Source organism: Lipophrys pholis (assembly GCF_963383615.2).
Source record: "Lipophrys pholis genome assembly, chromosome: 3".
In the NCBI taxonomy this organism is placed as follows: Eukaryota; Metazoa; Chordata; class Actinopteri; order Blenniiformes; family Blenniidae; genus Lipophrys; species Lipophrys pholis.
The window spans coordinates 15,342,814-15,467,322 of NC_137627.1; the positions used below are offsets into that span (position 1 = coordinate 15,342,814).

Sequence of the window (124,509 nt, forward strand, 5' to 3'; positions counted from 1 at the left end):
TGCCTAACACCCCTTGATAGAAGAAAACTGAAGAAAGAGAAGAAGCAACAAAACGTCTCAGACCATCACATAGATCGCTCTTATCGAGGTAAACTACAGTTTATTCCGGGGGTGCAAATACATTTTTGACATCATGGAGGCACGCTAACATTGATTAACACTGACTGACACCTCGGAAGACGGACACAACTACGACGACAAGTACATTTCAGCCATCGTAACTGTATGATTCATTTTGTAATATTAATTAGTTACTAACCCATTACTGTTCGAAATAATGGTGTTAAAGTAATGACAAATTTTGGAACATGCTATCCCAAACCCTGTTTATCCCCCCCCCCCCCCCCCCCCCAACTAGAGTTGACCTTTGAAAAGGCTGCCTCAGAGTCACACACCTCTTATCATGTCTTATTTTTCCAACTCAACACTAATAAAATGTGTCACGTCTCCATATCAGCAACAGTAAAACATATTGATGGTCCTCGTTTGTCTCGAAATGTCAATAAAATGACCTTTCACCTTCATATGGCCAAAACTGTGCGTTAACTTGTGTAACTGAAATAAGTAGCAGAACGTCGCCCCACAAACATTTTCCTAATTCTGAGCTATTTTCTTTTTTTTTTAACATGTTTCTATTCACGGAGATGGAAAGAGTATCTAATGATTCTACTTGAGTAAAACTACTGTTACATTGTGTAAATTGTACTCAATTACAAATAAAAGTTACAAAAATGTACATACTGTCCTCAAAAAAAAAACTACTCATGGGCTTAGTTACTTTTTAAACACACTGAATATTTTGTCAATAGTAGAGATTCATTTCAATTTACAACTGTATCTATATTCAAGGCACAATTCTCAGGAATATAATGGAGCGTACCAAAAATACACTGAAGTTTGTTGATTAACAAATACAACAAATGTAAACAATTAACGATTTTCTGTGAAAAGAATATGTATAATGCATTAGCTAACAAGAATACAATTTGTGATATGAATGAATATTCTGGGTGTATTGAGTAGGGACATGGGATTTTAATAACTGCATGATAGATCAAATGGTCTGACTTGTCCTTATATGTGCAAATTACTGCTTGAAAATCCTACTCCTAAAAGTAGAAGTACCCAAAATGATACCTGTAGCAATGTGAGTATATGTCCTTCGTTACTTCCACCTTTGGTCATTTCAAGAGTTTCACTTCACTTTTTGTGGACACGGGACACATTGACACCTAGTGAGGTTTTTATTGAGTGTAAAAACATTGACACGGATTCTCCGCGCACAACTCGTCAAATCAACAAACTGCCACAGCCTGATTTTATAGGATCTTGTACATGTGTCAGATTCTCTAATAGTGTGTACAGCTGTGAGTGTTGCCCTGCTGTTAGATGATACAGCTGTGTTTAGAGTGTTTGAAAGAGAATGTTGACGTCTCGGTTTTCACATGCCGCGAGGCGAAAACTTGGTTATATTTTGATTCCTGGCTGGTACAACGTCGCTGCTCAGCAGGGTTCAGTAACCCGACAAACATGCGGTCAGACACAATCAATAGAATGCCTGATGGATCTTATATAAACCTTTATTGCCTGTATTATTTGGTATTAAAGACAATCTATTCTGATTCAGAGTAGGTTCAGATGAGAAGATCAATGCAGCTTGTGTGTTTATGAGGTAAATGTGTGACGGTTAGTGTCATAGTATTGGACTCTATTCTCCTGTCGGAGACTGAGACTATCTGCCCTCCCGTTCAACAGTCTGACCACACAGTGTTTTCAGTGTGTGGCTTCAGGCTAATTCTGGTGAAAACGAGTCAAATAAAATTGTTGCCGGGAATCGATGTGACGTCGCAGGTGCACAATAAACATGGAATGCGTATCACATCCAATATCCAGCATCTCTAACTGTTTCTCACTTTTACCCGTCGATTTTTTTTTCCACAAGCAGATTTGCTTCAATGCATTTTCTTAAATATTCAGCTTTTGTTAGAATTATTCAGAGTATCCAGAGCTCCAACATAGTTTGTTTTTTTCAGTCTGATCAGTAGTGTACTATGTTCATGAGTGGGGTTAATGTACAAAATATAAGAAAAATGGGGCTCGTCAAATCTGAATTTCAACTAAACCAAACCCATCTAGAGGAGGCGAGAGAGCACCGAGCTGATGTGTCCGTCTCGCGGTTGATCCCAGCTGACGATGGGTTCAAACACAGAGAGGCAGACAATCTCAGAGTTTCATCGAAGGGCAGTTTACAGTCAAAAAGTGTATGTTGTTGAACTGTGGGAGGAGATTGGAGTAATCCGGAGAAAACTCACCCTCACAGAGGGAGAGCATGCGAACCCCAGATTTTGCATCAAGAGAGCTGAAACATTCAGCTTCTATGTCAGGTCAGAGTGGGTAACTGGAGGAGCCCTTGAGTGTATCGACAGTAGTACCTCTTGTACCAGCCTCCTACTCAGGAAGAAAAAAACACCAGCGGCTCAAATCATCACACAGTATTAAATTATAATACATGTAAAAAATATAGTTTAAAACTGATGTGTCAACTGTTTGTTGTTTTCTTAATCTAATTGGCTGCCTCACAGTGTTGTCAAGACTGTAGTGTTTCCTATATGTAGTCCATCAGGGGCACTAAAGCCTCGGTTTCCAAGCCTGCGTATGTTAAAAGTCACATCGTCAACATACCGCTGATGTGCATTTACGCTAATAACACACCCGCATGTGTACGTGTTGATATGTGATCCCCCCCAGTGCATTATGTGGCTGCTGACCTGGTTTCTCTATAGGCTGACATGGCGCTGCATTGAAGGCACAGGGCTGGACATGGCGTGCCAGTGTCGTGTCAATACATTCTGTCCCTAATCCGTCAGGGTGAGGCGCTAATCCAGTGCCCTGACCACTGGACTGGACTTCATGACAGCATATTACCTCATTTCCTAATGGCCAGGCAAAAGTGGGTGGACCATAGTATGTCCAGCGTAAGCAGAATCAGCAAGACTTTGACTTAGTTTTGTGGTCAGAGAAAGTCTGAGATCATCGGGTGAAGCCACCAGCCAAAAGTCTATCGGCGTAAACGGCTGTAAATTATATAATCCTTGGCTGTGACCAGCATCTAAAAATGTAATAACCTTTACCGGCAGATAAGGTGTTTATGATGTCATTACAGCTTGCATATTTATCTTTTTAGTCAACTGTCATTTATAATTCTGGGTCAATTTTTTATTGCAGGTCTGGACATTCATTTACTTGTTGAACGTTTATTAAATTGATATTGTTTGTTAATTTACTATCAAACTTTAATTTGATTTTCTTTTGTGTTCTAACATTGTTTATTAAAGCGTGGATTAGTTGAACAACACCAGAGAGAAAGAGGAAAATCGGGCGTCCTATTTTCACTCTGTTGAGACTCTCCTCTCCTCCTACTAATTGAAAACCTGCGTTAATGTCATTTGTTTTATTTCACAATTTGAATATTTTACTATGTTTGCAGTTTCTTATAACTGAGCTGCATGAATCTGAGAGTTCATGTGACACATTTTGGGATGGAGTGAATAAACAACCTTCCAAAACTGATTGTCGGACCCAAAAGACAAATTTTTCTTAGAGAGAAAACATTCAAAGTGTAAGAGAACATATTTATATGTAAACTTTTTCGTTTGTACTTCATTACAATAAGAACAATTTAGTGGTTAAACTTATCTGTGTTTCCATTTGTTCAGGGTTTTTTTTTCTTTAGTTGGTGGCAGTTATTGCTGTTCAAAACATATCGCAACGAACTAGTAATGTATGATAAGTAATATCATGGTTTATATCAATGTAATGTTTACCTTGCTACTTTTAAAATCTACTGGGTACACCAACAAATTGTACTCATGCTCAAACATTTTTATTTTTGTCTGAAAAAAGTTTATTTGGCATTGGTTATTTTATAATGAGGTAATTTCTAGAGACGTTGTTTGTTGTCTTATGCAAATGAATGAAATAGCTATTGATAATGTAATTAACTGTGGTTAAAAATCAACCAATACTTTGAGTAGTTTTGGAGGAGAGTACTTTTTCTTGATTACTTTTTGAACAACATTAATTTCACTTGTAATTGAATGCAAATCGGTACAAATGCCCCGTTTTTGCTGTGCATCTTTGTTGCTGCAGCACTATTGAACAGTAATAATTATATATTTTTTTAAATGTATTTCCTGTCATTATTAGGCCAGCATTGTGTTGGTGCGGCTGAAGGTCGGCTGTTGTGGCGAGTGGTCACGTGGTGCGTTTGCACGTAAACGAGAGCGAGAGGAGGAGGAGGTGGTGGTGGTGGAGGAGGAGGAGGAGGAGGCAGGGTGGCGGAGGGAGGCAGACACCAACTGGGGGCGCCGCTCATTGACACGAGAGGCGCGTTTTTTCGCCATTCTCGGGACCTCGTTTGACTCCCGGCCTCTCCTGCGGGCCCCCGCGGAGTTTTTTTTTTTGACGTGCCGGGTCGGCGTTGACCGCCGCTCATCCCCGGGACGTTATTTTTACGCACGGAGAGGAGTGGATGGGACGCGCACGCACGAGCAGGACAATCCCGGAAATAACATGCGTACTCTCCGCCTGTCACGTACGCTTTGCTGAGGATTTGCGTCGCTGTAGGCTGCCGTAGGTAAGAGACCCTGTCTGCACCAAAAGAAAAAACCGTTTTTTACCCGCTTTTCTGTCCATTTTAGACCCACATTTAACTTATATACACTCCCGAGGTAATATTTCAACATAGTCCATACATGGACGTCAAGGTGTGCTCAGTTATTGAAGCGGAGGCTGCTAAGTTGGTGATCAATGGCAGACAAAGACGAAATATAAGTGCATTTTCATCCAAATTAAACTCAAATTCATATTGTGGACGCGTTGGTTTTACGCACTAATGCTGTTATTTAGTGCCGTATTCCACCGTTTATACAAATTCTGCATCCATATGGCAGCAAAAGCGAGTTGTTAATGTCATCCTTTATTCTGTGTACATTTAGTTGAATGGGAGTCTAAAGCTTCAGTAAACCTTAACATGATATTTATGTGAAATTTAAAAAATGTATGTATTGAAACCTAATTTATAGGGTACAACCCTGCTATATGGCGCCGTGAGTTGTTTTTTTTTCTTTAGTTAAATTAAAAAAAAATGGCAGACAGGAATTACCCACCATAAAACCTTGGCATTTGTTATAAATATAAACATTGTGGATTTATTTACTTTATGTCACTGTGACAGGTGGTCCGCCCTGTGCTAAAAATAGCTAAAGTGTTTCATTTCACTCTCCACAGATATCAAGCTCAAGTCTACAACAACAAAAATGTTTATAAAGCGGGGAGCAGGCCTCCAGTTTTAGTCGTTAACCCGGGATTAATGGGCGAGTTGAGTCGAGGTGGAGCGGGACATGAAAGTTGCGGCGCGGCTCATGTGCACGAGAGAAGGCAGCGGCTCTGCTAGAAGATGAGGCCAGGACGTGGAGTACGTGCGCACCCGGCACATGACGACATGAAATGGAGAGTTTGGGACAGACGGACCTTTTAACCCCGAGCTCCTCCCGCGGACCCGTCGCTGTCTCAGCTTCACAAGAGAGACGGACAAGCGAGCGGCAGCAGCAGCAGCAGCTCGCGTGCACTCCGTCAGAGATTAACCACGCGTACCGGGCGGACATGGGGCTGAAAGGATTCTGCGCGGCGCCGGTGGGGAGCCCCACTGCCGCGGAGCTCCTGGCGGGTCTGGCCTCTCAGACCGACTCTCCTGGGATCACCACGCCGACGAACCAGTCGAAAACCGGAGTGCCGACCTACAGCAGTGGGGTGGTGTCTCCCTCTGCCACAGTGGAGGGCAACCACTCTGGCGTGTTGGCTCAAACCCCCAACGGTTACCCTGCACAATTAAACGGGGACGCCCCGGTGCACCTCCTCACCAGCAGAGCCTGTCTGATGGAGAACGGGGACTGGACTGCTCATGAGAAGAGCCCTTTAGTCATGAGGAGGATGAACGGGGACTTGAAAGCCAGGCAGCCACAACAACTGAAAAGGAGAGGTGGGGAGAACCGGGACATGGGCTCAGATCCTCTAAGTGGCTCTGGAATAGGGTCAGCGGGGTTAGGAAACTCTGCAGACCCTGCTTTTGCTTCGGAAGACTCGGACTGCAAGCGGCGACGGTTGTTAGATGGAAGTCTTGCTAATAAATCTTCAGAGGCACCCAGGGTGGCCCGGGCAGTCGCCCCAATTACAATCCCTGTCAACTGCAGCAACAACTCCCACAATAGCCTAACTAGTGCTTTCGTACCTCCTGCTCTTCCTCCCAACCAGCACAACGGGTGCAGGGTGGCATCCTCAGGCCCGCCAGCAGTGCCCGGCCAGTCTCGCCCCTGTGGGGCTAACGCCATCCCGACCCCAGCTAGAACCGGCTGGTCGGCTGAGCGCATAGCCCGGCAGTGCATCGTCCCGTCCATGAAGTGCTATGGCATCTGTGTGAAGGACAAGTTCCTGGGCTCCGAGCTGGGTGACAGGGTCCTGCAGGAGGTGGAGGTCCTAAATAGCAGTGGGAGATTCCAGGATGGGCAGCTGGTGCGCCAGAAGAGCATTCCCTCGAGGAACATCCGGGGCGACCAGGTCACCTGGGTGGAAGGAAAAGAGCCCGGGTGCGAGGGCATCGGGGCTCTGATGGCTCGCATCGATAAGGCCGTCATGTACAGCACTGCCAATGGACAGCTGGGGAACTATGTCATCAATGGACGCACCCAGGTGAGAGGAGCTGGCAGGGAAAGGATTTATTATTTCTCACCTAAAAATGCGTTTAGTAAAACATTTATTACACTTTTATCTGTTTCATGACCCCAAAGCAATTATTTGCACACGTCTGTTATTTTCTAAAACAAATCTATATGCTTATCTATAGTGAAAGTTGCAAAACACTCAACCCTTGGATAAATGCACACAGTTTGTTCAGTAGTTCTGCCTTTCAATAAGCCTTTGGACTTTTGTAATATTACATAACTGTTTGGTCTTTTTTTATCTGTCGTCAGCGCAATCTATCACTTAATCATTAATGTTTGAAAAAAATGCTCCAACTGGTCTTTTTATTTTGGAGTTTGCACAGTACCTAATAAATTTTAGAGAGCTAAAAACATGTTTTCCGATGTAGAAAACTTAATAGACCTTCTTCTGACAGATGCTTAAGAACGTTAAAAAAAAATTTAACTGATTATTTTTGGTATCTAAAATTTTTAAATGTATATTTGTGTGGCTGTAATGGCTGCAAACAAAACACCAGACCATTTTGAAGTATAGGAACTCTAAAGTTGTTTTTGGTTGGTTGTGTCTCGTCTGTTGTGCCTTATCTCTGCTTCAGTAATGTTGACATGTGGGCACAACACACACACACACACACACACACACACACACACACACACACACACACACACACACACACACACACACACACACACACACACACACACACACACACACACACACACACACACACACACACACACACACACACACAGAATGTCAGGATGAGCCCTGTGATTCTCTGGCACGTGGGATGGGGGTGGGGGGTCTACCCTGGCCGGGTGCCTGAGAACAGGCCTGCCTAAATTTGCCCCAGTCCGAACTTTCATACCGCTGAGGAACCTTCATTTCTTTTGTGTGTGTGTGTGTGTGTGTGTGTGTGTGTGTGTGTGTGTGTGTGTGTGTGTGTGTGTGTGTGTGTGTGTGTGTGTGTGTGTGTGTGTGTGTGTGTGTGCGTGTGCGCGTGTGCGTGTGTGTCTGCTTCCTGTCATTGTGATTGAGTTAGTCAGGATTTGGTGTCATGGTCTTTTCCTATCAGCTGTGAGTTAACCATCACACGTCAGTCTAGACGCTCAGTCTTCTTCTGCCTCTGGGTTCAGTCAGGATTTGCAGCGTCCAGACAGGAAAGATTGACATGGTTTCAAATGTGTATTAGTAGTACACATATTACTATAATATTATAATAGAAAGAGAACCAACACCTCTTGCGAGGTCTATAGCTGACACCAGACAATGTGACAAGTCTGTCACATTACTTTCTTTATGCACTGATTTATCACCGTCTGTACAGTAGGACTGTTTTTTAATAGTAGCAAGAAGGTGATCACAAAAAACATCATGAATTGTGATATATCAGACAACGTTAAGTTTGCGTGTGTTACACGTTTGTAAACTGTTGTTAAATCCAGGAGAGCGTTTGATGTATAACGTGCCTGATCTGACCTGCTAAGTAGCCACATTAGTGGTCCCAGTGGAGACATTAAGTGGAAGCAGGTACCTTTTAATCTGGAAAACACTGGTTTACTTATGTGGTCTCTTAATCAGCAGACTACTAAATGAGACATACAGAAATATATGTGCGACAAATTGTCCAGTACTCTTACTAAGTGTCGGGAATCAGGAGATCCTTTTTTTTTTCTTTTTTTTCCCCTGTCTCCACAGTTGGTCTTCAATGCATTGACTTGCAGTGTGTTTCCCCTCCACCTCCCAGACTGTTTACCCCTCAACCTTTCACACCCCATCTGTGTTACACCACACACAGCACCTTGCCCTCTGAGCACATTTAGTCATTTAAATAAGCTGGAGACTGTGTTTATACGAGGGCCTGTGGACCTGCTGCACACCAGCAGTTCAAGTGTAAAAGTTCACCCTCGCACTGGGAAAGATGAACGCAGATAAGTCAAGTAATGGCACCTTAACCCAACCGCTGAGCTCAGTGTTGCAAAGCTTACAAATGCCTATTTTTTTTCTTCAGATAATCACTTTAGAGACCAAAATACTTGTGATGTTCTTACTGTTGAGCAGCACTCAGCTGTGCATAAACTCTCTCTCACTTGTGAACCCATGAGAAGATTCCCTTTTTATCTTTTGACACTTTAAGCTGCAGCTTCCGCTCATGACTGACGCGGATCTGTGGAATCAATAACGTGTCAATCGTACCTCGGTTGAACTGTCTGCTTCGTGTTCAGAAACCCTTTTATATGCAAAAAAAACTTTACTTCCATTCAACTTGTTAATCTTCAAGTTGCGCTCACGCTGAGAATACTTTTGCTTCAGTTGAATGTTTCCTCACTCTTTGCAGAGTTTGCATGTTGTCCACACTCTCACTTGTATGGAGGTTCATGGGCTTCGTCTCAAAATCCAGAAAGATTTATTTGGAGTTACCTGCCAAGCGATTACCTTGCCTTTCACCAATTGTCAGCTGGGATCGTTGCAGCCTTTAGTTGGTGGTCTCGTAGATGAAGGACTTTAATAGCCCATTCAAATGACATTACTATGAAATCTGTGGATCCTACTTTTTGTAATTGCCTCATTTGCAGGAAGAAGCACATTGATAAAGTTTATTCCGGTGGATCATGGAATGAGTTTATCATTTTTGACAGATCATGGAACCATTGTGCCATGTGTATTTGCAGAATGGAATTTGTTATCTAATGCTTGCTAAGTTGTCATGGCCAAACTGACTAATTCTGTGGTAAAATTGTTTGTTACACCCCTTAACACCAGCCTGTTCTTAGGACTGATCCCCCCGTTTGCCCTTCATTCATTTAAAAAACAAAACAAAAAAAGTTTGTTACTGCACAGTAGAAATTGTCCTGAATGCTTGTTTCTGTGGACGAGTGCAGCAGACAGTATTATAAGAGAATGATGGAGTGGGCATGAGAGGAAGATAGAGTGGTAGGACACAAAAGCATGAGAATCAGCAACGTTGACGGTCACGTTGAAGGTCACATGTCCTGCGACAGTTACACCACCAATGTCAATTTTTCAGGTCGTTTTAGTGTCTTTTTTTTTATTTTTTTATTCTGACCTCCTTTTTCTCTCTTCTTCATATTATCGACCTCTTGCTTGGTACTTGGACAAAATATTTTCGAGCAGTTACCTTGGTAACAGGCCCATACAAAGCAGAGCTGCGTATTGTGTATGGAGGAGATGGAGAGAAAAAGAAAGAGGCTGGCAGCGCCCCAAATAATGCCTCGCCAACATTATGTAGCATTTCCAAATCTTGTGTTAGTCAGCAGCTGGATTAGTGGTTAAAAAAGGTTATTACTACAGGTAAGGACTGTGTTGCATTAGTAGTACCAAAGGAGCGAATCAGAGAGAAACCACAGGCAAGCACGGGTAGGAGGAAGACTGCAAGAAAGAGTGGAAAGAAACGGGGGGGTTAAGAGGCGAGGTGTGGGAGGATAGTGTTGTGTGAGTGAATCGGGGTGATGCAGTGGAAGCTTCAGCATAACAAGGATGTCTGCTGCAGCAACCTATCCTCAAATGCCCCTCCTAGAACTCAGCAGTACCACTGTGCAGGCTGGAGCCTGAAGTCAAACACAGCGCAGCTCGAGAGCAGCCAGCTTGTTTCTACTGATGGATGGGCAGAAAAATTCATCTGCCTATTCAGTTAAACCTGCTCAGCGTGATTTGAGACAGCCCGCAGGGTGAATGGAGGCCAGTTAAGGAGTTGTCATTCGATTATTTTACATCTTTTCCGTATGTGATGGTTATCAGGGACATAGTTTGTGCATGAATGGGATTTTCTGTGGTGCCGTACCGCCCTTGTCTTTTGAGATCATTGCAGTGATCTACACGCATGCTGGCACAGGCCAGACACTTCTGGCATGGCGATCCCATGGGAATGTGTGTCCATCATATAGTGCATGGATTGTGCAATCAGAGGCTGACATCAGGAATCCAGTCAATGTTTTTTTTTTTTTTTAATCTGTCAGCGTGAGCAAAAAACTGTAAATTGACTTTATTACACAGGCATTGCAGTGGCTGTTATCAAGTCAAATTGTTATGTAGAAATGTCTTTGTGTCAAGCACTGTGAGTGGGGATCTCACATGACAGCCATCACTAGACTGCTTCAATGGTGGAATGTGAGCGATCATGTAAGCCGTATTGTGACTGTTCAAGTAGTAACATTCGTTTCCACTAAGTAAAGTCCATTAACCAAATAATTGATCTCAGTTCTGATGCTTTTCTACTGGAAATTCCAAATGACTCGGATTGTCAGTTTAAGGTAAACTGGACGTTTTGGGCTTTTATATGGTGTCGTAAATAATTAATCGTAACAAAAAATTGTCTTTAGATGGACCCCTAAAATACACTGTACACTGTACAAGCATACGTTTGTACCTTAAAATTGGATTATATATTTCAGTTCGTTAGGTTACGTTATGACTGAACACATTTGCAGTGCATACATCTTTACTTGTGCTATTACTGCAAAACATGATCTTAATTAACTTGAAGATTGCTTTTGAAAGTCAGACCTGTATATTGTAAATGCAAGTGCTTTGAGTGCGTGCATGCTCTTGCATTTACAGGAATGGAGACACTGTGTGCTTCGATCCTAACGTTAAGCGGTGACTCATGAGTGCCTTTGGAGCCACAGCAAGACTGACTCATAGGGGCAGAGTACACTTTTCCAAGTTTTTTTTTTTTTGCTTCATATTCACAGAAAAATCTAGTGCAACAGTATAAGTACCTTAACTTTCATACCAGAATATAACAAGTTGTTTTATATTCTCAAGATTTTTCTTTTGTTACTGGTGATGAGAGCAGCAGCGTCGACACAAAAACTGACATTCGGTGGATGTGCCAAGCTGACATCATGCTTCCTGGCTGATGTGATTCAGTGTCACCAAGCGGATTCTTTGTGGCCTCATGAAACTCTTACACCAACTCAGACACGCACACACACATGGATCAGCTGACTTGATAAGCTTCAACCTGTCTGATGTTGTTGTGTATACTTTAGTGAATCCTTGAATCTAATGAGAAACTGACTCTTTGGCTTATGTGAGCAATAAGTGGTGTTCACTTAGATTAAAGTGTTTTATGTGCTGCTACGTGCTTTTAAATAATTAGAAATTCATAGTTTGATCTAAGATCTTATATTCAGTCATAGAGGTGGAAAATATTTGTCGCGCTGAAGTGTCCTTGAGTAACACCCTGGGTTTCTCCCATCATTCCCCTCCAAGGACTCACATGATGCCTGTTTCTGTTGATCTACAAACAATCAAAGCTGTCCTACTGTGACCCTAGGTGTGTCGCATGCTCCCACTGCAGTAGCAGAGTTGGGTTGGCTTCATGCAAAAATGTCTGCATAGCCAAAGTAGTCAGATTTTATATGTGGCTGGTCATGCACACTACTTTAGTTAAATGGGTTACTTTTTAAATCGTTGTCTCTCTTGGGGAAATTCCTTCTCTTTGCATTTAACTCATCCTATTTATAATTAACCTTAACTATATGAAGCAGCCCGGGGAGCTGGTGGGGGATCCACAGTGGGGACCTGTGACCTTAGACCTACACCGAGACAAAACCGCAGTCACATTGTCGGTCTCAAAGACAATTTGTGATGTGTTGCTGGTTTGTCTACTCAAGTCAACAAGATGTCCACTTTGCTCCAGTTGGCTCAGTCGTAGGAATAGATGACACAACAATTGCAGAAGCTCTTGGCCAATACATGCCGAGGTACTTTATTTAACAAACAGGTTTTCACCATTCACTCACTGGAACGAGGTACAGAGAGGAGAGAGTGCGAGCTGCCCGAGAGAGACCCCTGTAGTGTAATATATGACTGTAGGGGGAGTCTCACAGCTCTCTAAACCTATAGCAGCTTCACTAGAAAAGGATCCACAGTGAGCATTGTATATGAACCTTGAACAGCGACCCTCTTACCTGTTTGTTTGTATAGAGACAAGGAGCCATCAGTTTCCCCTCCTCAGCCATCATTTTAACAGAGAGGGTACTTTCACTGAGATCCTGTTACAGGGTAAGGAATGATGCCTGGCAGCCAGCTGGTTGGCGACAGTTCCTGTGAGCTCAGGTCTTAGTCTCAATGAGTGAATGAATGGATGAGCAGACATGGCATGACCCATAACCGTAGTGGGCACCGCAGTCCGGTATGCTTTTCATCTGTCCCTGCTCCAACACGCCTGCATTTAAGAAATGTGTCATTACAAACGTCTGCAGGAAGTCCAATAATAAAGCAGTCATTGCAATCATGTGTTGAAGCATTGAGACATCGAAACATACTGCACTGTACCACCTCTGACCGTCAGGGTCAAGATATGTGACATTTGGCTGCAGGACTTAATCTTTTGTCCTTGTAAGTTACTGAAAGAAGGTCATTGAAATGTGTGGAGGTACGCTGAAAGGTTTTGTATACAGATAATGTAATGAACATTTTAAAAAAAGAGAGAAGAAAACACATCTTCCTAGATTACGTGCCTATCTGTGTAGCTTTTCATCTTGTGTGTTTGTCGTGTGGTTTTACCGCTTGTGTTTTGTGGTCTGGCATTTTACTTGTTAATTACAGTTATTGAAACTGTTAGCAGTCAGGACAGAGCCGTTTGCAACAGGAAACAACACACTTAACTGAGTCCATGCTCTCCCAAAGTAATTCTACATCTCCTTATTTAGTAAAATGTCTAAAATGTTTGTCACTGTTCATTCTCTCTATTCAGACATCAGATAAACACATAATTCGTACTGGATTATCTTTGGAAATGACAATAAAGTCATTGAAACCTTGAAACTGTTCAGCAAGAAAAGAAACCTTAGAAATGCAATGTGAGTGCTTATATCCTTTATTTGAGATTATTAAGTTGTCAAAATGAAATAACCTAATTATGAAGTCAGACTATCGTGCCAGCCAGTCATTGTAAGTGTCATTTCTCTATTGTTTGTCTGAACAGAACAAACGCTTGTCTGCTCTATAAGACACGTTGTATCCCCATAAGATGGAGCATCAACTCTCTTCGGTTTGGTACAAGATCAGTGGCAGAAGGTGGCATGTTAACGTGACAGTGACAGCAGTGTGCGAAAAGCAGACTCTTGTTTAGTATTACTTTCCATTCACAGCTCGTGAAGTGATTGCAACGTCAGCAAGTTCTGCGAGGTCGCTTCCATGTATGTTCTTAGCCATTTTACTTGAGTAAATAGGTAGTTATAAATCCTAAAAGTCATACAGGGTTAAAAAGCAAGTACGTTTTAGAAAACATTGCTTAATTGTGTTATTGTTGGTTTTGAAGTTACTGTAATCAGTGTGGCTGTCAGTAGGGATCTGTTGTTGGCTAAATCAATTTGCTTTCACAGAACCGCTTTGAGAATTTGAGCTGGTCTGTTTTTGCTTTTCTCTCTGAATCATCCAGTCTTTGCTCTCAGTGGTCTCGTAGACATTTCCAGGGGCCACACGCATCCCGGTTCGTAGCAAATGTTGTCCTGAATGAAGGAAGCTGCTCAGACTGACCTGCCGGATAATGTGATCAGCTTACGTCCTCTGACATTGTAAATGACAACAGTCGTGCTTGTAAGGATCGTTACACGCACACACATTTGTTTTCCATTTGATTACATTCAGTATGGTCATCTTGACGCAGAGAGTTTGTTTGGCAGTCGAAAGCGAAGGAGGGGGGGAGGGGGGTCGGGAGGTTAATGAGCTCTGACTGCGAGCGTCGGCCGGTAATGAGAGCCGACAATGGCGGCTGAGCAGAGTCACACGCAACAGACTCACTTGGCTGCGAACGAGGGACGAGGCGTGTGCGCCGACTGAGAGCCTCCTGCACAAGCGCTGCTGTCACTCTTTGAGTTTTCACCAACAGCACAAGGCCGACTGTGCTTGTTTTCGATATTTATCTGAGCACTTTCATCTCTTCAGGGTTAATACTGGCAAGCTGCCGGAGAGGCATAGTAAGATCGATTCTGCAAAAGTGCAGAACCCGTCGGTCATGAATGAGAGTATCGCAGAGCTCAGCTGAAGTGATGCACTGACTCTAACGTCACACTTTTTGTTTCACATGCACAGAAATATACTGTTCAGTCGAGGCAATGGCAGCATCGTCTTTCATTGCCGGTTTTTCTTGCCGCCAAACTGCATCATCCCCAGCAAAATCCAGTGTCAGGAAGTGATTCAGTCGTAGACGTTTCCTTGCTAAAGAGACAGACTGCGAGCTTATCACAGCGGAGGCCGTCTGGATTGATGTGTCACTGATGTGTCTTTGAACAGAGCTCACATTAATCCTGGCACAGTCTCGTCCGTTTGTTTATGGTACATGTTTGGTCACACGGTGTTGGAGTGGCCCCCGGTCTGGAATGTGCATTGACTGAAGAGCGTGTGCGTAGATCTCAGTTCTCCCGGTCTCCCCAGAGAAAGCGGCGCTCTTTTTCCTTCAACATTCAGACGTCAAGCGGGGGAAATACCAGCGTGAGACCATTGTTTGAAAATGGATACTGTATCTGGAGATCGTTTCTTAGCTGGGAACTGCACTTGAACCCTGACATATTTCTCTGCTGTACTGCTCTGCTCACTAAATACATTATAAAATATGATAATCGTCTTCTGTTCACTTTGCTGCAGTGGAAAAAACCTAAAATCAAGACATTGACCGATGGAAAGAAAAAGTCATATGGATCTTCTTTGCATTGGTTGAATTTCTAAACACATGCAGTTTCTTCTTTCGGTGTTTTCTGTTCCGAGTCCGACAGTGATTCCTTTAAATGACGTGTTTTCGACGTGTCTGATAGTCAGTTCCTGCACACTGATATTGTCGCCTGCCTCAGACAAAAGACGAGCGATCGTGATGTTGTCTGTTCCCATTGTTAAAAAAAAAACTGTGGCTTGATTGTAGCACCGTTACCGAACATATCTTAAAGTCTCCTCAAAGTGGAGTTTGCCTTCCTATGTACAAAGAATGCCATGCTTCAGTTATCTTAGCAATGTCCTGGATTAGAGTGTAATTTCACTCAACCACAACCTCTTCTGGAGATACTTAACAAGTGAGAATGTCTTTGTTAATAATACACTGAAGTAGTGGGGCCTAAAGAAAACCAGTCATCATCAGTCAACCATTTAGACCAAGCAGATCAGTCGAGTTTCTCTGCTGAATTTTCTTGTTGCTGCTGCATTCTCCTCCTGAAAAACCCTCCACCACAAACTTTACAATGATAGTCTTCATGGACCGAGATTAACAGACTAATTTCATTTCAATTTCCTCTGTTTGCAGGCCATGGTCGCCTGTTACCCCGGAAACGGGGCAAGGTACGTCTGCCACATTGACAACCCCAACGGTGATGGACGCTGTATCACATGTATCTACTATCTTAACAAGAACTGGGATGTCAAGGTACATTTTGTTTACAACCATGATCTGTTTAATATAGATTATCATCACATAAAGTAACTACACTTTGCAATATTACCCTTAATTTAATTTCATTCCATATGAATCATTTCAAACGGACTCACAAGAGGAAACCCTCAAATTACCGTCACACATGTGGCGGTTACATATTAAATGACTTTTGTTTGCGTTGTTGTTTGCAGGAGCAAGGAGGCTTGCTGCAGATCTACCCCGAAGGCAAGAATGTGGTCGCCAACATCGAGCCTCTGTTTGACCGGCTGCTCGTCTTCTGGTCTGACCGGAGGAACCCGCACGAAGTCAAGCCGGCCTACGCCACCCGGTTAGTACTTTCACATAAAGACACATAAAACATGGAGGTGGATTTGTATTTTACGTTTCACAGAAATCAGTTGCCATATCCAGGTTGTGTACATGGAGTTTGTTCTGTTTGAAGGGAATCGTGTGGACATGCATTATTGCGTCATCATCATGACATTCAGGATTAAACTTATTTACTATACTTTCTCATTAATTCGACCCCTCAAAAAGTGAGAGAGACCGGACCAGACGACAGTGCAGATAAACTAGGATGCACATCAGTTGAAATTTCCACGGTGCCTGTCAGAGGCTGATATTCAGTAATTGCGTCCATTGGGGACACCTAGAGCAGCGCACCCTCCTGCTGCCGCCTCTCCTCCGCTCTCCATCCGGCTGCTGGGGGGCGAGGTGGGGCCGGAGACAGGAAGTATGTGTTTCCTGAGGAGGTCGGTGGGAGGGGGGAGAGGAGGGGGGAGGGGAGGGGAGGGAGGAGGGGAGGGAGGAGGGGAGGGAGGGGAGGGAGGTTCGATTGCAGGACTCGTGCTGCCGAGGCTCAGACATGAGAGACAGGAATAAACAACACAGCCCCACAGGAGAGACGAGAGACTGGAGAGTTTGAACTCTCTAACCACCGACACGTCTCACACTCGCCACTCCTACGTACTCAACACGTTATCGCTCAACTTTTTGAAGTCATTATAAAGCATCTTTCACTTAGATGCTTTCTTTGTGTGTTATTATTCTAAATTCCAATAGCTACACTGCAGATTTGCATGAAAGTTGAACTGAGAGAGATTTTGTAGAAATGGCTTTGCTTTGCTGCTTTTGTTTTGGAAATCTAAGACTTTCAGACGGCTACTCGACTTTGCGCTTTGTGGTAAAGAAAGCATGTGCAGTGTGAGAGTTGTCGGGGGGACAAATGTGATGCCAGCACTGCAAACACGGGTGTCACAGCAGCGTCTAAATGCAAAAACAGGATTGAAAAGCTGCTTTAAATTAGTTGATCTCTAACACAATTTCACTTTTGACCCATTGTTGTACAGCGTGTTCAGAAAACGCTCCTTTTTCACGCTTTCTTCCCGTGTCTTGCAGCTACGCCATCACACTCTGGTACTTTGACGCAAAAGAGAGAGCCGAGGCGAAGGACAAACTCAAGCTGGGTAAGCAAATGATCCCGTTCCACCTTCACTCGCGTGTTCATCCACTGCATCACTTCTGGTTATATTTGGTACAGTATGTTATTTTCCGGAGTGACTAATTTGTGCGATTTGTGCTGTTTCTGGTTTCCACAGCAACGGGACAGAAAGGCGTTGAAGTGCCTGTCACTCAAATCAGCAGGACATAAATCTCATGCAATGGCCGGAGAGCACTCTCCAAGTATTATGTGCCTTCCCGAACTATTAAAGGACGTGATCACAAGGGGAGACACGGTGAAACTGTCGGCCCACGCTTTGGCCCCCGCCGCCCCGCCGGCAGATTGACTCCACGCGATCAAGAGCACAGTGGACCGCGCTGCGAGTCGGCGTGAAATAATAACTTCGCTGTCTCAACGAACAACGGATGAAGAAGGCGAACTGAAAGAGAGAGAGAAAAAGACTCCGTAGTGTTATTTGGTTGCAGTTTTTCCTGCTCTGATATCAGTGACGTTGCAATGTCTTCAGATGTCAACGTTAGATTCTGCTCTCGTGTAACTTTCAATTCAAACACGAGGAGCAGAAGTGATGGACAGATCGGAGGGGAAACGAGGCAGAAGGCGTAGAGATCAACGCCCTGAAAGTCCTCGCCGCCTTTTGTCTGGAGTGTGTGTGTGCGTGTGTGTGTGTGTGTGTGTGTGGACAGAAAAGATACTGAACAGGCAAGGCGGTGAAAAGTGATGCCGTGGCTCTTGTTCAGTCAGTTCTGTCTTCAACTTTACAGTAGTCATCTTACAAGTTATAATCAGTGCATGAGGACGACTCTACACTGTAGTTTTACTCTGTATAGCACACCGAGTCCACAAACTATTTCAGGACTTTATCAGGCTAACAATTTAAAAAAAAAAAAAAAAAAAAGTCTTCAAACAGCCTTAAAAATGAAAAAGAATCACTGAAAATCCAGCATGGATATTTTTTTTCTGTCCTGTTTTTAGTGGTTTTAGTGTGTTTAGTAGATTTCAAAGACTGAACCTGGGGTGCTCGAACTTTTCCTACGTACTTGACATGCGGCGCTCTGTGTATGACTGAAAACGCAGCTCACGCCTGAGGCAGGAGGCGGGACGTGCGGTGACCGAGGTCGAAACAGGGTTCTGAAGAAGTGGAGTGTGTGTGGTTTTTTTTTTTTGTTGTTATTGTGTGTGATTGTGTGCCTGTATGCTGCTTGACTCTCACCCTGGGCTCAACGAGACGGGAACATATCAAGGATCGCCGGCGCGTCCAACAAAACCTGCTCACGAAACCACATCACAGCGGCCGATTTAAAAAAAAAAACTACCGCAGCAGAGTAACAGCAAACAGTGCGTGAGAGAGTAATAACCCTGTCAGCCTGTGAAGGGAAGATCATCCAAACTATGAAGCACAGAGTTAAGCGTGCACTGTATGTGGGACGCAGGGCGAAGCTGTTGGCGCCCGTGGGATCGAGTGTTTGTAAATGTGTAACTTGCACATGCGTGTGACTAATTCCACTGTCTTGAAGATGATCGCGCACATTGTCTCGGTGTATGTTGATTTGGTTGAAAGACGAAAGTTATTCTTAAAGAAAAAAAGCACTTTATTGGTGAAAATGCCATGTATGATTGGTAGGAAAAAATAAAACAAATGTCGGTTAATGCCTTTATGCTGTGGATAATATGATCATTCGAATGCAATAGAAACTAAAAAGAATGAGAACAAATGGAAATTGTTTGCCTAATTATTATTTTTTTTTTATAGTATCAAATTAAAACGTGTCTCCTTTTGAATACAAAAAAAACCAACAACAACAACCCATTGTTAACTAATTTTACTGGGAATGAAAATTGTAAAGTGACTTTCAGTGAGACGAGACCAAGAGAGTATCACAACAAACCTTTTTAATGACAGACGTGATTAACCTGGGTCTCCTTGAACACACGGGATGAAAACACCAACACAATAAACTGATTGAAGAGTGTACTGTGAATATGAGGAATGTAGTCTGTGTCTTTACTGTGGCAAGAGTTTTGATTTGGTGGACAACAGCATCACTCGTTGGATGAAACCGAACGACAAAGCTGACAAAGACTTTTTTTAATGATGGGGAAAACTTACTGTTGGAGGATCGTGTCGTGGAAATGCCCGTCCCCGGGGCGGTGAGGAGCGATCGCCATCTGTACAGTTATTAATAAACCGATGCGTTATGTGACACAAACCGAGCCTGACAGGCACACGGCCAGCGGTATAGCAGACGTCACAATCACCAAACACCGAGGGACAAGATACAAATACTTAAAGTCCACCGACACCGAATCAAACAAGGATGATACTTGTGAGTATTTGTGAATATTTAATCAAACACAAATTAACTTAATTAAGTGTGTTGCTGTTAAACGTTTACGTTTGCCAGTTTGCGAAGGACAAATTCAAGTAGTTTTTTTTTATGTAGTACACTGAAAATAATTTTGTGTGAAAAAAATGTGTTTTGTTTACATAAAAAAAAAAGAAATGTAAAAAAAGAAAGATAATTATTGAGTACTTGCTTATTTTTGATCAATTCAATTGTATTTGCATATCGCCAAATACAACACAGTCAATTCAAGGCACTTCTACGGAGAAAAATTAAACAATTCCACATGAGAAATACTCCATTTTAACAGGAAGAAACTTCTCACATATTGATTCACGCACAATTTTTAAAAGGTTTTAAAGAAGTAAAACCGATTTCATCCTACGTTCCGCACAGAAAGCGTCACACTGTACTGTACTTAGAAGAGGCAGTTTCCATCAGTTTGTTTGTTTTTGAGAGTTTAAACTAAATTGGATCCATAACGGTTTGTAGCTTTTCCTCATGAATCTGTGTTAACGGAAACTGAAAACTCAGAACAGAGAGCCTGCAGGCCGGGTATTTACAGATCAAATTAAATAAAGTCCACCCATCAAACTGGGTGCGTGTGACTCACTAAGTTCTTGTGTGCGGATGTGGTTTGGTCTGCTGATAGTCAGTACGATCTGACCCAGAAGACTTTTACATTCATGAACAGAAACCACTCCTTTTTTGTCCCTTCTGCATATCATGCATCTCTCTACATTCATTTTTGTGTGTGTGTGTGTGTGTGTGTGTGTGTGTGTGTGTGTGTGTGTGTGTGTGTGTGTGTGTGTGTGTGTGTGTGTGTGTGTGTGTGTGTGTGTGTGTGTGTGTGTGATTTGTGACAACACCTCAGGAATTAATTATATTTTTTTAAAGTAAGGGAATTAAAACTCATTTCTAAAGTCATTATAGATAACATAAGGTCTTGTACCAAACCATAACAGGTCCACTGTTTGCAGGCCTGTATATACATACATATAGACTTATTTATTATAAATGACTACGTTTTAAACACATTTATTGAGAAATCACAGGGAGTCGAGCATTCAGCAAATAACACTGCTAAAATATCAGAACGTTTACAGGGCTTATAGTTCTTTGTGGACACAGTACCAATAAACATTCTTCCACATGATTGGCAAAGCAGTTAAATAAGCTTGAGATCTAAATGGATTTGAGAATAAATCACAATTATGAATTCACCCAAAAAAAAAGGAATATCAAACTAATAATATAAGCATATTTCTGTCTCCCTGCTAGTTTCCAATGACTGGAAATTATAAGTTGAAACTCTTTACTTATGTGTGTTTAATGTTGTCCCCTGAGCCATTACTCCACAATAACAAAGCCCCATGTTTAGCTTGTACCTTTAAATATTTTTGTATTTCAGTACACTTCAGTTCAATTATTTTTTTTTTGCCTTGTACCTTGATTTTACAAACAGCTATTACTAGAATAAAAGTTACAAACCTGATTTCTCTCTTGCAAAGTGCTTGAGATGCACAGGATGTGAGCAGAAGCTCTGCATCACCAGTCACAACCACGGAACAGAAAACCAGAAAACATGGAGTTATATGGAGTACAAATGGCACAGTAACCTTTCATATTATACAAGCTGAGAGGTGAATCTATGTTTTGCATAGAAACTCAATCAGATGTCTCTTCTTGTTTCTTGTGAATTTGTTTAATGTTACAATCTGCTCTCGCAGCAGCATTTCCCATTCTAACCCTTTTAGCAGAGTGTCAGGGAGCGGTCCTGTCAAATGTGAGGGCGTTAGTCTCTAAAATAGACCTTGTGTTATCATGCTTTTGTTACTATCATCTCGCGCCACCTTGTGGTTTCATACATGACAATGTGAGTGGATTTACCTGCAGTGTCGCGTCTAACCGCCAGAGGGCAGCACCTCATTTAATACGTTTCCATTCATTTAAAAACAAAAGTGCCTGATGTGAGATGTGAATGGTCCCTTATGAGGACTTTCTTGTAAACATTACTCACAGTTTCTACCCTCAGGGTTTACTTTTGCCCTCTGTGGCTGTTTCGTACATCACACACACACACACACACACACACACACACACACACACACACACACACACACACACACACACACACACACACACACACACACACACACACACACACACACACACACACACACACACACACACACACACACACACACTCTCTTTCTCTGCCTTATGGGCATAGATTTAATTACCGGCTTGCATCCATCTTCTATAACACTTCATCTATTAAACTAACTAAGACCTTTAAAAACAAATTGAACGAAATGGTCAAACAATACAGCAAAATAACAAACATTAACCTTCATCTTTTCCTTGACCCAAATAAATGATCAGTAAAATCCCATCTACACCTTTAAAGACATACAAACTGCTGGGGAAACATATTACTCAAACGCAGTAGATTCCTGTTATTGGGGTCGACAGAGAGAAAAATAGAAGCACACAAACACACACACACTCAAATAAACACAGTGCACAAGGTGTGTGTCAGCAGCCTGAACACATGTGACCCAACCATGTGACAAGTTTTTTCAGTGAACCACACTGAGGTAAAAGTTGTTGTTTGGCGGCATCATAAATGTAATATTTGCCCTCAGGTCACGACGATGCAATCCTTTGAAACAATTACACATCGTTTGAATAGTTGCATGGCCGCGCTATTCATAGCATGGGTGTGCAAGGAGTTTCTCTAGGTCTCTCTCTCTCACTCTCGCTGTCTTGTTTTGAAGGTCATTGTCCATATTCCATCAGTCCTCAACCATGTCAGAATTTCCTCAATAGATACTTATTTTAAAATATGAATGTCATTCAAGTTATTGAAGTTGATTTCCTCTCATGTCAGTGTGTAACAGTCACTTCACTTCTTGCAAGCGGAGACAGAATCAGAATATCTGCACCAAGCTTTAGTGCCAATCAAACTGTGAAGGCTGAGGTTTGCTCTATCGCAAACACATTATTCATAACATTAACTTATTATTCATCAATACGTTAACATGGAATATCTGGTCAGATTGTCACACTGGTAACCAGAAGGTGAAGGTTTGAACCAAGGTGTCTTTGTTTGATGCTTTTTTTGAGCCTTGTGGCTGCATAGTGCCCGTGAACTCCAAAAACTCCAATCATTTGAAATATGCAGAATAATAGATATTGTAGGGTTAAAAACAATCCCAGCACACACACACGCACACACACACACGCACACACGCACGGACACACGCACTCGAGGACGTGAATAATGTAGTTCTGCACTTGAATTATTAAGTAAGTATAAAAAGTCATGACCAGATCTAACGTTGCTCTTTGTATTGGCACCTTGAACATGAATACATTTTCTTGTTGTTGCCGAGTGTGTAGTCAGCTTAACTTTGTAATCACATAACAAACAAGAGCCGGAATAGAACCTATAACATGACAACAAACTGCGGGGGAACGTCACGATTCTTGAAACCTCTAACCCACGTGCTGGCACTGTAAAAACAGGTGGTAGAGAGCCAGATGCTGATGTTTCCACTGAGCGTGACCAGAGGGACAGCCAAGGCTGAGTACTGTAAAGACAATGCTGGAGAGGACAAGTTGAGATCAAATGGGTTTATTGGACATAGAAATGTTGGAGACGGGGGAGACGAAGCTCTCGGCGAAGGTTCCTGTATGTTGTGGATAGAAGACTGAAAGCAGTTCCTCATTTCGTAATGCTCTAAAATACAGACAGACAGTTAGGCTCTGATCCAAGTTAGAACAGATGAGAGTAGAATTAAAACACTTTATAGTCCTTTATATCTGCAGGACTGTTCTCCTCTCACTCCTGAATGTTTTGCCACAACAGCAGGTGGAGTTTTCCACAGCGCCTTAAAATGTCTCCTGCATGTTCGCATGTGGATGTTAAGCAGTCATAAATCTAAATGTTGAGCTTTGTTGTCTCCTTCCAGGAATGTCAGTTCAGTTGGATTCTCGTTGAAAAAAAAAAAAAAAAAAAAAAAAAAAAAGCTGCTGCAAACATATACTATGCCTGGTTTAGGTGATGTCATGCTTCTTGTTCATATTTCAGTGTTTTAGTTGTCTGTTTCCAGTGATCCTGGTGTATGAGTAAATGCCTTCACTGCTGTCCATCTACATTAGTTCTCACCTCTTCACACTTATCCCAAGTCTGTCTTGTCTTGAATATTAAAACCTTTACATTAATGTCAATGTTGCTTTTTATAGCAAGAGAACTTAGTAATGCAGCTCTTTCTTCAAGTCTTACTGAACAAATAAGTAGGAAATATGAAAGAATGTTCTGAATAACTTCTTTTTATGTACTGATGTAAACAATAAAACAGAAGTGTCACAAAGATATTAGTTTTTTAAACATCTTGTCGGTCGATTAGAAAAACTTGTCCTCCTCCTCCTCTTCGCCTCTAAATAACTAGATACAACAGCATTCTGTGGAAATCGCATTTTCTGAATGTGCTCATAGAAATAAACCTGCTCTGTTCCATACAAGCTTTCATCAAAGTGGCAAAACTCAAAATGATCTAATCAGAGCATGAAGCCACAGAAGTCCTCTTTACTGTTTGTTATTTGATATAAAACCCATCACATTGTATTGAAGCAGTGCCTCCACAGGAATCTTTGTTATTTACATGTTTACCTCGGATTATTTTATTTATCGTCCTATTGTCTTATTGCCGTCTTCACAACCTTTGTCACCCTGCTTCTTTTGACCTGCTTCACATTACTCAAGGTCAAGTAATGACAATCACAACATCAAGCTCTGCGGTTGGAGTCCAAACATTCTAGTTAATCGAAATTCAACATTAAAATTCAGTCTATGTGTTTATGGCTGCGCATTAATGTTGTGTTGTCTCTGCGGTTTGCGGAGTCCACTTATATTCAGAAAGTTTTCTGGTGAAGGGGAGACAATGCTGATGTTTATGGTTTAGGAAGGGGCGGGTTGTCAAGCAACACAGATGGACGGAGGTTTTCCTTTTGTCCTGCGGCCAAACTATCAGTACATCATCAATCAGAAGTCACCATGTGGCCTCACACAGCTGGTATGTATGTCAGGATGGAAGTGTTGAAGGTTTTCTTTGCAGTTATGAAGTAAAATATCCACAAACTAGACATGTGTTTAACTTTAACTCAAGAGAAAAGAAATATTCCTTAACAGTGTGGCGCTGTGGCTCCTCACATTGAGAGGACAAGATTGAGACGGTTGTGGATCTGATGAAGAAGCTGAACAGTGAAGCGGCACAGAGGTCGGCTCAAGTCCAGCTGGAGAAACGATACAGTATCTCTATCTCTATGGTCCGGGAACAGCTCCAGGTCTCCCCAGAGGAGAGGGAGGATGTTGGAGGGGACAGAGCTTCTTCGCTCTGAAGACATTTGTCTCGACCTCCTTTTCACTCAGTGGGAAGGAAGATGGATGAATGCATAAGTATAGTATTTTCTAACGGTCTAACTTCTTTTTCAAAATCACAATTTTAAACCTATGAAATTGGAGTCTGAACCCTTTATGACCAAACGAGGCGTTTTTGTGATTTTCCACGAAATAAAAGGTATATTCATGACATTAAATAGTTACAATTTATATATGCTTTACCTAACTTTTTTAGTAGTTGTTTTTAGCAGTTTTTCTTTTTTATGTATTTTTGCTGCTTTAGCTATTTTACGCATCCTGACTATTTTACCTATTTGTTGACCGTGTGCATTTCCAAATGGTTTGAACAGTTTTAGCTATATCAGCAATTTTAAGCTTTCCTGACTGTTAGTTTTTGTTTTGTAAAGTTTTTACTATTTTACCAGTTTTTAGTCATTCTCGTTGTTTTACCTTCTGTAGCTGTTTTGAGCCAGGAGATTCGATTCTTGAAAAGCAGTCTGGTTTGCACATAAATAAAAAAAAAAAACATGATAACAAAATGTTTATTTACATGGAATCTTCTGGCAGATTCAGGGAGCCGTCCCATTGGGCCTGAAGAGCCCAGTGTGACTCCAGAGCCTCAGGGTTTGCAGAACCCTGTCATAAAACTAGAAAAAAGTTGTTTCACATATTTACTTTTAAAATATTATCTGGATTCAAAATAAGTACTTTAAAAGATTTGTACACTTACAGCAGTCTTTAGAAGTACATTGTGAAGTACATTGTGATAGGAACATTGAATAAGCCCTGAAATCAATTCAGGGCTTTATTTTTTTAATTTTTTCTCTCCTTAAAACAGAACCACATGTTGTGGAACCTATGAAATTCACTTTTTCCTTCTGCTCATTACAATGTTTGTTCATGTCTGGAGTAAAAGGAGGTGGTTTCAGCTCTTGCCTCAAGGAGATAGTTCAAGTTCTGTTTGGGGCCTTTTCTGTGTGAAGTTCTCCCTGGAGTATTTACTCCCCAACAACTTATTTGACTTTAAATGCTGTCTGCGTGTTTGTACTCCACCTGTAAATACTCTCATTCTTCTGAGACATTCGGCCACACGATCATCTCATTTCTGAAACGTCTCATTTCGGCAGCAGGCCTGCTTTTTCAAAAAACCTGCCCCTTTCTGGTTTTTTTACTAGTCTCCTGCAGACTTTCCATGATTTAATGTGTCTATCCTTCTTCCATAACCGCTTAAGCTTCGTGCTGACACATACATGACAGTTTGCTAAAACTTCAGGCCTTCTCTGTGTCATATTCTCCCGTCCCGTTAAAGGTGAACACTGTCAAAGAACATTGTGTTCTCCTGTTAATTTTAACCGTCAATCATCTGCTGGTGTTTTTGGAAACTAGAAATATGAACTCGGATGTCTCACAGAGGAGAGGAAACGGTTTCAGTGCTGAACAGCAAATCATCCAATCATATCTTTGATAGCTGTGTCAAACGTCTCACAGTGAGACGATGAAGTGCCGCCACTCCCCCGCCTAAGATGTTTAGCGTTTGTTCTTGCTGCGTTTTCTTGAAGGACCTCTATATTGAACCTGTCGGTCTGATGTTGCCTCGTTCGTACTGACAGTTTCGCTGCACAAAATGCTTTGCGACTGATTAACATAGTTTGAGAATCAATGACGCCGTATACTGACCGCTGAGGTCGTGAGGTAAGAGATGAAGCGAGGCACGCTGACCACAGCTGACTAAGGGCGAAGGGCAAAGATACACAGTGGACACATCATCGGACACCGCGCACCCAGTCACGCATACAAGTAATTAATTCATCAACTCCAAAGACATGTTTTCATGTTTTTTTACCGTAATTATTGGAGGAAACCAGAGTGCCCGCATTTCAAAACTAACTCTGTTTCCGAGAACAGAAGAGAGGAGGGACAACTTCTTATGGTATCAGTTCACATCTGAAAAAGCACTAACGATGCTTATTAGTGTACACGCAGAGAGAGAACAGGCAAACGCCACACAAGTAAGACCTCCTGGCCTTCACTCGAACCGAGAATATTCTCACTGTGAGGTCAGAACATAAACCACTACACCAGCCTGAAAAATGTGCCTTTTTTGTCATGAGCTTTAAGCTTTGCCGTAGATTAACCTTAATACGCACACGGCTTTGAAAATACTGTGTTGTGTTAGTAAAGTGTTATTAAAATACAAATACGTCACACTGTTGTTTAGGGAAGAGGCTTTTCAGAGCAGAGTATTGGTCAGAAATGTTTGGCATGACGGAAATTATAAGTATAACCAACTTTCGTATTGTGAATTACACAACAGTTCAACATTCTCGTCTTGAAGACAACAAAGCTACGCCAAGCTGACTGCTTCACACAGGAAAAATAATACTACTTTTAAACTTTTATACGGCTAAGTTTTATGATCAGTCATTTCAGAATGTGTGGAGTTGGCATGCTTTTTCTGTGTCTGTGCAGTTTTTTTTTTTTTTGTGCGGGTTCCCCAGAATCTCTCTGCGACAATCGACTTGCGTCTGTTATGTTAATTGCGGAGGTATTAGAGCTCCGTGGCAGTTTTCATCGTCTGGAAAGATACTATCACGCTTATAAGTATACAGATGTTTGAACGTCTGCTCCCTTCCAAACGACGTCTTCCTCTGGAAGAACTCAGTGTTCTCTCAGTCCCAATTTCTTTCAGAGGTGTGTTATTATCAAACTCAAATAAGCAGATATTCTTGTTGAAGGACAAAATGTCTTCATTTCAACATCTGATATGTTGATACGGATTTTTGAAAGTTGTGAGTCACTGTGTCATTTTTGGGACATTATGACAATCGGAACAAACGCTCTCTATATTGCGTGGCTATGGCAGTCAAAGCAATAGTTTCCATATCAGCATGTCTTCATGTATTTGTCTGCTTCATATTCTTGCTGCCAGATGCAGGTGAGATGAGGGATCCTAGACGGCTTTTAAGGTGTTTCTTTGTCCTTTCATACTTTCATATTTTTCTTTTCATTTTGAGATTAATTGAAAAGAATAGGAAAAACATTATTTTGTTGCCTTTATTTATTTATTTTTTTGCCGTTGTTGCCGCCCATCCAGCAAAAACTCATGTTTATGTATTACGCTTACCAATTTCCCGTTGAACACAAATGTATTTCTGTCATACTGAAAGGGTAAAGACCATACAAAATCCAAAGCACAAAAAGAAATCCATTTAGAGATATAGATGTATTTTTTTGTTGCAGCCGTTATAAACATGTTTCTCGTGTCCCTGCTGAAATTGCTGGATTATGTTTTTTCGTGTTCAGAATTTACAGCACTGCCTTTAACATGTGCTTAACTCTAAGGTCACATCTGTAGTTGCCATGGTGATATATCTTCTTCCCAGCACTTCTCAGAATGAATAAGTGATGCTGTGTCGTTGTTGTTGTTGCTGACATGTCTATCAGACTCTAAATCTGTGATGGTTCAATCTATAGGCGGTCTCATTCACATGCGTGAAGCTCATACGGTGCACGAACGCTGTGTTTGAGCACTTCAGTAAAGAGAAATTATGAGTGTCTCCTATTTATCTGTGCATGTAACATGTTTGGAGTCTGATGTGTTACCTGCATGGATTTCCTTGTGTGCGTGTGCGTGCGCGTGCGTGCGCGTGCCTGTGCCTATGCCTGTGTTTGTAGGATGACAGACATAGTTAAGGATGGTTGGATGGGCAGACTTTATGAGCCGATGTATATTTGTCCCTGTCTCCCAGGGGAGCGGTGGATTGCTGTCGTTCTCACGGGATAGGGAGTGTCTGTGCACCTATCCCAGGGCCATCTCCTACACTGAGAGGGCTTTAGACCGTCTGACCCCTATGTCTGACCTCCGACTGGTCCTCCGCTGGGCCCCACAAGCCCTCGGTCGGCTGGCGTCTGTCTGCGCAAGCCCCTTCGGCAAGATTCTTTCAGGTCTGGTTTGTAAAACAGCATTGGTGAGAAGGTTATGTCACATGTGCGCTGACTCCTGAAAGAGGGCTGCATAGAAGCCAAGCAACGCGGCTGAGCTGCTCGAATCGTGAAGAAGGAAATTTCAAGCAGGTGTGGTCTCAGAATCATTTTAAAGAGACCTCTGCATGCTGAAATATTCAATATCCTAAGGCATGTCTGGTTAATTGTGCCGAGACCTGAATAGGAATATTACATCTGCATGAGGCTACCATAATCAACATGCAGCTGCTAAGTGAGCAGGTATCTCCTTGGTCCCATCCTCAAAGATGTCTCCATCTGTGCTGGCAAAGGAAAGATCTGACAAATGATAAGCAAAGTTACAATACACAGCAAGAAAGCATCACAGGCACACAATTCCAAATGACCGTCAACCACGAAAACTGGCAAAACCACAAATGGCTCAAAAGAAGTAACTGCGAAGACAATTAAAAAAGACAAAAACAAATCCCAGAGGCAGAACTTACAAACCGTAAATCCGTTTCAAATACAAATGCAGCATCATACAAAAGGACAGCAGAATAAAACTTTCAGATATGCCTCAAACTGAAACAAACTCAAGTGCTCAGCAGCTTTGTCGCTGTGACCCCATTATGTGCGACTCGCTCCTGTTTAAGGGTTTTTACAAACTGATGCCAAGAAGCATGTTATTTCACAATCCACTCATTAGCAGTTTGTATAGGATTGCTTTATGGTTCTTCCAAATGCTGGTTAATGTTTGGCCTACAGGCAGTTTGTGCTGTAATCCAGGCCCTATAAGGCGAAACACAAGGATTACGGTGGAATGGAATTAGGGCAGAGGAAGAAACTGATGCAACAAAATGTCTGCGCGCACAAGCTGATCACCATCAACGCCTCATGAAGATCAGACAGGAATAGGTTTGTGGAGTGATAGGAGGAAAACGTGTCAGTAAGAGCAGCAGCAGTTAATCTAACCAACCTGGCAGTGCTGCTCTTGATCCAATCTGCTATTGCAACTAACAGCTCAGGCAAGCAGGAATTATCGGCTACACTGAGGGGATTAAGCTGCCATGTGCATTCACATGAGGAAGGGGGGGGGGGGGGGGGGGGGGGTATTGGGGTGAGGAAGTAGTAAAAGGTATGGGGGAGGATTGTTGGTGAATCTGGAAACTGAGAGAGAAAAGATTACTGTTACTGTTCACCTCAACCTGGTCGGGCAGCGAGCAAAGCCTTCAGGTTATTACTTGGGACAGTGATCACGAGAGTTTATGCATCTTGTCAGTGTGCAAACCTCCTGCTGCGTTTTCATTTAGCTCAAAGTCCTTTAATAGGGCTGACTACTGAAATCATATTAAAACTGACTCAGCAGCCGAGCCCCACTTACTACTCTCAATATTGAAGCATTAAGATGGAAGGGAAAAATGCATGAGAAAGGTATCCGGGGATGTACTGAGGGATTGTAGAGATTAAAAAAAAAAGAGTAGCATAAGAAAATATTGCAATTCTTAAAGTTCTGGGTGCAGACGAGAAGGTGAAAATAATATTCTCTCTACTCTCCCGACCCGCTGCAGTTCAACAAAGTGGACAGGATACATGTTTTTATCGTAATGTAATCAATTGGTAAAGAAAATCTGCCAATACAGGCAAAATCAACACCACTAGTTTTGTCTGTAAATACACTAATAACTAATTACTATCATGAAATTCATAATGCAGCACAATTACTAACCGAAGTTGCCGGGAGCTGTCAATCTCTTTTTCTTTTCTGCTCCCTACTCCAGCAGTTAGGTGTTAGCCACTTATGACTTGGTATTTACTAAACTTGCATATTTTAATTGCTGCCATGTGTGGGATGTCAAGACAGCGTCTCCCTCAAGGCCTTGTGAATAATGGTTATAAAACCTGACATACCAGCAGAAAACTTCTCAGAGAGGTTGCTTCCAAATCTTATGAAATTTCACTTCTAGATCTGACTGACCTCTGTTCTCTGTTCTGGTCTGGATCAGTTACAGCCAACTCGTCTCGGTCGACGGTACTATTAATATACACATGTTACATACAGGCAAACAGGCATGTATTGCTTTGACAGCACACTGTAAAGACACAGACACGTGGCGTGCTCATGTGTGCGCACATGAACAACCGTAAGTGCTCACAAAAATGTCCAAAACACTTCTGCCTGACACAGTTAAGTCGTTTGCTTTTTAAAGGTTATCCAGATACAACCTGTACCAATGAATTGGAAGACGAGTGTTAGCTCTATTTAATATTCAATACATGTTGCTGTAACTAAAATAACACTGAGGCGAGCCTCAGATCAGTTCTTCTGCAGAGATCGGCCCCGACTGCATCTCATGTATCACATTGCAAAATGACTCTTGGCCAGTTCACAGAAACTTAATATCTAAACCAGAATGCAGCCTTGTTCTCATGCTGTGTGTGAACTTATTGAGCTGAAAACTGCATACCATGAATATAGAGCCCTCATGTCCAAACTTGTACGGATGCTGTGTAAAAAAAAAAAAAAAACATTAAACAGGATGTAACTCCCACAAGCAAAGATGAATGGAATTCTCTGTTGTGAGAAATTAAAGTTAAAAATTGTTCCACAATTTTACTAAATGTTCCTCAACATTAAAGTACCTGGAAGAAGAAAAACAACAATAGGTTGAACGTGCAAACTCCCCACAGGAAGGGATATTCACTCTGTGAGGCGATGTGGCCGCCTCTTCTGGTTTCACACACACGTGCAAATCACCACATCTGGTCTTCATTTACATGGTACATATTGTCCCAACTTCATGGATTTGAGGTTGTAAATGCGAGGCTTTTTCTTTTGGCCAGGATTTACACAAAAACATCCTCCCTTATAGCCTTCAACAGTTTGACCAGCGCGTCTCATCAGAAGACGCAGTTTGATGTTTTCATGCTTGAGAGATCAGGCTGGATCTTCAGAGAACAGATTCATGTGAGTTCTGCACACAAGAAGCCTCTTATGCAACACGTGTGCTTGTGTACACTTCATTCCAAGTGAGTGGAGAGTAAATATTAAAGGTATGATGACTCAGCATTCGAGGTTACTATTAGCCACAGAGAACTAGAACATCCACGTTGAGAAAACAACTTCATCAAATGAAGCATTCTTTTGAATCCTCAGGGATTTAAATCTTTCTGTTTTTTGAATCTCCTTTGACATTTTAGACTTGAAAGAAGTCGTAAAATGTGGCCGTGAAACAGAACTGTATCTTTTCCCCTCAGTCCTTTGTTCTTCAGGTTCCGTCCTCACCGAGACAAAGAAATCTAGTGAACGAAAATGGAGTAGGAGGTAGACGGGGTGGAATGGTGGGCTTCTGAAAAGAGAAGATTCTGTGCTCGTGTGTGGGGTACAGTATCGTATAACTTCCATAGGAGGACTGAGTGTTTGTCGAGCTGAGAAAGGAGGGGGGGTTGGGAGGTGTGTCAAGAAGGGCGTGTGGAGCTCAACAAATCAGAGCCCTCACCAGTTCAGTCTGGCTTGTACTGCCTTGGCCTGAATGTTCCCTGCAGAGGTCCTGAGGGAAGATTGTGTCCCGCCTGTTTTTTAGCCTTCAGGTGGTTTGTCTTCCCAAACACTCATCTAACTGCCTTCTGTATCCCCTCGGTGGTTAGAGACCCTCTGACCACTGTTGCTGCAGAAATAAAAGACCTATCTATATGTGGGACTAACTTCCTGCTACCTGCCTTTTGAGAGGAAACACATGCACCGGACATATCGTGGTTGAGCCACTTTTAATGGGCACGGAAGCGTTGAGACAATTTGGCTAATGAAAGAATCGCACAGTTGTTGCAGCTGTGTCGGCTGCACACTGGTAGATATGTATAACTAGTTCAACCACATTTCAAAGTTGCTTGTTTTTATTGAGAGCAGCAATGTGTGGAAGTCATTTGAGTGTGATGAACTCACTGACTGGTATTAAAAACTAAGTCTGAAGTTATAGGAACCTTTATTGCTGCGAGAAGGACAAGGTCAGCAACATTACATGGGTATTGTCACAGTCGCATCAAAACGTGTACTGACTGATGATCTAGTTATTAGTTTAGTATAGAATAGTGCCCTTTGATATAGCAAATGCTTGATAATAAATCAACTGTAATAATCATTTCCAACAGAGTTATCTTCAAAGCTTCAATGTTGTTTGGGTATTTTACAGATAGTTTGTGTTGCTCAAACATTGTGGTAAAATACATGCAGAATTTGCTAAATGAAAATGTAATTAAGATCAGTCCAAAAAAAAAAAAAGTTGTTGTGAGCCAGCTGAAGAAATGCTTCTCATCACAATAACCACAGCATCTATGGCAAAAGCAGAGATGTGATACAATATCCAGTGAATCATGTTATTGAATTGTTCAAGTGGCACTACAATAGTATCATATGTACGTTTTGTAACACAATATCAAAATATACTTATCTAATACCACAATTACTATGAATACTGCTATATTGAGACGGTCCCATTCAGTGCTGAGATAAAGTACTGCTTTACTGCTCACTGAAGAGTGTACAAGAAGAGCAATCCACCTTCATTTATTAGGGTCCGAGCACTGACAGTGCAAAGGACCCTATTGTTTTATTTGTGTTTGAAGAAAATATAGTAAGCTAAGTCGTTTGTGCTCATTGTTTTTCACCTTCACGTGATAAAGCTTAGGATCAGTAACTGATAATGAAGTGAGGTTGTTATAAGCTTCAGTGGAGAGGGGTTATGGATGAGGTAGATGTAAATAGAGGCAAAGAACAAACCTGGAAAATATAGTATAATATGGAACCTTTAAATAACTTGCACTTCATCAGCTGTAATCTTGGTGATGTTTTGTTGCAGGACATCGTCATATAGATGGCAGTCATAATAACAAAAAGTGAAGACCTGCTTTACATTTGTATTTCTGTGTGCATGAGTCTCTCCAGGGGAGTAGTGTTGCTGCGCAGGGAAAACAAGACCCCGGAGACTGGTGTCCTCTCTGCGTTATTGATCGACCTCAGTCTAATGTAGGTCATTTATTCACATAAACACACTGACACAAACATCTCACACACTGGTCCATGCATGGACACTGCAGTATTTGTGTGTGGTTGTCTTTGACAGTGAGAACGTTGGTGCGCCGTGGGTGTGTTTTTGAGTGAACAAACACATCTGACCTCCAGCAGGTAACTCCACCTCTCACAGACTGAAACAGAGAGACTGAGAACAGGCAGCAGGGATCCAATTACATGCCTTTTAGCACACACACACACACACACACACACACACACACACACACACACACACACACACACACACACACACACACACACACACACACACACAGGACGGGAACATTTCCTTTTTCAGTGCTCCTTTTTTATTTAACGAAAAGCATCGAAGATTATCAAAAGTATTGTTTCCTTGATCCTTTGTTCTTTCTAGTTGGATTATACAATACCAATGTGTTTAGATCTCAGACATGCCTGACATTTGAAAACACAGATTGCCCGTGTTGTAGGACACTGTCACAATACATCACTTATGGATACAAGGCAGGTTAAAATGTCAAAAGTAGTCTTTCAACCAAGAGGAAAACAAGTTCTGTAGATAATACGGGGAGAAACAGTGGCAGCTTAAATATTCAAAGTTAAAACACATGAAGAAAAAAAAACAAAAACAGCTTGTCACCACATGCTGCAGTTTAAAGCAAGTTCTTCCTCAATAAACCCCCTCCGTGTGTGGGTGACTATAAAGAGTGAGGCTGATTAAATTGAACTTGAAGTACAGTATGGGTGGATAAAGTGGATCGAGATTTACTGATGGAGCTGTTTGTAATCATTGCAATCGCACAGTCCAGACTTAAATTAAACGTGGAGTTCCACAGGGTTCTGTCTTAGGTTCTATACTTTTCACTTAATACATGCTTCCTGTGGGGAATATTATTAAAAAAAAAACCACTCCATTAATGTCCATTGTTATGCAGATGATACACAACTATATTTATCTATGAAATCAGAAGATACTAATCAACTTTCTAAACTAGAAGCTTGTCAGGAAGACAAAAATGCTTGGATGAGCCATAATTTCTGGCTTCTGAACTCAGATAAAACTGACATTATTTGGCTTAAAACATCTGAGCGAGATATTATCTAAAGATGTAACACTAGATGGTATTACTTTGACCTCCAGTACCACCGTGAGGAACCTGGGAGTTATTTTTGACCAGGATTTATCCTTCAACTCCCACATTAAACAAATCTGCAGGATTGCCTTTTTTCACCTACGTAATATTTCCCAAATTAGAAACATGCTGACTCAGAGTGATGCCGAAAAACGAATCCATCATTTGTTACTTCGAGAGTAGACTATTACTCCCTATTACCAGAGTGTCCAAATAACTGCTTAAAGAGTCTTCAATTGATTCATAATGCTGCGGCGAGGGTCCTGACAAGAACCAGCACAAGAGATCACATCACTCCAATACTAACCTCTCTTCATTGGCTCCCTGTTAAATCTAGAATAGAATTTAAAATCCTCCCTGTAAAATATAAAGCTCTTAACAACCAGGCTCCATTGTGTCTTAAAGAGCTGTTAGTCCCATATCTCCCCAGAAGAACACTCGGTTCTCGGAGTGCTGGCTTACTGGAGGTTCCTAGGTTTTCTAAAAGCAGAATGGGAGGCAGAGCTTTCAGCTTTCAGGCTCCTCTTATGTGGAACCAGAACCCAGTTTCAGTTAGGGAGGCTGAAACAGTCTCTACTTTTAAGGCCAGACTCAAGACCTTTCTATTTACTAAAGCTTACAATTAGGGCTGCTTCAAAACACTTGTCGGGTTTCTCTCTGTTGAAAGCACCTCGAGATGACTGTGTTGTATTTGGTGCTATATGAATAACGTTGAATTATGATCTCAAATTCAAAAGTATGTTTGTGGTTGATCGCCATGGTATCATTCAGGACCAAATGCCAAAGTGTTGTTCAATAACTGACGTGATTATTTTCATTGAAAAGGAAGTCCATGTAGGAATCAAAGGCGTGCTGTAACAGACATGGGAGGATGGTTGTCGGCAGGGCATGTGAGTCTGATTACACAGTGTAAATCCGTAAATAAGTTGTGGAGGCCCCTCCTGGTCACATAAGGCTTGAAGAGATCAGACAGGGTTTAGGGGCCTTTCATTTGGTGAGGCCTACAGACATAACTCTAATGTCGGATGTTGACTTGCAGCAGGAATAAATGGTTCTTCTAAAATAAAATAAATTCGTCTCTCTTGATTTAACGCAGCAGTGAACTTTACAAAATGCTCATGTAAGAATTTGCAAGTGTGAATCCTAACATGTTAAGCAGATAGAATATTTTATGAATTAAACTATTGTCCTCAGGGGAAGACTCCTATCTGGAGGAAATTTCCTGGAATACGGTGAGAACTATCTCAGTCCCAAAGTGGAATGACTGCCTGCAGCATTTCCACCAGAACATCTAAAAATAATCTGTAACACATGTTAAACTAGTGGTCTGGAGCCTTACACAATGTGGACGCATGGCAAGTCGCGATGCCTTACGTTTCTAAATACAAGAAGCATCTGCTTCACGTGCTTTTTCGATCATCAAACCAATTTGATATTTACGTTTCATCATCTTAATAATCAGCCATTGCGGAAGCACTTTTTGTGTACTTCTGGTGCCGGGCCCAAGCTTGGATAAATGGTGAAGGTTGTGTCAGGAAGGGCAGCCAAAAGAAACATGCAGATCTACCGCCACTGGTTCTGTTGACCAACAGGGTGCGGGTAGAATCTGGCTGTTGCAGGTAGTAATCCGCTGTGACGAGCAGAGAGACAAAGAAGATCATCTTGGTGGTGAGCACGGAGCACAATGTTTCAGGCTTAAATCTGGCTGATGCTCTCGCGCCATTCCTCTTTAACCCTTCGTTGGGCACTACATAAGAATCTTCTATTACTACTTTGTTAAACTTGTTCCACTTTTTGTACACTAAATGAAAATAGGAATTAAAAAAAATAAGTTGGAAAGGGTAGAACTGATCAAAGGTTCACTTTTTTTTTTTTTTTTTTTACAATTTTAAATTTTTCTCCGACTTCATTTTTTTAATAAAGCATACAATCCTGCTCAACATAAAGAAAATACTATCCCATAACATCGTGAGCTATTTTCCAACAGAGGCCCTCTCCTATCTTTTTAGATGCATTGTTCCTTGTTCGTTCTACAATGTTGTCCGCACAATGCAAATGAGCCGATGATCACTCAGGAGCACGGCACCTACATGGATTAGGACCCGCTTTGCTGAAGGAAAGAGACAGAGCACAATAAAGTGATATTGTTTTATTTTTAGATGAAGTGAAAGTCAGATATCCTTCATCTTCTGTTCTGCTTTATCCTGCTCGGAGTGGTGGGGCCTGAAGCTGGTGGGAGCTGATGATGGGCAGAGGCAGGGAACACCCTGGATGAGTCGACACTTTTTATTTATATATATTAACGCGGTGTGTTTTCTGAATTGTTTCCACTCTCACTGTGTTTTCTGTAGCGTCGTAGGGAAAGCCACACAAAGTCCATGTGCTCTTACTTGGGTTCATAGACTTGCTTTGCAAATATTTGATTCAAGGAATGTACCCAATAAGGGTCTCACTAAAAAAAAAAAGAAAAAAAAAAAAAGAAACACTAAACATGGTGCTGGTTTGAAGTCTTTTATACCCCTCCCTGACGTCCCAACATTCCTGTTAAATTAACATCCAGCTCTGCATCTTCACCATGACTCAGTGAAATTTCTTGTGCGCCACCCTTGGAGGTTTTGGGCAAACATTCTTATGATTTTATCATCTCTTTCATGGAAGGACTCCTTTGTCTCCCGCAGGTGAAACAACAGCTTTGGGGTCTATGAAAGCCTTTTTTGTGCAGCGCTTTGATTCCGTTACATGGCCACTATCAAACTTCAGAATAAAAGGTCTTACAGCAGTAGTGCATTCAGATTAGGTATTAAGTTTCCTTTCTTTCTCCACCTTTCTCATTTTCTTGTAGTCAGCCTTGGCATCTCTCACCTGTTGCTCTCATGATACCCGAGACAGTGGTGGTCCGTTGTCTGATATGTCACAGATCAAACGGTGGACTTCTCTACTCCACCTGTTTTGTCCTTCAGCGCTCTGCCACCGTACAGTGTCATAAACAAGACGCCAGCTTTCCAACGCCTCTGTTCAAGCAGTTCGCTGTGGATTTTCCTTCAGGGAATCAAACCTGCAAACAACAATCGACAATCGAATTCGCGGCTATCTGGAGGCTGTACAGAGGGATCATGTTTACCTCGCTCGCCATCTGTTTCTGTAGTTTGAAAACTTTTATTCTCGAGTAGATAAAAGTAGTGTCGGGTTACAAGCAGGGTTGGGTCATTTTAAAAGCAGTCCTTGACAAATATTGGAGTTGCTTTTAAACAAAAAAAAAAAAACCTCCAACAACTTAGCATTTGGAAAAGTATCCAGAGTGTTACTTTCAATGTTTCTTATTAAGGATATCTAAACATGATACAATTTCCATTCTTAATTCACTCTGCTTGAACACATGCACTGTCGCTTTGTATTCAATGAGACTGATAACGTTACTAGCAGTCATGCAGAACATGGAACAACTTGAAATGAAACAATTACCAAAAGACGATGAGAAGAAAGAGAAAAAAAAATGTCAATGTTGTACACACAGGGTTTTTTTTATAAAGAAAAGCTTTTGTAGTGTGTTAAGTAATGGTGGTACAGTAACACACTACTTTATACAGACAACTTTATGGCAGAGCTGTTTCACTGGATCATATCAGTTGTATCTCCAGAAGGGGTTTCTAACTACTAATTCACATTTATATTGAGCTGAAGCAGCATCTCTCATATGCACAGCTTTGTTTACAGATCATGGGAGCGCAGGTACATTTGACAAAATAATTTTTAAAAATGCCTCATTCCAGTAATTTCATTGAACCAGTCAAACATTCGTATTTCAAGATTTATTACCAACAAATAAACAATAAGAATTAAGCAATTTTGTTTAATTCTTCAGAATTTTACATCATCTTGAAAATCAAAAACACAGTATCTTAATATAAGAGAGTAATTTCAGTTTTCTTTGACCAGAGACCACAATTAAATCAAAATCCCCCCAAAATTATTTCAACTTTTCAGTTCATTTGTTATGTATAATATTGATTTTCTTTTTCTTCTTCTTATATTCAAGCCAGTCAAATTCTGACATCGAATAGGTGGAAAAAGCGATGACCCACAGCATGTGCATTGAGGCTGTGCATTCTGTGTTTGTATAAATGGGGCCAACTCTAGAAAAACTCCCTCCGCTCTCATGTGCCAGTGGGTTTAACCATTGATGTTGAGTCCTTTCTCACAGAGCATTTCACAGAATCACAGCGATTCCTCCCAATCACTCACACAGTCAAAGGGAACAAAGAGAGAGCTTGAGATAACAGACTGGGCACTGGGGGGACAGCGTCCTACAGGTTCTGGTCCCGCGGGTCTTCTTTGGTGTTAAAGGTGCCTTTCCCACAAATTTCTAGCCAGTGGGATCCCTTTTAAAAAAAGGACTTGGATTGTTGTTTGAGGGTAAGCTTACCTCAGCATGTCTTGGGCCCATACACACATGTTTTAAGCAGCGGGACTGTAGGCCTCTGTGCTTCAGACAATGAGAGTCTGTCTCTTGTTACTGTGTGACAGTAACCTTGCCCAAAAAAAATCCTCGGGTGGGATCCATGAAACCATTATGCGAATGGAATTTTGAACATTTTTTTTTGTCTGTTTTCAACACCATTTATCATTTTACATCGCTTTGATTTTGGGGTTTCTGCTCGACTCGTTGTGGAAAAGACTAATCCAGTGTTGTGGAAAAGGACGCCTTGCTCCATGGTGCTTTAGGAATCACCAGAGCACAAACGTTAAGATTGTTATCGCTGCATTTGTTGTTCCATGTGCATTCCTCTTCAGTAAAAATTGTATACTTTGTTGAATTGGCGCTTGCGAGGAGGACAAATAAGCACACACAGGAGGGAAGTCACATCAAAGTCCAGCACCCAGCAGCCTTCACAGCTGTACAGGCAAAGCACCTCTACCGCTGCATCAGCTCATGTGCCCCAGTTTAACTGCCACTCTAATGAAGGGCAGTAATCTGGGAAGAGATTAGTGGAGGTAGATAGAAAGGCATCTTTTTGAATGTACTATGTTTTCGATGAAGTCAACGATGATCATGGAAATGTAAATAATTACACAGGACGGATAAATGACCGCAGGCCTTTTGTTTGTGAAACAAGAAAACACATCTAATATAGTGTGTGATTTTTAGCTCGCCGATTTGATAGTTTGAGATTTTTAAACTCCAAAACTGGCTTCAGGATCAGTGCTTCAGAGTCATCTGACTGTTCTTCTTTCAACTCCATGATGCAATAAGTGTGGATGGTTGCAACTTAATTAATATTTTGTAAAAAAAAAGCTTATGTGTATTCTAAACATACGATTTTACCATCACTCAAGCTGATCCTCAGTAACTTTAAAAAACAATTGACTTTGTTTCCACCATTTGCTTTCTTAATTAAATGTCATACAAAATGTTCCTTTACTAAATTACAAAATCCCAAGGTTTTTCCTCACAGTAATCCAACCAGATGTCATCACATAATAAGGTTATTATACTTCATACAAAACCTTCATACATTAAGCAGAGTGACCAATTTTCATTTGTGATTTCAATTTGTGTCAATGAACATTAAACCTTGAAGTAATTTAAATAAAATCTTGATATTTTTCCCTTGTTTGCTATAACAGTTATTTATTAATTTTTTGTACCATTGAAGATGCTTAAATGGATTTTAAATAGCTTAGTAACTGCACTGAAAAACCAGATGTACAACAATGTAATTATAGGAACATGTGTAATGTTGACGGAAATAAGACAAAAAGTCAACAAAACGAATATTATGAAGAACTGGCCTGCGAGAGGCTGCATTCATTACAAAGAAGACACCATCTTTGAACTTTTATTTATTTATTTGTTAGTCCATACCATTGGGAGCATGGACACAGAAAGCCCATTAAAACATGTGGAACATTTAGGAATAGGTTGCTGCAACTTTTGTCTACGATTCGGCAAATGGTTTCCGAATAAATCCATAAAAATGGTGACAAAATGTCTCATACAAAGAGGATGGGAGAGGCACCTAGTGGAGGAGATCAGTATCTGTTGTGAGGGAAATGCTGAGCTCAAAAGAGAGGCAGGCACTCAAAATTACCTCTGGAAGTTCCTAGTTTTAACTTAGAAGTGTAACTACCGAAAGAAGATGTCAGTGGCAGCCTTGCTTTTGATAACTTTAGTTATTCTCAGCCTGGTAATAATAGTAAATAATCTTACTACGTGTACGTGTACGGGAGTTTGCCTGCTCACACAGTGTAGAGATATTTGCCTGCAGTCTGTCGGGTTACACTACAACCTCGTGGCTGAGTTGCATCAGCATTAAAGTGAATAGAACCTCGAATGCCACAGAAATACCTGAGAGGGAGCTGAAAAGAGGTGACGCGGGGGGTGCGGATGACGTGTGATAGACAGGACCCGTCCTTCTGCTGGTGGGAGCGCGAGCACGCCCAGTCCCACGTCGCGTGGGTGGAGATTAGGTTTCCCGGCAGATAAGCTGCATACAAACGTTGCAGAGCAGGCGCGCATCAACACAACAGGGGCTGGAAGGAGGAAGTTACACGTTAGAGAAAGCCGCTCCCGCCTGGTCAGCTTCAAGTGAGAAGTTTTAACTTACCGGCTGAGCATCGAGTCCAGAGGAACAGCACTCGACTGTAAAGTTACCGGCTGGGTCTTGACTTCGCGTCGTGGCTGACAACGTCGACATGGAGGAAAGGAAACAGTCCAACGGCGAGGCGCCTCTCGAGTCGTTGGCTAACGGGATGAGCCACAAGAAGAGCGGTCCGGAGCCGCTGTCCCAACGGCTGCTGCGCATCGCCAGGGCCAACATGCTGGTCATCCTCACCGTGGCCGGGGTCATCGTCGGCGTCTTCATCGGGCTCGGCGTGCGCAACGTGGACCTGACCATTACGCAGAAGCTCTACATCGGCTTCCCGGGGGAGATCCTCATCCGGCTCCTGAAGATGATCATCATCCCGCTGGTGGTCTGCAGCCTGGTGTCCGGGGCCGCCAGCCTCGACCCCCAGGCCCTGGGCAAGCTGGGCGGCTGGGCGATGCTCTTCTTCCTCGTCACCACCCTGATCGCGTCGTCCATCGGCGTGGTGATGGCCTTCATCATCACTCCCGGGGCTGTGACGGTGGACAAGCCCGCGGGTTTGGACGATGTCATACCTGCTCACAAAGAAGTTATCGACTCCTTTCTGGACTTGATCAGGTGAGTGTGAGAGACAGGGACACTTCCTCTAAAGCCCACTCACACAAACTCAAGTAACTAATGTTTCCCCTCTGTTAACCATGTGATAGTAAGAGCCGCACGCGGCGTGGATTAATCACGGTGTTGTAACCACAACAGCAGTTGCATCAGCTCTGCTGGGACTCCACCAGAAAGCTCATTCCTCCTCAGCGACTGCGTTTCTTCTAACCGGATCCTGGTATTTGCATATAGCCGTTCGAGCTGTCTCTTTTTATTTTATCGCACGTGGAGTCAAAAGACACGTGTGTGGAGGTTTCCTACACGCGGGGCAACTTCCTGCTGTGAAGGCAGGGGTCCACTGCACCTTTACGCAAGCATAAGACCCCTCAATACACACTAGTTGAGATTTCTGAGGCGATTGAACATGATTAATTACACCTTAAATAGTCAAACCCCACAGCCAATTGTCCAAAAGTAAAACTCCCTGTAATTATATAAGAATTTAAATAATCCCTCTTTATTATAGTCACAAGCAACAACTAAGAAAAAATGTAATAATGTAAGACTAAAAACATTCAGAGGAGAGTCTGTGTGCCTGCCTCTCCTTTGACCTCAGCTTTTTCCGGTCAACAGACGTTTTTTTGTGGAAATGTTTAGCTGACTCTTTAGCAACCTATTCCCGACCATCCTGCACTTTTTGATGTGCTTTTTGTGTTCTACTCCAAACTGTGCGGGACTAGTTACTTGCAGAAACAAACCGGAGAAAAAGAAAAAATAATAATGAAATTAAAGGGCTGCTTGCCACTAAGGAAGGCAGCCATTTTGCTACTGTTATGCTTGTCTCTTGTTTTTTCCACTTTTATATATTGTTTGCACCAACCCACCACAATAAATTCCCTGTATTGTGAAAGCTATACCTGCCAATAATTCAGTTTCTGATTCCGAAAAGGGAACTTCCTTTCTTCAGTGTGTCAAGTGCAACAAATTACAGTATTATTCTGTTCAAAGCACCAGTGAGTTCATATAAGTGCATCATTGTCCATCAAAAAAAATTATACTGGACATGTCCACACCAGAGAAGAAATTAGATCCATCCATCCAGATTTCATTCCACCTGTGGTCACATGGTAGCTGGAGCCGAGGCAGGGCACATTCTTTTATAAGTGCTAACAGAGAGAGAAGCACTCACATGGCACAAACGTGAGTCATCAATATTAGAATGCATACCTTTGACATGTGGGAAGAAACTGGAGTACCCAGATAAAGCGCATACATGAAGAAAGTGTGAACAACATAATGAAAATGAGGTGAATCGCACTAGAATATCTTACGATGTCTATATGTAATGATAACCACAACAATACTTAGTAGTTCATTCGTTTGTTGTACTTGTAAGATCCAGTATGATGGCATTTGAAACCTGCTGAACCTGTTCGCTTTAGTACCTACTGCTCTGAAGTTGTTTGGAGTCCACGTATTTTTCTCTTTTTTGTTTTTTTGGTCAGTGAATTCCATCTATGAGATGTGTCATTTAAGCCTGACACACACTACAGGATTTTTTAGAATCGTCACAGATTTAGAGACCAAACACTTGGTCACAAAAGACAGATCGCACATGATCTTCCTCTTCTGATCTGATGAGTGTGTGGTGTGACTGCAGAGCCCACCACACACTGACCGATCCTTCAGCAGAGTATCTACATGCATAGGTCTATGTTCTTCACACGCAATATTCCAAATTTCGCGTAGTCATACCAGTACTCATGACATCACACCCCGTGCTGCTCGGCTCCTCTCGGAGCAGGAAACACACTACAGGATTTCCCCTCGCAAATATTGAACATGTTCATTGATTACGATCTCTCCTTCCGGGCGGATTGGACCAAATAAAATCACTCACAGGAAAATCAGGCTAGATTAATTTATTTTTTTGCAGACACCCGACCATCGGGCCTGTGCTCCCGATGCTCGGGAGGGTGGGATCGGGACAAAAATCGTCCCGATTATCCTGTAGAGTGTGCCGGCCTTTAGTTTAAAAAAAAAAAAAAAGGGGGAACTCATGGCTCATGTGCCACCACATCTCCTCGAGAGTGAAAAGGGAAGCAGCTATGTTTAGAGCAAGTAAACACTTGCGTCAGACTGAATCAGTGAGGTGGCTACATGTCACACAGTACTTCCTCGGGAGGAAGTTACCCAACAGTTTCCATAAGGTGCGGGTTATTTTTTTCCTCTTAATAGCGACTGTTTTCCCATGTGGAGGGAGAGTGACAGTGGGGCTGGGGGGTAGGGCAGGGCAGAACAGACATTCCTTATCTGTGTCAACAGCAATTCAGTAGATTACATGTTATGAGAAGTCGGTGTGTTCCACCTCAGAGTTTGCAGACGTGGCCACACATCAGGTATCATCATGGGCTGAAAGAAACGCTTTGGAAATGTCCCCCTCCAATATTGGTTAAAACCTGCTCTGTGTTTAGACTAAACAAGGAACATTTAAAGGTATATTTTAGTCGTGATGACGGGCATCACGACACCGTAGAAGGAAATAGGATGAAGTAGGACAATAGAATAAATGTCAGCCTGGACTGTGGTGTTTTGTGCTTTCCATTGTTTATAAGTTTTAGATTAAAGCAGCATTTTGAACTCCCAAACCAAAAAAGACCTTACTGTATGGACTCATTTGGATAAAAAGTTTATTGTTACTATCTGCCCCTTTTTTTTGAACTGCCTGTAGCTGCAGTGTAAACATCTTTCAGTATTTGAGACTGTGCAGCATGCGGATCTGATGACAGGTCTGTTCTTGTGCTTTTTGGAAGGCTTTACAGCTATTTGCAGTGTACACAGCTGCTTCCTATCCTCCACCCCATTTTCCAGGCTCTTATAAGATCTCCTACACCTGACATGGAAGAGTAGCAGTGCATGGTAAAATGGTCAGAGGTTACCATTTTAGTTCTTTGAAGAAAAGCTTGCATAACTGTAACTGCACTTACATTTAGGACTATCGCAGCAGGCTTGACCGTTTCCCCAAGAAAAGCTTTGTCACGACCTCACACTCATTTGCGCGCCGTCCTAATAGGGACGGCAGGGGAAGCCCGTGCCTCTCATTAGAGCGAGCCCTCTCGGCGTTTGTCCTGCTTAGTTTGGACTACAAAAGCTGTGTGGGTGTCACTGGCTGAAACTGACAGCAGAACTGCCTGTCCATTGTGTAGACACACACACACACACACACACACACACACACACACACACAGCACAACCCTAACTACATGCCAGCAATGTGTATCAAGTTTTCACAGCAGCCGCATCTTTGTTGACATTTCTTATCTCCGATCATAAACCATATGACTACATTCACAGGAGATAGCCAATATTTACTAGTGTCAGCACCTGTTGATTAGTTGTATGCCGTTATTTTTTATATGTTTGACACCGTGATAAACTATTGTAACACTGTCAAAAGGCAAATTTTCCTGTGAAGGACTTAACACAGTGAAACTTCTATGTTAGTTATTTAATACACATAGACAGAAATATTTTAAGATTTTCTGTTTTCATTTTGCCTGATTTATGACTTTTTCTTCTCACTTAAAGTCATGACATATTTCAGAATATATATTTATCACGTATGTTGTGTATTGGTAAGAGTCAAGATTTATTCCGAATCCAACATATGAACTTAACTGACACATTAACACTTTTTTATTTTGTTTAAAAAAAAAAAAAAAAAAAAAAAAATGCTTAGTCATAGTTGGTGATGCAGTGTGTTTGTCTTACTTCCATTAACCTGCTACCGAGGAACCACAGGGTGTGAAGCCCAACATTTCTTCTCTGTACATCCACATAATGCGCCCACTGCCTCTTTCCTGTTATAGAAAGTGTAATAAGATGCAGGGAAGGCGTCGGCATCGCTAAAGGCCAAACAATCAGCAGCCTGACAAAAGAGACGCGCCCACCTAATGTCACGTGACCGCGCCGTGAGTGCCACTTGTTGTCACGACACTCTTGTCCATTCCCTTTGGCTGTACAATAGTCGAGTTTATTTATATTGCCACAAGTCACGTGGACATCTGGAAGCATCCGGATCTTCTATATACTTATTAGGGTGAAGAAAACAAAAGATTGGAGGTGGGGTGGGGGGGGGGGGGGGGGTAAATGTTTCCTCCCACACCTTGTGCCAGGAATTTGAAGTCCACACACAAAGCAACGGAAGTAAAAGTTTCAAATCTAAGCAACTTTAGAATCAATAGAGTTTAATGATTGAGAAAGAAAAGGAGCAGCAACTAAAGAGCTGAAGTAAAATACCATCATGCGGAGAACTCTTAGAAATGGACGCTATTGTTTAATTTGGGGGCTGTGAACACACCTCCGGCACTAAAACACATTGATACATGATACCCGGCACAATCAACATAATAAGTAATAAGTTACACTTGCGTTACTGCCAGAAGCAGTGGCGGTACACTGCATTCCTTTGTATTTCTTTTATTACTGATCCACAGAGCGCTAAAGGCACAGTTACAGCCGTGATGCTCTGGTCTTGTTTCTTTATGAAATTCTCGATACTCCAGCTTCTCTTCCCATCTCAGTGATACAAATGAATTTGAATAAACAAATAGTGTCCAGCTTATTGGGCCTGTTGCCTGTCATGTGAGGTGTAATCCAGATGCACTGTGCGTTCAACAAATGGGAGTGAATGGGTGCAAAGATCTGGTAAAGTCAAGGCCTCATTACAGTAAATCTATTAGATTACTGGAGTATCGGGGCCAAACCGGGTTTCATGCATTCTTTGGAGATTTAAGATGCACTTAAGTGTGTGTGTGTGTGTGTGCTCGTGCTCGTGTGCACAGAGGAAATAACGCCACAACTTGAGGTAATACAGGCACAAAGGAATAACGGGATTAATCGATCAATTCTCTCGGCTATTTCCACCTGATCGGCCTCGTGATCTTTCTTTCTTTGCTCTGACTGTCACTGATGAGCACGGCGAGCAGAGCAGCAAGATGTGACCCGTCTGATTGGCTTGAACTGTCCATAACGACAACATACGTATGTCTCTCTGCCTCGTGTCTGAATAATACGTCAAAGCTGTTTGCCTGGTGTGTTTGTACTGAAGGAGTTGCGACTTTAACTCTGCTTTATCCATGGTATGTGAATATGAAGAACCAACGTTCGCTCCAGTTCAAGAATTATGTAACTTGTAGTTCTCTGTGGTTCTGTCTTTTTCCTTTGGCCCTTTCCGAGTAGCTCATTGCACACCAAGCTCGGGTATTTAAAGTATTGTTTTCCTTTTTCTTCCTCGCAGGAACATCTTTCCTTCCAATCTGGTTTCAGCTGCTTTTCAGTCGGTGAGTATTTGATTTCAAAACGACCCTCGGCGCAGTCACAGCCTGGAAATTCTGTCACGGGAATATTGAAAGCGGCTAAACTATAAACCGCCGTCTCTCTTCTAGTACGCAACGGGCTACAAGTTGGTGAAACTGAATGGCACGGACGGCAAACTCAACATCACCGTTGAGAAGGTGGGTGAAGTCGGTGGTGTTTTGGTATGAAACCATCTGCATTGATGGGCTGAGCTGTTAAAGGTTGGTGGTCTGTTCTGTTTTCATTTGTCAGGTTCCCATTGGAACCGAACAGGACGGCATGAATATCCTTGGCCTGGTCGTGTTTGCCATCGTGTTTGGCGTGGCTTTGAGGAAGCTCGGCGAGGAGGGAGAGATCCTGATCAAGTTCTTTAACGCCTTCAACGAGGCCACCATGGTGCTGGTCTCTTGGATCATGTGGTGAGCATCAATGAGTGTTTCTTCATCACACGAGTGGATAATAGCTGCTGTACTGTGAACAGTCGGCCTGGTCTTGGTTCTGGTTGTGATCCTCACGCAGCGGCTTCATTTTGTCCGTCGTCTGATTCATCTTTGCACTTTGGGGACAACTTGTGAAAATATGAAATCGTTCCCATATAAACACACGTGTGTCCTCAACTATTCGCCAGTTGTTGCAGCTCGGCGAGAAAGGAGCTTTAGTTTAACTGAGCGAAGAGGCTTTTGTTAATAAATAAGACGGTTGTAGTAATCCTCGTGCCTCTGAAGAACAAAAACAAGTATGTACTTCTACATACATTTATTAACCTTCCTCCGTCCACCAGATCCGCAGTGTCCTCCTGCCTCACGTCCTCACTCTCCGTCTGTCTGCAGGTACGCTCCTTTGGGTATCATGTTCCTGGTGGCTGGTAAGATCGTGGAGATGAACAATGTCGCCGCTCTCTTTGCATGCCTGGGAAAATACATCGCCTGCTGTATGATCGGACACGCCATCCACGGCTTTCTTGTGCTGCCGGCCATCTACTTCATCTTCACACGGAAGAACCCGTACACCTTCCTCTGGGGTATCTTCACAGCTCTGGCAACGGCCTTCGGAACGAGCTCCAGGTAGAAATCCCACCCGCTTCTTTCACAAAGTCTCACACGCCACCGGCTTCTCTGGGTTGTCGCTCTCGCTGAGATTCCCTGCTCCCTCCTCCGACACGAGTGCGCTCACCCCTCTCACTCGCCTTCGGCCTCCTCAGCTCTGCCACGCTGCCCCTCATGATGAAGTGCGTGGAGGAGAATAACGGCGTGTCCAAGCACATCAGCCGCTTCATCCTGCCCATCGGAGCGACGGTCAACATGGACGGAGCCGCTCTCTTCCAGTGCGTGGCCGCGGTTTTCATTGCCCAGCTCAACAACACTTCTCTGAACTTCATCCAGGTCATCACCATCCTGTAAGTACGGGAGCTACCGAGACGGTAAACGTGCACAAGGCTCAGTGTGGGTCTGATGTTGACTTTTTGCTTGCTCCTTGTGTCAGTGTGACAGCGACGGCGTCCAGTGTCGGAGCAGCGGGTATCCCCGCCGGGGGTGTCCTGACTCTGGCTATTATCCTGGAGGCCATTGGACTCCCGACCAGTGACATCTCCCTTATCCTGGCTGTTGACTGGCTCGTGTGAGTAAATTCTCTTAAGTTAGGAAGTAGATGAACTTCTTCGACACTCGGAGCTACTTCAAAGCTACTGAGCCAGATAAACTTTTTACAAACTTCCTGGGCGATAAGAGTTCTTGGTTCACTGTAGACGGTAATAAATATTTCTGTATGTGAAGGAGAACAGACTTCTTTTTAACAGGGTGTGAGGTGTGATGAAAGCAGGGCAAAGAAAGGAAAAAAAAACGACGACTTGGCAACTGAATAATTCAATAAAATCCTCCTAATAAACAAGCTAAATGTGAGGCTGTTATAAATGCTCTGATTGCAAAGCCTTTGTCTTCATAAAGTCCATCATCTAACCAACAGTGTGACGCAAACCTGAGCTGTCCTGCTCATGAAGGGAGGAATTATTTTATACGCTTAATTCAACAATGAACTTCAAAAAATTTTATTTTTTATTTTTGCTCATCACACTTTGTTTCACTTTTTGAAAGTCGTTAAACACATTTTTGAGTATTCATTGGACACTAGATGGCGCAACGCAGCCGATTATTCTAACTCGCTTGTTAACGTACCATCGCTGTAGAGAATGGTTCGGTCCACATTTTTGCTGTTTTTAAGCAGTTTTGTGTTTTTTTTTAAAAAAATTTTTAATTTTTTTTAGAAATTCTTTTAAGTTTTTTTTTTTTTTAGCTGTTTAAGCAATTTTTCGTCATTTCTTGAGTTTTTAACCCCCCCTGAACAGATCAGGGACCCTGATCTTGAGAATCGGGTCATTGTAGAACATTTGTAACGATCCAAACTTGCTTCAATCGGTGTTGTGTACTTTCACAGTTTTTCCCCACTTGTTTGCCGTCCTCGTTGAGTGAATGTTGTTCGTATTAAAAGTGTTGCCTTTCCCTTCATGTCTCCTTCAGTGACCGTACTTGCACGGTGCTGAACGTGGAGGGCGACGCATTTGGCGCCGGGCTCCTGCAGCACTTTGTGGACCGTCAAGCCAGGCAAGAGGGAACGGCGCTGAATGAGATCAGACTCGACGACGATCTATCGCCGCCGCCCCCCGAGCAATCGCCGCTCATCGAGAAAAAAGAGGGGAGGGGCGCGAAGGCGGATTCTCCGGTCGGCAGCGAATCTGCCCTGTAATCCAGCTACTGACGTTCTCAACCCCCCCCACAAGCTAGGACCTCCAGTTCAAGACTCCTTTTTCAATTCTGCCCCGAGAAGAGTACACGGAGAGAGAGGACGGACACTCATACCCACAATACAAAGAAACGCTCTCTGATCTTAAATGCTTTTCACAGGGAACGGCTACGAAACCCTACATAGGACGCTCCGAACCTGCGTCGTGCACAATGGCCTGTTCTGTGAGACTCGGTGAAGCACGTGGGCCGGTTCGCTTCCGGCCTGCAGTCGTGTTGCTTCAGGTTGTTTCTTCATCAACTTTGCAGTGAAAGTTTCCTCACGTCTCCACGCCGCTTAATAAGTCACTTAGTTGTTTATTTTTAAGCGGGACAGATCGAGCTTATCTAACTTGCTCACAGCGAATCAACAGTTGGGACTCTTGTCTTGGAAATTTCAAACATTTCGGACTGAAAAGTTGATGAAGTCCTTCCTTTTTTTTATTTTTGTAAGCTGCAACCTTTTATAACAGTTTTCCCCTCCAACTTAAATCTATTTAACTCAACCATTTGTGTTTAGATTGTCTTGTTAAAGAGTCTCTAAGATACTTTTTTTTTTTTTTTTTTGGATGCATGTCAGTTTTATCCAACTTTATTGTCGCCACTTTCGTACAGGTTTTGCTGACCAAATGCAAAACATTTACAGTTGAATCTCAAAACATCTGAATAAAATAGAAGTCTTTTTTTTTTTTTTTTAAGGTTAATTCAAAAATATTTTGCATTTATACACATGAATCAAATTAATTGGTTTTATATTTTTAGCTAATGGGATATAAAAAACAATGTATTTGTGAATTGATTGTAGGAAGAAAATTTTTTTTAAAGTTTTTTGAGAAGCACTTTGGGGAAAAAATAAGCAATAGTTGCAATAACCGGCATGAAATTGGTTGCAATCTTAAAGAAATGCAGAAAAGAGTCTGTTTTTATTGTTTTGAGTGAGCTTGAAGGCTTCTATCAGGCCGTTATTGTTCATGCACAAGGAGTTCTCAAGGTTAAACTATTTTTCTGAAGCACACCAAAATGAAGTGGTTTTTCTTCACAAGCGTCCCAAAGATCAATGAAGGAGCTTTTTGTCCGACAGACTTGCAATAAGTCACCACACACACACGCGCGCGCACACACACACACACACACACACACCTGATCTTCTGCCTCTTCGACTGATGTGGATCGTATGGATCAACTTCTGCTTGAAGACTTCCTCCCACTGTTTGTTAAAGACCAAAAATCACCGCCTCGGCAAAGAAAAAAGAGGAAAATGACGGAACTCCTGGATGATATTTTCTGGGAAGTGTGCTATGTTATTTTTCTAAACTGTAGTCTTTTCTTTTCCTCGAGATGTTGCTTCTTTGTGGGTTGTGTTGGACGGCCACAGTCCTGCGTGTTGTGGTTCCTCCGTGCTCCAAACGCACCTGAATTCATTGACTCCGCAGGAATGTAATGACTTGACTCAATGCGGTCAGGTGGATAAAGAAGGAACGTGTGCAGAAATATGACCCTCCGGGACTGGGAGTACCCTCCTCTTTTGTTCAAAAAAAAAAAAAGAACCTGTGATGCGATTTCATGCTTCTATAAGAAAAAGATTTTGCTCCTTCCTGTTGGTTCAAATTAATGAAATTTAATCCGTAGAATTTAAGTGCACGTGAGCGTCTCCATTTATTTATGCCCGATGGCTTTCAAGACTATAAACACTGTAACATGAAATACTTGTTAGGCAAAGCTTTAGGTCTCTTTGTGTGTGTGATGATTATTTTTTGTAATTAATATTTATTTCTCAAATCAAAATCCAAAGAATTTCTCCGCAAACTTTGTTATGCTAGAAACTCCAAATTTACTTTACCTTTATTTTTATTTTATTTTTTGCCGGCTCCTCTAATCAACTGGCTGGTGGAAACGTTTCAACTTAAGTTCTTTTTCTTGTCTCGTCCTTAGCTCGTTTATACGAGGTTGTCATTTAGTAGATTGTTCGCTGAGGCAGACATGAGTTGTATCTCCCATGTTCAAACACTTTTAAACGTTCTTCTCTGTCTTTATCATCTGTTACTGCTCAAGGTGGAAGTTAGTGCTGCATATGCCAGGACCATGAAATAAGTCATGGATCTTGTTTTCTTTTTTTCAAAGCTTCACGTTGTGCTTCTTTCGCTGTATATTTTATTAAGGACATGTATGACTACATTGTAGGCCTGAGACCTGACTTCTTATGTCAAGTCCTAATCTGTCACTGCAAAGTGCTAAACCAGCACTGCCTCACTATATCAACTCTGCTTCTTTTTTTTTTTTTTTTTTAATTGTCCTGGTGCAAGGTTATTGAGAAGTTATCATTCCTTTCTGAAATCTTACACCATGTCGATGTCTGGTTGAATCTTGTTGGGTGTTTGCACACAGTAGTTAATTGTTTAGGGTTTTTTTTATTACTGTGGGACAATTTTATTTTTATTTTTTTTTAAAGAAACGATCTAAATTCCCGGTTACCATTTGAATGTACAGTTTATGTAATAAATACTTTTTTTTTTTTTTTTTTAATTGAATTGAACGTGTCTGCTTACTGAACGTTTCCTGGTGTGTTTAAGGCCTCATTACTTTGGTTTACAAGCTCGTAAACTGGCAAATTAAATGATCACCCAGAAAACTAGACGGCTGCGTTCTGTTTCAGTCACCATCAGATGTCAAATGAGACGTCTTGAGAATACACCGAGATCTTCTATGTTTTTGCACCCCAGAAATAACCACATGCGGCCCGTCGCTGGTGTAGACGCCTGATCTAATTACGGGCCCATATATGAGCTCTGCGGTTCACGGGAATGTAAACACAACATGAGCAGCTGCAGGACCTGCTTGAAAAGACATCACAATGCTGATTTCCATCAGTCGACAGGCCTGTCATGAACAAGCCGGCTGCGCTGCCGTTTCTCCCGTCATAAAGTCCTCCACTCCCCTGGGCTCAGGCCATCTTTCCAAATACCGAACCGTATAGCTGTGTGTTGCGGGGCTGCAGCTTGAATAATTAGGTGTGTGGCGCCATCTAGTGTTCAATCGGACTTACAACATGTGGCATTTATTCCACACGTCATGCGTCTAAAAAAATTGGAAACATGTTTTTTTTTTTCTTACTTGAGTTCAAGTTTGCATGCAAATAAATGGAACCATAACAGTTTTATGAAGATTCCTATGACTTGGAATAATAATATTGTAATACATAAATATAGTTCACGTGTACAGCACTTGTAGATATGAGAAATGTGCATGGAGACAAGCTATGAGTAAAACTGTTAAATTATGAGGAAAATGTACTTTTTCACCATGGTCTTAATAGTTTCACTATAAATCTGAAGTAGTGGTTGCCAGTGTGGTTCCTGTTTGCACCTGGTAGGCCCACAAAGGGTGTTTCCACAATCAGCATTTGTACAAAAATCTAGAAAAAAAAGGAAAATTAATATTTGCTCATTTTTTAAACTTAATCAAGAACTATAGTCAGTTGTGTTTACTGACTTTCAACTGACAAATTATCCACAGAATTAAATTATTACGTTTCCATACATTTTTCATACCAAGATAAATCTTTAATAACTGTCTAAACCTCTACATATATGCAAGTATTTATAGCCTTTATTGTCTACTGTACAAATCTATATTTTTGAAGATGTTTACAACCATAACAGAGTTGTATAGTATTTATCATCAATGTCCAAGTATGATAACTATGCTTTTAATTATACCTGCTTTAGATAAGTTAATTGGACAAACAAATATAATAAAATGTTAATTTCTAGAGATGAAGACTTTCCTAAATAATTGGCATTAGTTACTCAATCTATACACGATTTCTAAATACTACCTCAATAATGAAATAACCAGTAAATATATTAACTTGTGAAATGATCATCAAAAAGGTATTAAACTATTGTCTTCATTAGACGTGGAATTGTGACACTGCTGGCTGCGTCACACGTTACTGTTGAAGGAGCTCTCACTTTGTAAAAGGGTGGATGATCCCTGACTCAAAGTGTCTTTGTACTTCTTGTAATGAGATCAATATTATTGTTCGCAGTCCTTGTAGCAAAGTTCCAGACTGTTGCCATCACTTTCTCTGGAGGGATCAGATTCACAGACATCCTGCAGTCTCGAGCCAACGTAGACTCACAACTATTGATTGGGAAACAACAGACTTTTACCCGTCCATCCTTTTCTATACACTTTTATCAAATTTAGGGTTGTGGACCAGACTGCAGGCAATCTGAGCTGACGTTGGGTGAAGGCATTTAGAATTCAATGTCTTACTCAAGGAGCATACGGTCAAAGAGGGGATAGGGGCCGGCAACCTTCAGATTGAGAGACCATAGCCACCCCACCACAATAAAACTATATTAAGACATAAACGGTTACAATTTCTTTATTTTACTCAGACATAAAACGGAGCAACACCCTTATATCACACAACGCTACATATACTGTGGTTACAGTGGTTGTTTTTGATCTATAACTCACTTCAATTTCTTTTTTTCTTTTTCTTTTAATTAATACTATACAGAACAAAACTTCTGCTTCAGTAAATGCATGTGTGCTCATATGTTACACATGTAAATAGTAGATATTTAGTTTGAATTGACTACCGAGGTCTGAGAGGGCAATCGCTCATCCTGATAAGGACGAATGACTGTGTGCTTAACGTGTCACATGAAAACGTTCTCACCACATTGGACTTGTCGGGTAGCAAAAGGCATTGAAACACAAACATTCGTTCATAAAATGTGCAAAACTGAAACAGTGCAAGACAAGGCAATACAGTTAGAAAGCATAAATACATCTTGAGGACAGTGTCACTTACTTCACACAAATAAATCCACACAATAAATTCAATCCCGCTCAGGATCATCGACACAGCAGCTTATTGATTTTAAATTTTTTTTAAAAAAAGGAAATATTTTAAAACAGCTATCAAACTTTCAGCAGTAATATTTTGTAAATTATTTACTGAAAACCAGTTTTTGAAAACAAACAGTGTACTGGACGTTCGTACACTTGTAAATGGATTAAAATTTGCCGTCACTCTCATAACTGGAGGAGAACAAATAGTTCAGGAAATAAATACACTGTTGTTAGCTGATAGAGCCACAGTATAAGGTAACTGCAAAAGCTCGAAGCTGGTACCGTGATATTGTTCCAGAACAATGAGGCCTAGTGTTCTGAGTTAGAAAAAAAAAAAAAAGCCTGTATAACCTATAATTTGCTCCTATCGAGTCTCTTTTTTGCAGGATTGGGGTACTGGGGGTTTTCAATCACCCCCTCCCCAAACTTCAGTTCCAAGAAGGCTCTGTGGTTATTGGGGCCGTACGCTGTGATGCCGGCAAAGGTCATGGGCACCAGCGGCTGCAGGAAGTGTTCGGGGAACTCTGTGTCCTGTTTGTGCTCTGTCCATGTGTCTTTGGTCATGACACCGTTGCGCGAGTAGAACGGCCACAGGTCCACGTGCAGGTGGTTGGCCTCGCTGTACTGGACTCGGTAAAAGTCTCCCTCCACTGCGCGTTCCCACACGTAGCCGTTGGCGTCCACCAGGGAGCCCGAGTCCAGGCTCTTCAAGTGGTCACAGTTGGGTATGTCCTCCAGGTAGATGCCCAGGTCCACGTCGTAATCCCACGGGATGATGTCCTGATGGCGGACGGCGCCCAACAGGGTGCCGCCCTCTAGCCAGTAGCGGACACCTGAGCTCTCCAGAATGTTGATAACATATTTGGTGGTTTCTCTGAGCGCTCGCAGACAGCATGGAGGTGTCCAGCGGTCCAGGTAGAGATAGTCTGGCGTGTCATCGTGCACGGTGCCGAAACAGCGCGGCGTCTCTTTGCTGCAGCCGTACCACTGCTCCTTCCCTTCGGGGAGCATGAGGCGCCTCAAGCCAAAGCTCCTCATGAGCTTTCCTGTGGCCTCCTTCAGCCGAGTGTCAGCTTTCCACTGGTTGTGAGCGGAACTGAAAAGTGGCCGATGAGTTGCCGAGAAACAGGGGCCTTCCAGCAGCTTGACCTTCCATCCTCTCAAGGCGGTCTGGACGAAAAGCGAGGAGAAGAGGGGTCGTCCCAGAGGGACGGAGAGGTTAAATAGATCCTCGGTGCGAATGAGGACAACTGCATCGCCCTGGAGAGCAGTACACACACTCCCGCTGCTTCCAGAAGCAGCCGGGGAATAGGTGGCCGTCCACTCTCTGAGGTTGACCCGCAGATGAAGACACTGCACCGCGGATCGAGCCAACACGGGAGCAGCTACCAGCCTCACCGGTCCCCCGCCCTCTCCTTCCAACTCCCGGATCAGCCGCTCGACAGCCCGAGGTTGCTCCAGCTCCACGCCGTCAGGAACCAGCAGCACAAACTCTGTCTGGACATGAAACTCTGGCCTGTGAGCCTGCGGTGGCTGGTCCGGACTCGGGGAGAGTACCATGAGACGAGCCCCATCCGGGAGCACGAGCGGAGGGTATGGAAACGAGTCAGACACAGCCAGGAAGGGAAGCTCAGGTCTCTGCTGCAAGAAGGAAGTAGCCACGTCCCTGACATAATTCTCAAAGTTTTCAAACTCCCGAAGAAGAACGGTCACACGCGGGGCCCGACCGTGTCCCTCGACACCGGCCGCCCCGGAGTCACCAGCTCCGATGAGAACCCCCACGCCTCCTCCCAGACTGGAGGCCGGTAGGGCAGACTTCCTGGTGCCCCTCCCAAGCTCTTTTCTCTTGTCCATCATTTGCTGCTGGGCCCGGGACACGTAGTAAAGGATGAGGAGATTGAGGATGATGGCGCCAGTTAACAGGCCCTGACAGAAACTGATACGCATGGCAGCTAAGGTTTGCTTCCAGTTGGTCTCAGGAGAAGAATTTAGGTTATATTCAGGAAGTCCATCGGTGGCGTGTGGGTCCCCATCCGTGTTACAGTTTATGTGAGAGAAATGAAGACAGCCTGTGAATGGCAGAAGGAAATATTGTCACTGCATCTGTGTTTTGCATCAATCACAGCAAAGTTTGCAGAAAATAAATACATTCATGACTTTCTTCACTGGATAAGACATGGGTACAAAATACCAATTAGAAAACAATGACTGATTTATTCAAAACATGTGCTTGATGTGTATTACTAAAGCGTGAGCAGCAATAGATTATGAATGACAGGCTGAATTACCAATCAATATAAACAGGCTCGTGAACTGGAACACAACTCACCTTGATTTGAATGTAAATGTTATTTTTGAAGAGGATTGCAGGATCCATGCCATCAAACCATGCCACCAGAAGCAGCGTTAAATCATTTGACCATGTTACAGCAGCTTGGTGTGGATGTCATGATGCTGTTTCAGCCAGTCCTGCTAGCACTGGAACGAACCTGGCGAGATCGACAACAGTGAACGCGCATATTCACACGCATTGTTGCTGGTTATTAATGTGGTTAGGGTTGGAAATAAGAGTCTTATATCACGCAAATCAGCGCTGATCAGGATATTTCATCAGCACGCAGGTCATTACGAATATCGACCAGAAAGCAGGAGCACGGAGTTAGCATGAAGCTAACACGGGGAAGGTCTCCGTTACCGCAGCAACAGAAACACTTCCGGTTTGAATCCTTCAGAATGAAGGCACACTTTTCTCAAAAACCACACAAAAACGTTCAGTGACAACCTAAAAATTGATCAAATGCCAATTGATCAACAAAACAAATCTGTGACCAAAGCGTGAAGTCAATCTGTGAATGTGTTGAGTAAACACTAACTCCAGCAGGGAAAGTTGTGTATATTCTTATGAGAAAGCGTGAATGTCTGAGGTCAGTAATGGAAATTCCAGATAGTAAGAAAGAAGAAAACTAGAAAGATGGAATCCTCCATGTTTGTGGCTTTTTAAATATTCAGATTTTCTAAAACCACCTAGCATGTTCCCCATCCATCCATCCAACCATCCACCCATCCATCCATGGCATGGAGCCAATCGAAGCGAACTGTGGGCGAGGGCAGGTTACACCTTGGACAGGTCACCAGTCTGTCACAGAAAAACAATTTGACAGACACACCGAGGGACAATATTGAGTCATCAATTAACCTCATGGACCATGGAAGGAAACCGCAGTATCTGGTGAATGTCAATACAGCTAAAACATACAAACTCCACAGGCCAGGCCAGTATTAGAGCCTATGGAAGTCTCCCTGTGAGGTGAGAGCGCTGACCACCGTCCACCATGTGGCCCTGGCCTGAGGCGATCAAGTTTTTTTCTGAAACAATTCCTTCCAATATTTTTCAAATTCAGATAAGATACGTGATTTTATTCTGCATTTCAGATATGATAAAAGGTTTGTTAAAAGGTGTCATGAAGGGAAGCGAACTGGTGGATATTTTCTGCTCACTTGACTGTCCTCAAATCGTCCCGGGTCACAATATGGCAGGAAGTGCCCTCTCCTGGCTGTGCTATACAGAAAACGGAGCTCTTTATTTGTCATCCTCTCCGGGCTTTTCCAGCCAACACCAGAAGGAGGAAACAGATCCCGGATATAAAACAACAAGAGTCCTGGATATGATGTTAACATTCGTTTCCTCTAAAGGATATTTCATATCTACATATCTTGTTATTATCTTGATGTGATCTGATTTTAAAAGTCGGTATTATTTTTTGTCTTTAGTGGCTCAGTCGGCCTCGGAGTTGCGGATAAGTAGCGGTCTGTGGTTTTAAGTTGGAGGGAAAGCAGCGGAAGTGTAGTATTTTACCCACTGAATAGTAATTCTGCTCTGTGCGTGTGAGAAGGAAGAAAGGAGGGTAGTCTTGTAGTGGAGTGCCGCTGGGCTGGAAAAGGGTACGGGTTTAGGCTGTTTTCCCTGATTTCTGCTCGCCCACTCGGTCCGTTTCCTCCTCCTTAATCTGGCGAAAGGCTAAACGGGTAAAATGGAGGCGGACAGACCCGGCGGAGGACCAAACCCGAACTCCGGAGGCGGCAGCTGCGGAGCGGGGCGCAACCCAAACGGGCCCAAAGCAGCACCGGGCCAGGCGACATCAGCCGCGACGACCGGGGCGATGGCAGCGGCGGCGGCGGTAGGGGGAGGAGGAGGAGCAGGAGGAGTAGTAGCAGGAGGAGCAGGGCCCGGAGGACCGGGAGTCGGGGCCGTCCTCGGAGCGCTGCAGCCTCGGGAGCTGCAGCAGGACGGGGACTCGGGTATGACGCTTCCCGGGATCCTGCACTTCATCCAGTACGAGTGGGGACGCTTCCAGGCCGAGAAATACCGCTGGGAGGCGGAGAGAGACGAACTCAGGGTAAATTGTATTCACCATTTCACCTCCTATCACGGCGACTAAAGGCCGGAAAAGGCGGTTAGAGGAGCTCCGGGAGTGCGGCTTTGTCAGTGTGTACAACCGCTGCTGGTCGGCCACTTCCAGGATGACAAAATGCTAACGGGCTAACGTCACACCGGGAGGCACTGCCGTTACAAAAACAAGTAAAAACACACAACTGTGTGACCTGAAGGTGTTGAGCATCAGAAAAAGGAAAAAAAATATATTATAATAGTCTTTTTTAAGATACTTAAGTGCTTCTAGTCCCCATCAGATCAGATCAGATCCATGTCATTCACACTGATGGACAGACCACCAAATCAGACTGTAATCAGATTACTACCCAACTAATCCACGCTGTCCCGTTGCATCTCAAATATTTAGGACATTCGCAACATATAAACTGCAAAGTCTTGAGCTTTGATTGAAGATAATAACTCTAAGTAATCCTGCGTTTTAAAACAAATGGCAAAATATCTCCTCTCATGGAATATATGTTGTTTGGATTGCATTATTGACTTTCTGACTAAAATTGTGAGGAGATAAAATATTTGAGATGACATGTAAAGTACGAGCATATGTGGAAGTTTTGTTTGAGTTAAACGGTCAGAGAATTAACTTTTCTAAAGTATTCTCATTTTGTGAGAGGCGTCTGTGTTTGTACAGGTACTCATCAAGGACATGTGAGGTGTGGACACCCGTCTGTTGCAGATAGGCTGTATTATGGCTTTCCTGTGCAAACACAGTTTGGTAGGATATCTGGTTATTCGTGTCCCACAGGAACCCATCCAGAGATCTGTGGTTGTGCTGTCGTGGTTAAAAAGATGTTATCAGCGTTGCACAGCTGTGCGTTCCCTTTAAAATCACTACATTTGAGAATAGCAGTCATCTAAAGGCGAGTGATAAAAGTATCTGTGAAGTTGAGTTTTGAATAGTATTGTTCACCAAAACAACTGACTTTATGGGAGAAACTGGCCAGCTTGTTCCAGCAAAGGAAAGGTTAGAGAAACATTCCCACACATACATGAAATATTGCTCCACATCTCGACGAGATCATATTTTCATTCCTTAACCCATATTTGGATTTCCTCTTATCATCATAGTTTCCTTGTAATTTGGATGAACTCTGCGGCTATAGTTCACGGACTCCGTAAACTCGCAGTGAAAACATATCAGTGCCCCCTTTCTGTCACTCACTATCTCACTTTGCCCCCGACGCTAACCTATGTAGTTATAAATAGGAAGTTGATAAAATATGGATGAACAATAACAAACCGACTCTGCTTGGCGGTTTTTATAGTCATGGGGTAGGATCGGGGATGGAAGTCAGAAGCAGGCCCCCGCATATCCGACATGCCATTAGTGCTTGTTATGGAACTTTGGTAATATGCGTGTATTTGCTGCACATGGTGCGGTTTCACGGGTACAATTAGCACCCTGTCCTGTGCTGAAAGATGGAATCACTGGAGTGCCAGGCTGAGGAGTTGACCTAGCTTACATTTTGACACCCACAGGCCACAGGCTCCTGGCTTTTATTGCCAACATGCTGGCAGGGCTCTCGGCATGCCAGTTATCCTGCCCTCTGTTCGTGTTCTGTGCAGTTAACACCATACGCTTCATAAATCCATGGGATGTACTCCTCAAGTAGTGTCCGAACGTGACTTTTTGTGTACTTTGTGTGCTGCTTCTAAATAAGGTGCATGTAAAAGAATAGAATTTGGAGACTGCTAAAAACCATCACCGAAGGTAAATTAACGGTGTCATGTTACAGCAGTGTGACTTTGTGACTACATTGATGTCTTTGTGGGCCTCTGTGAAACTGTAGCACATATGCTGTCTCCCCCCTGGGTTTGTTGTTGGTGTGAATGGCCACCTGTGGCGTTGTGTCTCCGCTGACAGGCCAGGAATGAGGGCCCTCCCTGCTCTAGGCCAGGTGGGACGTCCCACCTCCGACACGAGACAGCAGCTCAGGGGACAGGTGGTACTGCTCTAATGCCTGTCCTACTGACACATGGGAGGCTTTTTGCTCTGCGTTCTATCAAATCAAGCTTTACTGCAGGGGTGGGCAATCGCTGTTGAGAGTGCAGCCATAAGGTCGACTCAATTCTGCACAATATGAGCATATGTCTTTTTTTTAACCCCTTATTGCCGGAGGCGACTGGATTAAATGTGAACGTTTGTAAATACAAAGAAACAACAGTAAGGTAATGACAATCACACTCTCCCAAGTCAGTACATTGTACTAAACATTTGGGGTACTCTCTTTGTAAATTAACAAGTATTATTTTGTGGCAGTACCACAACATGATGTTGAAGTCATTTACTGAAGTTTTAAATTTAAAAAGATTGAAATGATCTTACCAGTGAAATTTCAGATTTGTATCCGTTTCACAACGTTCCAACAGATTTGGTTTGATAAAAGTATCTTACAATGTTATTTATCTACTTTCTTTCATCCTTGCATCATTGTTAAAGACTAAACCCTATAAAAGGTAAAGTAATACCTGGTTTTGATCAGCTACTGTTCCCACATCTGCTAAGTTCATGCATGCTCTGTTTGAAGTTGGTGATTAAAATTGTAGTATTTTAACACAGCAAAAGCATGAACTACGTACTCTGAAAAAATAATGCCGCCCTTCAGAATTGATGCATGTCGCTTGGTCATAAATGTCCATTTGACGGATTTCCTCATCCATTACTCAATGATCCCTTGTGTGCTGGTCAGGGACAGCCATAGAGTGACATTTTGCTCCAAACTACTCGGATCAGCTTGAGTGTATCTGAATAATTCTGTTGTAATACCTAATCTTCATTATACTTTAACAGACCAATTGACTGTGCCTTCGATAGCGAGCTGAGTCACTGCGCAAATTATATTACAGAGAAAAGGGCAGACCTTCACCCACCATGTTCTACAGCTATATAATTTCATTAACAGTGTCAGTAGTCGTGTAGAATAGATTACTGATGACCCAGTTGACATCACTTCCGGTTGATTGCGGGCCTAGGGGGCCCTTGGGTACACATCTCTAATTAATAGCTCTATGCTTGCAGCCACGACACACATATGACATCCATATGTATGGCATTATTACCCTACATGGTGCAGCCCACACACTTTTCCCCTCCTGTGATAAATGGGATGTATCCTGCATGTTCTACTCTTTTCAAGCTTCCCCAACAAAACGTCTAAAATATCATTATTTGGAGTTTTTACCCTCCCATTTAAAGAAATTCATGAGATGCAGCACTTCAATGTTTAGTAGCTTTAAATCAAACTTGGGCAGGAAGCCCTACATTTTAGGACGTTTCTCTCCCGCTGCTCTGGTGCCATAAGCCGTCACGCTCCCATCACAACACAAATGTCCCAGAAAAGTTCATTGCTCTACTTGTCTGACCATGGATTCTCTCACAGGGATGTAGGGATGAAAAGATGGAGGGCAACTGTTGGAGGAGGAAGTCTGCCTTTGACCTTGTTCCTCTGCTCTCATAGACGGACTGACAGGAGTCTGTCCACTCTCCATGTGGGAGCAAACTGTGGAACGCTCAGCAACATTAGTCCTCGTGGAGGAAAACCCAACCTAAGAAGGATGAAAAAAAGACAGCTTGCAAAAAAAAAAAAAAAAAAAAAGGCTCATTTGTACTTTTTGGTTTTGGTAGTTTACCTACATGATATGAACAATAAATATATAAATCGGCTTTGATAATTATCAAACAAGACTCTAGGTTTTGTCACTTATTCACTTGGGTTTTGTTTTCATAAAAACAATACTGAAGTGTTTTGACCTGCCGTTCTGCCAATATTGCATGTATCTCAACAAATTTTTGTGCCGATTTCGAGTGTCAGTCCCTTGACAAAAACACCTTCAACAGCCAATGAATGGGCTGCCTTGTCTCATGTTGGCTGGCCCGGATCCCATGCATGAGTAAAAACAAGCATGTCCCAGTCTAAAGCAGTAAAAGGGCCGAAAAACAAGAGACCAGTGGAAGCTAAAGACTGTACAAACCAGGCCTCTCGATATGTTTCTAAAATCATACATTTATATAGGTCGGTTTACGGCTTGTTTTTACCAAGTTGGTACTCTATCTGTTCTTTGAAAAAAAAAAAATAAATAATAATCTTATTTCAATATCATCCTGAACCCTGCCATTCCAGAGAAGGATACCAGAGTAGGTAAAATAGGGTCAGAGCTAAAGAATGAGTTGGGATGTCATGTCGGGGGGGGGGGGGATAACATCCAGCAATAAGCCCTTTAATGTACTAATCCTTCTGTTTTGGCTCCCTTGTACGTATCAGGAAAAGGCTGTCCCTTCAGTCTGCTTTTATTGCCTTGGGAGTATCTGGGCGTGTGTGTGTTTGTATACACTCACTGGCCTGTCTGTAACGAGGCCAGCTTTGCACTGTCAGGGTTTTTTAATATTTTGAGCACTAGTGGGAACCTGTCTGTCTGGGAGTCCAGTATGACTCTGGTTACAGAGGGGGAGAGATGCGAGTGTGTATGCGTGCGTCAGGGCAGGTTGTAACCTCTGGTGGATGTCTTGCCTCTTGAAGGTGAAGGTTGTGCTGAGAGGTGAAATGAATGAAACGGTTTCACTGATTGGAACCTTTAAGTAGCAGACAGAACTGTTAGATTCTTTCGTGACTTGAAATATACCCATATATTTCAAACGGCAGTGCAACTGGGAGCTAACTATAGGTGTCTGGGGTACTGTAATCAACAGTAACCTCGAGTTTGATTTAGATTGTGAATTGTTTGTTTAAAAAAAACCCCAAAAAAACAAGGTCAGCAACGATTTTTCTGTCTGAGAAAGCTCTCCAGGTTTTAGATTTATGGGGCCCTGATGAAGCTCTTTTGCTGCTCCTATATGCAGTCAATAATTTCTTCCATCATATGCTGGTATAGTATCCTTAGCAACCAAGACGAGTAGTCCCTGGGGAGGATGGTTAAGTAGCCTCTAAAGTAGCTGTGGCGTGTTTTAACAATCTTGATGACATTTTTAATACACAAGTCAAAAGGAAAGCTCAGTTGTCTATTGTTATGGATGCCACTCATCCTCTTAATCAGGAGTATAAGTTGCTCCCCCCTGGTCTTCATCTGGCAGTACCGTCAGCCACAAAATACAGGTATAAGTTCTCCTTTGTGCTATAAACACTGAGACGTGGAGGTAATGCATTGTGTTTTTGCTGCTGTAGTTTACTTTATCCTGGTTTGATGCTGCTGACTGACTGTTTGCACTGAACTCGACCTGACTAAATGGCCAAGAATGCTGATAATGCCAGTCTCTTATGTTTATTTTTTTGTGATTTTACTGTTTGTACCTGTAAAAACACAGTACAGTGGGGTTTTTTTTTATGGGGGGGGTTACATTCATGCAACTGCTACACAACAAATCGTTCTTCAAGTGACAAATAATAAAGTTGAAGTTGAAGGCATTGTGCAAAGACCAGTCGTAGCATGGACACGGGCACTCACTCAAGCCTGTGATCTAACGGGGGTGACTGCAGTTAGTCGGCCGAGTGATTAAATGTTCCCCCCTTGCTTGTCGACTCCAGAAATGTCTGTCTATTAACCAATTATATTAGTGTTTTATTCATGTACAAGCCATTGCTGGACTGTCATGTCGGGGTTACAGAGCTGTCAGACAACAACCTGCGTCACGTGGCAGCACTCGAGTAAACTGCAGATCTAACTAGAAGTTGCAGAGGCGTCCGTCTACTTTGTTTTAATTCCATGACAAAAGAACTGACAAACCAAGTAGCTCTTGTACTGTGTTAGATTAACCTGCATGAAATAACAGCGGCTGTTTCGAGCATTGTGAGCACCACTCAGGCCTATTTGATATCGTTTGCCCAGAGACTGTGTAATCCCGTCAGGCCTGCAAAGATGACGCAGCTCATAATGACAGAATCTGCTTAAAAACTTAAAGTTAATAGATGATTTTGAACCTGAATGCATTTTCTGAGAATTCAACAAGCTAGTCGGTTTGTCTTGAGCATGTTTTTGTTTAGTTCCCAGATGAATTAGTGCTCATGAACGTCTCTGGATTCAAACGGGGTCTAATCTGGCATCGAGGCAAGAGTGTTGACTACTACGCCTCCATGTGGCGCCTTCGTTTAGCGAGCTTTGTCAGAATTCTTTGATTGAAAATTTTTTGATATTTTCTTTCAACTCAGATTGTGTGTCAAGGTTGAAGTGACAGCCGTTTTCACTCTTTAAAAACCTTTCATTCCTCTCTGCTCCTCGGTTTCACTTTTTCACTTTCTACCTGTGCCTTTCACTCAGCTGTCGGCCGATAAATGTCCAAAAATTAGAATACAATAGGAAAGAAAATACTCTTTTTCATAATTTAATACAGGAAAAGTTGCATATACTTTGTTTTGACACATAAACTGGTACAGATTTCTTTCATGATTTTTTGCAAATAAGTCACAAAAATGAAAAGTGTAGTATCTCATATTATTTGATTTTATAAGCGCATATGTTTTATTCATTTATTTTTGGTTTTCTTAAGCCAGTGTCCGTCATAATCACAGTATGGTATTGAAAATTGCTCAAAACCTTCTGTTTTTTTCGGAGTTAGTTAAAAGATAAATGACCAACCAAACTTTTTATTTTCTCGTTGTCTTTAATACATGTGTACACAAACGGACATTTCACTCAAACGATTTACAACTGTTTAATTACATTCTTATTTCTATTCCATTTGCAGGAATGTCATTGATTTATTGTTGAAATGATTTTGCCTCCACGGTGGCGGTTGATGATTCGCACTCTTTAGGCTCATTAGTTTTGGGTCATTTCCAGTTGACCATTAATGTCATAGACCACACCATTAGTGATGGAGTGAGTTGTTCACCCATTGGCATTACAATGGACAACATTGCAAATTTTCACATCGTGTATTTTCTGTCTCGCGTATCCTGCTCGAGCTCCTGTTCCCCTTGTTGAACGTCGGCGTCGCGATTTGACAGCGACCTCTGATGCGTGTGCAGAAAACATCGCATCCCAATCCAGTCCAGCTGCCGTGTGTACAAATAGGAGTAGATCAGCTTTGACTCTCAATATCTGGGTGTGGAAGCGTGACTATGAACATCGTTTCAGTTGAGCCGGCGTGCACGTTCACACGCGCAAAAGTAGTGACCGCCATTACAGTGGTTGTAGAGTTGATCTTGAATGTAATTTTCTTTCAAGAAAGCATCTCTGTGTTTAATTTTGAAGACGCAATATCAAAGCCAGCTGAGATGCATTTCTCCACTCTCGAGTGGTCTTTCCATCTGCGTTCAGCCATTTTTAGTACCCAGTATACATAATGTAGGTGCTGTCTTCTGATGTGCAAACCTCCCACACTGCCCAGTTATCATAACAGCTGAGCTGGCTTGTGTTTTGTTATGCTTTGTGTCAGACAATTTCACACTGGAACAGCGACATTTGCTCGTGTGAAAACTACAAATAGAGCCTCGCATTATTAGAAAACACAACAGTGGCACAATCACTCCTTTGTTTCAAATTGAGAATCCGCCGCCGACTATCTGCTGTTGCAGCTACTCCTGTGTTGGCCGTTTCTGTAAACCACGCAACCGCAGTAAATGATACAGTATTACATAACAGTTTATGCATGGCTAAGCACTTTTTGTGTTTCGCCAGTCTTCCTGATATTTTGAAGGAACACGTTTACTTTGCCTCATATAAAAGAGCCTGGGTTATTGTCAAGATCTGACCTGTTTCTTCAGGATCAGGCCAAGTATAAACCAACCACTCAGTTATCTTTTAATTTTTCAGAACCTCTGAGATCAGGCCTGCAGTGGGAACTAGTTATGACAGACATCTCAAACTCTCGGATAAGCATATGAAATCACATTGCATTAATCAGGATTACTCAGCAGTAAGGTTTGCTTGGCAGATAATCTCATGTTCCACCAGCCCTTCTCGCTGGTTACATGACCGAGGAAGATACATACACACACACGCACACGCGCGCGCACGCTCAGACTGAGATCGACTTCTCTCTCAAACAGACCAAGAGTCTGCCCCATGAGATGGCGTTTTTAGACTGTTCTAGTTTTCCAGCGCGCCGTGTGCGTGTGGGAGCAGACTCGTGGACGCAGACAGGGGCGTACAAGGGAGAAATGGGCTGTGAAATGCGCTGCAATAATGCTCCAGCACCACTTGGCACAAACAGAGAGAAAGCTATTGTGTTACAATCACCTGCATTTATAGCTTCATGGGTTAGACCTTTGTTACTCATTTCGAGGTCACTATTGGGTCCACTGGGGCATTTTTTTTCTTCTCTTTAAAAGTTTTAACATGAATCACAGCCAAGTTAAAAAAAATAAAAATAAATCTTTCTAATCAGCCCTGGTGGAGCATCATGCTGAGTACTGAGTGTGGTTCGAATCCTATTTTGCCCAGGAGAGGCATCTGGTATAAAAACTAGCCAAGACTATGGTGCAAGGTGCAGGGACTTCCTGAGGCAGCCGGAGAGACACTCTCGCAACGAGAACCTCCGTTTTAAGAGGTGTCACGGTTTTCAACTGAAAACTTGGTTCAGTTTCGGTGCAGAAACTTGTTTCGTCTTTCTGAGCTTCTGTTCTATCTCAGTGAAACCTACAAAATAAACTCTAAACCCAACAGTTAATGGCTTTTAATTAGTTTTGCAGTTGTTTCCTTTATAGTCCCCTGCACACTTTGGCCTGGTGCACAGCATGCAGAAATGATCTTTTTCAAGTCTTGACTGCTCTTCCCTGTACCTATTCCACTCCGTTCCGCCACACCTTTCTATTATGGTCACTAAACGGTTGATGACGTTGCCATGTGCTTTATTTCTTTTCTTTTCTCCGACAAATGCCGAGTTCAGTCAGTGAGTATCTCTTTCCTCAAGGTAAGAATTTAATCAGCAGGGAGGAAGGAAACGGCCGGGAAACAAGAGAGGAAGCGCACGAAGGAAGGATGTGTCTTAAAAGAGGGTGTTTGAATCTGGCCGGGTGGCGTCTTGTTTTTCCTCTCCTGCAGATGCGTACTGAGGCCTTGGTTAGAAAAAGTTAAAAATAAGAGCACTCTTCTCCAACCCTCTACTTATTCCCCGGGGTTCTTCAGAAGTCAACTTTGTTATGCTTGTCATGTTAAGCTCTTGACTGCACATTTACAGTCTGAAGTTGCGTTCTCTGTGGATATCAATAGCTTCTCTTTCTTGCCTTAATTGAGACGCTGCTGCCTTTTTACAACCTGCTTCCAGCACTCGTGTCGGGCTGGATTGTGCTTTGGACGTTTCTATTTGTCCGTGTGAGAGCTTGTGACATTTGTGTCCTGTTCAGTATCGACATGGTCTGCTCATTAACATCCTGTGTATGTGCATGTTTCAGGCCCAGGTGGCATTCCTACAGGGCGAGAGGAAAGGGCAGGAGAACATGAAACAAGACCTGGTGAGGCGGATCAAAATGCTGGAGTACGCGCTCAAACAGGAGAGGTATGACAATTGCTCGGAAAGCCCCGCTCTCATGCTCTCTGCTCCTCGTTCAGCCGATCCCAGTGATTTGCATGCTTCAGGCTTAAGGATTTTGCTTGTAAAATATTTTTTCTTGCGTTTGCTCATAACGTTGCCCTCATGTGGGCCTTTGTGGGGTTGCAGAGCGAAGCACCAGAAGCTGAAGACAGGAAATGACCCGAGCCAAGGAGACAAGAAGCCAGAGACAGAGACTGAGCAACGTATGTTCAACTTAAGCTGCTGTTTGTAAATAGCGTGTCAGCCTTTGTCAGCTGTTGTTGCCTTTATTGCTGCTGCACTTTCAGAAGCAACTCAGAGTTTCTGCTTTTCTTCTCGTGCCTTGCTGTTGCATCACTATTGAACAATCTATTTTCTGTAGTTCCCAATGGGCCGGCAGAGTCAGACTCTGAGCCAGCCAATCAGATGTCTTGGAAGGAGGGACGTCAACTACTACGCAAGTAAGGCCTCTGACCCCCTTTATCTCAGTGCCGTACTAATGCCTGTTATTGTTGGTACAGTTGTCAGCGAGACGAGCGGGCTGAAATTAGATAAGTGAACATGTTTGAGTGTGTATTTGTTCTTCTTCCTCTGTGAACGTAGATACCTTGAGGAGGTGGGTTATACAGACACCATCTTGGACATGCGGTCTAAACGTGTGCGCTCTCTGCTGGGGCGGAGCAGCCCCGAGGCCAACGGGCCGCCACCCAGCGAAAGCTGTCCGGAGCCCGAGCCGCGGGCAGGTGGAGAGTCTCTGTTGGTTCGACAAATAGAGGAACAAATTAAAAGGTGAGCGTGGAAACGGACACCTCCCCTCCGCTGTCACCACACACCAGAAATATTCACATTAGTTGAATTTCCCATTGTTCCAGCAAGCAGATACGGGTACATTTAGTACAGTTGAATATCAGGGAAAATATCATTGTTTTGACTTTTATTTCTTCACTCGTATCATAAATTAATAGGTTTTGGGCAATTTATTGGCCAAAATGATAAATAAAACAAAAAAAAAGGCCTGAAGTATTTGGCTTATGTGTAACAAAATGTAAACATAGAGACGTTTTACTGTTTGAATAAAATCATGTGGACAATGAACTTTTTCCATTATTGGCACATGGTAAATTTCTGTTAATCAAATATTGACATCCCTGACATTTAGCTGTGTCCCACCCCGTGTAAACATGCTGTGATTAACACACCATCCCATAATCTGATTAACTTGTCACAGACACGATGATGAAATGTTATGATTTGCTGATCCTGATAAACCATTTTACAAAAGCTCCTTACACAACGCAGTGTAAGGTTTTAACTGGTCCACATCCAACCTTGTAACCAGGCTGTATTTAATATAAAACCATTTTATATTAGTGTTGATGAAAGGTCCTTCAGAATTTTTTTTTTTCTTTTTTCTTTCTTCAGGTTAGAATTTAGTAGATGGCTTAAAATCTAATTGATAGATGGAAAGGTAGAGAAAGGCCCTAATGTGTATAGACAGTGCACCCTAATCTCAAAATGGTGATTATATCTGTCAGCTCAAATAATTATATTAATGATGGTATTAATAATGATGATGATGATAACCTTATTTATACAGCATTTTTAAAACCAAGGTTAGAAGGAACTTCACAATAAAACCGAGATCATTGCAATAAAAAGAGTGAAATTTGTACATGCGGTTTTATCTGAGTAATTAAAAACAATAATTGCTGCACATGTTGACGTAACGTCCATTATTTCACCCTCGGCCGTGTTACATAATATAAACAAGCTCCGAGTTGTTGCTTTTTGCTCTTGAAAATGAAAATTCTAATTATAGTGTGATGTAATGCATGAGTGCATTTGAGGTAAAATTTCTCTCTTATTAAAGGTGCGATGAAATTATCTAAGTTTAAAAAGTAGTTTTATGAAAATGTAATTTATATCCTATTTATAGAGCGCAGTTTTTGGACGGTGTTGGTGTTTGTAGGGGAGCTGCAGGAGCAGCTTCATTGCAGCATCGGTTTATTCTCAGTTTTTGAATGTGCAGAGGTACTTGAGACTTACTATAGAACCAAGCACAGATCTACTGAAGATAAAGCCTGGATCAGTTCTTTCTGACATTATTGAGACCTACAAAGACGACAAAGAGAATCTCTGTGGGAGTTAGAAATTTGCAGCCAATGAGACGCGTTGCTACTCTTATTACATAATGAATAAATAACGTATTACACCAACTGTCACATGGAATACTGTTAAGTGAAACTTCCCTCCATGTAGATATTATTGTCCTACAACATGTTTTCCTCCTTTGAAGTTCAAGACTAATTGAATCCGTCATGAACTATGTGTTTATTTGTTTTTAGAAATGCAGGCAAAGAAAGCTCTAAGGAACGCGTGGGCGGCTCGGTGCTGGACAAGATTCCTTTCCTGCACGGCTGTGAGGATGACGACGAAGACGACAGTGATGAGGAAGATGACTTCCAAGGCATGGCCACAGACTGTATCGATGGTCCGCGCAAGAGCAAAAAATCGCGTGTAAAGGTACGATCTGTGCTATAAATGCAATATGAGAAAACTTAATGATTCAATAAAGTACAACTGTGGCTCGTATGACTTTTTTTTTTTTTTTTTTCTTCTCTTGGTAACTGGCGCAACTTTTGATCTTCATCTATCCATCTTGTATATTGCTTTATCTTGTTCTGGGTAGCAGGTGATGGAGCAAATGAGCCAAAACATGATAGTGAGGCAAAACACGGGATAGACCCGCTCAGGAACTTTCAATAGGACAAAAGTTCTGCAAACCTGAGAAACCATCCGAGTTGTCTTATTCGCTTCGTCTTAAATGTGTGTAAATTCGATGTTCCCTATCTCAGGATCTAATACCACATTCTGCTCTCTGTGCTCACGTCTAGATGGGCTCGGAGCCGATGACCACAGACCTGGACCCCGAGGATGAGGAGGACGAAGACGACTCGGAGGACGCCCTCAGTGAATTTGACTTCCTGGGCTCAGGGGAGGATGGGGAGGGGGCGGGAGAGGCCCGGATCTCGGGGGACGGCCGGGAGTTAGGTACGCTGTTGCCATAGCAACATCATCAGCACCAGCACTTCCAGAATCACTGCCACCAGTGTATCTGTCTTCTCCTGCCCCCTCACTCACCTTTTTATCCTTTACTTCTCATTGTGTCTTGGCATCTCTTCTTGTCAATAAAACCAACCTCTTTTGCCAACCACCTGTCTCTCTGTCCTGTTTGACGAGCTGTCAGTCTGTGACTCTTTAGAGCTGTGTAGCCGTCATCTTTGTCTGTAGATATGCTTCTTCTGCGCTGGAGAGCCATTTTAAAAGGGATTGTGCATGCTGCCTTTTCTCTGTTCGCATTTCATTCTCTTGATTCATATCTACACTTTTAAGTTCATACTGTAGTTCATTTTTTTCCCCCCAGAAAAGGTTGCAAAAGTTGTTTAAAAGAATGAGCTCTGCATTTTTTCCACCTCCGTTTTGTCTTTCATCTGTCCATCTCTTGGCCTCCTCCTTCTTCCTTCGCCTCTCCGCATGATGGATGTTTTGTGTCTCTCTCCTCTTGCCGGGCTCAGAAAACCGCAGGAACAAGTTACAAGGCATGATGTCGGACTTCCCCCCTAAACCTACCCCGCCCCCCTCTGTATCAGGACAGACTCGCTCCGGGGAAGGTAAGATTCCCCCCCCACAAACATGCTCCAGTACAAAAAAAAAAAGAGAGATCCAACTTTCACAATACACTTCTTTCGTCTTCACTCATGTCCAACATGCATGATTGTAGCTTACATTCTGAGTCTTAGACGGTGTCTCACTTTTCTCTGGTTTTTAAAGCTTTTGTGGGGGAGAACTTGCTCCTACACATAAACATTTCCTCTGGTACATGGTGTGGGAGTAAGAAAATATTATGACTGGACTGTTGCCACGGCTATCTGAGATGCATCGCTCCATTTTGCAGTTATCTCACTCTTATTTTTAGAGCTGTGACGTCTGTGAGCAGGCAGTGGTAACTGGTGTACTTTTCCACCTCCAACCTGCAGGTGGTGCTCTGGGTTTCTCCTCTGATGTTTTCATCATGGATGCTGTTGGAGGAGGGGACATGAACCTTGGTGAACTGGCTGATCTCACTGTTGCCAATGACAATGATCTCTCCATGGATGTAATTACATATTTGTTCTGATCAGTGCACGTGTTTCGAGTTCAGCCTGCATTCTGAGCACGCTCTTAAAAGATTTGAACGTTTGTTTGAATATTTCTGTGACAGATGCAGGACAACAGAGAAGAATTTAAGAAGACATGGAACCCTCGTTTCACACTACGGAGCCACTTTGACGCCATCCGGGCTTTGACGTTTCACCCGAGCCAAGCGGTGCTGCTCACGGCCTCCGAGGATGGTACATTAAAACTCTGGAACCTGAACAAGGCCATGCACTCAAAAAAGTGAGAGTACACACATTCAGTTAAACTCTGCCAATATACAGCATGCTACTCCAACAATCACACAATTTAGCAGACATACAGGGGTGAAATAAAATTGAAAAGTGTATTTTAACGACGGTTCTCCCACAGGAATGCGGCCTTAGATGTTGAGCCCATCTATACATTTCGAGCACACAGGTGAGTTCAGCTTCACCTCTGTCGTCGTCTCCATGTACAAAACCTGCCACTGGAACTTGACTCTTTTTCTGCAGTGGAGCCGTTCTGTCTCTGACTATGGGTGAAGATGGAGACTCCTGCTATAGTGGAGGTCTGGATGGGACTGTGAGGTGTTGGAAGATGCCGGACCTCAACGTGGATCCCTATGATAACTATGGTGAGTTATGTAATACTCTGAGTGCCTCTTCATTTATCCTTCCTTTATACAAGTTAATCTCAGGAAGCTGGGAGTTTCTTAGCGGACCATGTGTGAAAGCTCGAGTGTATCCTGGACAGACTGCCAGTCCATCACAGGGCAAACACAGAGAGACAGACGAGCACTTAAAAACACTCTCACACCTAAAGCCAATTTAGAGTTACGCCAGATTTATATTACATTGTAGGAGGAAACTGAGTTCCTCTGGGGAAAAAGGCCCAGGTCGTCTAACTATAATGGAAAATTAGAAAATACTCTGCCACAAGGCTGTAAATCCTCAATAGTTTGACCTTTTTTAACTTCAGCTTCTGCATTTTATTTATTGCATACTGTGTCTGTTGATGTTGGAAAAAAAATGCAGCTAAATATTATAATTTTTTTCCTTCACTTAATCTCATTTGTTCTCCATCTAGACCCTGGCATTGAGAGCAGTGTACTCGCAGGTCATGAGGACAGCGTGTGGGGTCTGACATACTCGGCTGTTCACCACCGTCTCGCCTCGTGCTCAGCCGACGGCACCATTCGCATCTGGGACCCTCAGAACTCGTCTCCCTGCGTGTCCGTCTTCAATAAGGAGAGAGGTAGTCATCCTGTTGAATTTCTCTTAAGATTTCAGTTATGTGGTCGTCGTATCAAACACCACAGCTCCGTTGTCTCCTCTCACATCCAGAACATGGAACTCCCACCTCGGTGGCCTTTGTGCCCACTGACCCGAGCCAGGTGGTGGTATCGTTTGACGGTGGCGAGACGCTGCTGTACGACCTAAACACGGAGCAGAGCGTCACTGCGCTGGAGACACAGACCAAAGATGGTACGTTCTCGATGTGAAGAAGTTGAAAATAAATAATTACATCAGTGGGGCAAAGCAGCTTGTGTTGACACGGGATTGTTTTTCTTCCTTTGCAGGCAGTGAGCTGATTAATCGTGTCGTCAGTCACCCGTCTGAGCCCGTGTCCATCACTGCACACGAGAATCGCACCATCCGTTTCCTAGACAACAAGTCAGGTATCTGCAGGAGGTGTTTTAACTGCATCCACCGCATCCTTTCGTGGCATGTGAAGGACACTTACATGAGCCTGCTTTGTGTGTTTTGGACAGGCAAAGTCGTCCACTCGATGGTTGCTCACTTAGATGCAGTCACTTGTCTTACTACAGACCCCAAAGGCACTTACCTCATCTCTGGCAGTGAGTACTACCTGACTTTACTGAGTCTATGTTCATTCTTTCTTTGATTTAATGTTGTTTGTGATATTCACAGTGAGGCTCAATTCCAACTCTCACATGCATCACAAATATTTAGCTCAACATCCTTAATCTGACTTTGTCGATCGTAATATCAGATGTTTCAGGATACTTACAATGGCTAAATCCTGCTTGTTTGTGCACAAACAAACTGCTGTAGCGCTATTTAAATATTTTTGCTTATTTCTTTCATAACATTGCCTTTGCTTGCGCCTGCGCCTCACCTCTGACAGGCCACGACTGCTCGGTGCGCTTATGGATGCTGGACAACAGGACATGCGTGCAGGAGATCACTGCCCACCGGAAGAAGCATGATGAGGCCATTCATGACGTGGCCTTCCACTCCTCCCAGCCCTTCATTGCCAGCGCTGGTGCCGACGCTCTTGCAAAGATCTTTGTCTGACGTCGGTGTCGTCATCCTGGTGAGGGTGCAAAGAAAGAACAAGTGATGTTTGTGGAGGGTGGGAGCTGTTGTGCACACGTGCAGTGAGAACAGAACAAGTATGTCTGTGGACTGTGGGACGAAGCCAGAGTCCCGGAAGCAAACGCGCACACATGCTGACTCCACACAGAAAGGCACATGTCCCGATGTTGGGCGGAAGTGCAAACCACTACACCACCGTGCCACCTTGATACTGACAATGCTCTGAATACCGAGACAGGCTTTAGTGGTTTCCTAAGCATTAACGTTGTTTTCCTCTTGCAGAGTCCGACCACCACCACAACTGGGCCAAATGAGACTGGAGAGTACAGCGGACAATATATTACCTGCTCACACATACATAGAAAACAGACACTTGTCCTGCACCCCACTGGCTGGGTCATCGCCATAGGACGTCACCCCTTCAACCCCTCACTGTTCTCTGATGCCTCAGTGACTTCTTGTAATACTAATCTCACCTTATAATGCTTTTTTATATCTTTAAAAATCCTGGCTGCTCTGTTTTCAAGTAATCATGTTTGTAGTAACACTTTTCTACACTACAATATGCTTTCTCTTTATTTTTCTTCGAGTCAGCTAACGATTATTACAAAGCACCGTGTGTGAGTGTGAGTGTGTCTGTGTGAGTGTGTGTGTGTGTGTGTTTGTGTTTTGCGCTTCAACTTGCTGGCACAGTACTCGCATTTCACGGAGAGTCGACCCTGCACAAACGCACCTCCATTTGTCATTTCTAGAACTCGTTTTTTTTATTTTTGATAATCGCTTGTGGTAACAAAAGTATGTAGGCATGAATTAAAGTAGTAACTGTTCCCGACGCGGGCACATGACATCTGGCCCAACCTCTGCAGTGTGGGAATCAATGTATTACATTCCAAAGACTCCAGATGGAGCGCGCGGTTCCTATTTGAGGTTGGGGAATGTTTAACCTAGTGTGCGTGCGTGTATGTGTGTGCGCGTGTGTGTGTGCATCTGTGTGTGTCTGTGCGTGTGTGTGTGTGTGTGTGTGTGTGTGTTGAACAAATAGCTTTAATTTTGTCACCAAGACACCTTGTCTCATTGTATGTGTTGAGTGTTGCAGCGTCCCAGTGATTCTGAGTGTGCATGTGAGTGTGTATGACCTTTGTTGTACACTATAAATGAACACATTTCTACAACCATGATCCACTTCGGCAGATTTATGATTTTAACTCTTCAGACTGTTGCTGTCACAACACGTTAACCAGATACGGAATCATGACTTGCACTGTGGACATGAGTAGTTTTCAGAGTGTGGGTGGTGTACACGAGGGAGTTTTCAGGGTACAACATCAGGTGGGGGGAAAAAAGTGGTTTCCCAACTGCTTATATTATATTAAGAATAACATCCTGAATAAAACTTGTCCCAAATTCAAGCAGGCCACACGATCTGCTCTGGAGATCCCAGATGGGTGCAACCAAAATGTATCATCGCCCTATTTTTATTAGAAAAAATTGTGATAAAATATAAATGGAGTGAATCTCTCAATTGTTTGATTAAAACACACGTTTTTACAAGTGAATTTATTGCAAATATAAAGGAGATGGATTGAATTTATTTTATTGTTTTCAAAAGCAGATTAAATACAGTTGCAGACTATAATGACTTTAGATTAAAACTTCAAATTAACTCCAGAAGAGTGAAAATAGTTAGTTGGGGTTTTTTTGGATGGGCGCATCCTCACACACTCTGAAAACCTCTGTAAACTACCGTACATGCCTGTGAGGCTCACCTGTACACTCACTACAACACTACAAATGGCACCATTTGTGTCATTTGGTGCTTTTTTTACTGTACAGAAGTGTGCGTGTCAGTGTGTGTGTGTGTTCATGCACTAGTTAAATCCCGGTGCTTTGAGAGACCTTGTCTGAATCAGGGACCTGTTTTATGCGTTTGTTACGAGAGGCTCTTCGTTCTCTTTCATTGGGTCACAAACCTGCGCTTGAGTGAATCACCTTCTTTAAATCCCTTTCAATCCTGAGATCATTTCATTATCTGTGGTCACATCTGAGATTTTACCCATCACTGTCGATGTTTCTCATTCCGGGGATGTGAATTATGCGGGCCTCTCTAGTTTCAGGCCGCAGGGTTGTGCAGAGCTGTAATTGTATTACGGTGAGGATCACCAGGACTGAAGTGTGGCGTGTCCTTCCTCACTTGAGAGATCATCGTTTTGAAGATGGCGCCACTTGTTGGCCGGTGCTCGTTTCTGGTTTGTTATTTATTGGAGCTTTTGAGAAAAGCTCACCTTCACCTCGGTGTTGAGGCGAGGGTCCCTCTTCTTGTAAGACGTGCGTCGGTTGCACAAGTAGCACATCAGCCAAACAAATGTGACGCTGGCCTCGTCTCTTTGAAGAGCCACGCTTTGGGAACAATGTTGGTATCGGCGCCTTGTTTTGCCAGTCTGGTTTGATTCAAGTGGATTGAACATAACCCAGAGAGCTCTTTTGGCGAGGTGAAGACATTTTTGATACCGACAAGGAAAAAAAACAAACCCCATGATGGCTGAAGTTAAAAGTGGCCTCTTAGCATTTCCTAAATCTTGACTTTGGGGGGGAAAAAACAAATCCTTGAGTAGAGTTATGAAATCTGGTGGTAAATCAGTTGGCTACTTGCAAGATACAGGGTCACACGTCATAGCGGTCACATCAATGTGATGAAAGTAGCATAGAGGTAAACACTTTTCCTAACCACTGGGGACACTATAGTATTCCTAATTTATCTCTCTCTTTTATCTGTATACATAAATATATTTTCGAACAGGATGGCGGACTGATGCGTGGATGTAAACAAGATGTTACTCTGCTGTTGATTTGACATGAATCTGTCAAAGAGACCAACCAGGTGCAACAACGACGTTATCGAACTGCTGCTGGGCAAATCGCCCTGTTGTCTCATGTAACTACTTATTTGGCCCCACGTTGCACTACATCTTTATAAGGCGTGGACACACAGGGTGGAAGAATAGTGTTTTTGCAGGTTGTTTCTTCTACAATCCGGGGTGAACATTTCACTCTGAGCTCACAATGTCCCTTCTGTGAGAGTACAGACAAATCAGTGAGACACATCAAAGTAATCAATAAAAAAAGAGAAAGGAATCGAGGCAGAGGTTGTAAATGATGACTTGAGTTGCCATTATGTGCTGTAAATGTCCATCATTTCCTTGTTTTCATTCTCGCATTTCTTTTCTTTGATTATGAATATGATAAGATGTAAGAATACTGTAGTATCATAAGTGAATCATTCTTCCTTACTAGGCATAGGACTTGCTTGTGATTGATAATGGCAATGTAAAACTTGTAAAAAAAATAAAATAAAAAAAAAAACGAAAAGAAAAAAGCAAGTTGATTGGAAAAACAAAAAAAATATATAAAAAATTAATAAAATTGTTTTAAAAAAAAAAAGCAAAAAAAGTCGGAGGCCAAGGTAAAGGACTCTCATTTCTTTGTGTTTTTATTTTTTTATTAGCAAATTATCACTGTGTGATATTTTGTACATCATATTAAGCTGTATTCAAACGATTTCCTCTAACTACAAGGGATAAGAGACCTGCTTTTTATTAATTTTGTTTTATTATATATTTTTGAACTGCATTCTAGCTTGTATCAAAATGACTTTCTCTTTTTGTTTACGGGTCCCCTGTTGTATGTCATTAAGGAAGAAAAGACAAAAAAATGAAAATTTTGTACAGTGAACTGAGAGTTGTGTTTTTTGTTGGGCTGAATTCACACCGAGGTCACGTTTGGCCACCAGATGTTCACGTCTGCCAGAAGTATAAACCACATATACACTCTTGAAAAGTTGATCTTATAACCTAATTTATATAAAATAGAATAGTCGTAACTGGTTAATTAACTACAGGAATTTTCAGATTTGTCCTCCCATTGAGTTATTTCAACATACTGATACATTAGATGAATTATATATACCTACTAGGTTGTTTACCTCCATCAATACATCAAATTCAGAATAAACTATATAAACTAGTAATGCCAAAGTATTCCATTACCTTTTCATTGGGCACAAAGCTGTCTGGTACACCGATGTGTCATTTTAACTCCTCCATGGTTTAATCTAAACTTTCAAAACATTTCAGATGTATTACACATGATCTAAAATATTTTTAGAATCCATTTTTTTCAGAATTTGTCCAAGTTATATTTTATGAAAAGCAAGAATACACTATATCTAAATATAAACCAAAAGCTATAATTATCATATTTCAAAATTTAAAAGCGCTTGAACTCTTTAGTTCACATGAGTAGAAAAACTTTTAGACATTTTAGTTTTAGTGTTTATTCAACTCTATGACTGGTAAATAATTATATTAAGGCCAATTTTTCTAATAAATCTGAAAATTAGCACATTATGAATGCTTTATTTTCAACCTGTATGAATTTTGAAAATGAAACAAAAAAGATCTAGAAAAACAATGTAAAAATGTTGCTTTACATTTCACTTTGCACACATTTAAGAAGTATCTGGTTTGTGTGATTTTAAATGCTGATATTTAGTTTGACCCTCTTTATATGAAATATTGAAACAGATCAAATCTCTGGAAGTCTTCTATTCACTTAAATAATTTACCCCCCCACACTGCCCTCTTGTGGTGGGGAGTAGAATCGCCGTAAAGGCCACGTGCTGCAGATGAGTTTGTTGAAGTCTGTAAATGATGTGAAAACCCCCAAGAGTATCCGCAACAAGACATGATAACACTGGGGAGAAGGTAAGTCAGACACAAGGGACAAAGATGGTGAATTCCAATGTTTCCGAGAAAGACGGCTGTGGCATTTAGCAGAAAACCACAATCACAATTTGATTTCTGTCTGTGTTAAAAAAACCTTGTGGCGTTATTGGTTGAGGAGTCACAGTCATGCAGATTCATTACAGAGAGTAACTTCCCTCCTCCTGGAGTTTTACCATCAGCGACTCTGCAGTAGGTGTGGGCCGGTTCTGCAGCCTGCTTCAGGTGTGTCTACCAGAATAACAAGGCGGGAAGGTGTCACACAGTCCCATCTGGACAGGAAATGCAGTTTCACAAACAGAAAATAGCTAATGGAGTCAGAAGCAGAAATGGGAGGGATTCCGAGCGTGGAGCTGCCCCCCCCCCCCCTGAGGCAGTGTAAGAGGAGCTCTGCTGGCCTCGGTGAAAGGAGCAAACAAGACAAATAAACCTCAACCAAGGAAGACAGACAGAGAGAGAGAGAGAGAGAGAGAGAGAGAGAGAGAGGAAAGGGAGGAGGGAGAAGGTTGGGAGCCGAGAGTCAAAGGGCGGGATCTTCTGAGGATCTATTGGCTTCAGGACATGTCAATCATTTCACTTCCTCCTTGGCCGTGGCAAGATCACAGATGAGAGGGCAGGAGGGAGGTACCTTCTGACAACTCTCTCTCTCTCTCTCTCTCTCTCTCTCTCTCTCTCTCTCTCTCTCTGCTTTTTCACCAAAAAGACTGAACAGACGTTGGAACTGAGACGGCGTAAGACTCATAAAAGCAGTACAGTTTCTCACTTTCCTTCATTCTCACAGTTTCCTGTTTAAGGAGGCCATTTTGTAACTCAGCCTGGAGGAGAGCACAACAAAGTTTGGCATTGTTTTTGTGTTTTGGTTTTTTTTCTCTTTCTCTCACACGACCGGAGGTTTGGACTTTCTCCTCTGCAGAGCAACGTCTTTGGACAAAAGGGCTAAAGGAGGGAAGAAGGTAGAGGTGGGAAGGCAGCAGCGAGGATAGTTTTTTTGATTTTTTCTACTCTTTTATTGTGGTTATTTTTTTGACAGTATGAGTTTCTCATTCATCGTGCTCATGCTGCCTGGACTTTAAAAGAATTCAGACGACGAGAGAAGCACCAGAGATTTGGAAGCAAAACCCTTCTTCCTGGGTCAGGATTTCTTCCTTGACCCACTGGGAGGGGGTGGATTCAGGACTCGGGGGAGCTGGGTATGTGAGTGGCCAGGCTTCACGCCTCCACTGAGACCCTTTGAATGAGCGTGGCTTTTCCCACAGCTTCACACCGCACCTGTATTTGTTGCTCACGCACCCGGCAGACTCTGAATGGCGAACGCGAGCCCCTGTATGCCCTCGGGGCCCATGGCCCAGGTGTTCTTCCCGCCCGGGGGCCCCTCGCCACCTGGCTCTGCCGTGATGCAGCAGGGCACCCCCATAGCGATGTCCTCTGTGTCTGTTCACGCTGGCTTCCCTCTGATGGACCTGACTCCAGTGCAGGGAGCTGGCGGGATGGTGACGCCGTCACTGCCTCCCACGCCGTTGGGGGTCTCCTTCATTATCCAGATCGGTCTGACCAGGGAGTCTGTCCTCATGCCCCAGACCGCTGACCTGGCCTACGTGAAGCAGATTGCCTGCTCCATTGTTGACACCAAGGTAAGAAACGTGTGTGTGTGTGTGTGTGTGTGTGTGTGTGTGTGTGTGTGTGTGTGTGTGTGTGTGTGTAGGCATGGGGACTGCTTAAGTTTGTTGTTCCAGGGGAAAGTGGCTCGACGTTTTGCTGTTTGGGTGCAAAGGTCTTCATCTCACACGTTCAGTAACACTTGTGTGCTTTTATTTCTCCTCTTCCTCTCTCTGTTCTGGAGCCTCCTTGAAGAAAGTTCACGCTCCATTATTGGTTGGGGTCGATGAAAGGGTTTCATCGTGTGCACACACAAAGTGTTTTACCGGGCAGATGTGACCGACTCACAATTACTACAATTAGCATTTTCCTCTGAACAGGGGTTGGAAGCAAAACCTGTGTTCAACCAGGCTGTGTTCTGTTGTGGTGGACGAGCCAGGGGGGTGATGACGACCTGACTGTTGGACTGATGCAGTTTTATTTGGCAGTTTTTGGTTTTCTATTAGTTGATGAATACGCTGCACAGTGGTTTAGTGTTTAGCACTCGCGTCTCACAGGGAGAAGACCCTGGTTGGATTCAGGGCGAGAGGCCTCAATGTGTTTGCATGTTCTACCGATGCACATGCGGGTTTCCTCTGGGCACTAAGTTCCCCCCCCCCCCCCATAGTCCAAGCAAATGCATGGATAGTTAATGAGTTTGCTCATCACGGAGCACCGATATCCACGTGTGGTTTAATGAAATCTTTATTCACTTGTCCAAAAGTACAACATCTAAAGCTTTACATTTCATGACGCGTAAAATGCAACTGGCCAATTTCAGCCTCTCTCTTGAGGCCCCCACATTTCTTCTCCTTTATTTAACCATCAAAAATCACTTTAAAATGATAGATTTTTCTTTTTTCAAACACATTGTTAGTGGAGTCACCATTATAACATCTTCCAATCGTCCTTTCTTGCATGTCATATGTAAAGTGAGCACAGTCTTTCCAGTCATAACTGCAAAACCACTGGGAATTTTCCTGTTTTCTCCCAAAGCAATTACTGTCTTTGTTGAGCTGAGCAGAGAACTTCACATCAGCCATGTGCTGAGGAGGGGGCAGACGTAGTGACATCCTCTTCACAACAGGAAGCACAGAGGGTTATGGGAAATCTGGTCTTTATGTGAGCTCTGACAACAATAACTAATTTATCCATAATTTCCCTGCAAAGTATCCCAACGACTTTTTTTGGGGGGGGTACGTACGCAAACATTGAAAGCCTCTTTTATTTCATTACCAACTGAAGGTGTTAAAGGAGCAGGATGTATTTATATACATGGCTATATATGTATTTAGAATGTATTTATTTGCTCAAACTCAGCTGGCAGGTGACTCGATTAGCAGATTTCCTTCTCTCGCCCAGAACAGCTTTGTGAAACTTGTCCTCACAATCCTAAGTGTTCCAGGAAGCAGCGTTGGCTGTCCCCTGCCTAATCCTCCTTTTCAGGCTCCAAGAGTCTTTGTTTTCCCTCTTTTAGTCATTCTCTATCGTGCAATTTGTGTTGGTTTTCGAAAAGATAATTCGGCAGCGTGTCAGTCAGATGCCCGGTTGCTTTGGATTCACCTGACGCACCGTCCAGTACGATGGCAGGGCTCGCTGACTGCACTGTGGCACGACTCCAGCCGTCTTTCATGTCATTTGATGAGAGCAGATATGGCAGGAACAAGATAGAAGTGCTGCTTGCCTTCATGGAAATGTGAACAACTGCATGTCCAGTTCACTTATTATCTTGTGGCCTTCCTATATATGTTCTGACTATTCTTGCCAAACGTAGCCACGCATATCTCCTGTGGGATGTTTGGAGATTTTGTACACTTGTAGGTGTCTTTTTGTCTTTTGCTTGGCCATCATGTCCTTGTCCTGTGGTGCATTTTTCCAGATATGCAACATCTATTACACAGAAGCGAGAACAAAACACCCAAATGAAGAGGAAGACAAAGTTCCACAAACAAGTCTGGTTCTTCCTTGACTTTAACATTAAGTACAGTTACTGTACATTTTAATTTTAATACCCCCCCCCCCCCCCCCCCCCCCCCACACACACACACACACCTTACAGACACAGTCAGATTTCTTCTCTTAAAGTCAGTTTAATACTTCACATGCCATCAGTGAAAAGATAGAGGAAAAGGAAACAACAACAATGATGTGTCCCTGGTGGAAACTTAATGAAGAGTGTTTACATCGACGGGGACAGATTGAAATGTAATCCCGAACCCAGTTGTGAGTGATCCATTAGATTCAAGCTCTGTGAGAGGAGGGCTCACCCTGCCGCACTTTGAGAAGTCGAATCCACGAGCTACTTGGACCAGAGTTGTTGCTTTTATCAAATCTCTTGCGGCGGGAAACCACTGATGCGTCACTGATTTAATTTGTTCACCATGATTACTAATACTTTAGCAACAACACTGCTTGCAACTGATTTAATCTACATTTGGTGTTTGATAGAATTCTTGTTTTTTTTTTCCAGCTGAAACTTGAGTGATTGGTGTTTCGTGTGTGTGTGTAGACTTATTCACAAAGAGAATTAATGGCAGAAAGTAGATTGCTGGTGTCAGGAACTTGATAACACACATGACACCCAGTGAAGTTAAATTTGAGCGTGTCATCGGTTGAGGCGAGGGTCTAACCATAGATGAAGACTGAAAGTTAGCTGCTTGTTTATATAACAAGGGTGGTGCAGACAACTACATTGCAATTAATCACAAAATTACTGGGTATCAGTGTCTTAATCCCAAAGAACTTCTAATATGTTGACAGACCAGGGATTTTCAAAGGCACACCAATATAGGCATTGACCACCTACTAACAAACCTACAAATACAAGAAGTATATTTTATCATTCTAATTAGGCATATGAATAAATTCCAGTCTGAAAATATTTTGAAAAAATCTTTCTTTTTTTTTTTTTTAACTTAAAAACTGCTGATCTAAACAAAACTTCTTCAGTGTTTTTATATTGAGAGAGGAATGTTGGTTCCACAGTGGACTCTTAAATACACACTCGGGCACCAGCTTGTGGTCCAGGCTTCAAAATATCACATTTAGAATAAAGTCCCTTGTCAGAAAGAAAAGCTCTCCGGTTATTTTTCTTCTGTCTCACTGTTTCAAAGAAGTTCGGTAAGAATGCGAATGTTTTCATTGTCCCATCAACAGCTTGCAAAAATAATGGTCAACCATTATGTGAATAAAACCCCATATATTCAAAACTGCTCCCTGAATGTTGTTCACATTTTTCGGCTGCTTGTCTGTGCTCGTATGGCTGCAATTTGTAAAACATCCACCGACTGTCTGTCGAATGAGCTGGGGCTGGAGCCAGTCCCAGATGAATGTGTGCAAAGGTCACGAGACCATCACCGGGCAAACACAGAGAGATGGAAAATCACTCTCAAATTCTCATTTGTACACAATTTATAGTCATCAGTACACCTCAGAAGCATGTCTTTCGACTGTGGGAGGAAACAAGAGTACCCGGAGACCAAAAATACCCCCAAGCCCGGAATCGAACCCAGGGATATTCTCGATCTGAGACAAGAGCACTAACCACTACTTTTTTTCACGAGAGCTCCTGCCTCTGGGCCTGCTGTCAATCTTACTAAACAAATCACACTAGTTTGTCTTTGGAATTATCCAAAGTATACCTCGAGTATACATTATACACTTGTTTTTCAGGTGGTTAGACCAGTCTGACACACAAATTCTGACACCGAAAAATCCCCTAAATACAAAAACCCCTGCCGTGCTTGGAGCCACGGCTTTAGGTAGGGAAGCTGGACAATAGGCGGCTTGTCCTGACTCGGCCAACTGAGTGCGACACATGAGTTGGGATCGTGTGTACACGCATGAATGCCTACATTGGTGTGTCTGGAGGGGTATTGAAGGTAGCTCACTACCCGCACCCCCACCCACGGTCATCAACCCCATCCCAGAAAGGGTGAGTCACCGACTGTTTATTCACAGGATCCCTCCTTGTGTTCCATTGACACTTTTTTCCACTCACTCCTCAGTGGAGGAGAGGAACATGCTCTCCCTCGCAGGGCTTCAAATTCCAACGCCAAACCCCAACTTCGTGACCAACCGACGGCTCTCGTCTTTTATAGTCTCTTGATTTCAGGGCTAAGCCCTGCGCGAACGTGAATCTGCCTTCAGACGGAAAGACCGTCTTGTCTTTAAACTTCCCACACGACGGTTCTAAACACTTGACCTGGTAATAGTGCTCACCCAAAGTTTATTTGGCTGCTCTACTTCCAGCTGTGCCTCCTGCCCCCATCTCACTTCTAATGGAACAAGAACTATTAATGAGGCCTGGAAACCAGAAGTCTGTCTCTATCCAACTGTGATGCAGGCCTGACTGCCCCCCCCCCCCCCCCTTTTTTTTTTCATTTTGTCGGTCCTTCATATTCCAATTTTACCTCCTTGGCTTCCCCATCTGTACTTTTGCTGTGTATTACAGCCAGGTTTGATTTTCCTTTCCACATGTGTTTCCCTTCATGATAGCTACCTCCTGCTCTGCGTCCTTTCGTGCCTCCCCCTCCTTTCACTCTGTACTTCCTCTCCTTATCCGCTCATCTTCATTCACCTCTGTCTGCCTTATCGTCAGTAGCCTCTTCTTCCTCCTTGCGTCCCATTTCCCGTTCGGCCACTTCAATCTCCCTTCATCTATCTACTCCCACTGCTTCTCCCGACTGTGCGAGGGGAGAAACACGGAGAAACTCACACCTCAGGAGAACAATACTTTATAAAAGAAATGAGTCAAAATATCCTACACTCCCAATTATCAAGCTGTTGCCATTGTGCAACTGATTCATACTTTCCATTGGACACTACAGTCATGCCAGGTTGAGTTAGGATTTATGACTTGAGAAGAGATGCTCCGGAACAGTACAATCAACAGACCGAAGTGTGAGTTCAGGTTTGTTTTCCCTTGCTTAACCTAGTTTGCCAAAAGGTGTGCCAGTTTTCCTTTCAACACAGACTTGTTCAATTTCGTCATAAAGAAATGCAGGGTGATCTGTGTTGACGTCAGTGGGTGTGTTCGCATCGGTGCAAGGATGTCAGTCGGTGAACGCACATGAATCTGTTCAATCCTGTCGGTCTCGACTGTGTTGCTTTACGGCATTGTTTTAAAGCGTGTAGCGTCCATATGGGTTAACTTGCATCTAAAGTGTTGTCTCCATATCGAATGGACTTTTGTTATATATTTTCTTTTCTCGCTTGAGCAGTCATAGTGCAGTTTACCTGATCTGTCACATCCACCCATTCACACAATCACAGCCACACAAACATAACAATATATAAGGTCCGGGTTAGATGGGACATTGAACCACCAACCCCTTGACTGGAAGACAAAACACCATGCATAGTAAATCTATATAATAATATTGAAACAGCAATGGGATGGCAACCTTTGACTGCCTTTCGCCAAGAGTGAGCTGGGGCTTCTTATGCTTATTGAGTAGAGCCCAATGGAAATGGATGGATTGATGAAGACTACAGTAAAAAAATTATCCTTAGGACTCACAGTAATACAAGTAAAGACACACACACACACACACACACCCGCACACACACAGTTGTGGCTATGTGCCCCTGCCCTGTCCATTGTTTCCACCTCCGCTTTGGACGGGGCTGTTTCTTTATCTCTCTCCCTAGAGAAGAAGTTTAGCCCTGGGAATGGGATCATACACTCCACCTCCTGTTTACCTCACTCTCTTGTACAGTTATCACACACACACACACACACACACACACACACACACACACACACACACACACACACACACACACACACACACACACACACACACACACACACACACACACACACACACACAGAGTGAAGTAATGCAACTGACGACCCTGATTGTGCAGATAACAGCTCGGTATGACATACAAGGTCGTATTGTTTGTATGAAAACGGCACCTTCTCCGCTTGACAGTTTAGGATGCTCAATTTGGTCTAAATATCAACCTTAGCCTTTTCCACCCTTTTTTTACCTGATATTATAACATTATTTACCAACCCTAAAATGTGGCTATGAGGTCTGTACATGCTCTAGCAGCCATTGACTGACTTATTTAGGTATTTCATCCTTATATACACATTTCAAACTATGAGCCAATACTGTGGCGCAATCATACAGAACTGAGCCAGTATCACAAAGTTAGTGAAGCTCTTCATACTCTCCTTCAACATTTAGTCACATTTATAATTTTGAGGCTGTACACTCCACTCTCCCTCAAAACACGTTGAAGAGTAAATTTGTCAAGGCATCCAAAATTCTACTAGATATGCCAACAGTTTTGAGGTGTGGTTCTAAAATAACAGATTATTTGTGTAAACCATCATTCCTAATAGATATTGCATCTTTTTGCAGTATAGAGGTTATTTATGAGTTGTTGTTTTTTTCATTAAAAAAAAATAAATATATTTTTAAAAGTTCAACCTTGTTCTTTTTCACACACTACTCTCTAATCTCCGATGTAGATTTTTGTATTGATCAAGCAGATTTTGTTGAGTGACAGCATGATTAAGTACTATTTCTTTATATTGTTTTTTCTTAAAATTTTCCAATTTCTAAACTGCACTCCAATGAAAAGGCCACCTGGACAAACACTGTTGCTTATCAAAGCTAACCCTTTTGTCAGTGGATGAATGCATAATAAACTATCAAGACTCTGGCAGGTGGACGTGCAGTGAAAAGAATAAACCACATGTTAAACAGACTGAGTGACAAGTCATGGCTAAGTAAAGATAAAACAGCTGGTGACCCGACACACCAGCTTAATATACTCCCTGACGCTCACAGTACCAATTATAACTTTATCTACTACAGCCATACTGCTGTAAAGGAAATGTTTACCACTTTCAGAGGTGCAGACATTCAGCATTATGTATCGGTTCTGCTTAAGCAAACCTACCTCTCCCTCTCCCTCTCTCTCGCTCTCGCTCTCGCTCTCTCTCTCTCCCTCCTAATTTGCATGGCAGTGGAACAGCTTTGCATGACTGACCGTGCCTGGTGTTTTCTAGCTGTTAGTGGTGTGCCGCTGGAGAAGCTTATAGTCCCCGCAAGGACATTTGATTATTCAACGCACACACTGCTGCTCAGAGTACAGCAACAGGGTGTTTATTAGGGGGAAGAGAGCGAGAGAAAAGTAGCTGAAGCTTTTAAGACTTAAGCGTTTGATAAACAAAGGAGCAGTTTTTTTTGCATATGATGCACAAAAGGCGAAATCTGTTGAGCAATTTCATTTCGAGTGTTCATGAAGTTATGACTAACTTGCATGATGCGTCTTAAATTTATTGCAAAATCAACATTTGCAACATACATGTGGCCAAGGATTACCTGGACTGCAATGAATTTGCGCTCTGTATGTCAATATATTTGAACAATCCGATGGAGCCCTACTGCCTTAGATTGTGTTAACAGTTCCTAGGAATTACATCATACCTAATGGCAACAACCTGAAAGTCAGAAGCAAAAAGCATGAGGGGGAAAATAAAGCGAATAATGACAAAGTCAACAACTGCTCTGCTTGTGAAATGCTGCTGGTGGTTGCTGTAAAAGCACAAATAATGGGGGAAAATAAAGAAAAACATCTGTGCGCTGTTGCATCTGGTTGAAATTGGGTGCCAGAAGAGAAAAATCCTTATTGAGTACTGGACCCCACAGATATGTTAGTCATATACTTGAATGTATACTGCAAGTCACATCATGATAAAAGCTGTGATTTATTTTCTGTCACTAAGAAGGTACAATGAGATAATAAAGGGACAATCCGATGATCTTATAGGTTATGTATACAGTTATTTTCACTTTCAATTTCAACAGAAAGTAAATAAACACAAGTTGTTCAAATGTTCTCATTTCTGAAAGCTTAATCGCTCTCAGTTAACCGCTCTCAAATATAGGAGAATCTTTTGGAAAGGCCTATTATATCACAAGTGGCCATTATTTATGAAACTTCTAAATTAACAGAGGTATGAAGTGGAATTTTCCCTGATCTGACTTTTGCTTCCTGTGTTTTCAAGGGTCCATTCAGCCGCTCTCAGATCCTGCATTCCTTTGCTTGTTCTGAGCAAAGGAGACCTTATGATACTAATCCAGCGATTAGTAATGGTAAAAACGGTTTTTGTGCTGTAATCCAATTGGGAGCTGCAGAGCAGCTTTGAGCAGCATTTAGTGCCATTTAACCATGAGTATAACCAAGTATTCATGCCAGCCTGTTAGAGAGGCTTTCTTCTTGTCAGTGAAACAGCTGAGGGTGTTTCTTTTCCCCGAGAAAAGTGCACAATGAAACTAAATGGTACATTAACACATCTAAGCACTTGCACAAGCACATTTCTCTACTCACTATTTAGTCTGTTGGTACTACCGGCATGCCTTTATCAATTAGATGAAACCGGCGCCGTATGTTCACATCTGAAGTGATACTGGAGTTTAATTCTAATGATCAGGAATTTCAAGTGAGGCAGAAATTGAAGTGCAGTGAAAAGCGTGATCTCATGGGAAAACAGGGAGAGCGACTGTAAGTCACCTCGGGGCATGAAACTATTAGCTCTTCAAATATTGGGTGTTGGGTGAAAAGTGACTTGAAGAGTGCGCGCGTGGGAAAGCAGCAGACAATGGGGTCAGTGTGAGGGTTGACAGGATGGGTTTGGTTGGTCTGGCTCACAAATACAGTGTGCTTTAGCCGGACTCAGACACAGTGTGAGACGTCTGTGAGTATCTGTTTCTCTAGACACTTTTGAGGGGAACGAGCAAAACCCACAGTCGTGCCTCAGGAGTTGAGCAAACGAGACCAATCCTGAGTTCAGTGGAGGAGCTAAATGATGTGTGACCATTAGGCATTTCACTCTTCAGTATTGACCAACTACTTCAACTTTGGATTTTGCACTGTTTATGTTTTCGTAGCACGAAAACAGAGGATAACCATCATGGTAAGAAGAAACCTCAACTAAATAAACCGGCCAGCCGTAATATGCTAAAATGTTCTCCTACAGCTAAAATGCTTTGTCAAATAATATCTAAAATAGTTTCATTCTTTCATTATTCATCAAAGTTTAAGATAGTGGTATTGAAATGCAACCACTAAAGTCGGACAGTTCCAGACAGTCCGCATGCCATGTCGGTTCACCTTAACCCCTGATACAGCCATCCTTCTATTCAGTAACACTCAGAGGCCTTCCATCAATGTGATCTGTCAGTGTTGATCAACTTTATTGCAGGAGGATACAGACTACCAGACACTGTTCAGAGAGCTGTACTGTTTTCTTTCACTGTGGGTGCCTCGTTTAAGAAGATCACACGCGTTCTTCTTTAAGGCCTGACCTGGCCTCCCATGCTGTGGAGTTTTTGATGGAGGGTTTCTTGAAAGATGCAGACTTTCTTTCTGTACCAAATCCTCAAGAAAGTGTCCTCTAGAAACTGGGTGTGTGTTTTGGGAGTTGACTTGAGTCCACCTTCAACACAGAAAGCTGATCTGTGCCATCCTATACCAGAACCTCACATACACTTTGCTGACGTCTGAGCCTGTGTGGAGCTTTATGCCGGTTACTGGCATCCATCTAGTTTATCAAGAGTCACTCTTATGTCAGCAGTTCAGAAAACTTTTAAATTGTCTTTTTTTCAGATATCTCCTGGTACAATCTTTAACTTCCTTGTCGCTCTGGACAGTCCAGGCAGGTTGCAGCACTGGCGGATAAAGGGTTACTGGTAGCTTCATGTTTGATTCTCCTCAAAAGTTTTTACAAACAATTGATGGTTCTTATCAATATCTTGTCCGTTTGTGTCGCTTCTCTCTGGAAGGCTTATTATGACAGTTCAGAGTCTGTTAGAGCTCTTATCTGGCCCATTTCAATTTGTTAATAATGTTGCACACCCGATACAGTGATCTACTTCGAACAGACACTCTCATATTACACACTTGCATATCATGGTATGTTTAAATCAAATATGTATTAAAGTTTATAGAAGTTGGAGTGATTTGGAGGACTTGAAAAAATAAACATACAAATGACAAAATGGTTGAAATATTACCTGCCTATACCAACGGTGTATGCAGGATACAGGTTATGCAAATACTAACGGCTGATTTTTGCAAGTGCCACATGTTTTTTCCTAAATTGAAATATAATCAGAAAGGAGATGTATTGCACATTACACATCCTTATTGCCAGTGTGCCTTTTGAAAACTATGGAGTTGCATTGAACACATAAGACTAGGTTGACATGGTTGTCTACATATTTTTATTCTAATACAAATCAACTCAAGTATATGAATGAAACTATCACACTTTACCAATATGTAGATGTAACAAAATCAAAATTCCATATAGTACTCACGCTAATTGCTGGTTATTCACCTTCTTGTGATTCCAGCAGTCATGCAGAATACCAGAAACAGGACGAATATGTTGCTTGTGTGTAGGTTAAAAAAAGGTTACAGCAACTCATTTGTGCAAAAATAACACTCTGCACATGGCTATAGTAGAGTATGTAGCCTGCAGCGTTTACTCTGCTCTCGTCTCTCAGTGAGGAAATAACGCCATGCAACACATGGGGACAAGAAAGAACGGAAATAAATAGCATGTGCAGAGGAGAGGGGACGCACACACAAGAAGAGGGAATGACTCAGAGTGCAGTGATGTGGCCTATTCTTCCCCTCAGCGTGCAGCTTGGAGAGATTGTGTGCCCGAGACACTCTTGGCGCATGGAGAATGTGCAAACGCTCTCCTCCATGGCCCACTGTGGATGTGGTTTCTCTTCAAGGTCTTAAGTTAAAGGTCTGCAGTGGTTAGTTCACAGTGTCTTTTTCACCGTGTATTGGAGGGTACTACTGCAGCACATCAACACACACAGTCTTGTTTTCAATCAGCGTGGTGGATAAAATTGATCTCTCAGCCTCACAGTCATTAAAGATTCTTCACCAGCAGACCAGACACAACATAGAATCATTGTGTCCAAGAAAGGCAGGGCTGTTGAAGTCAAGCCAGATAAAATTAGGTAAGATAATGAAAGATAAATAAATCATAAAGTTTATAATGGGATTTAGATGGGTAGGGCTTCACACACAGGCCTGCAACTGATATACCTGTCTCAATTCTGGGTGTTCACGATGGCTTATTTTATGAATTTTAATTTGTTGTCTTTACACCCTGTTCTAAAAGTTATACACTTCACATTTTCAACATGACTTCTTGGGAAAGATTTGAGAGGAAAACAAGGAATTCTGGATAAAGTAACAAGCCCCTATGTGACTTCATATGATACGTGCCCCAATAATAAAGTGACACCATCAACTGATTTATTGTAATAAAAAAGACTTTAAGCTGCTGGGATGTTTCGCTAAACATATTTTACTCTGCTCACTTAATTGTCTGAACATTTAAAAATGTTTTTAACCTAGTAAACCGGAATAGTCGTTTTTCGTTATTATTCTTAAAAAAAAAATCGTTGAACATCAGAGTGAATCTCTTTCCATTCAAGTCATTTATATTGGATTCATCTTTATTCTTTCCACTTTGTCCCTGCCCGTTCCTCTCTTATGAAGGCCTGGTTTGTGTCCCGTCACCTGTCGGGAATCGGTAATTTGTTCATTGCGCACAACGTGGACTGATTCCAATGTTCCTATCAGCTTACACGCTGGAGGAGGGAGGAGGGAGGAGGGAGGAGGGAGGAGGGAGGAGGAGGAGGAGGAGGAGGAGGAGGAGGGTCCTCACCCTCTCTCATGCCTGGTCAGGGCTCTCGTGTTACCTCTCTGTCCCTGCTGATGCTCGGAGCAGAATGAGGTGCTTTGTCCCTGCGCCGCTGCTCAACACTAAGCTGCTTACACACACATATCAGGGGACAATGTTCTTTATGTCTGCCTTTTCTATTAAGTTTTCCAATGGAAAACCATTAGAGCTTGTTCTACTTCTCCACATTCTCTTGAATATCAGTTTTGTTTGTGCGGTGAATAAACACTTTATTTTCAAGACACTGGCATTTATTGTGCTTTCATCCTGCACAACCAGTTTTGTTCTGCATGCTGCGTTCAGGGATTGTTTGTCTTGTGCTGGAAACCTGTCAAATTTACTATGCATCTGTTTAGATTACTTCTCGTGTCATGTGCTGGATGTTTTGGTTTTTTTCTCTTTCCACTGTGGAATTATTACCTGTGTGCGTGTGCGCGTGTAAAAGACACTCCTCCCTCCAGTCTCTCTGGTCTATGCAGTTATCTGTGGTATGTGGATCCTCACAGGTCAGGAATTTAAACCTGATTATGCCTCTGATCTGCAGTATGATACACATGCACACTCACACACACACACTCAAATGCATGTGTCAGTAGAAAACATATGGTTTGCAGTGCAGCACATTAGTTTGATCATCAGGAAGAAGGCTCAAAGCGGCACCTTTATTCATAACCGAAACAAGACACAGTGCTTTTGAAATGCTTGCAGACAGACTGGCAGTGCATGCTTGAGATGCTTCTGACTTTGTTAGGATGTGCGGACCAATTCAGCAAGACGCATAAAGGCTCATCATACAAGTTGAATTTCAATAATGATGCTTGTTCTCTTATGGATACTCTTTTAACAACAAAAAGGTTACTATTTATACGTCTGAAACAAGACATAGTCATTAAAAAAGATGTCAATTGAAAGCATTTTAAAATTAAGTGATAATTAAGGTGTCTGGTTTAAACATAGAAGAACTTTTAATACTTTTAATGTATTTCTGTTTCTCATAACTCAAAAAGTTTATCTAAAGAAAAAAAGTGCATGAAATATTACTGTTTGAACTTTTTAATTATACTCTGTTTTTAGAGAAACATCTGTATGTTTTCATCTATATTTACACAGAAAATAGCAAAGTCAGTTATAATCCACGTGCTTCTGAATGGTATTTATAGCATCGTTCATGTTGCAATTGCCACTAACCTGCAACTAACAAACTGTTGAGATCCCAGTGGCACCCTATAGCTTTTCAACATCTTTATCAATATTAAACTTCTTTTTCTTTTGCTCTGCCAACAGCAGCCTGTACCTTCTTTACTACTGCATATTCCGCCATGCTTGCATATGCAGAAACCCCACCCCCCTTCAGATCAATGTTCCATTTTTAAAAACCCAGAATTTCGAGCATTATCGCATAAATAAAGCAATTATTGTCTCCTCCAGTGTGTGTGTTTTATTTTACACATAGGATACGGGAACCAGTTTGAATCCAGGAAGAAGGAACCTTTTTCAACGTGGCCTTTAATCTCAACAAATATCCCGATATTGCAAATAGATTTCCATTATTTCTGCTGATAAACTCGGCTTGTGTTGAACCTGTTGGTGGTCCCTGTGTATGACGGCAATTGTCACTGATAAGCAGATGAGTAGTGGTGGCATTTGTTTGTGATTAGGCTGCAGATCAGTGAACGCTGCAGCTTTCGTTCAAGCGGTTAATTGAAGACATTGTGATAATGACACAGTGTAGCCATGGTTTACGTAGCTGCCTCTTTCGGACTCATTCTCATTTTGTTATCCTTCTTTGTGTCTGCCAAGCCCAGCAGGTGGCTGACGTCACGGGCATTACTTTCGTCTTCCTGGGACAGAGCTGTCAATCACTCCTGTGTGCGTAATGTGGTTGTTTTAAAACACTTGTCTTCCTTACTTGCATTCTTCCTTTATTTTTGTCCTTATGTCAGCATGGTCCGCATTTCAAGTTCTACGGCTGACTGAGAGCAAAGGGAGGTCATAGATGACTGAAATAATTCTTGTGCACTCCATATTTCTGCCAGTGGATGACCTCACTGGGATTAAAAATAGCAATGCAGGTCAAGCAGCGCGTTTGTCCCTCTTGCTAACATCATCAACACAAAAGGAAAATTCCTGCACTGTGCCAAGTTGTTGTCGGGCGCTAATGAGGGCAGAACGTTGACGTCTTTGCATGGCCGTTGCCATGGTGACCCCTCATTAAACACCTCATCATTTTCAGAAAGATGGGGCTCACTCGAAGTCTCATGCCTGATGTGCTAATCAAGATAAAGTTGATTTACGGCCCAAAAGCTATGAGTTGTGTGTAATAGACTTAAAAGTAGAGATAAAGTGAATTGAAGCACAGTCTTGGTGTTTCTCAACCCATCATCATCATCATCATCATCATCATAGTGGCCATGAAGAATGTGTGTGTGTGTGTGTGTGTGTGTGTGTGTGTGTGTGTGTGTGTGTGTGTGTGTGTGTGTGTGTGTGTGTGTGTGTGTGTGTGTGTGTGTGTGTGTGTGTGTGTGTGTGTGTGTGTGTGTGCGTGTGTGCGTGTGTGTGTGTGTGTGTGTGGACACGTGCGAGAGGGCGTGTGATTTGTTACACAGTAAGACGTGGATGTTTAAACAATGTCTGCTGCTTGAAGGGATGCAGTGTGTTTCCTCCGGACTATAAAATGGCTGGATAAGGTTCCTGTTGTGATAACCAGCCTCTGTTGCAGAAACACATCAGTGCGGAGGACCATGTACGGCTGTGAAGGTCACACTGTTTACAGAGCCCGCCGTTGCAGTGTCACAAACAGCGCGTCTTTTATTTTAGACACGTCGATTCCTACTTGCTGAGCGCATGTTATCGCCATCAGAGATTGGCCCGATTGATTCTGCAGAACTCAAGTGTTTCTCTCGTTGTGTAAACACAAAAGCAGCGCCTGTCATTCTGCTACATCTCACTTCTGTAGTCATCCAGCCCAAAGGCATCACTGCGATAAACAGTTTTTTTTTGCCATCAAAACATCACATCATTCTTTCGATTTAATTACCCAGTTATATTCAAATCGATAACTACTTCAAGGCCAAGTACTGTACTTTCCTTTGTATTTCAATAATGACTTGGTTCATTCACAGATCACATTCTTCATTGCTCATAAGTTAATGACAGTCATTTCTGAAGAGGTCTCAAACATAAAAACACATAAATACCTTTGAACGGCTTTCTTAGAGAAAATATTCTGAATGTCAGTTTCCTTTAGAGGAAAGCACCATTAAAGCCTGAATTTGTACCCATGGACAAGTGTGACTTTTAAAATCATTCTGCGTAATTGTAATTGGATAAAGAAGCAGGCTTGGCATTGGAAGTTTGTGGATTTGTATCCCACTGCAGACAGATTACCACTGTGGGCCGATGAGCAAGGCCCTTGACCCCCAGCAGCTCCCCTTTCTTCTACATAGAGTTTCAAAATGGCAACAGGCTGGTAGAAACATTTAGATTAGCCCATTTTAGCAGAATTTCATGTCCTTCTCCTTTATGTGCTTGTTTTTTTGCACCTTTTTCTTTTAAATTCTGATTACTCTAAGGAATGCCTTATAAATGTTAAAAAGCTTCAGGTAGCATTATCTTGTGTTGTGCTGGCAGCATACCAATCCCTCTTGGTTAAATACATAACTCATAATGTTGCACTGGTGTGTTTCTTTTCTCAATATGCCCTACAAGAAGTCATGAGAAATGGAGTAACTAAAGTTTAAAAGTAATTTGTAGTTGATGAAAAGACAGGTTCTTTTTGCACATAATGTGATGTCAATGTCAGTCAGGATCGGGGGCTACAGGGTGATGGAGGGGTTAAGTATCTGTTCTCGTGGTGAGAATGTCCATGGCTTGAGTTGGATTGGGGAGCTTTCTGCGTCAAGGTTTGCATGTTCTCCCTGTCCGCAGGTTTCGCCTGGGTTCTCCGGTGACCAGTCACAGTGTTGGAGGCTAATTACTTCCTGTGAAAATGCTCATACATGTTTGAGTCTGTCCCTTTGAGTTGGACATGTGATGAACTACTGACCCATCCTTCACCAATAGTCAGCCGGGGGTCTGCTGCGCCGCAAACCTGGAATCAATTAAGAATGACAAAAAATACAAGCATCGATGCAGATAGACACAAAGACCTGCTCACTGAACCTCCACAAGCCTCTAACAAGCACACCCATGATGATCCATTTTTATTGGGAATGGATCTCATGAACAAAAGACTTAAATTGTGAAATTCCACAAGAATTATACATGCACATGTGATCTTACAAATAATACCACGAAGACCACACCTTCCTTTGCTATTACAACTGATAACACTTCCATAAAAAACTACAAATAGAACTCACTATTAAATTTGTTAAGATAGACTTCAGTTACTAAATGTGGTGTCTACAATGCCATGGATAAGAAAGGCAAACCCATATGTATTTTTAAAGCTTTAAGGAAACAAGTAAACACTTTTCGATGTGAACTGAATAAGTTGAGTCTCATCAACATGTCTTAGAAATGATTCACTTAATCCATACAACCGTTCTCCATACTGTTTTATCCCACTCGGGGTCAAGGGTCACTGGAGCCAACCCAAGCCAAGTGCGGGCGAAGGAAGGCCGCCAGTCATCACAGTATCACCAGAATTTGATATGGAAAGAACTAAGAAAAACGGAACAAAGTAAACACTTTAGTCAGTGGATTCAGATCAACGTCTGAAATTCTAGTTCGCCTTGACTGTTCGTGCGTCTAAATATACTCTGCATATCATCATAAAGTGTGAAGCCGTTGCTTAATTGCTTGATCAGATGTGACGGGTTCGCGTGTGTGTGTTCGCGTGTTCGCGTGTGTGTGAAGCTTTCCAGTAGAAGGTTGCTCATGCCGAGCTTCTGCAGGGGAAGTAAAGAGCTTTGAAAAGCAGAAGCAACACGCTTTCTCAGCGGAGCATAAAAGTCTTTTTGAGCTTCATACATGCCGTGTCTATGTAAAGGCAGTCTATATTTAGATGTGCCACTCTATAGCCGTGTGATTGGCCCATACGTTTTGTTTCAAAAGCTGACTCATGCTATGATGAGATAACCTGCTGTTGGAGGGTTGAGGAAAGTCACCCATGGCTGTTTTTTTTTTTTTTGCAAAATTTAATTTCAATGTCTATCCAATAAATCTGTTCAATTGTTTTCAGATTGAATCCAACCATCATTACAAAAAGCTCATCTACTACTAGTTTGCATCAAGAGGAAGGAATTAGTTCGACAGTTTGCATGTTTTTGCCCTGATATCCGCATTTCGCCCTTTATACCGTTGGCCTGTCTCATGTGACCACAGGTTGAGTTGGACAACCAGGAAATAAACAAACCAACAGGATACGTGTGCAGAAGAGAGGAAATAGCTGCCAGCGCTGTCGCACCACAGTGGTGTTTTCATCGGTCTGTTGAATGCAGTATTTTTGGAGCTGAAATTGCACTTGCAAAAGCCAGACTCTATAAATGTTATTGATCTACAGGGAGTAATGTCACTTTTATTCTCAGAAATGTTGTAACATCATATATTAATGTGTGTGTCAGTATTGACTGATATCTCATTATATCTTTAAAATTCTGACTTTGGCGATTACTTAACAGTTTAGCTTTTATTGCAGGTTGTTATGGAAGTGGACACAAGAGTTTGGGTGAGTCTTCTTCATGGAGGAAAAAAGCCATACTGATACTTTGAAGTGAATAATTTAATTCTTTTATGAAATACAAAGTGACTTCTACTTTAAAAAGTCAATACAAAGCACAGGGCTTAGTAATGTTAAGTATATCTTATTTTCATGTCAGTCATTGACAAACAAACAAACAAAACAATTCAAGACAATACAAAACTAAAGTTTCCAAAGTTATGGATTTGAACTTATGTGATCTGCTAAACTTTTAAATCTGGCATGTGAATTTGATTCATTTGATTCCTTGCCTATGTTGTTTCATAAGCTGACCCCGTTTACACAAATGCAGCATTCCATTAATTTGGTCTTAAATCTAACACTGAATGAGTTTAGCTGGTGCATTTATCCAAATTAACATGCATCAGAAAGTTTGTGCATTTTGTATACTTTACATGCTTGTTGCCTTCTTTCAATACAATCTCAAATCAAACAACACTGAAAGAAGAGTGTTAATAATAAATGTTGGATAGTTTGGAAAAAGCACCAAACAGGAGGATAAAAACCTGTGAAACAAAAGCAGGAGATGAGATGGAGAAAACCTAGTTTATAATTCATTTCACACAGAATGGCTTCATTGGCCCGGAGAGGTGCAGGAATGGTACAGGCAACGCCAGGTAACCCGAGACCTGCTGGCTCAAAGAAAGCAGATGGAGACCCACCCCATCTCCAGGCAAACCACACTACCTCATACTACTGTCTATATGACATTACAAGTCTTTGTTTGCTCACTGTACACACACATATACATGTACACTCGATCTCCTGTAACAATACTTAGAACCTTTACCCTCACAGCCACACGTACAGTGTACACACTGATGTACAGAGGCGGTTATATAATCACTAAACAAACTGTGTAATTTTTCATCAAACGGACTCACAGATAGAAGTATTGCGGAGCTTTTGTGCTTTTTACACGCTGTACTTTCACTGAAATCTGGGCCAAGAGGCGAACAGAAGAAGATGGTAATTTCTCTGAGGGAAAAGTGGTTTGGGGAATTTGGATATTGTGCTCTCTGCAGCGCTGTAATGACTTGTGGTCTGCACAGACGTGGCAGCAGCAGTTGTGGTCGGTGCATTGTGTATGTGTTGGACCGAAGGTGCTGGATAATATGACTCGCTGTGCGTCTTGAGCTGCTCAAGAGACGCGAGTTGCATCAGTTACAGTGTTGGGTTTAAAGCGGAGGGGCCAACATCAAACAGCAACATGGGGCTTACAGAATATTAGAATGAGGGTTATCTGTGGATTTGGGAGGAGCTCAGAGTCTCCTCTGGTCTGGGCTCTGTGGGTGTAATTACAAATGACTACAATTTGTCCTAGTCATGGCAATCAGGTACCGATACTTGTAGTTATTATAAGATTCAGTCGCGTCCGACAACATGTGGGATTTTAAGTCTGGAGTTGGGAAAGTTTGGAGTCTCTTCGCATTAGTTCAATGAGTGCAAGTTAGTGAAAATTTGCACTTACAAGGATAAATGTACATACTTTAATGCCGGGGTGCATTAGCTGACACTGTGTTTAATGATCGATTTGCTCAATAGGTTCAGCTGAAGTTACATCTCTTACTTGGAAGTCAGTCGGTGGGGCATGCATGTTATTTTGGACTGTTTGTGTTAATCAGTCATAATTGTATTTTCTAGTCGTCAGAACGCGCCATAACACCAGTTCTTGAAATTTACGAGCAGATGACAACAAGAAGTAGCAGCAATACCACAGCTAGGATGAATTGCAAACCTGCAGACAGCTCATATGAAGGTAATGTAATGTCTATTTACGGGTCAAAGAAAGAAACTAAACTAAAAACTTCCCATTACTTCATAATAAATTGTCGATTTGTTTGCTTTTTGATTCACAGAGGTAGTCAAGTAATCACGTTATACTGTGAAGCTCAACATTTGGCTTAAAACTGTTTCTTAGCGTGTAGAAAAGCATGAAAATAATCCACTCACATGGAAGATCGCTGCACTTCTAAAGAATTGAATGCCTCACTCATTCTAATCTGAAAGTTATGTATTTACAAGCTGCTGCTGTTGCCACCACCAATTCTACTGGTAATGCAACATTTGCAAAAGCATGCCATTTCCCAGCATCGACCTGTAGGTTTTGTTTCTCACAGCTGCTGTGCTGAGCGTGGAGCTTCCAAGGTGATTAATGATAATAGAGCCAATATACAATCTTACACCTAACAACAATCACATACAGTCAATTTAATTTCCTCTCACCAAGCCTCTGGAGTTAATGCTCCTGGGATCACCATGCCAGGCAGCAGACCCAACTTTAGTGGGAATATCCAACAGAAATTTTATTCAAGAGCTCAAAGCCTCTGAAGGCACCGAAGTGGGATACGTGTATAATATATGTTGTGTGGCTGCATACAAATTTACTTTAACCATAAGATCTACACTGTTTATGATAGGGGGAAAAAAACCCAATCCAAAATGAATAGAAAGCAAAGAAAAAAATCTTTGGTGCCTATGTAGTAGACATTTAGTGGCCTCCAGGACACACATATCGCAGAAAATATTCACCAGTGTGTTTTTATTTTGTTGTTCTCAGTATCATCAAAAACATGCAGATATATTCAATGAGTGCCAGATACTGAAAGCTGAAGTTAACTTGGAAAAAATGACCAAAGCACTCACTCATTGCAGATTTATTGACAATTTTATGGTCATGAAATTTAAAATAAATCCAGTCTATCCACCCACAAGAGGGTTAATGTGAAGCTTTTCGCTCCAAGAGTCAAAACATGCAGCTGCCTTTAATTTAACAGAGCTTCACAGCATCATTTATGCTTTGTTTTTCCTCCTTCGGTTCACTTTCACCACTCTCATCAGGGTTATATCCAAGCCAATGGACAGAATAATTTTTTTTGTCTTAATACGCAAAAGACAAAGAAATAGAGGTATTTTGGGAATACATTCTTCCATTACTATTTGGAGCTTTTATGGAATTTTCACTATTATTTTTTCATTGTTGCCACTCTGAATGCTAGGCTTTAAAAAAGAAAAGTGCCTTTTTGTGTCTTATTGTTGACTGTGTGGTCAGTAGCAGTAGCCCACTGCTGGGCGTGGTGGACTGAACTGTGGAGCTTGGCAGCTGTACAAACCGGGCCTGGATTTCAGATGTGGCGATGTGGAGTGCCTGCTGGGAAACTGAGAGGCAGACTGTGTGTGTGCGTGGAGGAGAAAAGAAGGGAAATGAGGGAAAGAGAGAGAGTGTGTGTGTGTTGCTGTTTGGAAGGAGGGTGTGACTGTTGGTAAGCGAGGAGGTGTATGTGTGTGTCATTGTTGTCGTTCCAAGGTGGAGGCCAGAGTCTCCCTTCCTGGAAGTTGTTAGCAAACCCCAAGGTGGTGAATCTTGACTCCACAAGGGGAAAAACAACAACAAGAGAGCAAGGAGTGGGACTGTGATTGTTCATTTCGTCGTTCATTTCTCTTTTTGGTCTCACTCAAGCTTAATTAAAAAAAGAAGAAGCACATCCATTGTAAAGCTGGTGGATGTCTTCCTCTGGTCCTGCCTGTGTACCTGTGGTGTCCTGTGTGGTGCGGCCATTGAAGTGAACCAGACGACATCAACTATTCATGAGAGCAGAGTTTCCCTGTGACAGCCGACTTTGCTCTGCTGACTTCTGACTGACGCTCTCCTCTCTCATAGCTCCAGTCGAGCTTCATGGAAACACCTTTTGTGTGTTTGTGCGGGCATTGAGATATGACTGATAGGGAAGACAGGATAAAGTTTCCCCTTTGTCTTGCTTTTCCATATCAGCTGGGGCTCTTGATTTGTGTTCAGCCTGAATTCACCCGGCATTTCTTGTGTAACTGTGGTTCCTCGGAGTCAGCAGTTAGATGTACCAGAAGCACAGACATATTACCCACGGAATGAGTCCAACTCTGAATATCAGATATCATTACTGGTAATGGGAACTGAGGCGCTGAGGCAGTTTGGAGCAGAGTATGGTGTAAATGGGCATTATATAATGTTGAAGTGATGAAAGGCCAACCAGCACATATACACGTCATTGTGTGTATATCTGTTTTTTCTTTTCTGTAGGGTGGTTGTGTCCATCGGTTGTGGAATCATTTTAATTTATATAACTGACTAATCACCACTGACTTCAATATGAAGTCGTTATGTAGTCCTCTTCAACTGAGACCCAATGTAACTGTCTGGTAATTGGTATATGTTGTTTTTTTTTATTCAAATTTCTACCTTTCTACCCTGTTTTTCTCTACTCTAATGTTTTTGAATTAATTTCAGGATTTTTTTTTTCTTAGTTAACACCGGGAGGTCCACTCTCCGTGTTGTGTTGTGTTACGTGTGTAATATTTAATCTGTATATATCTTATTGTACCGAGGACGGACTAGGACTCTCGGGTTAGTTTGTTAACTTGAGTGTTCCTACCTCCAACACAACACAGACATCAAGCAAATTACATCACGACAGTTATTTCATTTCATTAGCTTATATTTAATAGTCATGAATAAAAGAAAATTATAACTCACTGGGTCTTTAAAGGATGGAGGATGGCAAAAAACATTCTGAAATGTGAGCAGGAGTATTTGTGAAAAAATACTTACAGAGACTCTATGTGGGTACAACATTAGATGAGTCGATATCTTTCAAATTATTTTTAAAAATAGACTAAATGAAGAGGAGAAATAGATAGACGTGTTTTTGTTGCATTAAATGTGTTTCAATGTGGTTTTGGTTCCATCTGTTGTCTGTTTTTGTGTGTTGTATCGGCTGTTTGGTTCTAATTAAGCTTTTTCGGTTTATTCGTTTCAGTTCCCAGAGTGCGGCTTTTATGGAATCTACGACAAGATTTTGCTGTTCAAGCATGATACTTCAACCAATAACATCTTACAGCTGGTTAAAGCAGCCGGTGACATTCAGGAGGGCGATCTGGTGGAGGTGGTGCTCTCTGGTGAGTCTCTTCTCATCGCACATCGTGTCACATCAGAATCTAAATGAACCTCCTTCCCGATGAAATGAGTCCTTATCTGCGTATTTGACTGTGGCTTTTATCTTGCCTCGGTCTAATCTGCTCTCATTGTTTTTAACTGTAACATCTGGTTGAATGAAAGGATCTTTTCATCCTGTGTCCATGTTATCGACCTTCCTTACAGTCCATTTGATCCCAGTTTGGTTTCTGTGGGGAGGAGTTTAACTTTTCTTCCTGCAGCCAGAGGAAGGGCACATCCATCCATGCACACATTTATACATACTGACAATTCAGTCCAGATTCAGTAAACCCAACAAACATGTCATTGGATTGTGGCACAAAGCGAGAGTAACTAGAGACGGCCCATGCAGTGAGAATTAAAATATTCAATCTCCCTACAAAAAGATGTAGGCCTATAAGCAAACTCAGGTCTCCTCACTCACTACGGCAAGAGTAGGAATCACTACCCCACCATGCCACCTGTCATCTTATCCATTCAGTCACTTTGTTACCTGCCCTGTAGAGCCGTATGCTTGTTTTGACCACACTGTGCTCCTGTTCTCTCTCCAGCTGCAGCCACTTTTGAGGATTTCCAGATTCGGCCACACGCACTCAATGTGCACTCCTACCGAGCCCCGGCCTTCTGTGATCACTGCGGGGAGATGCTGTTTGGACTGGTGAGGCAGGGGCTCAAATGTGACGGTGAGAAAAACACAGCATGAACAAGAAAGTTGTTGTGCTCCACACATTTCCAACGGAAATGAACTGAAACACTCAACAAATATGTTTCGCTCATGCGGCTGCTTCCCCCTGACTCTCTGATCCATGCCGCCCCCTGCAGGATGTGGACTGAACTACCACAAACGTTGTGCCTTCAGCATCCCAAACAACTGCAGCGGAGCTCGGAAGCGGCGTCTGTCCACCACCTCCCTCAGCAGCAGCCACTCCCTGCGCCTCTCCACCACCGACTCGGTGTCCATCTGCGCTGAGGACACCAGCCTCATTCGCTCAAACACTCAAATGGTACACATTCATCAGTAGACGACGGCACTCCGGTGCATTTGTTCAGTGCACTGTGACTGCACTGAAACAGTCAAAACATAACAAGTTGAGGCAGGTGTGAGGTTATAGGGTTGTAGGTTACATAATCTGGGTTGCTGAAGGAAATCGAGACAGTTTTCAGACGTCTGTCCTCCAAAGGTCATTTTCGAGGCTTTCAGATCTCCATCTGCAAACTCTTGGCATGGCTGCATTCCTCTTGAAGTGCTATAAAAGCACTGTGATCGATTTGAACCGTGAAGTAATCTGGTTAGTGTTGTTGACATTGTTTGTGTGTTGATCCATTCCAAATACAGGTACAAAGCAGTTTCAGATGGTGCATTGAATCAGTTTGTCAGTTTGAGAGCCGTCACTCACACTCATGAACGCATAAAGGAATATCACGCCAAACCACAGCACTTGGTTTAGTGTCATTCTGATTGTGTCATAGTGTGGTTAGGTTATTGAAACTCATAAAGAATCAACAAGTCATTATCAGACATGAATGAGTTATGTAAAAAAAAAAAAAAGTATCCAAAACATAATTCCCAGTTTGTATTCATTCATGGAAATTTGCCTAATATTATCTTCTGTATTGTGTTAGCCACGGACCCCCAGTGACGCCCGGCGCTTCTACAGAGGTCGACCAGTTCATCTGGACAAGATCCTGATGAGCAAGGTGAAGGTTCCCCACACGTTTGCAGTTCACTCGTACACGCGGCCGACGGTGTGCCAGTACTGCAAGAGGCTTCTCAGAGGACTGTTCAGGCAGGGTCTCCAGTGCAAAGGTGAGTACAGAGGAAACAAGGGGACTTGTTTCTGGATGACTTGGATAACAGAAAATTCTTTACTGATATAATCAGTTGATGTGCGACTCCATGAGAATGACCTGTTTTTTGCATTCCTCCTAGACTGTAAGTTCAACTGCCATAAACGCTGCGTATACAAGGTTCCTAATGACTGCCTCGGGGAGACCATCGGAGGTGAGTGCTGATAGGAATCTTCTGACTCTTAATAAGCCGCAAGGTTTTGATAAAATGTCTCATTTGCATGTTTCCATTATCAGAATCCGACTACGTCAATTATAATATGACACTTTATCTAAAAATACTGAAAGCACTTTTTTGTTTTTTTTCTCTTTTCAGAAAACAAGACTAACAGTGGTAAGTAACACTCGGTATTGATTTATCTTCTGAGCACCAGTTTTAGTGGCAGTTTCTCTTTGTCAACAGTTTAAAATCAATTCAGATCAAGTCACATTCAGTCTTGTGTCTCCCATTTTTCTTGTGCTCCAGACATGTTGAGTCCCAGTACAGACCCCGAAGTGCCCATGGACTACAGCAGCGAGTACGACGCCTCAGACAAATTGTCGATGGACGACTCGGACGAGGCCTGCAGCATCCCTGGCTCATTTTCTCCCGACAACAACCAGCATGGAAACACTGGAGAACAAAGGTATGTGTAGAATGTGGACTTTTGGAAAAACCTCCAAACAATTCTGGTGAGGAAGGAACGCAGTTAAAAATAGTTTTGCACACACTAACGTTTCACCAGCCAACCATAAATATTGCTCATGGGCAACTGGCAGACTAAAGACCACAAATGGCCCCTGTTCTCATTCGTTGTGACCTTCAGACTCTTTCTAAAAAAAAAAAAAAAAAAAAAAAAAAAAAGATATATAATTGGTTTTACAGATGATACATAGAGGAAGGTCATTTGAATGAGAATTTAAAGATTACTGTATAGCTGAATGGGTTTTAAAATAAGTAAGTAAGTAAATATATAAGTAAATAAACAAAATAAAGAATTTCCATTTCTTATCCAATACAGGCTCTTAGAGACTGGAGAGTCCATCACAGTACAAATACCGAGAGACAATCACACAAACTCACATTTACTCCTACAGTCTATTTAGAAACACTCAACCTGGACTTGGACCTATTAGGAATGAGGGCTAAGCATCGTGCTTCACGCTGACTTAATAGACGTAATTTGTGGACGTACAGCTTGTTCTTTTCATTGAAGTTGTAGCTTCAATTCTCATACTGATCCTCATAGTGGTGAAGTGTTTAGCACTCTTGCCTTAAAGAAAGAAGGTTGTGGGTTCAAGCGTTTGTGTTTGGGGTTTGCATGTTCCCCCTGTGCATGTGAGCATTTTCATTTGCTGTACCTGTATTTTCAACTTGACTTGACACCTTGTGCCCTGAACTGGATAAAGCTATTAAAAAAAGTTTAATGGAGTTTTGAAATTATTTCAAACTGCTCCTTCTCAATTTGACGCTCTTCTAGACAGGATGACATTTTTGGTCGCCTACCAAATCTGATCCATCTTTTTGTAGTGTTTACATCCCGCTGATGAGGGTGGTACAGTCGGTGAGGCAGACGACCCGTCGATCCAGCACAGCTATCAAGGAAGGATGGATGGTTCACTACAGCAACAAGGACACACTGGTAAAAACAAAGAAAACATGACATTTCTGCTCGTCATTCAGATTTTATGTTGTGTTCTAAGACTTTATCTCAACAAGACACAATTTCTTCTGAGAAGTAGCTGAATGTCCAGACCCTCTGAGTGCATGAGTGGCCTTTTCTGCAAGCCCCCCCCTTTTGTTTGTTTACATTCTGTTTATTCAGGGACAAAAAGTTCCTACAGTCCATTTTCTGTCCATCAGCCTCTGTCACTGCAGCTCTGACCTTGATTATTCAGTCTCTACCTTTTTATTAGCTTTTAATGCTTCCATTTTTGCCTTTTAAACTGTCCCTGAAGAAATAATTAAAGCTGGATGAGAACTCTCTCTAAATATAACTGCACTCAACAACAGCAGTGCAGCAGTGAATTCTGTCTAAAAGCCTATTTTTCTGTTTTCTTCTGCTCATAATGTCTAAAATCTTCAAGCAATGAGACTTGTTTTTCTCTTTCCGACTGCACTAACTACTTTCTCCTTTTGCTTTTGTCTGTTTTTTTTTTCTTTCTTTATATATATCAACCTTTCCATCTTTTTGACCTACTCATCCTCCTTGTCCAGGAATTCAAATTGATCCCAGAACTTTACCTAAAGTCCAAGCCCGCTCTCTCTTTTTTTGACCCCTCACCATTGCACTCCCAGCTCACCTTTGTTGTCCCACCCCATCCCTCCCTAATACAACCCCAAACAGAGAAAGAGGCACTACTGGCGTCTGGACTGCAAATGCATCATCCTTTTCCAGAATAACACCTCCAACAAGTACTACAAGGTAAGTGTAGTTTAATCCATTTGTGCGTATGTTCGTGTGTGCGTCTGCATACACAAAAATGAAATAAAAACAAATGTGGAGACCAATACATGCTCAAACAGTTGGATAGATCGAATTAATGAAGGAGAAAGTGAAGTCTATTTCTAAAAAGATGCAGGAATCTATCAATGTATGTACATAAGAAAAATCATTATGAACGAGGGAAGCCTTCCAGAAGTGAAATGTACTATACTGGAATATGCCCCGTTCCTTGCAGGAGATCCCGCTCTCTGAGATTCTGGAGTTGCGTCCTGCCGGAGACTTCACTCTTGTTCCACAAGGCACCAATCCCCACTGCTTCGAGTTCATCACAGCCACCATGTGCTACTTTGTAGGGGAGGACCCCAATACCCTCCCCCCTCTGTCCTCCAGCAACCCTCAGTCAGTCCCCCAGACTCCCCCCTCGCCCACCCAGGTGGCTCCCAACAGCGGCATCGGCCGAGAGGTGGCGAAGGCGTGGGAAAGTGCCATCCGACAGGCCCTCATGCCGGTTATCTTCCAGGATGCTCCGCCGCCTGAGGGGAACACGCCTCACAGTAAGTTTAGAAACGTTTGTCAAAGTGTTTCCACTGTCTTTTCTACTGATAGAGTAATCGTCACACAATATATGTGAGATGGTAAATGTTACTTTTATTTAACGTGTACATTAAAAACTCACAATAATCCTTTATGTCTTGTTCCTTTCCTATTTTTCAAGGACAAGCATCTATCAGCATTTCTGTGTCCAACAGTGAAATCCATGAAAATGTGGTATGATTATTATTATTTTTTGGGTCAAATTTGGCAATTTACTGTGACTTTTGCTCCGGTCACACACTGAACACGATGTTGATTGTGTTAAAAATCCCGTCCCTGCAGGACATTGGCACAGTCTACCAGATTTTTGCTGATGAAGTTCTGGGATCTGGGCAATTTGGAGTCGTTTATGGAGGTATGTAATCCTTCATTTAGACGTACTGTAGTGATGACAGTGCTGCATCTTGTGAAATTCAAACAAAAAGTCAAGAAAAAACACTTTGGAACAGTTGCTATCTGCTACATATTTACAGTATTTACTAGACAGTAATTAAATACATTTTAGCTGTATTTTGCTCAGAGAATAAACCAAATAATCCCACATGGGCAAACTGACTTTAGGTTGAGATAAACAAAGCAAAACAAGGAACAAAACTAAACTCCCTTTTTAAAGAAAGAAACCTCCTAGACATGATGGCCTTCTGCTCTGTTTGGTTGTGGGTGGCAGGAAATAAATGATAGAAGAGTGCACCAAAAAAAGAAAAACAATTCATCTGGTCACCATCCGCCCCCGAGTCCTAGATCTCTGCAGGAAGGTATAGAGACGGATGAGCGAGAGGAGGAAGGAGGACGTTTTATTGAGCCTTTATTCACTTCGTCATCCGCTGGTTCAGACATGTAGTCTGCAAAAACAAGAAGGGACTGTGGGGCAATGTCAAAGAGTGCAGAAAGATTACCAGAACAGCCCATAACAACCTCGTTAACTCGGATGAAATGACGTCAGCTGGACGGGTCCTGGCACAGCTACTCCTCCGTCTCCAACACTTTCAGTTGCTTCATTCTGTGTAAGAAGTATTTTTCCCTGTTGTGATCGGCTTTTCAAAATGCTTTTAGGATGACTTCATGTGTAGGTTGTGTTGTGTACCAATGTTGTCCATTCACTTGCTGATGAGTTAATGACACACACTGGGGACATAAGTTCACTAAGTCCATAATAAAAGGAACTGAAAGCAATTCGAAATAGCCGAACTATAAAATTGTCTCGCCTGACTTTGTCCAGCTCCAACTATAACGTTTATCCAATGAGAATGTTTAAAGATTGACCTTAAAGGTTGAGACTGCACTGTCAAAATGAAGTGTATTGATGCTATAATATGGGACGAACGGCCTCGAGCCAGGTTGGTTGAGGTTTGTACATTAAGACTAAACTTTTAAATGATCTTGTAGATTTTACAGGAAAACAATGAAGAAAAACCAATAGGGGAGAAATTTCCTGTCATCTCGCTGCAGTATTTTGAATCAGCTGCAGTCACAAAGGCACAGAGTAATTACTCAGTGCTGCGCTGAGATTTTATGAATTATAAACTGTAATATTGTCTCCGGCCCATAAATCCTTTTGTGAATACTTGCAGTGATTGTATTCTGCTCTTTTGAGCACATCGCTTTACTCTTCTGGTTTTTAAAAGTGGTGTTCTTGCCCAACGTTTGGGGCTCTTTTGAATATCCCAGAGGGATGAACTGCATGTAAACTCGACTACTATGTACATGTCACAGTGACTTCTGATGTCTACAGGAAAACACAGGAAAACAGGGAGAGATGTCGCGGTCAAAGTCATCGACAAACTTCGCTTTCCCACCAAACAGGAGAGCCAGCTGAGGAATGAAGTGGCCATCCTGCAGGTACACACACACACACACACACACACACACACACACACACACACACACACACACACACACACACACACACACACACACACACACACACACACACACACACACACACACACACAGACTTAACTACACTATTTATCCCATGCTTCAGCTTTTTATCTTCGGCCCTCTTCTCACAGTGTTTTCAAGTGAAAAAAGGAAAACATTTGTTAGATAAATTGTACTGTACCGATTCATTTTCTTCATACTCTTGATTCAGTGGCTGATTAAAGTTGTTATTGAAGTGTGGGACTTTTTAACTGCGAATCAAAATCAGCCGATTCATTTTTTTAAAAAGGAAAATGTACTTTTAATTCAACATAAAAAAAAAAAAAAGTCACGAGGTAGAGGTTTTAAATCAAATACAAGAATTCTGTTCTAAATAATAAAAAACAACAACATTAAAATAAAGATTATGAAAACATTTGCATTTTATCTTTAGGAGCTCTGAGATGTCTTTCTATGTAGATTCATGTTTTAATGTTCTGTTAAGGATTCACCAGCAGATGGAGACAGAGATGCAGTAATGCGCTCAGTTGTTTACTGAATTGGTTCATGTCTGTGTCAATAATGGAGCCAGTTTCCTCTTCAGCTCCTCAGTAATTCCACATGAGCTTTCAGAGAAATACCTCTTTCGCATTCATCGGAAGCAATCTGAAAAATGTTTCCCTCTCAATCGTTTAAATAGGTGAAATAAAAGGGCCCTCTGTAGAACATTATCTGTCATATGACGAAGCAAATTACATAATGAAATCCACTTTCTGTTCTCCCTTTTGTATTTCAATCTTCTGTGGTTTTCTCCTTTCTGTTGTACATCACACTATCATAATCTCACGCTATTAAATTTCCACTTTCAGTCGTCATTCTATCACTGTCAATCCACATCTCTCTTTTCTTTTTCATTTTTTTTTAACCACACCTCAAATATTCCTCTTCATCCAACGTCTTCCTCACTCCTTTTTTTTTTTTTTTTTTTTTTTTCACTTAACAGAGTTTACGTCACCTGGGCATTGTCAACCTGGAGTGTATGTTTGAAACCCCGGAGAAAGTGTTTGTGGTGATGGAGAAGCTGCACGGTGACATGCTGGAGATGATCCTCTCCAGTGAGAAGGGCAGACTGCCTGAACGGCTCACCAAGTTCCTCATCACCCAGGTGTGTGTGAGCCACAGCACAGGAAGGACTTTGTGCATTTATAGATAGATGTACGATACATTATGAGTGTGTCTACGTGTGTGTGTGTGTGTGTGTGTGTGTGTGTGTGTCTGTGTGTGTGCGTGTGTGCGTGCGTGTGTGCGTGCGTGTGTGCGTGCGTGCGTGCGTGCGCAAGTTACATCCAAATACTTTCCAAAATCTTCATTTAAACAGTAGTGATTGTACTTACTAGGTACTGAGAATAACTGCTTCTTATCAGGATATCTAAATGATGGGCTCATGGTTGTATTATTGTAGTTTTGCTGGGACACGTTAGCTCCTGTGAGCCACTGCAGTGGAGCTTAAAGCTTTCAGAAAGTGATATGTAAATCGATTTTCATCCATTTTTTTTCATCTTATATTTTTATTTAGACTTAGTTTCTCTCCTGGAGAACACAGATAAAATTGCTAAACAATATTGAATAAAAATTAGAAAGCCAAACCCACAACAATTGCTAAGAAGAAAAACAAAATTGCCAGATTATTTGAAACTGTCAAAAGCAGTTGGCAAAAAACTCATTGGAAAAATGGAAAAGCAAATTGGCCAATAAAAAAAAAGGCAATATCGTTAAAACAACTAAAAAGGCTGAATCACTTAAATTAGGCAAAAACAAAAGTTTGTTTGTTTGTTTATGGTGTTGCATTGTTGTAACTTTTGTTGAAAAATTGTAGCTGTTGATGATTAGGTGTATGAATTTATTGACAATGATGTTAAATTAGAAAGAAAACTTACTGTTTGACTTAAAATGAAGTTAATGGCAAAGATGCAAAGAAGTAGATTTGAATAAGTTTACACTTCATCCTACTCCCTTTCAAACATAGTATTTGTCATAGGATTTGGAGAAAAACAGCAGTTCCACATTAGTTTCCATGTACAACTAAAATACAATTAACAATCTCACTGAAAAATCAATTTAACATTGTTAGCAGTTTTTAACAAGTAATCAGTTACCAGGGCGATACTGCGAAAAATGTTGTCATTAAGAAATTAGTTATTGACATATTTTAATGTCAGATAAGGTTAGAATTTGGCGAGCAGTGTGCGCGCACACAATATTTTATACTGCTGAGGCTTTCAACCTGACAGCACAACGACCGTTGGGGACATAAAGTGACGTCCTTAGCAATAGTGCTACATACAAATAAGGGATTGTTATGAAGAGATGATAGAACCTGATACAGATAATGAGCTCATGGTGTTCAGAATATTCCAGAAAGCTTATGAGGAAGGAAAATGTTGAGTAATTTGAGCTTTAATTCAGGTTTGATGTAATATAATAAGACTTATCTCTTATGAAAGAAAAAGAAGAACTGTGTAATAGCTATAAAAGGGAGAGATTTTAAATGGATGAATATTGTCAGATGTTTCATAACTCCAAAGTTTAGGAAAGAACTATGCTGGAGATCGCAGGGACACATGGATGTAGATCATTCACACATTTTCTGCTCTTGTCAAAAGATAAAGAACAATCCTGGGCTAAGATATGCAGGTTTTTAAGTAAAATAAAAAGATATGAAAAACTCAAAACATGCAGGACACTTGCCTTCGGAAATTACACAGGAGACATTATGATAAAAAGAAGATGAGTACAGGGTCAAGGTAGTGTTAAAGGAAAGCATAAAAGTGATAATGGTATTATTGTAAAAGGAGTAGTGGATGTGTATTTATCATAGAGAAACTTACATATAAGCTGAGATGAATGGAGGAACAATATAATAAAAAAATAGAAACATTTATCATAGAGCACACTCGCCTGGACAATTGGACTTTGATATAAGGATACTTGTTTTATGATGTACATACTGTGTATTTGTCCCCCGGCAATGCGATTTACAAAATGTTCAATAAAAACATAAATAATCACAATCAAGGGGAAATAAGTCATTTTAGTGGAGGATTTATAAGTTTGGGCCGAGGTGGAGGTTAGGCTTCAAGCAAGTTTGCCAGTAATTACGATAAGTCAAGTCTCTGGAAACCTTGGAAACGTAAACATAGTTTTGTGTGTGTATATTTGTCAGACAGTTATGACAAACAATACCACAATGCGGTCTTCCCTTTCTATGTGCATTGATGCATTTTTACTGCATCATATAGGCCACGTTTCGATCAGGCGTATGTTTGACTGTTAGTACGTCACACTTTACTTACATCCTGTTTTTGTGGTTGTGGTTTTGCATATGCGTAGATTCTTGCTGCCCTGAGGCATCTGCACTTTAAAAACATCGTTCACTGTGACCTGAAACCTGAGAATGTTCTGCTCGCCTCTGCTGATCCCTTCCCACAGGTACTCATACACACAAACACACAAATACACAAATACACACCCATTAAAGCCACTTAGGTCATACAGTGTTTTTTTTTTTGTTTTGTTTTCCCCCACTAATGAGCTTATTAAAGCACTTGATGTGGCATTACCGAGACACATTTCCCCAGATCTGTTTACACTTCTCAAATAGTTCTTGGAAATGTCCTTGTACTTGATCCCCTTGAATCCTTGCACGCTGCTCTCAATTGTTTCCCCTCGTTAAGGTGAAACTGTGCGACTTTGGCTTCGCCCGCATCATTGGCGAGAAGTCTTTCCGTCGCTCAGTGGTCGGCACCCCTGCCTATCTGGCCCCGGAGGTCCTGCTCAACCAGGGCTATAACCGCTCGCTGGACATGTGGTCGGTTGGTGTCATCATGTATGTCAGCCTCAGCGGGACGTTCCCTTTCAATGAGGATGAGGATATAAACGACCAGATCCACAACGCAGCCTTCATGTACCCACCCAGCCCCTGGAAGCAGATCTCCAGCGACGGTAAACTCAGAACGGGAGGGGCCAGATGAGAGTTTAGTACACGCAGCTACTTATCTGTTATATGTCATTTGAACCTGCCAAAGAAACCATACAGGGAAAAACAGTAGAGGCCATACGCTTGAGCTTGATGTATCTAATAGACTGTGTATGTGGGACAGATGAGGAATATCCCAGTAGAACAAGCAACAAAATGATTTATTAACAGAGGGTTTTGTACTGTGGTCCCCTGCTGTTTGCATTTAATGACCTTAATTTAGAACTGTTTAGATGTAGCCGGTATGTTAGCAGACAATTTTGTTCCTATATTTTTGCAACCACTTTTCATTAAACACTTTGTTTGCGTTTGTGTTTCCAGCGATCGACTTGATCAACAACCTGCTGCAAGTCATGATGAGGAAACGCTACAGCGTGGACAAAAGTCTCAGCCACTCATATTTACAGGTAGCGGTAGAAGTCGTATGCACTCACAAAGCTGTGCACTGTTCATGCGCCATCCCCTCATCCACACAGAAAGGCTCCTACAACCTAATCATTATGCCACTGTGGATCCTACCGCTCAAGCGTTTTGTCTAAAATGAAAAAGAAATGCTTTCCAAGGCAACCATATCTCTTTTTAAATGTAGAAAATGTGGCAATTCTTCAACAAACCCTTTTTTAAGCTCGTAGCAGCAACGGTTCATAGTAGTAGCTCAAGAATAATATTTGGGTGCTTTGGGGGCTTTAATGAGAACTAAATAAGCTCAATTAGATGTAAAAGCGATGCTCCATCCTGCAATACAAACTATTTAACAATGAACAGACCAGCTATGAGTTTTGATTTGTATAATTTTGCTCCTGTTTGTTTCAAGGATCTTCCGGCATTGGTTTATCTTCAAAGTGACAGCAGCTTTAACTGGGATTAAAGTCTCACTCGTAATTTCAGGGTCATTCAAGTTCTTACTGACACACAGGTTGATATAAAAACATACGCATGCGCAACAAAAGTCATTACTGAGTGATGCACTTGAAGCGCATAAAAGCCTCTTCAACATCGATCTGATTTGAGCCTTTTAAAACTGGAGATTTCATCCGTGTCTCTTGCTCCTCAGGACTACCAGACATGGCTGGACCTGCGGGAGCTGGAGACTAAGCTCGGTGAGCGCTACATCACCCACGAGAGCGACGACAGTCGCTGGCAAATGTATGCCCGCGAACACACTCTGCCCTACCCGGCTCACTTCGTGCCCCCCACTCCCGCGACGGCCTCTGACGACGAGGACGGTGGGGAGGACGCGGATTTGCAAGGCCTCACAGAGAGAGTCAGCATCCTCTGACACAGAGACATCAAGGACTCGCGTTCATGAAGAAAGGACAAAAGAAGGGGGGGGGGGGGGGGAGAAAGGTCTTATGTACAGTTTTGAACAGACACCAATTTACAAAGAATTACGAAAGGCGAGTGTCTGGCTGTGGAGACTTACAGAGCACACACGCTTGTGCACCAGCACTCAAGCTTCACGGCTAAAGATGATCTCATTTCTCTTCTTCAGCTCATGCATTCGTTTCCTTTACCTGTCCACACTGAACCCTCCAAATGTTGACTTACTTCCATGAGAGTATCTGCTCGACTCTGTTTCACATTCTCTGTTTAACCGACCTGGTGAGTCTTTGCAGAATAAACTGGAGTCAAACTGTAAATCGAAATTTTGTCACAGGGGGGAAAGGCAGCGTGGGCCTCTGCTCACACAGTCAGGTGCCTCCGAGTGAAGCAGGAAATAACTCCTAACCACAAACAAAGATGAGAAGTCTACACGGGGGTTTTTTCAGGTCAGGTCTTCTGAGAAAACATAGTTAAACTGAGATCAAACTGGTAAGAAAGTACACGTTCCGTTTTTACTTCTTTTTCACTTGAACTGTGCGGCATCAGTGGTTTTTTTTTGGTTTAGGCTATTTCAGCAATGACCGTGCTGATAATCACTAAAGCAAATGCGCCAACAAACCCATCTGTATTCACAAATGCATTTCTAAAAAGTCCATGTCCTATAGGGAAAACTGGAAGTATTGATCTGGTGAAAGCAGATACTCCGGTAATTAGGCCTTAGAGTACTTTTGAGAGTGTCGGCTAGCTCAGTTGGTAGAGCATGAGACTCACAATCTCAGGGTAGTGGGTTCTTGTCCCATGCCGGGCACCACCTTCCCGTGGGCTCACCACCTGTGGGAAGGTTCTTAATCAGGTGCTATGCGATCTGGGTGACAGTGGTCAGACTGTCACCCCCGTGAAGCGGAAGAAGATGGATGGATGGAGTACTTTTGAGCTGCAGTGGCGTCTCTGAAAATAATTAAAGAGGTCATTGTGGTTTTAAATGAACAAGACTGGGTATTACCTGCCATAAGCAACCATTTCGACGTCACACATCTCTACCTGCAGCTAACAAATTACACAAGATAAGCCTCGGTCACTGAGTGGTGGAAATTGCTTTCATTGTGTCGAGTCGTCCGCCCTCACTCATCGCGGGAGTCTGAAATGATGAATGACTTGTTTTCACAGCTGACCGCACTTAGGTTTTCTTGTGCTGTCATTGAGCAGATAGCTTGGCGAATCTCTTAAAGCCAGCTCAGATTTCTTCTTCAGATGTATGTAGATGCGTTGACGGACAGCGTGGGTTACTAATGTCTATGTTTATGTAGTCCACTACTTGACTACCTTTCATGTCAGTATGTTGCATGTTCCTGTGACGTAGACGTATTTAGATACACCACTGAACATCCCATAGTTATGATGGTCTATTATACAAATATGTAACCTGCAGTTTATGTATGTCTCGACTGTGTACGATGTGAAAAACGATCCTGGTCTTTATAACATAATACAAACCTCCAACAAACTTTTCTCGTTTTGGAAGTTTTATTTTTCCGAATTATAATGATAATAACTTTTACAGGTTCCTCATAGGAAAACATGCAGGGAACTAAATGTCAGCCCTGTACAGACAACAGAAGCAAGGGCCCATAATTACTAACACTGAGGCTTCCTGGAGTTAAAGACATGCTTTGAATGATGCGCAGTTGTGCTGCAGGAATAAATTACTTTTCAGCTTTGTCTGGCATGTCGTAGTTTTTATCCTTTTGAAGAGGGACAGATTAGACTAAATGCACTGACATTAGACACAGTGCTCTCATATAGACACACGCGACATGGAATCAAAGATAGGAGAGGATTTACATACTCCTCCAACCACACACATTCATCACACAAGGGGACCTTGTGGCTGAAGAGGGGAAGAGAGCATATTGTTTTGCATTTGGAGATGAGCGTCCTTCAGCTGACTACTCAGGTAAAAGTGCGCCCTTATTCTTCCTACACAACATCTTATCATTGTTGCCAAGCAAGACCAAATGGCATTCTTTTTTTTTTTTTCTTTCTTGTGTTGCTGTTTGTTTCAGTTGCATTTAGCTCCCCCCCCCTCCCCCATTTTTCTGGCTTCTATCTTTATTCTGGCATAAGCACATGGATGAGACAGAAACAGATTTGTACCCGGCACCATAAAGTACCTTTTTATTTCACTTGATCTAATAACGTTAATCTAATTGTGATTTTATAACTTTATGTTAATGTCAGTGAAAGCAGTTTGATATCTGGTGTGGTCAGCTTAATGACCTCGAAATGCACCGTTGCTTTCAGCATAGATTAGGTGGGGCAAACTCCTTGTGTTAGTACAAGGATCATAAACAGGACAACTGGAACTCAGGTCAGCTATGATAGAATATTCAATATAAACTTTTGTTTTCCAGCATACAAGTACTACTAAGATTTTCATGGTGCTCTGCCTCCATGAAATACAAATACATTGAAGTGTTGAGAAACGGTCTTCTCCTTGTCACATGTACTTTCTCTTTGAATCTCACGTAAGATATAATACAACAAAACTTTGAGTAAATCTGCTAAAATATTATTTGTCTGTATTTGAGTTTAATGCTGCAAATGCTACTTTGCAACTCCAGATTTGTTTGTCGGTATTGTGTTATGTCTGCTATTTTTTCCGGTGCAATGGAAAGAAACTACAGTTCAACTGAAAGTTTTCAGTTAAAATCCTCCTTCTTATTTTTAAACTTCTCTGAGCAAGTTCATTTTGTGTGCAGTTCAGCCATACGTTTGAGACATTTGCCATCAACAGACACAAGTAATGTAAAGGGTAGGTGGCTCTACAAACAAAAGTGTCTCTGTGTGAGTGACGGAAAAATCGGAAAATTACACCACTGCCTTCCTGCAAATGGTGACTTCATACATGTGTGTTGTATTAAAACTTCTCCTGCTGTGAAGGACAATCAATGCAACACTGAGCTACTATTATGTCAAAACCCACAAGTGCGCACATTCGCGTGTGTGTTTTCTTTAGTTTTTTTAAATTCTGTTTTGGTTAAATAATGGTGTGGTGGTTAGTAACCAAGCGACCCAGGACTGGTTCCAGGCTTGGCTGAGGCCTTTCTGTCGGTGTGAAGCTTACATGTTCAACATGTATAGATTTGCAGTTCCACTTCCCTCCTACAACTCAACTAGAAACTGTAAACGTCCCGTGAACTCGAATGCGCGTCATCCGGAGTTGGGCCCCTTACTGACTGGTGGTAGAATTGGACACAATACTAGTATAAAGTCTGTAGATAAAGATTCTTAAAGTAAATTTTGAAAATGTACTGAAACGTTAACATTAAAGTTTTATCAAATTACTATTTCTATATTGGTCCATATATAAGACAAGGGTTTATATCTGGGAAGTTGGTCCGCAAAAGGTGAGGTCAGGGTGTATTTAGCAGGACTGCTGAAATGTTAAAAGGTTTATTTGTTCACGCATGTTGAATTTAACCAGTTTCCGTCATCTAATCTGTGGGGCGGCATGGCTCGGTTGGTCGAGCGGTCGTCTCCCAATCGGGAGGTTGCAGGTTTGATTTCCATCTCTGCCCGACTATATGCCGAAGTGTCCTTGGGCAAGGCACTAAATGTAAAACATCTTTGAGTCCTGAAAAGCACTATTTAAAACCTTTGCATTATTAAAAATGTGTTTCTTTTTCCACAAACAATATTTGGTCTGCAGACATTTTTTTTTGCAAAGTGAACCTTATAAAGAAGAGTTTGTCTTATAGTCGGACCAATATAGTATATCCAGGCAGGCAGAATGACCAAGTCATTACTGTTCGGCACAGCTCGTCTTCTCATCTATACCTCTGAGACCTCTTTCTCTCTTACACACACACACACACACACACACACACACACACACACACACACACACACACACTGCAGTTATAATTGAATTTAGTTTTGGGTTTGCTGAGAATTTATCAGTATTCATAAAGTCTGTGGGAAACAGTTTGGTTTTCATCAAAATGCAATTGGGTGTGTGCTCAAGAGGTTATCAGCTGTGTTAATATCACATACCTGAAATGACAACACAAAGGGGGTGTCCTACAATATCTGAGCTTCAAATCCCTGTGGTAAATACAAGCGCCGTGGCAGTGACATAACGCAGCTGCACGCCAGCCGTAACATTGATGTATCATTGTAGGATAAATCACAGGAGAACAGATTTCATGGAGATTTCAACGCATTGACAAGAAAAATATCATACCCTCTCAAAAACGGTGGTTTAATATAAAGAATATTTTACAGGTTGAATCTTGCTGCCATAACAAGTCATCTTGGCGAACTGATGTGAAGCACTGGCAACGAACGCACTAAGCAAAAACCCTGTTCGCTATAGAAATGTTTACCCTTCTGAAACATGATCACAAACTCTGAATGCACTTTCCTCATCAGCCGCTGTGACGGCAAAATATGACTGCCACTTTGGCCATCAAGTACATTAAAAAGCTATACCAGCTACTTCATCTTCCCTGGCACTTAGCTATAATGCATTTTGAAAGGGGAGTCTTTTAACTGGGTGAAACAATTTACAAAATTATAGAACATCATCAAGCAATTCTTTTTGTCAGATGCAAAGTCAAAAGCTACATCAAACTTTTTTTTGCACTGCCTTCGCTCATACCAAATTATTTTACTCTTCATTGTTCAGACGACCGTTATATAAACAGAGCTGGGTTGATTTTTTTTCCCTGGCACAGTACTAAAGTGTCTAAAACCTTTTAGAAGACAGGAATCTTTTTGTATCCGTGTTTAGGCAGAGAGATTTCCAACAATGGTCAATCCTGAGGCTTCTCTTGTTTTGCTCTTTGATGCTTTCGTTAGCTCAAGTTTTGGAAAACAAGAACCTTAATCACCACCGTTTGGCAGACGACACACAATTTCACCATCACCCAGGGGACCTTAATTAGGACCAGGCTCCGAATTAGAGCACGACTAAATTAGTCTTTGTCACTGAACTTTAAGGGCTCACCTTTAATTTGGAATTTTGTAAAGCCATTTTTCTTTTATGTGTATACAGTATGTACATCTAAAAACCTTGAACCATCGGCTGAAGGATGTAGCACGATGCAAGAATCAAAGTACTGTTTCAGAAAACACATGTCTTTCTGAACAAGCTATCAGACTCCTCCAGCTTGTGACTTCTTGAACCCTAACAAACACTCAGAGATCAGTCTGGGTCGTGGTTCTTTTATCTGGCTCTCTGCCACTCAGAGTTCGTGTTCACAAAACTCTGAATGGTTGAAACTCAAAATGCATTCTTAATATTCTGCAATCATTGCTAACCATCAAGACCTCACTAGTCATCTGGATCAAATCTGCTTTAGTCACAACTAAACACGCCAAGGCTGGATTTGACCCCAGAAACCCTCCATACTGCTCTAACTCTGAGTTCTTTTAAAATTAGGCTGAAGACCTTTCTCTTTGCCACTGTCTTTGATCATAGCAAATATTTTAATATCATTCAGTCAGTTGTCAATTGCAGAGCTTCAGATGGAAAAGATGAAAGCTGGTAAAGACTGCTTTTACTGGCTCCATTTAAAAACAATGTCGGTACACTTGAAATTGTAGCTATCACTAAATGGTTGAGCTTTTCAAATGTCAACCACTTTCACAAGAAAGCTTTCCATTGAGAAAGGTGGTGCAACAATTCAGGTTGTGAATCCGCAAGTCATATCTGAGCCGCAGGAGTCCTGTAAGTAATTTTCATGAAATTCATAATTTTTTTTTTTGTCACTTTCCACTCAGGTGGAAAGCAAACTCCAAATAAAAAGATATTTTCATTTCATATTTCTAATTTTGTAAGTTCCATTGTTCAATTTTCTGCAACATTGTCACAAAGTCAATATGGAAAACACAGGACAGACATCATTTTGCCTCACAAGCTCCCAAACCTCACAGAGAGATATAATCTAACCAACAGATCATCGGCCAAACTCATCTCAGTTAGGTGTGGCTGGTCTACCTCTAATCGTACGGACCAGGCGCAACCTAATTAGATAACTGAATCACCGCATCTGGCGCCTCTGCCTGGAGAATTAGCAACTCTAATTTCAGCTTCAGGTAAAACATGAGGCCTATGATCAAGCAAATTACATTTTCTCAATATAAGCAAGACTCAAGTAGGTTGACGATTTAGGTGGCGTGCTTCGTGTGTGCGTTTTGCACTAGACCAACGAAGAACAGCACAATGAGCAGTGTTGCCACAGTTACCTCGAAAAAATAATATGGTTACTGATTACCACTTACGCCTTCAAAAAGTAGCTTAATTACTTTACTGATTACTTGCTTTTAAAAGTAAAGTAAAGGTATAGTTACTTTTATAGATAAGACTGTCAGGCGAGCCACGGATGGCAAACACCTGCCTGAGATTGTCTGTGGCGGCAGTGGCTGTGATATTGCTCATATGGGCCGCAATCCATTTTGAAAACTGCTGACTGGGCAAGATGGGGGAAAAAAATGTTACTCACCTTCCCAGCTTCCATCTAAACGTACGTTAAAAACCTTCAGACTTTGAATCCACAGTCACAACAAGGTTGTATCCTTTCTGGGATGTTTCAGAGCTGACGGAGTTGTGTTAATGGAAAATGAACGCAGCAAGAAGCATTGTTCTTCCTTGAAAGGGAGAAGGAAAAATCACAACAGGGGTGTCTAGAACTACTCCGGGTATCATTGCAACCATTTGTCACAATCGATTCAGGACTGATGTTGGTAATACTAATACAATGATTAGAAAAGCTGTCATGCTGTGCCCATAAAACGTTTTTGGAAAAACAGAAAATCCAGCAGATCTAGCCAGCAAAGGAGCTAAAGACCAAACTCTGGTTAAAAGGGGGACTAAGATTGAAAGACCACATTATTTGTTGAATGACTGACCAAAACAGTCTATGCAAAGGAAAGATCGCCTTCAAGGTGAAACTGAAGTCAACATGATACCGGTTGACGAGAGCATGGAATCAATGAACAAACTGAACAAGTATTACTCATATTGACATAAGCTATAAAAAGGCAGCAATTTAGCCTCAAAATCTGAAAAAATCTTTTCAGCAGCTAAAGGCTGAAATAAAACTGTTCTCAATAACAATCAGTCAAAATGAAAAGAGCTTTGAAAAGTAGAAATTAACATTAGGACATACTGTATGATGAAAAATGGCACCCACACAAAGGAAATCACTTACCTTGGATGATTTGCTTGCGGCAGACTTGATCGTACAATACGATAATAAGTTCAGCTATAGACAGCACTTCAGGGAAGAGCTCTCAACTCGGGGGGAAAAAGACATGCCATAATGCCTCTAGAGGACTGAGTTGGTGGAAGACTTCACAATTCAGCAATGCCAGAACAATAAGCACCATCTGATACCCCAACATATAAAAGAGTTTCCACTTTGAGCTTGAGAGACAAATACAGACGAACAGAACATTACAGATTGTCTTAGCTAAGAAGACGTATCTGATATCTCAGGTCACTGTTGTCTTTTGAAAGATTAA

General features: G+C 42.1%; 5 protein-coding genes across 6 annotated transcripts; 4 read left to right on the top strand and 1 right to left on the bottom strand.

Annotated features, from left to right (window-relative positions):
• Window positions 1-4,289: 4,289 nt before the first annotated feature.
• Window positions 4,290-19,597, top strand: egln2 (egl-9 family hypoxia-inducible factor 2). Of its 2 annotated transcripts, none has more exons than XM_080459961.1 (6): window positions 4,290-4,636; window positions 5,290-6,747; window positions 16,022-16,141; window positions 16,342-16,478; window positions 17,549-17,616; window positions 17,749-19,597. In XM_080459961.1, exons 2-6 carry the CDS (start codon window positions 5,509-5,511, stop codon window positions 17,799-17,801), a joined length of 1,617 nt encoding a protein of 538 aa, XP_080316087.1. In that variant the 5' UTR covers window positions 4,290-4,636; window positions 5,290-5,508; the 3' UTR covers window positions 17,802-19,597. The 2 variants fall into 2 exon arrangements, with proteins under 2 accessions (XP_080316087.1, XP_080316086.1); XM_080459960.1 differs by having other exon boundaries at window positions 4,308-4,636; window positions 16,022-16,056.
• A 22,192-nt stretch (window positions 19,598-41,789) lies between these two features.
• slc1a5 (solute carrier family 1 member 5) lies at window positions 41,790-52,401 on the top strand. The gene is made up of 8 exons (XM_080459892.1): window positions 41,790-42,685; window positions 47,964-48,006; window positions 48,112-48,180; window positions 48,275-48,441; window positions 48,853-49,086; window positions 49,224-49,418; window positions 49,505-49,639; window positions 50,536-52,401. Exons 1-8 carry the CDS (start codon window positions 42,177-42,179, stop codon window positions 50,759-50,761), a joined length of 1,578 nt encoding a protein of 525 aa, XP_080316018.1. The 5' UTR covers window positions 41,790-42,176; the 3' UTR covers window positions 50,762-52,401.
• A 2,769-nt stretch (window positions 52,402-55,170) lies between these two features.
• fkrp (fukutin related protein) lies at window positions 55,171-58,360 on the bottom strand. The gene is made up of 2 exons (XM_080460006.1): window positions 57,992-58,360; window positions 55,171-57,731 (listed from the first exon to the last, which is right to left on the bottom strand). The coding sequence occupies exon 2, from the start codon at window positions 57,607-57,609 to the stop codon at window positions 56,014-56,016; it is 1,596 nt and encodes a 531-aa protein (XP_080316132.1). The 5' UTR covers window positions 57,610-57,731; window positions 57,992-58,360; the 3' UTR covers window positions 55,171-56,013.
• Window positions 58,361-59,516: 1,156 nt separating this feature from the next.
• On the top strand, window positions 59,517-79,406 carry strn4 (striatin, calmodulin binding protein 4). The gene is made up of 18 exons (XM_080459970.1): window positions 59,517-60,059; window positions 69,439-69,542; window positions 69,705-69,781; window positions 69,940-70,018; window positions 70,161-70,346; window positions 71,903-72,080; window positions 72,452-72,608; window positions 73,133-73,228; window positions 73,595-73,713; window positions 73,819-73,994; window positions 74,124-74,171; window positions 74,246-74,367; window positions 74,820-74,987; window positions 75,077-75,217; window positions 75,313-75,411; window positions 75,505-75,591; window positions 75,882-76,070; window positions 76,355-79,406. Exons 1-17 carry the CDS (start codon window positions 59,694-59,696, stop codon window positions 76,049-76,051), a joined length of 2,373 nt encoding a protein of 790 aa, XP_080316096.1. The 5' UTR covers window positions 59,517-59,693; the 3' UTR covers window positions 76,052-76,070; window positions 76,355-79,406.
• Window positions 79,407-81,532: 2,126 nt separating this feature from the next.
• On the top strand, window positions 81,533-118,490 carry prkd2 (protein kinase D2). The gene is made up of 19 exons (XM_080459968.1): window positions 81,533-82,481; window positions 104,720-104,858; window positions 105,447-105,578; window positions 105,718-105,899; window positions 106,519-106,702; window positions 106,826-106,897; window positions 107,060-107,077; window positions 107,210-107,369; window positions 108,254-108,365; window positions 109,071-109,148; window positions 109,405-109,723; window positions 109,885-109,937; window positions 110,046-110,118; window positions 111,496-111,602; window positions 112,627-112,788; window positions 115,014-115,112; window positions 115,358-115,625; window positions 115,981-116,066; window positions 116,714-118,490. The coding sequence occupies exons 1-19, from the start codon at window positions 82,155-82,157 to the stop codon at window positions 116,936-116,938; spliced, it is 2,796 nt and encodes a 931-aa protein (XP_080316094.1). The 5' UTR covers window positions 81,533-82,154; the 3' UTR covers window positions 116,939-118,490.
• The last annotated feature ends 6,019 nt before the right edge of the window (window positions 118,491-124,509 follow it).

Bases quoted from the DNA above. Each gene is read 5' to 3' on its own strand.
- egln2 (XM_080459960.1), top strand. From the start codon at position 5,509: ATGGAGAGTTTGGGACAGACGGACCTTTTAACCCCGAGCTCCTCCCGC. The intron at 6,748-16,021 runs GTGAGAGGAGCT...CTCTGTTTGCAG, and splicing joins TCATCAATGGACGCACCCAG to GCCATGGTCGCCTGTTACCC. The intron at 16,057-16,341 runs GTACGTCTGCCA...TGTTGTTTGCAG, and splicing joins TACCCCGGAAACGGGGCAAG to GAGCAAGGAGGCTTGCTGCA.
- slc1a5 (XM_080459892.1), top strand. From the start codon at position 42,177: ATGGAGGAAAGGAAACAGTCCAACGGCGAGGCGCCTCTCGAGTCGTTG. The intron at 49,087-49,223 runs GTAGAAATCCCA...CGGCCTCCTCAG, and splicing joins GCCTTCGGAACGAGCTCCAG to CTCTGCCACGCTGCCCCTCA. The intron at 49,419-49,504 runs GTAAGTACGGGA...TCCTTGTGTCAG, and splicing joins ATCCAGGTCATCACCATCCT to TGTGACAGCGACGGCGTCCA.
- fkrp (XM_080460006.1), bottom strand. From the start codon at position 57,609: ATGCGTATCAGTTTCTGTCAGGGCCTGTTAACTGGCGCCATCATCCTC.
- strn4 (XM_080459970.1), top strand. From the start codon at position 59,694: ATGGAGGCGGACAGACCCGGCGGAGGACCAAACCCGAACTCCGGAGGC. The intron at 72,609-73,132 runs GTACGCTGTTGC...TGCCGGGCTCAG, and splicing joins GGGGGACGGCCGGGAGTTAG to AAAACCGCAGGAACAAGTTA. The intron at 73,995-74,123 runs GTGAGAGTACAC...GTTCTCCCACAG, and splicing joins AAGGCCATGCACTCAAAAAA to GAATGCGGCCTTAGATGTTG.
- prkd2 (XM_080459968.1), top strand. From the start codon at position 82,155: ATGGCGAACGCGAGCCCCTGTATGCCCTCGGGGCCCATGGCCCAGGTG. The intron at 109,724-109,884 runs GTAAGTTTAGAA...CTATTTTTCAAG, and splicing joins TGAGGGGAACACGCCTCACA to GACAAGCATCTATCAGCATT. The intron at 111,603-112,626 runs GTACACACACAC...TTCACTTAACAG, and splicing joins ATGAAGTGGCCATCCTGCAG to AGTTTACGTCACCTGGGCAT.